Genomic DNA, 144,179 nt, shown 5'->3' with positions numbered 1-144,179 from the left:
CAAAAAGATCCCCCTGATATAGGCCTTGTGGGCCTCCCAAACTGTAGCTACTGATGTCTCCCCCAGTACGTTCGTTTTGAAGAAAAATTCCAGCTCCTCTTTGATGCATTTGTCTATTATTCTATCGTGGAGGATGTCCTCATCAAGTCTCCAACTTTTAACCCAGTTTTTGCGCTTGCCTGTTTTCAGCTGTAGACTTACAGGCGCGTGATCAGAGAAGGTCATCGTACCAATGTCCATGCCCTCGACCTCCTCCAGAAGACAATGGTCCATGAGGAAGAAGTCTAGTCTGGAGTACGTCGCGTGCACGGGGGAGTAGAAAGTGTAGTCTCTTAGATCGTAATGTTGCGTCCTCCAAACTTCTACCAGTTGACCTAGGCGCAGCTTCTTTTTTAATTTATTCAGCCACAACCCACCCGTCCCCCGTGCACGCAACGTACAATCTTGCCCCCTTTTGCCTGAATTCCTCAAACTTTGCAAGAATTCCCAGTAAGTATCTGCAAGAATTTTTATTTGGGCCGTATACATTCGCTAATGAGCAAGCTGACCCATTTAGTTTACCTCTTAAAAACAGAAATCGCCCCTCTGGGTCGACCAGTCTCTCCTCTAATTTAAACAATACATGCTTAGCGAATCCAATCGCCACTCCTTTTGCGCCCCTGATCGGGGAATCACCATAAAACCAGGTCGGGTATTCCCTGGAGTAAATGCTCTGATTCTTGCCCAGAAAGAGGTGCGTCTCTTTTAACAGAGCGACATCGGCTTTCAGGAGTTTTAATTAGCCCAGGATGTTCCCACGTTTAGTGGGGGAATTAAGACCCCTTACGTTATATGAGATAATGTTTAGACTAGTCGTCTTTTTTTTTATCTAAGACAAAAGGTGAAGAACCCTTCAAGGTTGACCCAAGGAGTGGTAGACAATGGAATGCAGACTTACCTCCCACCCCCTCCCCTCCCTCCCCCCTCAACCTCCCGCGCCCCCCCAACCCCCCTCCCTGACCGCCCACCCCCCCTTTGGTTGGGGGAAACGGGCCTCCCATAGACCCAGATAACCGTGGCCCCTCCGACTACTCCCGGCCTCCCGGTTGTCCCCCTAGAGGTTGAGCTCGAGGTGGGCATGATCGGAACCAATACTCCCCCCCGGGATTAGGAATTTTCATTGCCCATCCTTCCCCCCCACCCCCCCGCTACCACCCCCCCCCCCCCCGCCGCCCCCACCCCATCCCCCATCTATCTCATAAATGTAGATGTATCAGACCTAAGTCCCTATAAGTCTTATTTGGTTTCGGCATATTGGTTCATTTTGCTGTGAGGATAGGTTTCCAGACTGTTAATTCCTCTGTGGACTCTTGGTTTACTGTTTTTTCCCACCAACCCGGGATTTCCACTAATGGGACATCTAAGCGATGGCAGAATTTTTGCATTTCTTCTGGGAATCTCAATACTGCTGAGCGACCTTCTTTGTGTCCACTTAGGCAGGCTGGGAAGCCCCAAGAGTATTGTACCTCATGAGTTTTAAGTAAGGCCAGTAATGGTTTCAGAGTTCTTCTCCTAATTAGGGTCTCCGCAGCCAGATCTGGGAAAACCCTTTGATTTACCTCTCATTTTTCTCTCTCTCTCTTTTTCCCGCCCCCCCCTTCTTCCTTCCCTGCTTCTCTCTCCTTCCCCTTTTTTTATTTTTATTTTTTTTTTATCCCTTTTCCCCTTTCCTATCTAGTACGGGTAGGATGGGATCGGAGCTACGAGCTGAAACAAAACTGCTCTTGTGGCCGAAAGCCCTCTCCCGTGGTCTATTCAGCCAGTGAGCGATCCTTTGAAAGGTCCTGTGTGAGAAGACCACAAAAAAAAACCACAAAAAAACACAAAAAAAAAAGAAAAAGAGACAATTCTAATCACATTCCACCGGGAGGGGGCGAGTCTACTCCAGTGGAGATTTTGGCTGTGCGCTGGGCCCAGACAGCAAAGAGTCCACACTATTAATCACTATTAAACACTATTAATCACTTAGCACTATCCACCTCCAGCTCCCGTGTCCACTTATTCTTTTTTTTTTTTTTTACTTCCCCCTGTTTCAATCTGTGCACAACGTTTTCTGTAAGCTTATGTTTGCAATGGTTTTAGCGGATAATATATGGGTTTTTTTTTCTTCCTCCCGCTTCTTCCTTTCTTCTATATTGGGTTAGGAGGTAGGCTGGTATTTTGTTCCTGGCGGGAGTGGTGAATAGTGATGTGACGGATCCTATCCCACACTCCACTGAGTGCTTCCGTCAGTAACACCGCTTCCTCCAGTCTGACCATTAGAGAGATATATTATTATAGCTGCATTGAATACAAGTCTAGCCGAAAATAGCTTGTAGAATCTTGAATGCTTTATTGGACAGAATACAGCCTTTTTATACACATTTAACACAAGGGGTTAGATAACGAGGTAGGGCTGACTCATGGATACTCCCCCCTCCCCTCTAGCAAAAACTTAAAAGACAATAATATAATTAACATGTTAATTAACACAACACTTAAGGCAGACCTGGGGACCAGACAGTTCGTCTCCGCAGGTTAATGTGATCAGCTCTTTCAAGAATCATGTATTGTTCAGAATAAACAACCAAGAATAGTCTTTGGGCAAGTCCAAAAAAAATAACAAAAAAAAGATTAATATAGAAATACCAAATAACAGGGTGAATGTGGACAGAAAAAGGTCCTTGCAGCCAGTGTCCGCGACAGTGCCCCCCCTGTCCCATAGTCCGGCAGACCCAACTAGATCCACCACGGGTCAGCTTGGGGCTGTCCGGGAGATTTTTTTAGTTTAGTTTGCTGGGAAAGTCCATCAGCGTTCCCATTATGCTTTCCTGGCCGATACTGTATGGTAAAATTGTAAGGCTGCAGTGCCAAACTCCATCATAACAAACGTCCATTATCCCCAGAGACCCGATTAAGCCAGATTAATGGATTGTGGTCGGTGAGCACCGTAAAAGATCGTCCGTAGAGATAAGGTTGGAATTTCTTGAGAGCCCACACCAGCGCCAAACACTCCTTCTCCACACCTGCATAACCGACTTCCCTGGGTAGCAGCTTCCGACTGATGTCACTGGGTGCTCACCGCCATCAGGTCCTACTTGGCTCAGTACTGCCCCTAGCCCGAATGTAGAGGCATCTGTGTGGACACAAAAACGTTTGGTTGGGTCAGGGGCAGCTAGAACAGGAGCTGAAGTTAGTGCATTCTTTAATCGTTGGAAGGCAGCTTCACACTCGGGGGACCACAGTACTTGTTGGGGAAGGTGCTTCTTAGTCAGGTCTGTCAGGGGCTTAGCGATGGAACTGTATTGCGGGACAAATTTTGTATAGTACCCAGCTGTGCAGAGGAATGCCAGGACCTGGGTTTTAGTACGGAGGGTTGGCCACTTGGCAACTGCCTCAATCTTAGCAGGCTCAGGTCGTTGTTGTCCACTGCCTACTCGATGTCCAAGATACTGTACCTCGGACATCCCTATGCTGCATTTCTCTGGCTTCAGGGTTAGTCCTGCAGCCTTGATGCAGTCTAACACGACACCCAGGTGAACCAGATGGTCCTCCCAGGTATCACTGTAGATCGCAATGTCGTCCAGATATGCACAAGCATAGTCCTGGAGGCCATCAAGGAGTTGGTCTACCATCCTCTGGAAAGTCGCCGGTGCATTCTTCATCCCAAATGGCATTACTTTAGACTGGTATAAGCCAAATGGGGTAATGAACGCTGATTTCGGAATAGATTCCGCATCCAGAGGAATTTGCCAGTACCCTTTGCATAGGTCAAGGGTTGTCAGGAATTTTCCCCGAGCAATGCGATCTAACAGATCATCGACCCGGGGCATAGGGTAAGCATCAGTGGTGGTGCACTCATTTAATCTGCGGTAGTCTACACAGAAGCGAGTTGTACCATCCCGCTTCAGTAAAAGGACCACCGGGGAAGCCCAGGGGCTGCTGGATGGCTCAATGACTCCCAACTCAAGCATCTCCTTAATCTCATGACGCATCCCCTCTCTCACTGCGTCAGGTATCCGGTAAGCCGCCTGTCTTAGTGGCAGTTGTCCCGGGGTCTCCACACGGTGCACTGCCATAGTAGTGTACCCAGGGACTGTGGAGAATATTTCCCTTCTCTGACTAAGGACCTGTCTAGCTTGTTCTCTCTGCGTCGGCCCTAGCTGGTCCTCAAGCTTTATCGTCTCTATCCCTGCAGTAATTCTATTTAGCTCCGGGAGCACCAGCAGGGGAAGATTCTCAGAATCTTCCACAGCTAGAGCACATATAGCGGCTAACTCTCCTGATCTTTCCCAGTATGCTTTCAACATGTTCACATGAAAGGTCCGTCGGACTCAACCGAACATTTAGCCACTAGGTAGGTTGTGTCACAGAGCTTTGCCACAACCCGGTAAGGTCCCTGCCAAGTGGCCTGTAACTTGTCCTGCTTGGTTGGCCTGAGGGCAAGAACCTTCTGCCCAACCTCCAGAGTGCGGTTCCGAGCAGTACGATCGTACCATCATTTCTGCCGCCTTTGGGCAGCTCAAAGGTTCTCCTGGACAGTGTCCGTGAGCTCCTTCAGTCTGTCCCTAAACTCAAGAACGTATAATACGATAGAGGACCCTTGGGGATCAATTCCCCCTTCCCAGTGGGCTCTGACTAGATCTAGGGGCCCCCTTCACCCGCCTCCCATACAGTAACTCAAATGGGGAGAACCCGGTAGATTCCTGCGGCACCTCCTGATAAGCAAAGAGAAGATGTGGCAGATATCTCTCCCAATCCCTGTGAGAGGTTGCAAATGTCCTAAGCAGCTGTTTCAGTGTTCCATTGAACCTCTCACACAGTCCGTTGGTCTGGGGGTGATAGGGAGAGCTCTGTAGGGGCTTTATCCCACAGAGCCTCCATAACTGCTGAGTGAGCTCAGCAGTGAACTGGGTCCCCTGGTCAGAGATGATTTCCTGAGGGAAACCCACCCTGGAAAAGATCCGGAGCAAAGCATCAGCCACAGTTTCTGCATGGATATTTGCCAGGGGAATGGCCTCCGGATACCGGGTGGCATAATCCACCACAGTACGGGTATATCTCTTCCCAGAAGGACTAGGTCTGGGCAATGGTCCAACCAGGTCTACGGCAATGCGGCTAAAGGGTTCATCAATGATCGGTAAAGGGTGTAGGGGAGCTTTCAGTGGGCCCCCATGCTTACCCACCTGCTGGCATGTGTCACAGGTCCGGCAATACTGTCGGACATCCCCTGTAATCCCTGGCCAAAAAAACGACTGAGTCAGACGGTGGAGGGTCCGGGACATCCCCAGGTGTCCAGCTAAGGGTATGTCATGCCCAATGCGCAGCAGGTCATGCCGATATTTCTGCGGCACAACCAGCTGCCGCTTGGGTGGATGGGAAGCTGTCTTTCCCTCAATAACCCGATAGAGTAATCCCTGGACCCACTCTATTCGCTCCCCCTCCAACCCCCCAGGGTCCAATCCGGCTTTTTCCCTATAGCTAGCTAAGGAAGGGTCGCTAAGAGTTGCCTGAGCAAAGTCTTGGGGAGAAGCCCAAGTCGGGGTAGGGATAGTTGGGGTAGTACAGTCTAGGTCAGGGGTGACAGGTCTTACCTGGGTCCCGTCCTCGAGGGAGCGCACCTCCATCCGGGCTTGCTGGCGGGTGGTAACAGGATAAGCTTCCGGGGATACATCCAGGGAGAAGGCTGAATTTAAATGTCCCAAATCGTTGCCCAACAAAACCTCTGCAGGTAAGTTCTGCATTATTCCCACTTCCACTTTTTTGGCCCCCGAACCCCAATCAAGGTGAACCCTGGCAGTGGGGACCCGCATAACATTTCCCCCGGCCACCCGCATAGCCACAGACCGTCCCGTCTGCTCTGCCGGGTTTATCATTCGGGACTGTATCAGGGTAATAGTAGCTCCCGTGTCCCGCAGTCCCTGGGCAGCCCGACCATTACTCCACACAGCTTGTCGATGGTGCAAATGATTATCTGTAGTGGTAGCTTGCACAGGGTCTGCCTCATGTAGAATTCCAATATTCTCCTCGCTTGGGTAAGTCACATCATCTCTCTCCAGACAGTGTGCAGCAGCCCGGGCAGGTCCAAGGGGCCTGTTGTTCCGCGCGTCCTGGGAAACATTCTACGGACAATACCTCCTAACATGCCCTGCTTGGTTGCATCTGTAGCAGAGGTCCCCTTTTCCTCGTGAAGATGGTAGCTGAGTGGGGCCGGGGATCGACGGCTGGTGTGGAGGGGCAACGCTCCGTGGAATGTTGGGGACAGGCCGAGCTGGGGTCTTAGGCTCTGGTTGTACAGTCCGCCTTGAATCCACGTATTGGTCAGCTAGGGTGGCAGCTTCATCTACTGTGACTGGCCGCCGATCCTTTACCCAGTCTCTAACTTCATATGGGGTATGATTGTAGAATTGTTCCAGGAGGATTAGCTGGAGCGCATCTGCCATGGTAACAGCTTGGCACCCGGTCATCCAACTCTCCGCTGCTCGGGTCATTTGATGAGCCCATTCTGTCTAAGGCTCTCTCTCCTTTCGGCGGAGGTTGCAAAACCTCAAACGGTGTGCCTCTGGAGTAATGCCGAAGCGAGCCAATAGTCTTTCTTTTACCCGGTCATAGTCCTGGCTGATCTCATCAGGGACATTATTGTATGCCTCTGCAGCCCTTCCTGTGAGACGGCTGACCAGGAGCGTGACCCAATCTGCTTTATTGACACCTTGGAGACTGCATTGCCGCTCAAACATTTGCAGGTAAACATCCATCTCATCTTCGCCATCTTGAAACATGCGGAAGGCGGCATAGGGTAGCTTTTTGCGGGCCGCTGGAGCTTCCCGGTTCAACATAACTGACGCTCCTTGGTCCCGCTGGAGTTCAACCATTCGCAGCTGGGACACCTCTCGTAACACTTGACTGATAACCTCCTGCGGGGGGTGAGTACCATACAAGGCCAGTCGCCACTGGACATCACGCTGGAACTCTGTCGCCTCTGGGGTATCTGCTGGTGGGTTGCTGGCCTGGTCAATCTCCATTAGTTCGGTGATGAGAGTCGCTTTGGATTTGTTGCTGGAGACTTTTCCACGGGCTTCCAAAAGATCCTTCAAGGTGCTGCGCTTGAGTCTTTTGTAGTGATGTTCCATCTGCTGTTAGGAGCAGGGGGTCCCGGTGGTGATTTGGGTGTGCCTAGGCAAGAGGAAGCATCCCAGAGCTTGCCACCAATTGTGACGGATCCTATCCCACACTCCACTGAGTGCTTCCGTCAGTAACATCGCTTCCTCCAGTCTGACCATCAGAGAGATATATTATTATAGCTGCATTGAATACAAGTCTAGCCGAAATTAGCTTGTAAAATCTTGAATGCTTTATTGGACAGAATACAGCCTTTTTAATACACATTTAACACAAGGGGTTAGATAACAAGGTAGGGCTGACTCATGGATACCCCCCCTCCCCACTAGCAAAAACATAAAAGACAATAATATAATTAACATGTTAATTAACACAACACTTAAAGCGGAGTTCCACCCAAATTTTGAACAATATCTGTATGTATTCTCTTCCTTGCCTAGATGCTGACATGCCGCTTAAAAAAATTTAAATCGACGTAATTACCTTTTATTTTTCTATTCTTCTTTGCACTTCCTGGTTCTCCTCCCGTGGGAGTAGGCGTGTTTCTAGCCTCTCCCAGACTCCTGGGAGCTAGTCTCAGGCTTCCCAGGATGCCACTGAGCATGTGCGGGAACGAGCGGTGAATGCTGGGAGCACAGCATTCACCACATCCAGGAAATAAATGCTTGTGGGCTTCAAATGCCCACAATGAAGATGGAAACCGCCTGCAGTGAATAATATAAGTTATTCTTTCTGACGAAATCTGACACAGGCAGACATATTACACACAATATGTGAGTATGTAATGCTGAGAAGAAAAGTTTGTGAATGAACTAAAAAAAAAAACAAAACGATAGATAGGTGGACCCCCGCTTTAAGGCAGACCTGGTGACCAGACAGTTCGTCTCCGCAGGTTAATGTGATCAGCTCTTTCAAGAATCATGTATTGTTCAAAATAAACAACCAAGAATAGTCTTTGGGCAAGTCCAAAAAAAAGATTAATATAGAAATGCCAAATAACAGGGTGAATGTGGACAGAAAAAGGTCCTTGCAGCCAGTGTCCGCGACAAGTGAATCACTAGCTAACGCCACAGAGTCTATGGTGTTCCGGGCAAGTGAAATGTATGGTGAGTCACTGGCTGTAGCCTCGTAGTCTGCAGTTCCCTGGAGTCTACATGGTATCAAATAGAATACGGGATGCGTAAATCCCCGATCATTATGCGTAGTATATCCATTTCCCGCACCCTTAGGTAAAGAAACCACCAGAGACCAATAAAGTTGTTATGGACGGCTAGAGGTCTGATAGGATGTTACTAGTTACCACTCTTCCTTGATTAGTTGAACCGGGTAGATGTGACTGTATTATACAGTGTCTTGTAAGTCATGCAGATCTAAGAGAAAAACACACAATAAGTGTAGCGCTATAAAAATATATGAAAGCGTCCAATGTAGAAAACATTAAACCAGCAGTTCTGAATGTACTAGACAAAGAAGAGTCATCCTTTGAGTGAAATGAGGAGTCTTTAGGAACTGGACACTTCAAGCAGATATGTAAACCATCTGAAGTAGAGACATGCACAACACCACCAAAAATGAAGAGGCTTACCAGAATGGATGGACCCAACGGGGCGTACGCCGAGTAGGGTCGGATAGGCTTAGCTGGTGAGTGGCTGTGGGTGGCCCGGAGGGGCGATGTTAATGGAGTGGCCCACATGTTACTGTGTCCCTCAAAACGGTGCCAGAACCAAGAGGTATGAAACAAACGACACGTTACTGTATCCCTCTGGTTCCACTTTGATCACCTTAATTGCTGCTAGTTCTCCAGTGTTGACATTCCGAGCCTCTCTACCATGTTGCTCTGTTGTCTGCAGATCCCCTGGTATTCTGGGTTTAGTTGTGGCTTTGTATCATGTGACACTCTGTATATCCTGCTGATAGACTGTCTCTTCCACAGCCACTTACTGCAGCAGCTAGAGCACACCTGGTAGAGAGGCTCGGAATGTCAACACTGGAGAACTAGCAGCAATTAAGGTGATCAAACTGGAACCAGAGGGATACAGTAACGTGTCGTTTGTTTCATACCTCTTGGTTCTGGCACCATTTTGAGGGACACAGCAATGTGTGGGCCACTCCATTAACATCGCCCCTCCGGGCCACCCACAGCCACTCACCACCTAAGCCTATCCGACCCTACTCGGCGTACGCCCCGTTGGGTCCATCCATTCTAGTAAACCTCTTCATTTTTGGTGGTGTTGAGCAGGTCTCTACTTCAGATGGTTTACATATCTGCTTGAAGTGTCCAGTTCCTAAAGACTCCTCATTTCACTCAAAGGATGACTCTTCTTTGTCTAGTTCATTCAGAAATGCTGGTTTAATGTTTTCTACATTGGACGCTTTCATATATTTTTATAGCGCTACACTTAGAGCCCTTTCACACTGGGGCGGGGGGTGGCGTCGGCGGTAAAACGCCGCTATTATTAGCGGCGTTTTACCGTCGGTATGCGGCCGCTAGCGGGGCAGTTTTACCCCCCGCTAGCGGCCGAGAAAGGGTTAAATACCACCACAAAGCGCCTCTGCAGAGGCGCTTTGCCGGCGGTATAGCCGCGCCGTCCCATTGATTTCAATGGGCAGGAGCAGTAAAGGAGCGGTATACACACCGCTCCGAAGATGCTGCTGGCAGGACTTTTTTTACCGTCCTGCCAGCGCATCGCTCCAGTGTGAAAGCCCTCGGGGCATTTACACTGGATACACAGCAGCGGCACTTTTGGGTCGGTTTGCAGGCGCTATTATTAGCGCAATAGCACCTGCAAACCGCCCCAGTTTGAAAGGGCTCTTATTGTGTTTTTTTCTTTGTAACATCTTGTTGGTTGTGTTAGCTGCTTGTTTTTTCTTGGCAGCGCAGAATTATTTTATACATATATAAAGATCTAAGAGGTCTAAAAAAGTCACTTACCCCTCGGGTGGATTTAGGCAGATCAGTGTCTTACCAATCGTTCGTCCTCTGGAGCTTTTCCCTTCACCTTAGTGCCATCCTGCAGCTACCACGATACCAAGATTGGCACTGGACCCCGCAAGCATGAGGTTTCTTGAAGTTTCTTGTGGATGGCTTGAGGGACAGCCTCCCCAACACCGGACGCCGCAAGCTCCGTATTCTGTCCCTAGGCTCAGCAGGGTTACACCAACCTGCCAGCTCACACAGAGGAAAGTTCAGAGCACTCACTGCTGCGTCGATGATCCGCTCCACATTGCCGTTCAGAATACAGGTGGTCGAAGCACGCCGCTCTTGCCGCTCTTACCAGCCACGGCTCGCTCCTGGGACTGAGATCTCCGATGGGGGGGTGGCGAAGGCAGCGCGCTAAGGAATCAGCGGCGGGCTAGGGGATGGCTCGCATACAAACCGAAGCCTGCATCACGGGTGGGAAGACGCCGAGCATCCCAGGCTCAGCGACGGCACCAACGCCACGCCCACATCCGGTTCCCTTAACAGAATAATATTTGATCTCCTGTTGGACAGGTCCCAATCCCGTTAACGGGATACCGTAATGTCCGCACTGAGCCCAGGCAGTGACTCCAACTGTAGGCCTTCGACATCCAGGACACAGCATACAGAGCCTCTCTACTCCTTCAATCACTCCCAATGCCAGTCCTCCGGTTAGCTCCAACCGAACACCGGTGTCAACCAGAACCCGGTCCTGCAGATCAGATAGCCGCTGCATGGCAAGCGTGTTCCCATCACCTTCCACCATCTTCCTCCGCCTATCTTGCTCTGGCGCGTGGCACGCTGAACACTGAAAACTTTTCCTCTGGGGCATGGCTCCACCCCCCACTTGTTGGCTCAGCGTGCGAGGAACTGTAGCTGTACGTTCTCAAAGTCCTCCCCAGCAACCCCTGGTGGTAGGCACTATTGTAGTACAGGCTATCTTGGCAACAGTCAATGAAATGCAGGTTTTCGTTGCTATGGGAGATAGTGGCAAACGTGAAACAGATATCCCGGACGACGCCCCCACGTGTAGCGCTTACTCCCGGAGGAGCGGCTGAATATTTGTTATAACCGTAATTCACGTTTACCACTCAACCCTCACAGCCCATAGATTTAAAAGTCACAGTCCTTAATGCTTTTTCTTAAAGTGGTTGTATAGTCTTTTTTTACACTTTTACCTGCAGGTAAGCCTATAATAAGGCTTACCTGTAGGTAAAAAAAATATCTCCTAAACCTGTACGGTTTAGGAGATATTCCCCTTGCTATGAGCCGCTGACTGCAGCGGCGCATGCGCACAGGGGATTCTCGGCTGAAGGCCCGGCAACTGCCGGACCTTGCCGGGTAAGAAATCTCCCACGTGCATTCGCGGGAGTGACGACATCGAGGCTCCAGCCACTCACAGCGCTGGAACCGCGATACCCGGAAGACACGACGAGGCAACATGACAGCTCCCTCGGCATGGACCAGGTAAGATACCGACGCCTCGTTCTAAGGTAAGTATTTCATAATGAGCTAGTATGCGGTGCATACTAGCTCATTATGCCTTTTGCTTTACAGGGGTAAAAAAAAAAAATTTCAGCGGGTATACAACCGCTTTAATGCTTTATTAATCAACATAAACTGGGATGGGAGAAGGACTTCCTTTGAGATGCTCTTTGGTTGATTTCTAATCTTTTCCTTTGCTTCACTTGCAAAGACTCATAACATTGCGGGTGCCAGTGATTCAAAACTGGATGATTAGTTTATCAGGGAAGATGGAAGTAGATTTTTGATAGAGAATAAACAATAAAGAGTCACTCTGAATAACGTCTTTATCTGCAGAACTTCTAAGAACAGTCTGTAACTCTATATATGTGCTTGCAGCTTCACCGCTACCTTTTTACCACTACTTCCCATCTGGTACTTCCAAGTTGAGCTAAAGAAGAGTCACTCTGAATGACTTTTCCCGCTTGACTGATTGGAATCCCGGGGCAATGCTGAACCCAAAGTCACAGGCCACAACCACCTATCTTGCTGACTTGCGTACCAACATCCCTCAGCCTCTGGACAGTACCCCTCCCTGGGGCTTTTCACTCACTTGATCAATAGCCCTAAGCGATCGATCACCCAGTTTCCTTCCGCTTGTCTCTACTTCTCCCGCAATGATTCTTAGTTCCTCTTCTCCTTTGTGGCCCGCTCCCCTCCCCGCAGGGGCGGCCAATGACATCAGCGACTACATGCTGTAAGATGTCGTCTGTTCCTCCATGAGGACCGGTTCTTCACCCTTCTCGCAAAGGTGAAGTTCTGTTGGCTTCCCGGAGGGGAAAAACCTCCACCTTCCCCTCCGTGAACCAGGTTGGCTCTCTCGCTCCTCAGAGCAGGACTGGACTCAAACTCCTCCCGACACCATGTGACCCCGCTTTTATATGAGAATCTCAGGCATTACCAAGCAAATCAATGATTGGTCCAGACTATCACATAAACTACCTGCCACTCAAATGGAAACTGACAACAACAGGCCTGCTGTTGTTGCTGTACAAGCCTGTCTAAATTTACCTGACATAGAAAGCCAGCAAAAAGGGTCACCTACCTAAAAGTAGGTGCCCGCTACACATGGAAAATTTTTCACGTCTGGCAAGGGTTTGCTGCAATGTCAGCTGCTGAGTGCAAGAGCTAGTGACAGCTGTAAAATCGCCATGCTCAGTCTTGTGTTTCATTTTGAGGTGTTTTATGAGATTACTGGTATTATAAGAACTAATTTTTGAACCCCCTCTGGATATTTTGGCAGAACAGAGTTTGCAGTCTTCAATGAGTTTGTTGGTTTCCTCAATTTTAAAAAACTTCCAGACAGCTGACATTTTGCTGGCAGTTGCATCTGTTTGCATTGCACTTAAAGCCAGAAATAAGTAAGTCTCTCCACCTTAAGGGGGAAAAAATGAGAAAATGGGGAAAAAATGTTGAGCCCAAATGTTTTGTTTGTTTCTGATTTTTTTCACACATGATGACACCTACTATTTTTTAGAATAATGAAGCTGCTCTCACCGGTGCTTGTTGTTTGTTCCTGCTGCATCCAGCATCTTGGTATGGCCATGTTAGGCAAGAGAGAGAGAGACAATGTGGGATAAACTAACTTAAGTACAACACAGGCCGGCCGCCATGTTAGGCAAGAGCGAGAGAGACAATATGGGACAAACTAACTTAAGTATAACACAGGCCGTCTGCCATGTTAGGCAAGTGAGAGAGAGACAATGTGGGACACAAAACTAACTTAAGTACAACACAGGCCGGCCGCCATGTTAGGCAAGAGAGAGAGAGACAATGTGGGACAAAAACTAACTTAAGTACCCTCTCACATTGGTGTCTTCTATCCTCAAATTATCTTTACTCTACCCCTCCTCTCTTCCCTGCAGCATGCACATATCACCCTCACTCCTACCCTCTCCCTACTATGGCACCCATCATCTCCTGCAGTTGCTGCACCCACATGCTGACATAAACACCAGGGCCACTAGACACATGCGCTCATGCACATCCCACTCCCACCTTGCCTTCCTCACCCTCCTCCTTCTCCTAGTCTCAGGTGACATTTCTCCTAATCCTGGTCCGCCATTTTCCAAATGCAAGCCACATATCCAATACCCCTCCCCCTCTGGCAATCACCGCAATCCACTCAGTTTAATTTCTATCCCCCTGCTTCCTCAAAGCAGCCCACCAATCTCATGTGCCCTTTGGAACGCCCGCTCCATCTGTAACAAGCTAACATCTGTACATGACCTCTTCATCTCTCATGGCTTGAACATACTCGCCATAACAGAAACCTGGCTTCAAAATTTTGACTCAGCTTCTCCTGCTGCCCTCTCCCATGGTGGTCTCCATTGGACTCACTCCTCCAGACCCAACAGACAGAAAGGAGGTGGAGTTGGCTTCCTTCTGTCCCCACAAAGCACCTTCCAAGTCCTTCCTGTCCCTCCCTCTCTATCCCTCTCTTCTTTCGAGATGCACTGTATTCGTCTGTTTTCTCCCATTTCTCTGAGGATTGCAGCAATTTATAGGCCTCCAGGACCGGTATCGCGCTTTCTTGATGACTTTGCTGCCTGGCTACCCTACTTTCTCTGCTCTGAAATACCCACCATTATTCTTGGTGACTTTAACATTCCTGTCAATGTTAATACAGCCCAACTACAGCTAAACTTCTCGACTTAACCTCATCTTTTGACCTAACCCAATGGACACATACTTCCACTCACTCCAATGGTAATACCCTTGACCTTGTATTCTCCCATCTCTGCAACCCTGGCAACCTCACCAACACCCCCTTTCCTCTATCTGATCACAACCTCATTACTTTCACTGTATCCTTGCCTCCAACCGCCCATCCCTCCAAGCAACAAACAATTACTTGTAGAAACCTTCGGCACTTTTTTTAACAGTTACGTTTTTATTCATCTCCAAAGGAGAAAAGTTTCAATACAAAGATAAAAAAAGACAGACGTACATTCACAAATATATATAAATAGATGTACATATATCTATACATAGAGATATAAAAGGGCACAATAAGAGAGGGTTACATAAGAGAGGCAAAGACAAACCATTTCCAGAAGGAAGGTGACAATCTAGGTTAAATAATCTCAAGCATTATATCAAAAAGCAAGGCACATCAGTTCGGATCTTAGTAACCTTCGGCACTTTAACCCTTCTCTTCTCTATTCTGCTACTGACCACCTATATGACATAATCTCTCCCCTGTCCTGTCCTGACCTGGCCACCTCTGTCTACAACAGTTCACTCTCATCATCACTAGATGCACTTGCTCCTCTAACCACACGCAGAATCAGGCCCTGACCGTTACAACCCTGGCAAACTGACAACACTAGAAATCTCAAAAGACATTGCTGTGCTCTTGAACGACTGTGGCGTAAAACCAAATGCCTGCAAGACTTCACCCTATATAAATCTGCCCTTCTAAAATACAATTCATGCCTCCATGCTGCCAAACAAGCCTACTTTGTCTCTCTTATTAATTCCTTGTCATCCAGTCCCCGTCGGCTCTTCTCAACCTTTAACTCTCTGCTTCGTCCACCACCCCCTCTATCCACTAACTCACTCACTGCCCAAGAGATTGCCAATCACTTCAAAGACAAGATCGATGCAATTCGTGAGGACATCTCCACTGTGCATACGTCTTCCCCACCCAACATACCTTGCCTATCAGCACATTCAACACTCTCCTCTTTTGAATTGGCTACTACGGAAGAGGTTACAAAAATTTTCTCAGATGCCCACCTAACCAATTGTCCCTTGGATCCTGTTCCCTCACAACTACTACGGTCACCCTCTTCTTCTATCCTATGCTCCCTCACCCACATCTTCAATCTCTCCCTCTCTAGTGGCATTTTCCCCTCCCCTCTAAAACATGCGCAGATCACTCCCATTCTTAAAAAGCCCTCACTGGACCCTACCGACCTGAACAACTTAAGACCCATCTCATTGCTCCCATTCACCTCTAAACTTCTAGAAAGCTTAGTCTACAACCGTCTTAGCTCCTACCTCAATGAAAATAACCTTCTTGACCCCTTACAGTCTGGCTTTCGCTCGCAGCACTCCACGGAAACTGCCTTACTAAAACTTACTAACGATTTACTAACTGCTAAAACCAACAGCCAGTACTCCATACTCCTACTACTTGACCTCTCTGCGGCCTTTGATACTGTTGACCACCCGCTCCTTCTCAATAAACTACATTCCCTTGGCCTCCGAGATTCTGCTCTATCCTGGTTCTCTGACTATTTATCACAGCGCTCCTTCAGTGTCACCTACAACTCTGTCTCCTCCTCTCCATTGCCCCTTTCTGTGGGGGTCCCCCAAGGCTCGGTTCTTGGACCCCTTCTCTTCTCTATCTACACCTCCTCCCTTGGTCACTTAATAACTGCCCATGGCTTCCAATACCACTTATACGCTGATGACACTCAAATCTATCTGTCTACTCCTCACCTCACTCCTTCAGTCTCCTCTCGCATTACTAACTTACTAACTGACATATCAGCATGGATGTCGCACCACTTCCTTAAACTAAATCTCTCTAAAACAGAGCTATTAATATCCTCCCCCGCCCGTGCCCCCCTCCATGACTTTTCCATCAAAATCAACAATGCAACCATCAGTCCCGCCCCTCACGCCAGGGTACTAGGTGTAATCCTAGACTCTGACTTGTCATTTCAGCCTCAAATCCAATCGCTATCAAAAGTTTGTAGAATTCACCTCCGTAACATCTCTAAAATTTGCCCTTTTTTAACAAATGAAACCACCAAGCTCCTCATTCACTCCCTTGTTATCTCTCACCTTGACTATTGCAACTCCCTTCTCATTGGCTTACCTCTCCATAGGCTATCCCCTCTTCAGTCTATCATGAATGCTGCTGCCAGACTTATCCACCTTACCAACCGCTCAGTGTCTGCCAACCCTCTACTTCAATCCCTACACTGGCTCCCAATCACCCAGCGAATTAAATTCAAAATTCTAACCACAACATACAAAGCCATTCACAACTCTGCCCCAAGCTACATCACTAATCTTGTCTCCAAATATCACCCAAATCGACCTCTCCGCTCTTCTCAAGACCTCCTGCTTTCAAGCTCTCTCATCTCCTCCTCCCATGCTCGTCTCCAGGATTTCTCCAGAGCCTCTCCCATCCTCTGGAACTCGCTACCTCCATCTATCCGGCTATCCCCTACTCTTGCTACCTTCAGGCAATCCCTGAAAACTCATCTCTTCAGGTAAGCCTATCACGTCTCCAACTAATCTCCTACCACTTCCACCAGCTCATTCCCCACAGTTACAACCTTTTGTATCACCTGCCCCACCCTATTAGATTGTAAGCTCTTCTGAGCAGGGCCCTCTTAATCCTATTGTATTGTATTGTATTATAACTGTATTGTCTCCCTTTTATATTGTAAAGTGCTGCGTAAACTGTTGGCGCTATATCAATCCTGAATAATAATAATAATAAAGTATAACACAGGCCGTCCGCCATTTTAGGCAAATGATGATGTAAGCTAGTAGTACTGTACAGCAATCACCGGCCGTGGGACACATAAGAAGAGAGCAAGCAACAGTTAGAAATAGAGAAGAGCACTCACCGGCCGCCATGAGGGGACATGGTGTAAGGAGGACGCTCGCCATGTGGGGCAACCATGTAGCAGGCGCAGCAGCAAAACACATCTGTCATGAGGGAAACAGCACTCACCGCCCTGTGGAGAGGCCGCAACCTTATCCGGTTCCCGAGCTCCGCCCAAGCTGACGTCACTTCCGGTATCAGTTTCTGGTATCGGTGAATTTTCACGAGTACCGATACCCCCGAAAATGCCAAGTATCAGCACCGATACCGGTATCGGTATCGGTGCATCCCTAGTGATAGACACGATAAATTCCATATATGACATCTCACTTATTCCTGATCCTGTCCTAGGTCTCCTCTGGTATATACATTCTAACAATAATTTAGAATATGATGAGGCAGTGGCCATAATGAGAATGCTTTTCTTGGCACATAAACTAATAGCCTCTCGATGGATATCACCTAACCCTCCTACCCTTGGGGACTGGGTACAGGAAACAGATAAACATGTATTATTGAGAAATATACTTATCTTCAACGCAACCCATATTGGAAATTAAAAAAAATATGGAAAAAATGGATAGACGCCCCATGTTCTAATTATGGCTGAAAATGGAGAGTGGGGAATATCTGCTATGCATATCTGTTATCTGGTCTTTATGAGTGGCTGCATGCCCCTTTCCCAAATGCTTGACGTAGACAAGTGGTCAAACTAAATGCACTATTAAATACTCGAGTGTATCGCTTGCTCCGGGATATTATACTGTATTCCAAGACTTAATGTTGGATGATATGGGGGAGAGGAAGAGAGGAGAAGAAAATGATTCTCTTTTTTTCTTATTTCTTTTTTTTAGGTAGTCTCTTTCTCTTCCTTCTCTTGAATATATTTTGCGGGAGTAGATACTAAACGAACTAAAAAATATTGTTGTTGCTGCCCGATATATCTGCTTAATGGGAAGGAAGGGAAATACATTTATATATGTATATATGTACAGCATATCTGTAAAAAATATACTCACTTAGGAGAAGAAAGTATTAACAGCGCTTAGTGTGAATAAAATATTCACCAATATGATGCCTCATATAGTGCCAAGATCACCTATTTCAACTCAAACCATATTAAACCATTTAACACCTACTACAAAACTGTCCATCAATCCTTGAGTTCAATAGTGATGCTGATCAAACATGTAAGATCAAATGAGAAAATTATAAAATATTATGACCAACACTCCTTGAGAGTTCAATGATGATACTGATCAAAGAATATGAAAATAAAAAATGAAAATTAAAAATTAAAAAATTTAAATATATATATGGCATAACAAATGTAATATAGCAAGTCATTCTATTGCCAATTCCGTGCATGCAAATTACAGCGATTAAAGTGGGCTTCCAATCCAACCGGAGTGCAAAAACCATGGGCTGCTACACCTTCATCGAACCACCTCGTGATCACCCCTTTGTGCGTATGCTTACCAGAGGTAAGTGTTAGTAGAGCCTGTGAAATCCTTGCCAGCATTAATTTGCTCCTCAGCCGCTGTGAACCTCAGCTCTCCATAGCCAGAGGCTCATGAAGAGCTGGTTAATGATGTGGTTGTATCTTCTCGCTATGTCCAACGCGTTTCAGGAGCAAAAGTATATCCCTTCTTTAGGGGCATTTAAGAGAGAAGATCAAAGGTGGAGAACATTTTATGATAAAACAAGTCGTAAGCTAAAAACAAATAAACAGGTAAAGACTAAGAGAACACATATCATATGTCACACCGGCAGTAGACCATATGTACCAGCACCACGGCCCATATTAGACACATTATAGTTAAGGACAATCAAAATTTCATCTGCATCAGGTTTTGGGCAATTTTCTCAGGATGCATCCCCCAAGCATCGGGAGGCCCTGAGTGCCCTTTACAAGGCTCCAGAGACACAGCCAATCCAAGCCAACAGGCAAAAATTGTAGACAGGGAAAAAGGGAAAGGATCCCGGCTGGTGGGGAGTAGGGTAGTTAACATCACTGATGATGAATACCCGCACCTAAAATATAAATGAGCAGTCGTAGAGTAGGGGAAACGTAGTTATCAGTATATTCATGTAGCAGTCATAGTTAAATGGAACACATGTCACTCTGCATTATACAACTCATGTGTAAGAGTATGTAATCTGCCGATAATTGTTCAATGTGAGTTACATATGCATGGGGGGAATAATCACTGCAACACCTAAGGTTTACTCAAAAACTTCCACTCGGGGAACCATAGAGGACCAGTGTAACATTGCCCCCCACACAGAATACATTGGCCATCAGGTGTGTCCATAACAAAGATGAAAGCTGTACCACAAATCGAATCCCCCACTGTGTCATCCACCTAAGCAGCATCTGCATATGCCACCACGCCGCTTAAATGTCGTACATGCCATCCGCGCATGCAGCTGTGGGCGTAAGCACGCTTCGCCGCGTCATCACGTGTGTGATGATGCTGGGTCTGAGGCGTGCCCAGGATATGCAATTATTTGTACCAGGGCTCAGATGCTGTACAGGGATCCCTCGGATCGCGAGTGCACGGTGCCCCCCTCAGAGAGTGGGAGGGCGTCATGCATCCGTGGCCCACCGATGCACAAGGATAGGCGACGAGTGCACGGAAAGAGGGACACCCAAATGGCTGAACATGGGCATACCTCAGAGCGTGCACTGTGGACGGGAGGCCTTTGTGCGCCGGGTGGGGGCATAACAAGGTCCCGGGGGAGAGGAAGCACCCTTTTGATCTAATACAGCCATGAGTCTTTTGGGGAAAGATGCAACAAATTTTTCACACCTGGTTTTGGGGATCTTCTGCCATTCCTCCTTGCAGATCCTCTCCAGTTCTGTCAGGTTGAATAGTTAACGTTGGTGGACAGCCATTTTTAGGTCTCTCTAGAGATGCTCAATTGGGTTTAAGTCAGGGCTCTGGCTGGGCCATTCAAGAACAGTCACGGAGTTGTTGTGAATCCACTCCTTTGTTATTTTAGCTGTGAGCTTAGGGTCATTGTCTTGTTGGAAGGTAAACCTTCGACCCAGTCTGAGGTCCTGAACTGAAAAAGTTCTATCTTGGTCTCATCAGACCAGAGAATCTTATTTCTCACCATCTTGGAGTCCTTCAGGTGTTTTTTTTAGCAAACTCCATGCGGGCTTTCATGTGTCTTGCACTAAGGAGAGGCTTCCGTCGGGCCACTCTGCCATAAAGTCCTGACTGGTGGAGGGCTGCAGTGATAGTTGACTTTCTACAACTTTCTCCCATCTCCCGACTGCATCTCTGGAGCTCAGCCACAGTGATCTTTGGGTTCTTCTTTACCTCTCTCACCAAGGTGTTTTTCTGTCAATATGGGGCGCTGTGTGTACATTAATGAGGAAAAAAATGTACTTAAATGATTTTAGCAAATGGCTGCAATATAACAAAGAGTGAATAATTTAAGGGGGTCTGAATACTTTCCGTCCCCACTGTATACAGTATCTCACAAAAGTGAGTACACCCCTCACATTTTTGTAAATATTTTATTATAACTTTTAATGTGACAACACTGAAGAAATGACACTTTGCTACAATGTAAAATAGTGAGTGTATAGCCTGTATAACAGTGTAAATTTGCTGTCCTCTCAAAATAACTCAGCACACAGCCATTAATGTCTAAACCGCTGGCAACAAAAGTGAGTACACCTTTAAGTGAAAATGTCCAAATTGGGCCCAAAGTGTCAATATTTTGTGTGGCCACAATTATTTTTCAGCACTGCCTTAACCCTCTTGGGCATGGAGTTCACCAGAGCTTCACAGGTTGCCACTGGAGTCCTCTTCCACTCCTCCATGATGGCATCACAGAGCTGGTGGATGTTGTAGACCTTGCGCTCCTCCACCTTCCATTTGAGGATGCCCCACAGATGCTCATCAGGGTTTAGGTCTGGAGACATGCTTGGCCAGTCCATCACCTTTACCCTCAGCTTCTTTAGCAAGGCAGTGGTCATTTTAGAGGTGTGTTTGGGGTTGTTATCATGTTGGAATACTGCCCTGCGGCCCAGTCCCTGAGGGGAGGGGATCATGCTCTGCTTCAGTATGTCACAGCACATGTTGGCATTCATGGTTCTCTCAATGAACTGTAGCTCCCCAGTGCCCGCAGCACTCATGCAACCCCAATACATGACACTCCCACCACCATGCTTGACTGTAGGCAAGACACACTTATCTTTGTACCCCTCACCTGGTTGCTGCCACACACGCTTGACACCATCTGAACCAAATAAGTTTATCACGGTCTCATCAGACCACAGGACATGGTTCCAGTAATCTATGTCCTTGGTCTGCTTCTCTTTAGCAAACTGTTTGCGGGCTTCTTGTGCATTATCTTTAGAAGAGGCTTCCTTCTGGGACAACAGCCATGCAGACCAATTTGCTGCAGTGTGCTGGATATGGTCTGAGCACTGACAGGCTGACCCCCCACCCCTTCAACCTCTGCAGCAACGCTGGTAGCACTCATACATCTATTTCCCAAAGACAACCTCTGGATATAACGCTGAGCAGTTAACTTCGTTGGTCGACCATGGCGAGGCCTGTTCTGAGTGAAACCTGTCCTGTTAAACCGCTGTATGGTCTTGGCCACCATGCTGCAGCTCAGTTTCAGGGTCTTGGCAATCTTCTTATAGCCTAGGCCATCTTTATGAAGAGTAACAATTCTTTTTTTCAGATCCTCAGAGAGTTCTTTGCCATGAGGTGCCATGTTGAACTTCCAGTGACCAGTATGAGAAGAATGAGAGTGATAACACCAAATTTAACACACCTGCTCCCCATTCACACCTGAGACCTTGTAACACTAACAAGTCACATGACACCGGGGAGGAAAAATGGTTAATTGAGCCCAATTTTGACATTTTTACTTAGGGGTGTACTCACTTTAGTTGCCAGTGGTTTAGACATTATTGGCTGTGTGTTGGGTTATTTTGAGGGGACAGCAAATTTACACTGTTATACAAGCTGTACACTCACTACTTAACATTGTAGCAAAGTGTCATTTCTTCAGTGTTGTCACATGAAAAGATATAATAAAATATTTACAAAAAGGTGAGGGGTATACTCACGTATGTGAAATACTGTATATATATATATATATATATATATATATATATATATATATATATATATATATATATATAAAGAAAAAAGGAAGATTCCGTGCAATGGAATACGTGCTAAAGGTATTAGAAAATATTTGTTGGAACTGCTGCCGCTACCAATTACTTCCACTAGGTGGAGTGTAATAATGAGAAAAGAAAAAAGAAGTAGATATGGCGCCGTTCCAGGCCTGATGGATTCAGGTGTGTGCTGCTTCCTTATTGGGAGGAAGGTATTAGGTAGGGAAAAAAAGAGATGATGTAGGTAGTGCCTATTGAATAGGTGTCTTCAAGTCCTACACCAAATGCACAGTGCAACTGTGCATATTATTGTGAAGCTGTGTATAAACTCCTAAATGTGCATGAGTGTCAAGCTGTATACCTGACTCAATAAAGTGAAATGTGTAGGACACCAACTTATTTCATAAATAAATAAAATACCTTAAATTAAAGTGCAATATTCCTAATCATTATGTACATTAACCGTATAAACAATAACAAAGTAAAATCAATAGTGTAAATTAACCACTTGCCGTCCGCCCTATTACATAATGACGGCGGCAAAGTGGTTTGATAATCCTGATCGGACGTCATATGACGTGATCAGGATTATCCGCTATTGCGCGCCCCCGGGGGCGCACCACGGCGATCGGGGATGACACTTGTCCCTCGGTCACAGCGCATCCCCGATCAGGGTAAACAGCCAATGAAATTGGCTGTTTACCATGTGATCGGCTTTGTCCAATGACCGCCGATCACCTGTCACAACAAATCGGGCACGCGCGCAATGCGCACCGCCGGGGGCGCGCAGCGCGCTGATCTGAGAAGGCGAGTGTCCCTCGGACACAGCGCATCTCCGATCAGGGTAAACAGCCAATGAAATGGCTGTTTACCCATGTGATCGGCTGTGTCCAATCACAGCCGGTCACAAGTATAAACACTGTGGCGGTTTCCAGGGATCTCTCCTTCTCTCTCCTCACACACCGATCGCGTGAGGAGAGAGAAGGAGAGATCTGATCAGTGAGTAAAACATCTATTTTTACTGTCTACTGTCTGCACAACACGAACCCCCCCCTCATCAATAAAGAGAAGCTGTCACAGCCCATCAGGATCTGTCATAGCCCATCAGGATCTGTCATAGCCCATCAGGATCTGTCATAGCCCATCAGAACCTGTCACAGCCCATCAGAACCTGTCACAGCCCATCACTGGTACCGCCATCAGCACAGCCACCGCCATCAGCACCGTCACTGCTATCAGCACCGCCACCGCCATCAGCACCGCCACCAGCACCGCTACCGCCATCAGCACCGCCACCGCCATCAGCACTGCCATTGGTACCATCTGGATCTGACAGCCCATCTGTCACACAGGCCGCCATCAGTACCATTAACAGTACCGCTATTAGTACCGCCATCGGTAACATCTGAATCTGACAGCCCATCTGTCATAGCCCATCTGTCACACAGGCCCGGCATCACTACCGTCGCACAATCCCACCATAAGTACCGCCAAAAGTACCACCATCATGTCCCAAAGAGTGTATACACCTGAGGAGGCATATAACATCCTTACCATGTCGGATGATGAGAGCAGCGGGGAGCTCTCATTATCCAATTCTGGCTCGGAATACGAGCCAGTGGAGGGTAGCGGATCGGAGTCCGAGTCAGCGGAGGAAACCGCCCCTCCTAAAAGAGTAAGGAGATCAGGACCGAGATCAGAAAACCTGCCTACCACCAGCAGCGCCAGACCCCAGGAAGAGGAGCCCAGTACAAGTACTGGAATTGCACATCCAGCCCAAAGAATCCGGGCCCAGTCCTACCTTCCCGATGCCCTGGCAAACCCCTTATGGTTGCCTGCCAACTCAGGATCCGCTACAATCCCCCCTTTCACTGCACAGCCAGGTGTGCAGCCCAACACTTCGAATTTTTCATATTTGGACTATTTCCATTTGTTTTTCCCAGAAGATATGTTGCAGTACATGGTGGACCAAACAAATCTCTACGCCCGTATGTTCCATTGGCGACGTCTCACACTAGACGAATTCAAATTGTTCTTGGGCCTTACTTTTAATATGGGGCTTACAAAGAAAAACGAACTGCATGCCTACTGGTCCACCCACCCCATCCACCACATGCCCCTATATTCTTCTGTTATATCCAGGACACCGTACGATATGATAATGCATTTCCTACATTTTAATGACAATTCGCAGTGCCCTCCCCAAGATCATCCCAACCACGATAAATTATATAAGCTTCGCCCCCTAATAAATTCTTTTACCAAACGATTTTCTGAAGTCTTTATCCCTGACCAAAATATTTGTGTAGACGAATCCCTTATCCACTTTACTGGCCGGCTGAATATCAAGCAGTATATCCCAAGTAAGAGAGCCAGGTACGGAGTGAAATTGAACAAATTATGTGACCGAGCCACTGGTTACGTGTACTCATTTCGCATTTATGAGGGAAAAGACTCCCAGCTCCAGCCCTGTGAGTGCCCCACATACATAGGAACCAGTGGTAAAATTGTGTGGGACCTTGCATACCCCCTGTTCAAAAAAGGTTACCACGTATATGTAGATAATTACTACAGCAGCTTGCCCCTTTTCCGTCACCTGTATTGTGAAAAAACCCTGGCCTGTGGTACCTTCCGAAAAAATAGGAAGGGCTTCCCACAGAATTTAATAGCAAAACGGCTACAAAAGGGGGAAGCCGCATTCATGAGGAATGAGGAGGTGTTGGCCATGAAGTGGTGGGACAAGAAGGATGTTCACATGATGACTACCATTCACAATGACACCTTGGTGGAGGTTCAGAGAAGACGTGGCTCCGTAGTAAAGCCTGAATGTGTCCATGACTACAATCTGTATATGGGGGGGGGGGTGGATTTAAATGATCAGATGCTGCAACCATATTTGTCAACCCGCAAGTCCAAATATTGGTATAAAAAAGTTGCATTTCATCTGTTTCATATGGCCATGTTCAAATCATTTGTCTGCTATCAAAAATCACCCGAAAACCAACCCATCACCTACCTCAAATACTTTGAAAACATTGTCACTGCCCTTATTTACCAGCAAGGACCCGCCCCAGGAAGCATTCGCTCTGATAGTGTAAGTCGACTTCATGAGCAACATTTTCCCTATAACATTCCCCCCACAGAATCCAGAAGAAGACGCCAAAAGAGATGTTGTGTATGCTCAAGTGGAGGAGCTAGAAGAGATACAAGTTTTTATTGTCCCCAATGTCCCTCCCAACCTGGCCTGTGTATCGGTGATTGCTTCAAAAATTATCACACATCCATCAGATATTAGTTCCCCTTATTAGTAACAGACTGCCATTTCCCCATTTCAATTACCTGTGTGCTTCATTTGCCTGCCACCATGTTTCTACCTTCCATGTTAACTGACCCTGGCCTGTTTACCGACAATGTCTTTGCCTGCCGTTTTAACCACGTTTCTGACTTCCATGTGCACCGACCTCAGCCTGTTTACCGACGATACCTGTGCCTGCCGTTTTAACCACGTTTCTGACTTCCACGTGCACCGACCTCGGCCTGTTAAATCGACCATGTTTTTGCTTGCCACTTGGACTGATCTTTTGCCCTTCTACTTCAGTACACAGGGGTCTCACATATGTGAGGGGCTTCAGAGATTTTGGTTTTCTGTGTTTCCAGAACAGGGTCTGGTTGCCCGGAGGCTTCAAAGAGATTTGGGTGGGAGAAGCCTCTACCCCTGTCCCCCAGGGCCTTCAAAAGGGAGATAGGTCGTCATGAAATTATATGTGTAATTTATGCTCCTAGAACGACTGGAGGTGCTATTTGGATGTTGGGCCTCTGTATGTGGCCAGGCTGTGTAAAAAAGTGGTATCGTTAAAAAGTGGTATCGTTAAACTCAGGAGGAGTAGCAGAACGTATTTTGTGGTGTCATTTTTGCTATGTACATGCTATGTGTTAAAAATATCTTATAAATCGACAATTTTGTGTAAAAAAAATGCGTTTTCATTTTTTTCCCACGTTTTCTGAAAACTTCTGGAAAAAAATGAACCGTTCAAAAGACTCATTATGCCTCATAGATTATACGTTGGGGTGTTTGCTTTCCAAAATGGGGTCATTTTGTGGGCGTTTCCATTGGCCTGGTGCTCCAGGGCCTTCAAAAGGGAGATAAGTCGTCATGAAATTATATGTGTAATTTTGCTCCTAGAATGCCTAGAGGTGCTACTTGGATGTTAGGCCTCTGTATGTGGCCAGGCTGTGTAAAAGTCTCACACATGTGGTATTGCCATACTCAGGAGGAGTAGCAGAATGTATTTTGGGGTGTCATTTTTGCTATGTACATGCTATGTGTTGGAAATATCTTATAAATGCACAACTTTGTGTAAAAAAAATGCGTTTTCATTTTTTTCCCACGTTTTCCAAAAACTTCTGGAAAAAAATGACCTGTTCAAAAGACTCATTATGCCTCATAGATTATACGTTGGGGTGTTAGCTTTCCAAAATAGGGTCATTTTGTGGGCATTTCCATTGTCCTGGTGCTCCAGGGCCATCAAAAGGCAGATAGGTCGTCATGAAACTATATGTGTAATTTTGCTTCTAGAATTCCTGGAGGTGCTCCCTGCATATTGGGCCTCTGTATGTAGCCAGGCTGTGTAAAAGTCTCACACATGTGGTATCATTGCCATACTCAGGAGGAGTAGCAGAATGTATTTTTGGGTGTAGTTGCAAGTATATGCATGCTGTGTTCAAGAAATAACCTGTCAATACAATAAGTTTGTGTAAAAAAAAAAAAAAAAAAGGTCTTCATTTTCCCAAGAATTGTGGGAAAAAATTACAACTTCAAAAAACTCACCATGCCTCTTACTAAATACCTTGGAATGTCTACTTTCCAAAAAGGGGTCATTTGGGGGGTATTTGTAGTTTCCTTGATTGTTAGTGTCTCAAGAAATGAGATAGTCCTTTAGTACATCAGGTGTGATCAGATGTGATCTATTTTCAGTGATTTGCACCCTAACTTGTAGACTCTATAACTTTCACACAGACTAAATAATATCCACTAATTTGGGTTATTTTTACCAAAGATATGTAGCCGTATAAATTTTGGCCCAAATTTATGAATAAAAATGACTTATTTGCAAAATTTTACAATAGAAGCTAAAAAAAAGTGTTTTTTTTTTCAAAATTTTTGCTCTTTTTTCGCTTATATCGCAAAAAAGAAAAAACCCAGCGGTGATTAAATACCACCAAAAGAAAGCTCTAATTGTGAGAAAAAAATGATAAAAATTTTGTTTGGATACAATGTAGCATGACAGAGTAATTGTCATTCAAAGTGTGAGAGTACTGAAAGCTGAAAACTGGTCTGGGCGGGAAGGTGTTTACGTGCCCTGTATTGAAGTGGTTAAAGTGCTGGTGTGAGGAAAGGGGGTGGGGACTAGCGAGCGCCCCCCCTCCTGAACCGTACCAGGCCACATGCCCTCAACATGGGAGGTGGGTGCTTTTCTGAAGGGGGGCGCACTGCGCATCACTGGGTGATGTCACCTGTTGACCCCGCCCCGTGCCTATATAAGTCGTTGCGCACCGCTCACACAGCATTACAGTGGGAGAGAGCATTGTGTCAACATCAGAAGAAGAGAAGAGGGAACAAGATGATGGAGAAGACCGGGCCACCGCTAGCAAAAGAGCAGCAAAAGAGCAGAAGATAGCGGAGGAGCCCGACAGAGGAAACAGAGAGCGGGAGAAGAACCGGACACCGGGAAAAGAGGCTGGAGAGAGCGGAGAAGTCAGAAGAGACCACCCGAAGTCGGAAGAAGACCCCGAAGCTGTGTAATAAACTACTTTAAAAACCTGTGTAGTGTGTTTTTTATTGACACTTTTTTCCCCAGGTGAATGGGTAGGGGTAGGATGTACCCCATACTTATTCACATAGGGCGGGGGGGCCGGGATCTGGGGGCCCCCTTATTAAAAGGGGCTCCCGGACTCCGATAAGCCCCCCGCCCGCAGACCCCGACAACCAACGGCCAGGGTTGTCAGGAAGAGGCCCTTGTCCTCATCAACATGGGGACAAGGTGCTTTGGGGTGGGGGGGTCGCAGGGCGCCCCCCTCCCCCAAAGCACCCACCCCCCATGTTGAGGGCATGCGGCCTGGTACGGTTCAGGGGGGGTGCTTGCTAGTCCCCACCCCCTTTCCTGACCGGCCGGGCTGCGTGCTCGGATAAGGGTCTGGTATGGAATATGGGGGACCCCCACACCGTTTTTTTCGACATAGGGGGTTCCCCTTAAAATCCATACCAGATCTGAGGGCCTGGTATGCTCTACGTCGGGGCTCGCAAGGTGTCAATCTCGCTGATAAAAGCGGCAAGATTGACTTCCTTTTCTAGTCCCGTCGTACCTCATCACGTTCAAAATGAACGGACATTAGTCCGTGTGTGGGCAAGTCCGTTCATTCGGAAGTCCGCCGTAACTCCGTCGAAAGTCCGTCGGGAAGACCGGCGGACCTAGTCTGCCAGAAAGTCCGGTCGTGTGTAGGCAAGTCCGTTCGTTGGGAAAGTCCATCGTAAGTCCGCCGGAATTCCGTCGGGAAGACAGTCGGACCTAGTCTGCCTGAAAGTCTGGTCGTGTGTACACAGCATTAGTTTCCGTTTTAGGTTAGGAAAGATAGAGGTATGCAGAGGTAAATGGATTTTTTTTAAATAAGGGATAACTACTTCTGATTGATATATGCAGTTGAGTTATAAGTTTAAATTATAAATTGAGTTATAAGGTGCTATAGTGATCTCTTCACGGGCACTATAGCACCTTATAACTCAACTGCATGTATCAATCAGAAGTTCACCTGTTTATTCACACCAGCACTTTAATTTACACTATTGATTTGACTTTGTTATTGTTTATACGGTTAATGTACATAATGATTAGGAATATTGCACTTTAATTTAATTTAAGTTATTTTATTTATTTATGAAATAAGTTGGTGTCCTACACATTGCACTTTATTGAGTCAGGTATACAGCTTGACACTCATGCACATTTAAGAGTTTATACACAGCTTCACAATAATATGCAAAGTTGCACTGTGCATTTGGTGTAGGACTTGAAGACACCTATTCAATAGGCACTACCTACATCATTCTCTTTTTTTCCCCACCTAATACCTTCCTCCCATTAAGGGAGCAGCACACACCTGAATCCATCAGGCCTGGAATGGCGCCATATCTACTTCTTTTTTCTTTTCTCATATATATAAATATGACATGGGTCATATATGTGCATGGTTCAAAAGGGGAAGTCTAAGGGTCATGGAGTGGCATGCATACATACAAAACAGCCGGAGTGAAACAGAGCATGTGCATCTATGGCAGAAACAGGTGTTAGAGAAGATGGCATATTGCGAATAGTAACATATATATGATGTAAAAACAGTACCAAATTTAACACATTATTTACATTGCATCCAGATGATACATACAGCTTACAGTTATTTTGAATGATGCAAATGATGACACAGCATGATCATATGTTAAGCAAGGCTACTATGTCATTCTTTTTCACAGACACCTGAGACAAACCCTTCTAGAAAAGGAATGATAGCTAAATTGGGTATTGAGGCCCGGGGGCACAGTTGACTCCAGTTTCGCAATCCAACGTACCTCTTGTTGGAGTAGGAACCTTTAGGTCAGACCCATGCAAAAGTACATTAGTATGCTCTATCTGACAATTGTTGTCCAACTTTCGGCCAACAAATGTTGGATGGCAGGCAAGTAAATTTAGGGCGGACAGTGGTCTGTCATCTGATTTTCGTATCGTCAGTACACAAATCCGTCACACAAAAATTGAAAGTACAAACACGCATGCTCGGAATCAATGCTCACCAAACACGAAATTAGCAGAAGGGGCCCAAAGGGTGGTGCTCAAAAGCTGAAATTACTCATAGTACGTCACTACGTTCGTGTTTGTTGACCAACAATTGTGTGCTGTTAGTATGCAAGGCAAGATCCAGGCACAGGCCCCGAAGACAAAAATCAGAAGCTCGGTTGGCCAACAATCAGATCGTGTATACGAGGCTTTAGGCTTCCCCTTTTGAACCATGCACATATGACCCATGTCATATTTTTTTATATATATAGAGGTATTTGTACTCTTTTTTTCTGCATCATGGACAGGGCTCCCTCTCCCCTGGGACCTTGTTATGCCCCCACCCGGCGCACAAAGGCCTTCCGTCCACTTGCAGGAGGCCTGTTGATGTGGCGGTGTGCACTTTGAGGTATGCCCATGTCCAGCCATTTGGGTGTCCCTCTTTCCCTGCACTCGTCGCCTATCCTTGTGCGTTGGTGGCTGCGGATGCATGACGCCCTTCCACTCTCTGAGGGGGGCACCGTGCACTCGCGATCCGGGGGATCCCTGTGCGGCATCTGAGCCCTAGTACAAATAATTGTATATCCTGGGCACGCCTCAGACCCAGTGTCATCACACACGTGATGACGCGGCGAAGCGTGCTTACGCCCACAGCGGCCGCACCGTGCATGTGTGGGCGGCATGTACAACATTTAAGCGGCGTGTTGGCATATGCAGACGCTGCTGCTTAGGTAGACTCAATTCCGGGGATTTGATCTTCAGGAACCCTATAAGGTAGGTATTTGGCATTTCATCTTTGTTATGGACACACCTGACAGCCAATGTATTCTATGTGGGTGGCAATGCTACACTCTATGCTTCCCCGGGTGGAAGTTTTTGAGTAAACCTTAATGGGGCGTACACACGGTCGGACTTTTCAGCTACAAAAGTCCGACAGCCTGTCCGACAGACTTTCGACGGACTTTCGACGGACTTGCGGCGGACTTTCTAACGAACAGACTTGCCTACACACGATCACACAAAAGTCCGTCGAATTCTTACGTGATGACGTACACCGGACTAAAATAAGGAAGTTGATAGCCAGTAGCCAATAGCTGCCCTAGCGTGGGTTTTTGTCCGTCAGACTAGCATACAGACGAGCGGATTTTTCGACCGGACTCGAGTCCGTCGGAAAGATTTGAAGCATGTTTCAAATCTAAAGTCCGTCGGATTTGAGGCTGAAAAAGTCAGTTGAAAGTCCGGAGAAGCCCACACACGATCGGATTACCAGCCAGCTTTAGTCCGTCAGCGTCCGTTGGACTTTTGTAGACGAAAAGTCCGACCGTGTGTACGCGGCATAAGTGTTGCAGTGATTATTCCCCCCATGCATATGTAACTTACATTGAACAATTATCGGCAGATCACATACTCTTACACATGAGTTGTGTATAATGCAGAGTGACGTGTGCCATTCAACTACATGCTGCTACTCATGTAGCTGACTGCTACATGAATATAGGGATAACTGCAATGTTTCCCCTACTCTACCACTGCTCATTTATATTTTAGGTGCGTGCATACATCATCAGTGACGTTAACTACCTTACTCCCCTCCAGCAAGATCCTTCCCCCTTTTCCCTGTCTGCAATTTTCACCTGTTGGCTCAGATTGGCTGTGTCTCTGGATCCTTGTGAGGGGCAATCAGGGCTTGGGTGGCCTCCTGATACTTGGGAGATCCATCGTGAGGGAAGTGCCCAAAACGTGATGCAGATGAAATTTTGATTGTTCTTAACTATGATGTGTCTAATATGGGCCGTGGTGCTGGTATGTATGCTCTACTGTCGGTGTGACATATGACATGTGTTCTCTTTACCTGTTTATTTGTTTTCAACTTATACATAGTTACATAGTTACATAGTAGGTGAGGTTGAAAAAAGACACAAGTCCATCAAGTCCAACCTATGTGTGTGATTATGTGTCAGTATTGCATTGTATATCCCTGTATGTTGTGGTCATTCAGGTGCTTATCTAATAGTTTCTTGAAGCTATCAATGCTCCCCGCTGAGACCACCGCCTGTGGAAGGGAATTCCACATCCTTGCCGCTCTTACAGTAAAGAACCCTCTACGTAGTATAAGGTTAAACCTCTTTTCTTCTAATTTTAATGAGTGGCCAGTGGCAGTCTTGTTAAACTCTCTTCTGCGAAAAAGTTTTATCCCTATTGTGGGGTCACCAGTCCGGTATTTGTAAATTGAAATCATATCCCCTCTCAAGCGTCTCTTCTCCAGAGAGAATAAGTTCAGTGCTCGCAACCTTTCCTCATAACTAAGATCCTCCAGACCCTTTATTAGCTTTGTTACCCTTCTTTGTACTCGCTCCATTTCCAGTACATCCTTCCTGAGGACTGGTGCCCAGAACTGGACCGCATACTCTAGGTGCGGCCGGACCAGAGTCTTGTAGAGCGGGAGAATTATCGTTTTATCTCTGGAGTCGATCCCCCTTTTAATGCATGCCAATATTCTGTTTGCTTTGTTAGCAGCAGCTTGGCATTGCCTGCTATTGCTGAGCCTATCATCTACTAGGGTCCCCAGGTCCTTTTCCATCCTAGATTCCCCCAGAGGTTCTCCCCCCAGTGTATAGATTGCATTCATATTTTTGCCACCCAAAATGCATTATTTTACATTTTTCTACATTGAACCTCATTTGCCATGTAGTCGCCCACCCCATTAATTTGTTCAGGTCTTTTTGCAAGGTTTCCACGTCCTGCGGAGAAGTTATTGCCCTGCTTAGCTTAGTATCGTCTGCAAATACAGAGATTGAACTGTTTATCCCATCCTCCAGATCGTTTATGAACAAATTAAATAGGATTGGTCCCAGCACAGAACCCTGGGGAACCCCACTACCCACCCCTGACCATTCCGAGTACTCCCCATTTATCACCACCCTCTGAACTCGCCCTTGTAGCCAGTTTTCAATCCATGTACTCACCCTATGGTCCATGCCAACGGACCTTATCTTGTACAGTAAACGTTTGTGGGGAACTGTGTCAAATGCTTTTGCAAAATCCAAATACGCCACGTCTACGGGCCTTCCTTTATCTAGATGGCAACTCACCTCCTCGTAGAAGGTTAATAGATTGGTTTGGCAAGAACAATTCTTCATGAATCCATGCTGATTACTGCTAATGATACCGTTCGTATTACTAAAATCTTGTATATAGTCCCTTATCACCCCCTCCAAGAGTTTACATACTATTGATGTTAGGCTAACTGGTCTGTAATTCCCAGGGATGTATTTTGGGCCCTTTTTAAATATTGGTGCTACATTGGCTTTTCTCCAATCAGCTGGTACCATTCCAGTCAGTAGACTATCTGTAAAAATTAGGAACAACGGTCTGGCAATCACTTGACTGAGTTCCCTAAGTACCCTCGGATGCAAGCCATCTGGTCCCGGTGATTTATTAATGTTACGTTTCTCAAGTCTAATTTTAATTCCGTCCTCTGTTAACCATGGAGGTGCTTCCTGTGTTTTGTCATGAGGATAAACACTGCAGTTTTGGTTACTGAAGCCCCCCGATTCACACATGAAGACTGAGGAGAAGAATAAATTCAATACCTTCGCCATCTCCCCATCCTTTGTAACCAGATGTCCTTCCTCATTCTTTATGGGGCCAATAAGGTCTGTCCTCCCTTTTTTACTGTTTACATACTTAAAGAATTTCTTGGGATTTTTTTTGCTCTCCTCCGCTATGTGTCTTTCATGTTCTATCTTAGCTGTCCTAATTGCACCCTTACATTTCCTGTTGCATTCTTTATAAAGTCTGAATGCTGAGGATGATCCCTCAACCTTGTATTTTGTGAAGGCCTTCTTCTTTGCTTTTATATGCATTTTTACATTGGAGTTAAGCCATCCAGGACTTTTGTTCGCTCTTTTAAATTTATTACCCAATGGGATACATTGGCTAATGCCCTTATTTAATATGCTCTTAAAGCAAACCCATCTCTCCTCCGTATTCTTTGTTCCTAATATTTTATCCCAATGTATGCCTTTTAGCAAGGTTTGTAGTTTAGGGAACTTATGTCTTGTTTTATCATAGAATGTTCTCCACCTTTGATCTTTTAAATTTACCTGAAGAAGGGATATACTTTTGCTCCTGAAACGCGTCGGTCATAGCGAGACGATACAACCACATCATTAACCAGCTCTTCATGAGCCCATGCACAACTTGCTGTTTTATGTAAAGTGATGGTTATGTATGCACCAATGTTTTTATTCTGTAATAATAAACTTCATACTTTTTAAATATATCTACTTTACATTTGAGTCTGCCTTAAAAGTCCCACATTGCCGGGGTGTACATTCTTACTTTCTGTTCAAATTTAAGAGATGTTGGCAACATAATATGGGTTACTCCCATGCAGTGTTGCCAACTGCCCGTTAATTTACGGGCAGCCCGTAAATTTAAGGTCATTTTCTGGCTGCCCGTAAATGTCTGTTATGGGCACCGCTATCTGTAAAAAAGATGGCTGTGAGCCGACCATGCAACTGTGCATGTGCTGTTCCTGAAGCCGACCGGACTCTGTAAAGCTCGTACACGCTTGGCCGGGCGGCGCATGCGCAGTAACGTAATGGCGCCGGGCGGCGCAATTTTTGAAAAGAAGCCAGTCCACTCGTTATTGGAGGTGCCACGGCGGCGCCTCATGCACTCGCCACTCCACAGCAGAGGAGGAGCCGAGGAGGGGTGGGGAGAGTGACACTGTGTGTGGGGGGATAGCAAAAAGGGGGCAGAGGAGGATATTACTGGGGGTGTATAGTCATGCAGGGACAGAGAAGGACATTTATGTGCTGCCCTGTGAAGAGGTGAAAGGGGCACAGGAGGAGGACACACTGATGTGGAGAGGTAATATGAAGGTGGACAGAGGAATAAGCTACTGTGAGGGGGTGAGGACACTACCATGTTCGCAGCCTCTGTCCACCTCCTGTATCATGTCTGCAGCCTCTGTCCACCTCCTGTACCATGTCTGCAGCCTCTGTCCACCTCCTGTATCATGTCCGCAGCCTCTGTCAACCTCCTGTATTATGTCTGCAGCCTCTGTCCAGCTCCTGTATTATGTCCGCAGCCTCTGTCCACCTCCTGTATCATGTTCGCAGCCTCTGTCCACCTCCTGTATCATGTCCGCAGCCTCTGTCCACCTCCTGTATAATGTCTGCAGCCTCTGACCACCTCCTGTATCATGTCCACAGCCTCTGTCAACCTCCTGTATTATGTCTGCAGCCTCTGTCCACCTCCTGTATCATGTCCGCAGCCTCTGTCCACCTCCTGTATCATGTTCGCAGTCTCTGTCCACCTCCTGTATCATGTCCGCAGCCTCTATCCACCTCCTGTATCATGTCTGCAGCTTCTGTCCACCTCCTGTATCATGTCTGCAGCCTCTGTCCACCTCCTGTATCATGTCCGCAGCCTCTGTCCACCTCCTGTATCATGTCCGCAGCACTGTCCACCTCCTGTATCATGTCCGCAGCCTCTGTCCACCTCCTGTATCATGTCCACAGCCTCTGTCCACCTCCTGTATCATGTCCGCAGCTTCTGTACACCTCCTGTATCATGTCTGCAGCCTCTGTCCACCTCCTGTATCATGTCTGGAGCCTCTGTCCACCTCCTGTATTATGTTTGCAGCCTCTGTCCACCTCCTGTATCATGTCCGCAGCCTTTGTCCACCTCCTGTATCATGTCCGCAGCCTCTGTCCACCTCCTGTATCATGTCTGCAGCACTGTCCACCTTCTGTATCATGTCCGCAGCCTCTGTCCACCTCCTGTATCATGTCCGCAGCCTCTGTCCACCTCCTGTATCATGTCCGCAGTCTCTGACCATCTCTTGTCTTTTATCATGTCTGCAGTCTCTGAGGGGAAGTCTAGAGAGGAGTCAAGAATGGGAGCGCCACCGGGATGGGGGTCATAGGAGGAGTCATACGTGTGTGGACTGTGGAGAGGAGACTATAGAATAAGGCCGGCCGTTTATGTGCAGTGGCCGGGTGGGAGCTTCCACCTTCTGAGTGGACGTTCCCAAACGTCCTTCAGAAAGAGCGGGATTGCGCGTGTCTTCCGCACATGCCGCATCTCGGAACGGCAGGATGTGATTTGCCCTCCTGATCCGCACGATGGCTGTGTTTAATCACAGCCATCACAGCCATCATAATGTAAACATAGGGGAAGGGGTGACATCTGACAGGGAATCGCGCCACTGCAGAGAGTAGTACAAGACAGGAGGGCCATGTGATTGGCCCTCCTGACCACATGACGACTGTGTCCAATCACAGTCGTCATGTAATGTAAATAGAGAGCAGTTGTAACTGCTCTCATCTCTTCCTCTCCTCACACAGAGCCTGTCAGTGAGGAGAGGAAGAGAGATCTGTGCTGCAGCCGGGAGATTAGTGAGTTTTTAGCTGTTTGTCTGCTGTTTACCCACTGATCACCCAGCTAGTGTCCCCAAAACACAGTGTCCCCAAAACAGTGAAAACAGCTCTCATACAGTGAACATCTGCCCGTCAACAGCTGGCACATCACCCCGTCAACAGCTGGCACATCAGCCGCCCGCCATCATCAGGTACATCTGCCTGCCATCATCAGGCACATTTGCCCACCATCATCAGGCACATCTGCCCGCCAACCTCTGGCACATCTGCCCGCCATCTGGCACATCTGCTGCCAACATCAGGCACATCTGCCCGTCAACATCAGGCACAGCCGCCCGCCATCTGGCACATCTGCTGCCCGCCATCAGGCACATCTGCCCGCCAACATCAGGCACATCTGCCCGCCAACATCACGCACATCTAGCCGCCCACCATCTGGCACAGCCGCCCGCCATCTGGCATATCTGCCGCCCACCATCTGACACATCTGCCACTCACCATCTGGCACATCTGCCCGCCATATGGCACATCTGCCCACCAACATGACCAAAAGATTGTACAACGCCAAGGAGGCTCTCCAGATACTCCAGAGTATGTCGGACGAGAGTAGCGAGGAACTCTCTCCATCAGACTCGGATAGTGACTATGAGCCAGTGGAAAGCAGTGGCTCAGAGATGGAAACTGAGGAAGATAGAATCCTAACAAGGAGAATCGGGAGATATGAGCAGGCGCAGACATCCTCCAGCAGCGCAGCACTCCAGGGCATCCACCAGCAGGCATCCACCAGCAGCGCAGCACTCCAGGATGATATGCAGGCATCCATCAGCAGTGCAGCACTCCAGGGCATCCACCAGCAGCGCAGCACTCCGGGATAGGCAGGCATCCACCAGCAGTTCTGCAACCTTCCTAGAGGATAGGCCAGATGCAAGCAACGGAGCATCCCATCAACGAGGCAGGGCCCATACTAGCCTCCCAGATGTTCTACTGTATCCAACATGACTGCCCGATACGTCAGTAGAACCTTCAATTCCCCTTTTTACAGCCCAGCCAGGCCCTCAGATACAGTCAGAAAATGTAACCCCAATTTATTATTTTCACTTATTTTTTACCGATGATCTCCTAAATTACATTGTGGAGCAATGTAATCTATACGCCAGCCAACATATAGCCAACAATCCAAATTCTTCATATGCCCGTCCTTGTGTTTGGAAACCCCTCACCGTGGAAGAATTTAAAATTTTCCTTGGCCTAACCCTCAACATGGGGCTGACAAAAAAAAAATTAACTCCATGCCTACTGGTCTACCCAACCTATCCACCACATGCCGGTCTATTCGTCAATGATGCCCAGAACTCGTTAGATGATTATGAGATTTTTACATTTCAACAACAATGCCCAATGCCCCCCTCGAAATCATCCTAGTTATGATAAGTTATTCAAAATTCGGCCCCTAATCAATTTTTTTTTCACCAGCTTCAAGCAGATGTTTACCCCTGATATAAATATTTGTGTAGATTAATCCCTAGTACACTTCACTGGAAGACTTGGAATAAAGCAATACCTCCCAAGTAAAAGAGCCAGACGTGGGGTAAAATTTTATAAGGCATGTGACAGGGCCACGGGTTACACATATGACTTTATCATTTATGAGGGAAAAGACAGACAGCTAAACCCCCCTGGATGCCCTACCTACATGGGAACAAGTGGCAAAATTGTCTGGCAGCTGATCGAACCATTGCTTGGGAAAGGTTACCACCTATACGTAGACAATTTCTACCTGAACTGGCCATGCCTCTGCCTGCCACCCGAACTGCCTGCTAAACCTTGGAGTGTACTGAACCATGTTCATACTTTTCCATATCTGTTTGCTGCCTGGACAATTCCTGGACATTTCCTTTGGCTGTCTGGACAAATGCTTTGACTGCTCTGGAACAGTATTCCTGCCAGCTAAAACCACAGGTGAGCCTTTTTTTTACCCTTTGCTCAGCAGAATGTATTTTGGGGTGTAATTCTTGGTGTGTACGTGCTATGTGTTAGAAGCCTGAAGGTGCTATTTGTATGTTAGGCCTATGTATATGGCCAAGTAGTGGAAAAGTCTCACACATGGTGTATTGCCAAACTCAGGTCGAGTAGCAGAATGTATTTTGGGGTGTCATTTTGGCTATGTACATGCTATGTGTTACAAAGATCTTCTAAATTGACAACTTTGTGAGAAAAAAATAAGTTTTCATTTTCTTTCCACATTTTCCGAAAACTTTTGGAAAGAAATGACATGTTCAAAAGACTCATTATGCCTCATAGAATATACATTGGGGTGTTTTCTTTCCAAAATGGGGTCATTTTGTGGGTAATTCCATTGTCCTGGTGCTCCAGGGCCTTCAAAAATGTGATAGGTACTCAGGAAATGAAATGTGTAATTTATGCTTTTAGAACGCCTGATGGTGCTACATGGATGTTGGGCCTCTGTATGTGGCCAGGCCGTGGAAAAGTCTCACACATGGGGTATCGCCATACTCGGGACGAGTAGCAGAATGTATTTTGGGGTGTAATTGCAATTATGCCTACACCGTGTGTGAGAAATAACTTGTAAATATAACAATTTATTGAAGAAAAAAAAATATATATATATATTTCTTAATTTTCCAAAGCATTGTGGGGAAAAAATTGCACCTTCAAAAAATTCACTATGCCTCTTACTAAATACCTCAGCCTGTCTTCTTTCCAAAAAGGGTTCATTTGGGGGTTAGTGGTACTCTCCTGACATTTTAGGGCCTCAAGAAATGAGATAGGCCATCAGTGCATTAGGATTGATACATTTTTAATAATGCGTAGCTTAGTTTGTAGACTCTATAACTTTCACACAAACCAATGATCATACACTTATCAGGATTTTTTTTACCAAAGACATGTAGCAGAATACATTGTGGCCTAAATTTTCGACAAAACTTGATTTTTTTGTTTCTTTTAAAACAGAAACTAGAAAATTTTGTTTTTTTTTCAAAATATTCGCTCTTTTTTCACTTATATCACAAAAAATAAAAAATGAAGTGGTGAATAAATACCGCCAAAAGAAAGCTCTATTTGTGTGAACAAAATGATAAAAATTTAATTTGGGTGACTGAGTAATTTAGCATGACTGAGTAATTGTCATTTAAAGTGTGAGAGCACTGAAAGCTGAAAATTGGTCTGGGAAGGAAGGGGGTGTAAGTGCCCAGTATATATATAAAATGTCCTTTCTACACCTTACCACCTTGTTTAATTATTTTCTACCAGATTTTCCCATTCGCAGAGATATGCAATCTTTGTTTATCACCATGATCCGCAAGCTCGTTAAGGACCAAACCCTATGTTCAAACTATAGGCCGATTGCTTTGTTATACTTACATCTCAAACTGTTTACTAAAATTTTAGCAAACAGGTTGCACAAATTCCTCCTATCCATCATCCACAAAGACCAAGTGGGATTCATCCCATTCCGCCAGGTAGGGGGCAATACCAGGAAGGTCATTTATCTTATCAAGGTGGCCAGCAAAACTCAGACAGAGGCATTGCTCCTTAGCGTACATGCAGAGAAAGTATACAGAGATTTACCCAAGCTCTACCGCAAGATGAGATAGATACAGAGCTGAGTGTCGGTGCTCAGGCTGAAATGTCCAAAACACCTCCAAATGGCAAAAAACAGCTGGCACACGAATGCTTATTCTTGGTGCAGTTTATTCCAGCATATACAGTAGTTATAACATGACAAATGCTTGTACATGCAGAGAAAGCCTTTGATAGGCTTAGTTGACTCTTGCTATTTGCCACCTTATGCTATCGTTGGATTAAAGGCCCCTTTTTGAGAGCTATCACCCATTTTTACTCATCTCCAACAATGGTGGTTCAAATTCCATACTCTCCACTCCTCTTATCCCCTTATCTTCCCTCTGTATTGAACCTCTGGCGTAACCCAGGCAAACACGGCATCCGTACCAGGGGCTTTAAACAAGATGTGAAGAGACATATCCAGGTCATTACATCGACAATGTGTAACCAATAACACTTCTAATACATTTAAATGAAACTGCATAAATCAGAAGGTCAAATCAGAGTGCACGTAACAGGTTCAAGGTGCAAATGATGTGGAGCTATGTATTGTATCAGCCAAGGGACAAACCGCTTGCAGTAGGTCCTGGGATTGCCTCCATCATTTTCCATTTTCATAATATCAAGAGAGAGTAAAGAAGAAAAGTTAACCGAAAACAGAGAAAGAAGAGGGGAGGGGAGTAGGTCGTCATAACACCAAGGTGACTGATAGTACTTTAGAACGTCTGGGAGTGCAATTCCCGCTCAGTGTTTAGGTAGGGATAGTTGGAAGGGTGCGAGGACACTTGTGTGCCCATATAAATTTGATGAATAAGGAGTGAACCTGCTTAACCAGTTGCCAACCGCCTAACGCAGATATATGCCTGCACAATGGCACGGGCAGGCAAAATCACGTACCTGGTACGTGATTGTCTTTCCGCGGGCGGGGGGTCCAATCGGACCCCCCCTGGTGCCCGAGGCGGTCGGCTTTGGTCTGGCAGAGATGAGGGGGAGGCCATCCATTTGTGCCCCCCACTCGCGATCGCTCCCAGCCAATGGGAATCGTCCCCTGCCTCTGTGTAGTACACAGAGGCAGATGATGTGATGTCATCTCTCCTCGGCTCGGCAGTTTCCGTTCCGGCGCCGAGGAGAGAAGACATCTAAGTGAGTTGCAAAACACAACACACACAGTAGAACATGCCAGGCACACTTTACACTGCCGATCCCCCCCGATCCCCGCCCAATCACCCCTCCCCCCCTGTCACACTGACACCAAGCATTTTTTTTTTATTTTCTGATTACTGCATGGTGTCAGTTTGTGACAGTTAGTGTGTTAGGGCAGTTAGTGTTAGCCCCCTTTAGGTCTAGGGTACCCCCCTAACCCCCCCAATAAAGTTTTAACCCCTTGATCACCCCCCGTCGCCAGTGTCGCTAAGCAATCATTTTTCTGATCGCTGTATTAGTGTCGTTGGTGATGCTAGTTAGGGAGGTAAATATTTAGGTTCGCCGTCAGCGTTTTATAGCGACAGGGACCCCCATATACTACCTAATAAATGTTTTAACCCCTTGATTGCCCCCTAGTTAACCCTTTCACCACTGATCACTGTATAACCGCTACGGGTGACGCTGGTTAGTTCGTTTATTTTTTATAGTGTCAGGGCACCCGCCGTTTATTACCGAATAAAGGTTTAGCCCCCTGATCGCCCGGCGGTGGCGTCGCCCCAGGCAGCGTCAGATTAGCGCCAGTACCGCTAACACCCACGCACACAGCATACGCCTCCCTTAGTGGTATAGTATCTGAACGGATCAATATCTGATCCGATCAGATCTATACTAGCGTCCCCAGCAGTCAAACCAGCACTACAGTAACACTTGGTGACGTGGCGAGTCCCATAAGTGCAGTTCAAGCTGGTGAGGTGGCAAGCACAAGTAGTGTCCCGCTGCCACCAAAAAGACAAACACAGGCCCGTCATGCCCATAGTGTCCTTCCTGCTGCATTCACCAATCCTAATTGGGAACCCACCACTTCTGCAGCGCCCGTACTTCCTCCATTCACATCCCCAACCAAATGCAGTTGGCTGCATGAGAGGCATTTTCTTTATGTCTTCCCGAGTACCCCCACCCAACGAACCCCCCCAAAAAAGATGTCGTGTCTGCAGCAAGCGCGGATATAGGCGTGACACCCGCTATTATTGTCCCACCTGTCCTGACAATCCTGGTCTTTGCATTGGTGAATGTTTTGAACGCTACTATACACTAGTTGAGTATTAGCGTAGGGTACAGCATTGCACAGACTAGGACACACTTTCACAGGGTCTCCCAAGATGCCATCGCATTTTAAGAGACCCGAATCTGGAACCAGTTACAGTTATAAAAGTTACAGTTGTCGTTTTATTGTTCTCTCTCTCTCTCTCTATTCTCTCTCTATTGTTCTGCTCTTTTTTATTGTATTCTATTCTGCAATGTTTTATTGTTATTATGTTTTACCATGTTTGCTTTTCAGGTATGCAATTTTTTTATACTTTACCGTTTACTGTGCTTTATTGTTAATGATTTTTTTTTCTTCAGGCACGCCATTCACGACTTTGAGTGGTTATACCAGAATGATGCCTGCAGGCTTAGGTATCATCTTGGTATCATTCTTTTCAGCCAGCGGTTGGCTTTCATGTAAAAGCAATCCTAGCGACTAATTAGCCTCTAGACTGCTTTTACAAGCAGTGGGAGGGAATGCCCCCCCACCACCACCGTCTTCCGTGTTTTTCTCTGGCTCTCCTGTCTCAACAGGGAACCTGAGAATGCAGCCGGTGATTCAGCCAGCTGACCATACAGCTGATCAGAGACCAGAGTAGCTCCAAACATCTCTATGGCCTAAGAAACCGGAAGCTACGAGCATTTTATGACTTAGATTTCGCCGGATGTAAACAGCGCCATTGGGAAATTGGGGAAGCATTTTGTCACACCGATCTTGGTGTGGTTAGATGCTTTGAGGGCAGAGGAGAAATCTAGTACCTGTCACTACCTATTGCTATCATATGGGATATTTACATTCCCTGAGATAACAATAAAAATGATTAAAAAAAAAAAAAAATGAAAGGAACAGTTTAAAAATAAGATAAAAAAGTAAAAAAATAATAAAGAAAAAAAAAAAGCACCCCTGTCCCCCCTGCTCTCGCACTAAGGCGAACGCAAGCGTCGGTCTGACGTCAAATGTAAACAGCAATTGCACCATGCATGTGAGGTATCACCGCGAAGGTCAGATCAAGGGCAGTAATTTAAGCAGTAGACCTCCTCTGTAAATCTAAAGTGGTAACCTGTAAAGGCTTTTAAAGGCTTTTAAAAATGTATTAAATTTGTTGCCACTGCACGTTTGTGCGCAATTTTAAAGCATGTCATGTTTGGTATCCATGTACTCGGCCTAAGATCATCTTTTTTATTTCATCAAACATTTGGGCAATATAGTGTGTTTTAGTGCATTAAAATTTAAAAAAGTGTGTTTTTTCCCCCAAAAAAATGCGTTCGAAAAATCGCTGCGCAAATACTGTGTGAAAAAAAAAAATGAAACACCCACCATTTTAATCTGTAGGGCATTTGCTTTAAAAAAATATATAATGTTTGGGGGTTCAAAGTGATTTTCTTGCAAAAAAAAATAATTTTTTCATGTAATCAAAAAGTGTCAGAAAGGGCTTTGTCTTCAAGAGGTTAGAAGAGTGGGTGATGTGTGGCATAAGCTTCTAAATGTTGTGCATAAAATGCCAGGACAGTTCAAGACACCCCCAAATGACCCCATTTTGGAAAGTAGACACCCCAAGCTATTTGCTGAGAGGCATGTCGAGTCCATGGAATATTTTATATTGTGACACAAGTTGCGGGAAAGAGACAAATTTTTTTTTTTTTTTTTTTGCACAAAGTTGTCACTAAATGATATATTGCTTAAACATGCCATGGGAATATGTGAAATTACACCCCAAAATGCATTCTGTTGCTTCTCCTGAGTATGGGGATACCACATGTGTGGGACTTTTTGGGAGCCTAGCCGCGCACGGGACCCTGAAAACCAAGCACCGCCTTCAGGCTTTCTAAGGGCGTAAATTTTTGATTTCACTCTTCACTGCCTATCACAGTTTCGGAGGCCATGGAATACCCAGGTGGCAAACCCCCCCCAAATGACCCCATTTTGGAAAGTAGACACCCCAAGCTATGTGCTGAGAGGTATAGTGAGTATTTTGCAGACCTCACATTTTGTCACAAAGTTTTGAAAATTGAAAAAAGAAAAAAAAATTTTTTTTTCTTGTCTTTCTTCATTTTCAAAAACAAATGAGAGCTGCAAAATACTCACCATGCCTCTCAGCAAATAGCTGAGAGGCAAATCCTTCTTTTTATTCATGCCTGATATACTGAACAGATTAACCTCACAGATGTTACACTTTTGGAAGGTTAAGAACTTGTTCTATTTCGGTCAATTGATATATATGTTGGAACCAAAATTCTGCATTCTTTTCAGGACTTACAGGAAACTTATGACCTCTCTAGGATGTATTTTTTTAGTTACCTACAAATCTGCCATTATGCACAATCTCTCAGAAACTCATTGTAATTTTCCAAACTGATATTATTTGAAAGAACGTCCTCCAAAGGTCTAATTTCCCAGATCTATAAAATCCTTATCTCTGCCCTCATTGGCACTCGTATATGACAAAGTGGGAGCAGATTCTGGGGGAAAAAGTTACCCTTGGCGGTATGGCAAGGGATATGGTCACAGGCTTCTAAAAACTCAATTTACACATCATACAAGGAAAATCAGTACAAAATTCTCTTTTCTTGGTATAAAGTGGGGAAAATAATTATTTGATCCGCTGCAGATTTTGTAAGTTTGCCCACTTACTAAGAAACAAAGGGTCTATAATTGTTATCATAGGTGTATTTTAAATGATAGAGACAGAATATCAACTAAAAATCCAGAAAAAACATGCTACAATTGTTATACAATGAGTTGCAGTTCCGTGAGTAAAATAAGTATTTGATCCCCTTCCAATCAACAATAATTCTGGCTCCCATAGACTGGCTACAGTATGTGGTACACAGATTAGTCCTGTCAATTTAAGAAGGTGCTCCTAATGACAACTCATTTTGTTTATAAAAGACACCAGTCCACAGAATCTTTCTTCCATTCAAACCTCACCATCATGGGCAAGACCAAAGAGCAGCTAGCCAATTGGTTAATAACGGCCTACGTCCTCATGCATTATCTTTACCATCTCATGTACAGGACACCATCGATCTGTTGAAGACCATGGATGGTGTGTTTGTACCTACCAATTCCTGGCTGGTCGCTGTCGATGTGGAGGCCCTCTACAACTCCATTTCCCATGATCGGGGGGGTTGGGGTTGTGGAGGGCTTCATTTCCTAGAGGAACACATCGGCAGAGCCATACAATCAATTTGTGCTTGATCTGCTTGATTTTCTCCTGACTCATAATCTGTTTATGTTTTAAAGCTCCCACTACCACCGGGTGCAGGGGGTCGCTATGGGGACCAAATGTGCCCCCTCTTATGCGAACCTGTACCTTGGGGGGTGGGAGCAAAGCATCTTTTTTTGATTGAATCAATACATGATTATAATGACAAGATCTTAATATGGAAAATCTATATCGATGATTTCTTTATGGTGTATACTGGCACTAGGGAGGAGCTGGATATATTCCTGAGGCTTTTAGAACATAATGATTTCAACCTTAAATTTACTTTAAATTGCCATCAGCAGGTTATTGATTTTCTTGATGTAAGTATTTTCATCAACAAAGACCAAAGCTTGGGCTCTACACTTTTTAGAAAAAAATCACCCGGCAATACCCTTCTCCATGCTACCAGTTCACACTCCAGTCCTTTAGTACATAGCATTCCATACAGTCGGTATTTGCGGGTTAGGAGGAACTGTACCAGAAAAGAAGACTTCAAGAGGGAAGCTAGAGCCCTTCCATTACGCCTTTTTGACAGAGGCTACAGTAAGTCCTGTCTCAAGAAGGCGTATCATCGGGCCCAATCGCATGATAGAGACAAATTAATTAATGTTAAAAATAACAAATCTCAATCTACTACCACCACTAGTTTCTTTGCTAACTGTCAGACCATTGGCATTATTTACATCATGCAATGTGACTGTGGTACCTACTATGTAGGAAAGACAAAGACCTTTCTTTCACAGGGTCAGGGACCATGTGTTCTTGATCAGTAAAAAGAGAATGGAAACCCCTATTAGTAGACACAGTGGACTACACCATGGATTTGATTTGTCTAAGGTCCATTTCTTTGCCTTGGATCATATCCCTCCACACGAGAGAGGTGGAGACATAGATAAAAAATGATTACAATGTGAGGCTAGATGGACCTATCAGTTGTCAGCTACCAAATATCCAGGCCTAAATAAAGCTATGAGCTTCAAGCCTTTTTTTTATAAAATAGGCTATAAATATATATATTTTCTATAACTCTCCCCCCCTTAGATACATCTTCTTGCTTTCGTTATGCTGCTCTTCCTCTAATACCATTGCTAGTTATGATGATATGTTTAATTTGGGTGTTTTATATGAGTATGGCATGGATTCTCACCTTGGCTATTAATGTGGAGGTCATTATATTTGTGTCAGTATTGGTATGCTTTGTTGCCACCTAAATGTTGAGCAGCAATTATGGCAGCATCTTGTCCGCTGAACAGGGTGAACCCATCAGATGACTTCAGCTGGTGGAAATACCACTTCACCTGTTTGGAGTGGAGGAACACTATAGAGACACCCCTGCTGGAACTTTTGGTAAGTGATGTTGGAGACCCCCTATGCATGGAGTTTGTCCTCCGGTTTTTTAATTTCTGCAATGCACTCTTTGTTTGTTATTTCAATTAGACATCTTTTGCTTTTAGATGGGATTTAATTTCTTTGTCAGCCTGAATATACCTCTGGCTAGTCTGCTTGGAGCTATATGCCCTTTCGCTATTTGGAAACTCTGATGCTGTGAAAATAATCTTTTACATCATATATATCTGTAAGATGATGCTACAATCTCTTGGGCATTGTCCAGATATTGATTTAAGGTAACCAAGACCCAAGTTTTTTCTACCCATTCTTATTTTCTTCCCCTTTCCATGCATTCCTTTGCCTCTCCTTTTTCACCCCTCTCCCCCTTCCCTTTCTTTTCCCCCTCCCCCACCTTTTCTCTTTGCTTTCCAGTCTCTCTCTGCTCCATTTGTTTTTTCTTTTTTTTAGGTATTTCATCAAGTTTCCGGGAGGGATTGACCCTCATTGCTGCATTGTTATACCTAATTTAAGATTGATTTAGTCTTGTTTGGTGCCCACCCTGCAAACCCCATTGTTAGACTTGATGCTCCCCTTTTCTGAACAAACATGATTTTGATCAATTTGTTTATCATACATGATAGGTGAGTTTCATCATTACTGCATATCACTGTATTTGAGTTCCACTACCACCATAGATCATTAATTAGGATGTTGTATGCCCTATGTATTATGCATTGTGTAAGTGTCTAATTTCTCTTTTATTAAAATGTATCTGTATATTATAAATTGATTTTGTTTTATTATGTTGAGCCAACAGGCATTTATCTAGCTTTATCAGCTCTATGTGCACTACATTGTTATCATGCTGTGATAATTTTATATATATTTGTCTGTATATAAGAGTCATTTGTTTACTCCTTTTTATATTTTTCGATCAATAAAATGTTTCATATTTTTTATCAAACTGTTGTTATGTCTGTGGCACCATAAAAATCCCCCTTTTCCAGTTTTCTCTATACATTTCTAAATAGGGATAAGGGAGCTGTCAAACAACGTCAGGGACAATATTGTAGACCTGCACAAGGCTGGAATGTGCTAAAAGATCATCAGCAAGAAGCTTGGTGAAGAGACAACTGTTGGAGAGATTATTTGCAAATGGAAGAAATACAAAATTACCATCAATTCCCCTCGGTCTGGAGCTTCATGTAAGATTTTGCCTCATGGGGTAAGGATGATCAGAAAAGTGAGAGATCAGCCCAGAACTACATGGGAGGAGCTTGTGAAAGATCAAGGCAGATGGGACCACAGTCACGAAACAAACCATTGGTAACACAATATGCAGCTATGGATTGAAATCCTGCAGTGGCCGCAAGGTCCCCCTCCTCAAGAAGGCACATGTACAGGCCCTTCTGAAGTTTGCCAATGAACATCTAAATGATTCAGAGAAGGATTGTGAGAAAGTGCTGTGGTCAGATGAGACCAAAATTGAGCTCTTTGGCATTAACTTGACTCGCAGTGTTTGAAAGGAGAAAAATGCTAAGACCACCATCCCTACAGTCAAGCACGAAGGTGGAAATTAGAGGTGCACCGAATGGAGATTTTGGTGCTGAAACCAAAACTGCAGGATGCACTTGGCGAAAACTGAAAATGGCAGTTTTTTAAAAATATTTATATTTTTATATATAAAATTGGATTATATTTGACTTTTTAATTAATATCAATTTAAATATGAATTTATTGTTGGCCATTATTGACAACTTTAGTGCAGGAAAAGCTCAAGAAAAATGCAGTCTGGGACCAGTGCACATCAGATGCAGCCTACCAGTGCCCAGATCACACAGAGCAGCGATCTCCCGCTGTGTAACAGAGCTGGACTTGATTTGACTGGGCAAACGGCCGCAGCAACAAAGTCCCGCCTCCTATGACACACGTCACACATTCAATTTCCCAGCATTTGATCAGTGTGCCGTCTATCACATGAGGCGGGACTTTGTTACAATGGCTGCCGAACAATTCAGCTCCATGACACAGAGGGAGATCACCACTCTGCGTGACAAGGAGGGGAGGACTATGACTGGGGCGCGCCAGGATGACACCCACGCAATGTGCGGCACCCGGGGCAGACCTCCCCCTTTTTGGCTCCATATATCCTTCCACTGATGGACTGATGGCCATTGCTGGCACTGTAGAAAAGAGCTGGGAACATTACATCATGTATATTGGTCTTGCCCCATACTTATACCCTATTAGAGGAACACCCACACTCTCATCCATCCCCTTTTTGGTTCCTGGATCCCCTTTAATCGTAAAATCTTAGTTTTGGAACTCCAACCACTACTACCTCTCACTCACGTATGTTTAATCCTGCTATATTGAATGGCCCACTTTTAACTGTTTTTGCTGTCAGTTTTCAAAAAAATATATATCAAATTTCACCTTTCTTGTACAATTTAAACCAAACAGACTCGAATTTAAAAAATTATTGACCCTGTATGGATCATTTAAAAAAAATGGACATAGAACCATAAGGCATATGCAATAATTAATTAATTGTGTGCCGTTTAGGATTGACGCATTTCACGAATGGCCCACTTCCTCAGGATCCATACCTGTTACATATGCAGCAAGTGATCCGATCTAAAAATAGGTATAACATACAATAGAATGTGGGAGACATTGACGTGACTGGCCCATATAAGCCATGTGAGGGCAGCCCAGGGAGCCACATTAATTTGCCATGGATCGCTGCCAGTTGGCTGCAGATTAATGTCCGCGTCTCCAAATCCCCCCCGTAGTCCGAACCTCACTCTACATCTAAAGGGTAAACAATACTTTTTTTTTTTCTGTCATATGTCCAACATGACATGTATGTGCCATGTAATACGGTTGTGTAATTTGGTAATACATATGTTACATGCATGTACAGTGCATACAGAAAGTATTCACAGCACTTCACTTTTTCCATATTTTATGTTACAGCCTTATTCCAAAATTATAATTCATAATTTCCCCTCTCAAAATTCTACAAACAATACCCCATAATGACAATGTGAAAGAAGTTTGAAATCTTTGCAAAAATTGTACACAAGTATTCACAGCCTTTGCCATGACACTCAAAATTTATCTCAGGTTCATCCTGTTTCCACTGATCATCCTTCAGATGTTTCTACAACTTGATTGGAGTCCACCTGTGTTAAATTAAGTTGATTGGACACGATTTGAAAAGGCACATGCCTGTCTATATAAAAAAAAGGTCCCACAGTTAACAGTGCATATCAGAGCACAAACAAAGCCATGAAGTCCAAGGAATTGTCTGTAGACCTCCGAGACAGGATTGTATCGAGGCACAGATCTGGGTAAGGGTACAGTAAAATTTCTGTAGCATTGAAGGTTGTAATGAACACAGTGGCCTCCATCATCCATAAACGGAAGAAGTTTGGAATCACTAGGACTCTTCATAGGAGTAGGCCGCCCGGCCAAACTGAGTGATCGGGGGAGAAGGGCCTTAGTTAGGGAAAAGACCAAGAACCCGGTAGTCACTCTGACAGAGCGTTAGGTCTGGAAGAAAACAGGCACTGATTATCACCTGGCCAATACCATCCCTACAGTGAAGCATGGTGGTGGCAGCATCATGCTGTGGGAATGTTTTTCAGCAGCAGGAACTAGGAGACTAGTCAGGATCAAGGGGAAGATGAATGCAGCAATGTACAGAGACATCCTTGATGAAAACCTGCTCCAGAGCACTCTGGACCTCAGAATGGGGTGAAGGTTCATCATCTTCCAACAGGTCAACAACCCTAAACACACAGCCAGGATAACAAAAAGAGTGGCTAATGGACAACCCTGTGAAAGTCCTTGAGTGGCCCAGCCAGAGCTCAGACTTGAACCCAATTGAACATCTCTGGAGAGAGCTGAAAATGGCTGTGCACCGACACTCCCCACCCAACCTGATGGAGCATGAGAGGTCCTGCAAAGAAGAATGAGAGAAACTGCCAAAAAAAAAAAAAAAAAAAAAAAGTGTGCCAAACTTGTAGCATCATACTCAAAAAGACGTGAGGCTGTAATTGGTGCCCAAGATGCTTCAAAGTATTGAGCAAAGGCTGTGAATACTTATGTAGATGTTATTTTTTCTGTTTGTTTATTTGTAATAAACTTGCAAAGATTTCAAACAAACGTCTTTCACGTTGTCATTATGGGGTATTGTTTGTAGAGTTTTGAGGAAAATAATGAATTGAATCCTTTTTGGGAATAAGATTGTAACATAACTGAATACTTTTCGGATGCACAGTATTCTATTTTTGATTGGATTTTGTATTGTAGCTACTAGTGTATGGCTAGCTTTAGGCTTATTCTGCTGAGGAAGGGGAGTGCTCTTGCACTCATCATCCATAATGAATACATCCAGAGTTAAATCAAAAGGACGTTGTTCCTCAAAGAACATGTGGATCAGGCGCTTCTTTCAAGAAAGCTCCACAGTCTAACACAGGGGTCTTCAAACTGCGGCCCTCCAGGTGTTCAGGAACTACAATTCCCATCATGCCTAGTCATGTCTGTGAATGTCAGTTTTACAATGCCTCATGGGATGTGTAGTTCTACAACAGCTGGAGGGTCGTAGTTTGAGGATCCCTGGTCTAACACAACTCAGAGGGCTCCGATAAAGCAGAGTGTCACCAGCATAACTGAATATGTATCCACAGGATACCGACCATCTGTCAAACCTTGAGCATTATAATGGGACTCTTTACTACCCAAACTTTGTGGGTTGGTTCCAAGTGGACTGCCATTATTATAGGACAGTTTGGATACTGATGTGGAAAAATCTATGGTTTCCAAACAAGTACTACATGTGGATCAGCAATATTCCCCTTTAAGAACATATTTAGGCTCTCAATGGTCCCTGTTCGAGTTAATACAATTTACCTTGTATTTTGCACCTAGGTGTAGAGCGTGATAGTCCTCCCGTATATAGGTTGTCATGTATCTAATAGAAGGGCAGGGTATTGGGGAGAATCCACATTGAGAGCCATGTTTGTACACCTTACCAGGGAGAAAATATGTTTTTCCTATGAATGGATATACGACATTGGAGCCATGGACAATGATTGAAATGAATGGACCATTTAGAGAATATTCCAGTTTCTTGCATTTGGCCCGAAAACAATCCAATATGGAGGCACGTATGTTTGAGAGTATGGATTCCAGCCTTTTAAAGAGATAAAGAGCATGAGGCCTTAAATTCCTACACTCCCACTCTAATAAAGTTAGCCCACTATTTTGCCCAGCATAGCCAAAGTACAGGTTCACTTTGAAATCTCTTCCTATGTAAAAGGCACCACTGTGGCATGAGGAGCGTTGTATCTCCATATCCAACTCTAATGATGGAACTGGTAGGTACGTTATACAGAATTTGTGGAATCTACATATAAATAAGCAAAAAAGTCACACCAGTGGCAACCAGTTTAGCAATGACAAACAAATTCATTTCTTGTACATTAGGTTTATTACATCCACAGACAGCAGGAAGACATGTAATTTGTAAAAAACAAAAACAAACAAAAAAAAAAAAACAAAACAACCCCCCCCCCCCACACACCTAATAAAATATTATAAACAAGGATAAAATAAAGAATATTTACAAGATGAGGACAAGAAAACATTAAAAATAGAGGGACACAGGAATTTTGTCCACATGGACATGGACAAATTAGAATTACAGCAGTTTGTCAAACATGTCAAACACTCTAGAGATAAAGACTTTGTACACTAGAGAAACACAAGTTTCAGTGCAACAAGTTTAGAAAGATACAGCATTGGTAGTTATTGGGGAAGTGATCGGCAATGTTAAAAAGGTCAGGCATATACTTTAACCCCAAATACCAAATATAGAACAAAATAAAAAAAGCTCCCATGGAAGTTTCAGTGTGATAGTTGACTTGACCTTATTCCGTTTTTTTCTCTTTCTGTTTCAGAAGTTTGTTTATTTCCCGCTTTCCCATTCCTACAAACTTTGTAATAACTCCATGTTTGTTCAGACCAGGTAGCAAAAGTGCACAACTCACTGAAAAGAAGGCAGAATTTTTTTTATTAATATACTTCTCATTACAATAGCCACCATATCTTCTATATAAAAACATAAGCAATTTCTCATAAGCTACCAGCCCTCCAAACTGTGAAGAACCAAAATCATTAGTCACTGCAAGGTGTATGGTAAATCTAGGAATTTCATTTCTGGGGGCCAATTTACACTGCTGATACAGTACAATTGCTGGCTAGCCAGAGTGATTCAGCACTCCGGCTGTTTTGCGTTGCAGGCTGGCCAGGGGGCAGTGTGAGACACGATCCAGGGCACGACTCCTTTTGCTTTGTTTCAACTTTATTTGAAGGGTACAAAACGTACACTTCATTCACCGCAAAGTGAAACAGTACAAGTGCGATTTGGGCCGGTGCGCTGAAATGAAATTCAGCGCTAGGCTGTGTTGCAGTGTGAATGGGACACATAGGAAACAACTGTTTTCTGTGTGTCCCTGCAGTTACAGGTGGTTTACCATGCGATAAAACGTCTGTCACCACATATGTGAATTGGCCCTTACTTGCTAGAATAGCCTGAACCACTGAGGTGTACCCATCTGCCAGTCATTGCCAGCAAATGCATCCAATTCCCTACATAATTTAGGACCCATTCAGACTACGTACTGTGTTAACATACACCTACTTTGAAGAATGTTGCATTATAGCATCCCACTCATTAAAGTACACGTAAAAACAAAAACCTTTGTTAATGTATCATTACATTCAGTCTGTGCTTCCTTTGTGCCTTTCTGATGCTTTATGGTCACTGCAAGTCTATCAGGCAGGGTCTGTGAATAAAGTATAGTTGTTGGCAGCCATACATCATGCCTCTCGCACAGTCACCAACATCAGGCAGCCACAAACCATGTTTTGACTCAGAGTTGTAATGAATAGCAACCACTTCCAGAAAACTCATACATAAATTAGTTAGCTGCTCTAAGCCATGCTCACCTAATAAGTAACAAGCAGAGCTCTGACTTAGGAAAATGTGTAAAAGATATACCCAACATCACAATATATGTTAAAGTGGTTGTAAAAAGGTGAAGGTAAGGTTAAAAAAAAAAAAAAAAAAAAAAAAAAAAAAAAAAAAAACCCCTTCTGTTCACAGGATCACCTCCTTATGCTTACCTGGGCCAATTTTTAACTTGGCACTGTGTCAGAGAGCAGCGGCGTGCACCATCACACGACAGAAAGGCAACAGGGGGAATCATTGGCTCTTGATGCTGTCAATCAAATCCTGTGACGAGGGAGTGGGGCTGAGCCTCACTGTGTCTATGAACACAGACAACACATCTTAGGATTGAGCCCAGAGGTGTGCTAGGGTGGCACACCGAAAAAAAAAGGAGAAGCCAGGAGCGCCAGCAAGGGAACCTGAGAAGAGGAGGATTGGGGCTACTCTGTGCAAAACAATTGCACAGAGCAGGCAAGTATAGGTTTTTTTTTTTTTTTTTTTTTTTTTTTTAAAACAAACAAGGTTTACAATCACTTTAGGTAACAAAGTGAAACAGAACTCAAAAAGTAAAGATTTGCTGTTATAGGGAACATCTAGAAGGGTTAATTGTGCCCAAGCAGTACCTTGAAAAAGGACATGCTAGGCGTTTATTCTGATATGCATGAATTAAATCTACCCTATGCGAGTATGTTTGCTTACAATAAACCAGAGGTTTGAAATAGTGTTATGCTACACGCAGTGTGTTTTTTCCCCCATCTGATTTCATGGTCCTTATTTAATGATGTACGGAGACGGATATTGGCCAAATAGCTTTGATGCAAGTGTCCTAGGAGCTCTGAAGCAGGTACCCTGTGGTTCCCTCTATTTGTAAAGGGGTTAGACAACATGGTAAGGTGTTTAGCTCTCGGTGGTGGTGTAGGATTGTTCACTGTGTGCTGAAACTACTTTTAGTGCCGGTTCACACTACTGCGCTGTGAATTTGTTCCGTTTTTTTTGTCCTGTGTGAGGTGCGATTTTAACGCAAATTTCAGGAGTTGGTCATAGCTGCGATTGATGTTCTAGCCAATGGAAATCAGAATGGGAGGAAAAAAAAAAAAAAAAAGGGTGTTAACTTCCTGTGTATTTCCTGTTTTTTGTGGAGAGTAGTGTGGTGGAATTCGCACATATCTGAACCAACAATGCGATTCCAGAACGATTTACATTGATGTCTATGGAGGCTAAATTCGCAACGCAATGCTATAAACTCGCACAAGACCCTTTTTTTATAGCCTCGCATTCGTAGAGGAATCGCAACGCATGTATGTGAATGACAGTCATTGAAAACAATGACTTTATGGATGACATGCGAATTTAGAATGTTTTTGACGCATCACATTCGTTATGAACTTGCATCAGTGTGAACCGGCACTTAAGATAATATATCATTTCTTTTTGAAGTGTGATGCATAATGCATAGAATGTGATTATTTTTTTAAATAAATTTGTAATGGATTATAATCACAGTAGAGCTGCACAATTAATCGTTAAAAAAATCGTGATTCAACCCCCCTGGCGATCTCTACTGCAGAGTTTGCAGATTCTTCCATATAACAAGTGGAGAGACTTATCTGCTCACTCAGCTGTCAAAAGAAAACATCCTGGCAGTCTGCCAAGTTTTTAACATAAAACATTGTAGTTTTGACAGCGGACCTGAACGGGCGCTCCATGTTAGCCTATGGAGCGAAGGATGTCAGCGGAGACATGTCTGCTGACATCGGACCACGTCCGATCCGCTAAAAGCAGACGGATGGCCCTACGTCCAGAGCAGTCGCTGGCGGATCGGGTGAGAGCTGACGAAAAGAGACATGCTGTCCGTTTTCATCCGATCCCTCCATAGGCAGCAGCGGCGCCTGACAAGCCCCTCCCCGCTCAGTAAGCGGAGAGGGACCTGTCATCCGCCGGCTCAGCGGAGATCAACGGACTGATCTCCCGCTGAGCCGCCGTGTGAGAATGAGGCCTTACATAACATTAAGGCCCCTTTCACACGATCGGACCATTCAGGTCCGCCTGTCAGTTTTGAAGGCGGACCTGAACGGGCGCTCCATGTTAGCCTATGGAGCGACGGATGTCAGCGGAGACATGTCCGCTGACATCCCACCCCGTCCGATCCGCTAAAAGCAGATAGATGGCCCTACGTCCAGATCCGTCGCTGGCGGATCAGATCAGGTGAGATCTGATGAAAACGGACATGCTGTCCGTTTTCATCCGATCCCTCCATAGGCAGCAGCGGCGCCTGATAAGCCCCTCCCCGCTCAGTGAGCAGAGAGGGACCTGTCATCTGCCGGCTCAGCGGAGATCAACGGACTGACGGGGGGGGGGGGGGAATCAGCTGCAAAAAAAAAAGACAACAGGCAATACTAGTGACTAATACTTTGCTCTTGTCTGCCTTTTTTGGGCACAGATTCCAGAGTTCAGTTCCTCCTCAACAATCAATGTCCACGAATCATAGTGGACACTGGCATATAATATAGCACCACTAGTAATCTACAGATATGTAGAAAATGTTCTACATATACAACTATGCAATTCATGTGTCTAAAGAGTTCCAATCCAAGTAAAAATGAGTGCAGCCCTTAAATAAAAGGGCAAACATGCAAATAGTCTCCACGGTTTAGGAACCACAGTAACCCCTCATCGACCGTAGTGGACTCTAAACATTCAGAGTCACTATGCACTTGTATGGGAATATTCTGGTCTCAGGTTCTGCATTCCTCAATTCTGCTTCACACCTTGTGTTCCTACACTGTGGAGACCATTTGCACTTTGAGCCCACGTTCACACTAGCGTGATCTCAGAGATCGCATGTGATTCGCACCCGCACTGCAGGTGCCAATCACATGCGATCTCTGAGCAATGCAAGTTCAGCCACACAGTTGTATGGCTGAACTCGCATTGGATTCGCACAGAAAATAGGGCAGGGACTTGTTTTTCCCCACATTAGAATTGCATCGCATGGGTGTTCTCACATATGCGATCCAATTCCTGTGCGAGTTCACAGATTGCACTGGGAACTAAACTGGGGGTGTCCTTAACTTTGTTAAAGACACCCCAGCGGTTCGCACAAGGCAGTGTGAACTGCCTGCGGGATAGGAGTGATGCAGGAAACCGCCTCTAATCGCGCTGGCTCCCATATCGCATCAGAGTGAACCTACTGTAAAGGACTGCATTAATTTTCACTTGGATTGGACTTTGAACTGAATAGTTGTATATGGAGAATATATTTAAGGAAGGACAGTGCTATGTATCTGTATATTACTATTTATGAAGGGATTTGTTATTATTGTTATTTAAAAACCCATTTATGGTATTCACTAGAGTGGCCGCATAGTGGGTATATAAAAATAATTAAATATAGCACTACTGTTGACCAGAAAAAAAGGACAAATTGACTGGGTAAAGGCTACTTTCAGAGGTGGGGCACTAATTGCTACAATGTGCTGTCTGTGCTGGGGAAACGTACGCTATATCTATAAGCAAAGCAAGAGATTTGAATACTTGTATTTCAGAGGCCTCAAAGATTTAATAAACTGTTTGCTGTTGTGCTTTGAACTGAATATCTAAACCCAAATACAGGAAAATACTTACCTATAAGATAGGTGAGGAAGAGGTTATGAACTTGCTGGCCAATCCAAGCTACAACAGCAAGAGCTGTGATCATAGACATAAAATACTAAAAAAAAACAAAAAAAAACAAACAATCAAAAAAAATTACTGGGGTCATATGGCCAACATACCTTTAAAATCATACTGATTTACATAGATGAACTGCACAAGTTTAAAATTAAACTTCAGGCAGATCTATAAAAGACAAGTTAACCCCACCACTAACTTTAAATATGTAATATATTAAAATATTCACTAGAGATAAAAAAAAAAAAAAAAAAGGAACTTTTTTTTCTAGTGGATATAAAAAGTATTTACAGACAGAAATAGCACAAGGGAGAGAGTCATTCTTGACATTGGCCTTCTGTAGTCAGCCAGACAGCAGCATGCTAGCTGGAAGTGGGAGGGGCAGCACTGTAAGCCAATCAGAGCTCTATTGCTTCGCACAGTGACCTCACCGAACCTCCCCACTATCCAAAACATCAAGAAAAAATAAAATATATGTTTTGCCTAGAGATAAACTTTAAAGCTGAACTCTATGCATGGTCTTTATTGCAAACTTACCTCAGCCCAGCTTGGCATACAAGTATGCATCTTTTATACCTGAAGGGCCACTGGAGAAGCCGATATATCCCTGTAGTAACTAGACATTACCCCTGAGGCAGCCACAATCTTCTGGGTCCTGTGTCAAGTGGCTTCTCGTGACATCACCACCCCATCCAATCAGAGAATGGCCTGTATACATTCCTGAGCCAGTGACCCCCCTGAGGTCAGTGTGCAAAGGGTAAATCACAGGACCTGGAAAATTCTTGCCATCACTGTAGTATTTTGGCAGCTAGTACAAGGATTGTTAGCTTCCTCAGGAATAAGATAAGCATACTTACATTGATTCAAGCTGAACCAATGTAAGTATGCAATAAAGATCATACATGGGATTTCAGCATTAAGGAATAATGCCAATAAGCATTTTGGAACTCTTTGATGGTGCAAAAACTCTACAATAAGTTATCTGAATTTTGTTCTGAGTTTTACAAAAATCCTATGACTTACATTAGAGTAAACTATATCCTTACCATCTTGGGCTTTTCTTCCTTCAAGACAAAGAGACGGCTCCACCAGCCAATAATCCTGCGTCGGGTTTTCACAAGGTTGCTGCAGATCTCATGCAGCCTCTGCTGCTGCTCAGTGGTCCTACAAAATGCAACAATCAAGAAATTGTCAGAATTCCTGAACCTGTAAACAATTTAAAAAGAACTACATCCTACAGCAAACTAATAAAACCTAGAAAATGTACGCTTTCCCAGTGGAATGTAGACAAAGACTGATCATGCTCTTGGTCTTTTTTTCTGTCTGGGATTTCAGTGGTAAGAACTCCCTAATTCCTGGAATGACTTAAAGGGGTTGTAAAGATGTTTTTTTTTTTTTTTTAAAATAACAAACATGTCATACTTACCTTCACTGTGCAGCTCGTTCTGCACAGAGTGGCCCCGAACCTGGTCTTCTGGGGTCCCTCGGCGGCTGTTTCAGCTCCTCCCCGCAAGCATTTACCACCTTCATGCGAGCTCCCTCGCACGGTGGTGAGTGCTTGCGGGCGCGCTCCCGTGATACAGCCGGCGGCTATAGCCGCTCGCTGTATCACTCGGCCCCGCCCCCCGGCGCGCCGCGTCATCGGATGTGATTGACAGCAGCGCGAGCCAATGGCTGCGCTGCTTTCAATCCATCCACTGCAGCCAATCAGCGACCAGGCTGAGCTGCAATGAAGCTGACGAGGACGAGGAGCGAAGATTCGAGGCGTCAGGTAAGTAAAACGGGGGGGGCTGGGGCGGCGGTACTGTCAAAAGTTTTTTCACCTTAATGCATAGAATGCATTAAGGTGAAAAAATTTTTACCTTTACAACCCCTTTAAAAGCCAAGCTTGTTTTTGGGGGGGGTGGGTTCCTTTTATCAATAGCCTATGTAGCTTCTACAGAAATATCAAGACTCCACTAGAACAAGATGCTCTAACTTAAAAAGCCTAAGGGCTATTTGTGCATACAAGTCAAATGGAGGACCGCATGTAACCACCTCTACGGTACCCTATCCAGATAGTACAAAGTACCCAAGGCTCAGGTATGGCCGAGAAAAGCCCATGGCATGCCATTGTGCTCGGCTATCCTGTTTTCCCTGCACTCCCTTCTGTATAGCCCAACATAGAGCCCTCCCTGGTTGTCCTGCCTTCATCGGTTCTCCCTTCTATATACATTGTAGTCCACCACAGAGCCTTCAATGGTGCTTGGCCGTTCTGTGTTCACCTGCTCACCCTCCTGTACAGCCCAGCACCCACCCTTGTGTTTGGCTATCCTGTCTTCACCTGGTTTCCCTGCAAGCACACTGGAGCAGATAAACACTGCCTAGGACAGATGTCATCCAGCCACTCACACACCTATCTGTCACCACTGTGTGACTATTAACCTGGTTCCAGTTATCCTGCTCCCTCTCTGCCACCAAGCCACTTCTGCAGCACCAGCTCAGAATCTGACAGAACACTTTTAATACTGTGTGGATGATTTACTAAAACTGAAGAGTGCAAAATCTGGTCCAGCTCTGCATAGAAACCAATCAGCTTCCAGCTAATTAAACAAGCTGAAGTTAGAAGCTGCTTGGTCACTATGCACAGCTGCACCAGATGTCGCACTTTTCAGTTTTAGTAAATCAACCCCTGTTTTTGCTGGAGTTACAACAGACTCAGACCTCAGTGGCCACTCACTGGTAGCTTAAAGATCACTATAGGTTTCTAACTCTACAGTGCGATGGATCTGGCAGCCAGCCATTTCAATGGGCAATGTCTTACAAAGATCTAATATATTCTCTAAAATGTTTGCATGTCCATAGGCTGGTGACAACAGCAGTAATGATTAATCACTGGTTGGCCTACTACAGCTGTGCTGGTGGGTTTGTGGGAGTCTCAGCAGCAAATACCAGGCAAGTAATGAAACATGCGCAACCCACCCAAAGAAATTCAGAGTTCCATGTTAGAGAAGGTCTTTAACAAAAGTTAGACAATGCTTTTAAACATGAAAATTCATGTGCTCTTAACCTTTAACAACTGCACTGAGCTAAAGATTGCATGTAGTTATATTACTTTTATCAAAGCATATTACGATGGCAGAAGAAATACAAACCATGTGTTGGAGCCAAAAATTCTGGGAGCCAATGTGGGGACAAGATAGTCAGCCAGACATAGGCACATAACGAAACACGATACACCAGAAAGAACGGAAGGATCCAGATAATAGATCAGCCTATAAAAAGGATACAATGTACAGTAAAAAAAAAAAAAAAAAATATTTGTTCAGAAATGTATTGCCGAGAACATTCATTGAATGGATTAAGGATTTTTTGAACCAAGGCATTTTAATTTGATTAAAAACAGCCAAGGCAAGGCTTGCAAACTACATATTCTGTGCTCCAAAGACCAATCGTTTAAATCAGGGTTCCATGGAACACCAGGGTTCCTCCTGAGGTTGCTAGGAGCAAAGAGCAATTTCTAACTCTCAGATAAGTTCCCACTGACACCATTGATTTTTTTTTTTTAGCCATCTGTAAGGGGGTAATTATTCCCAATGACTACAAGTGTAAGGAGCATTCTTCCCACTGACCATCACACTAATGTATCAAGAGTTGTAGATATAGTAACTTTTAGCAGGGGTTCCCTGAGACCAGAAAGCTATTTTGAGGGTTCCTCCATGTAGAAAAGGTTGAGAAAGGCTGATCTAGATGTTGAAAATGGGTCACACCAAGCAGACACATCTAAAGTGCCTACTCCCTCAAAAGGTTGTAATTATGAAATTTAGGCCACTTTCACACTGAGGCGCTTTACAGGCACAATAGCGCTAAAAATAGCATCTGTAAAGCACCTCTTCTTACACTTCAATGCGAAAGCCCGAGGGCTTTCACACTGGAGCGGTGCGCTGGCAGGACGCTTAAAGTCCTGCAAGCAGCTTCGAGGCGCAATAGGAGCAGTGTACACACCGCTCCTAAAGCGCCCCTGCCCATTAAAATCAATGGGCAGCGCCGCATTGGCGCCTTTTACCCTTTTTCGGCCGCTAGCGGGGGTTAAAAGTGCCCTGCTAGGGGCTAAAAAGTGCAGCTAAAATGACAGTAAATCGCCGCTAAAAATAGCAGTGCTTTACCGCCAGCACGGCTCAGTGTGAAAGTGCCCTTAAGCATTTGCAAATTATAACATATAAAATATTATGTGTATGGAGTAGACTTCCATCTTCTGTTTCAGAACAGTAAAGGCACCTGCTGAGAAGACAGGATATGACCTAACCATATGGCGGATCCCGGTGCTGAAATCACAGGGGTCATACTTCAGTTGGCTCTCTAGAGCAGGGGAAGGCAACCTTGGCCCTCCAGCTGTTTTGAAACTACAAGTCCCATGAGACATTGCAAGACCCTGATAAATCACAGGCATGACTCCTAGAGGCAGAGGCATGATGAGATGATTAGTTTCACCACAGCTGGAGTGCTGAGGTTGCCTACCCCTGCCCTAGAGGAAACCTGTGTTGACAGAATATATAGGCTGCCACAGCTAACCTCTCCTGCTATAAATGCTAGTGGTTTCAGTCACATTGATTCAATGACTTTTAGATTATTGTTTGTATCTGTTGAGTAATAAAAAGGTGACTACAGAGTTAAAAAGGTATACTTTTTTTTTTGTAAAGTGGGAGAACTTTGTTGGCTTATTTTTTAGGTCTTGTTTCCATTTTGCAGATTTTCCCTTACTTTCCCATCTGGTAAAACATCATCCCCAGAAAAGAAAGTGACAATAAATCACTAACAGAGCCTCAGACAGCAGTATAAACTGGCAGGGATATAAAAAAAAAAAAAAAAAACACCAAACACACTTCCCTGTTTTACCCAGAACCAGAAAATAGGGCATAAATTACAGTATGCTTAAATTTCACTCTGAAATTCTTTACTGCAAGCTGTGAGAAACCCAGGTAACAAGAATACCCACTTTCCCAGCTCCCCTGGCAACCTTAAAATGGTCAATTATGCCCTTTTAATTCAATTATCATCCAAATTAAGGCTCTAAAGCATCTTTTACATGGGCGGCAGACTCTACTGCTGTCTGAAAAGCGATCTGCAGTGGATCATTTTTCAAACCACAGTTGACAGCTGGTTCACAGGCATTTAGGAAGCGATACTGCTGCCTTCTGAATGCCCATTCTCTTATATTGCACTACCATAACTGCATTTGGAATGCGGTTTTAGCACAGCTCCACCTAGTTTAACAAGTGGTACTGCCTGTCAAACTTAACAAGCAAAGTTAAATTTGCAGTACCAGCAATATTAAATCACCCTTCCGGCTACCACGTAAATTTAGAGGTAGCGGGTGCTAAAAATTGCAGATCACCTGTTTTTACTGCTCCTCTGCCTCTAGTGTGAATGAAGCCTACCTTTCAATTTGCAATACTTTTGTCTATATAAATATTTCACATTGATTGCATAAGCAGATTCTTTATGTATACACTTACAGGAAGATAAAAGATACTGTTCCCATTATAGCAGCTGGAAACCATGGCTTCTCCCAGCGAAGGACACGATCTGAAAGCAGGACCACTTCACCCCATCCATGAAAATGCTCCTCCAGGCTAGCAGTCTCTGCAGCCTGCAATAGATAGTTTGTAGTTATCCCAGTGGACCTTCAAGAATATTGTAATAAAAGCTGCTCGGAAAATCTTTACCAGCCAATTAGTGCTACCCAAATATGCATGGCTCCGATTCACGTCAACAAACTGTCAGCTAAAGACTTTCCACTGCTGATTGCACAGTGATCTAAGCATGTGGTAAAGTAATGCTGGTCTGGTAAGGTTACCGAAGAGCGTCTCTGTGGTGCCAGATAGCTGCACAGGCAAGTATAACCTGGCACAGTACAGGGAGCAGTGAATACAACAGGTTTTCCTGCGGACACCCATTAAAAGGCAAACAGTTCACTTTGAATGTATAATTGATGGCAATGCACCACAATGGACATAGCATTAACATCTTGTGTTGTTGCATGCTACAGGCAGGTGATTCCTTTACTGTGCAGTTAGATTAAAAGGTATAATATATCAAAAAATGTAGATTAAAAAAGGTATGGCAATGCACATATACTATTTGTTAGTGTTCGGTTTTAAAAACACAATCAAACATTGCCACACAAAGGAGGTGTAAATGGGCTCCCAATGCTGCAGCTGAACAACTGCAGAAAGAAGGCTGCAAGCAATGTTGCTTTAATTTATTAGAAAAAAAAAATAGTTTTAGGGATAGAGTGTACAGTAATGTGCAAAAAACTGTAATCTGACAGCATCCTATATATCAGGGATATGCTATTAGGGGACCTCCAGCTGTTGCAGAACTACAAGTCCCATGAGGCATAGCAAGACTCTGACATCCACAAGCATGACACCCAGAGGCAGAGCATGATGGGACTTGTAGTTTTGCAACAGCTGGAGGTCCGCTAATTGCTTACCCCTGCTATATATCAATAGAGAAAAAGATATGTGCACATGGTGCACCAAAAACCCTTTGTGGACTATGGAGGCAGAAACACATGAAACTAGGTCATTACAAAGAGTTGATTTTTATTGAAGGAACATCTGCTATCTAAAAAAAAAAAAAAAAAAAAAAAGAAACCCAGTCCTAATAAAATGACATTACGTCAAAACATGATACATGTGTTGACATCATGGTTGAATAGTGCTCAAAATACCATAAGCATCTAAAAGGCTGCCGATACTGGAGACCAGATTCAGCCCGTATGAATTAATTTGATGAGACCCAACATGTTTTGGACTTGTAGTGGGTAGAGAGACAGACATTTCCCCCCCCCCCCCCCCCGCCCCCCTCTCTCTCTATCAATCAAGTTACATATAAAGAAAAAACATTTAACAAAATGTAAAGTCACAACTTCAGTACACAATGGTAAAGTCTACTGCTAATGCTTACAATGATCAACTAAAAAGGGGCACAAAGGAAATACATAAAACCAGGCTGCATCCTGCTAGGGGAAATGGCTTTGAGGTACCATCAAGAAGGGCGTAGGGTGGCGTGCAGTAGGTGGCAAAGCATGCGTTCACAAGGACCCTAGTGGGGCATATACACCCCTGTAACACCGGCCTAGAGTAATATCTGTAATCAAATAATATAACGGTGGAAGGAAGTATACTGATCCCATTTAACCCAGAGGCAATGGTGGAGCTCTGGGTCGGTGTCACAGGGACATATGCCCCACTAGGGTCCTTGTGAATGCACGCTTTGCCAACTACTCCATGCCACCCTACACCCTTCTTGATGGTACCGCACAGCCATTTCACTTAGCAGCATACGAGCCCATATGAAATAGGCTCAGGTACGTATTAGGGGGGTTGCTGCACAATTAATCGTTAAAAAAAAAAAAAAAAAAATTGTGAGCGGGGGCGTGGCTACGCGAGGCATGCAGTAGGACATGTTTGAGTGAGCTCCGCCGTGTATCCTGCCTAATCCTGTCTCAAGCACCGCCATCCTTCACTGCACCATCCCGGGACTGCCTGCACTAGCTACCGCAGCTACTTTACAATACCCGGCTGGGTATATTTTGGAGCGGCCATGTCCAGGAGAGGAATGGGAGCCAAATCCCTGACAGACACTCCCGGCCATGATGGCGGCCTCCCGCCTCGTTCGGCGAAAGAGGCCGCGCAACAGCTGTTCAGCAAGAGCCTTGCCTCAAAAGACCTGGCACCCTCTCAGCAGCTGGACTCGGGGGGGATGAGCATAGCGATCCAGAGATGGGATCTATGGATGGCATCCCCAGGCTCCTGGATGAAAACCGGGCCTCGCTACAAGTAAGTGCTAGGCCGCAGGCCTCCATTATGGCAGCAACACCACCTCAGTGCGCAGCTGACCCAGAGCCCACATTACAGGACATTTTTACTACTGTGACTACTTTTACTTCCTCTATTGCTGATCTGACAGGGGAGGTAAAGGGCATGAAGGTGGAGATATCCCTGGTCAGGCACTATATGCAGAAGCTGCGGGAGCGCACATCTGCCCTGGAAGGTCGCCTTGGCACATTGGAGGATGAATGGCAGCCACTGCAAAGAGATGTTAGTCACATACAATCCGTGGCTACCGCTAAGACATGGAGAACCGTTTACGTAGAAAATATATTCGCGCGGTGGGTATCCCAGAGCGGGTGGAGGGTAAGAACACAGCAGCTTTTATTGAAGCATGGCTTACAGACACCTTCGGCCGAGATGCTTTTTCACCTAGGTTTGCTGTAGAGAGGGCGCACAGGGTCCCTGCAAGACCCCCACCACAGGGTGCTCCACCAAGGCCCTTCTTGTTCTGCCTCCTGAACTACAAAGACAGGGATGCCATCCTGAATAAGGCCAGGGCTGCTGACACACTTAAAATTGATAAAGCAAAAGTCTCCCTGTTTCCTGACTTTTCTGCAGAGGCAACGATCCAAGTTCATAGACATTAAAACGGAGGCTACGTGATCTAAGTGTTCAGTATTTCATGCTCTATCCTGCAAAATTGAAGGTCATCGCCAACAGCAACTCACATTTCTTTGATAATCCTAAGGCTGCAATGCACTGGCTCGACGGAGAGGCAGCTTGCACAGCAACCGCCTTAGCAGTACTGGGACATTTACAGATGTTTACAACCCTTTTCAAAAGGTGCTTTTGATGATCCTTAGACAATCAGTGGGGACGGCTCATGCAGTCTGACACCATTATGCCACACAGAGCCTTGTTTAGTTATTTTCTCTGTGCTCTGAGTTAGCTGACATGAGCAGACTATTGACCTCACAGCTGCTATTGAGCCCCCACACGATGGTCCTGCGAGGACTGGCCCCGCTATCTGTCTGGGGATGTTTTTTTTGTTTTATTCTGGGCCCTGTTGGCCACAGAATGTGTTGACTTATTCCTTACCAATGTGCTCCTCTCTCCCCTTGTCACTTATTTTTCTGCAGGAAATACATTTGAAGTTTTAAATGCTGCTGTCCATACTTCACACGTTCACTGGGTGGTGCAAGAACACTGTCCTTAACTGCTTGGTAACGTGGTTAAACTCAGGCTCATCTTACATGCATACTTATTTCAGGTTTGCACTGTTAGCTACGGTGTGTATGTTATTTGGATTGGGTAAGGCTCTCTGGTTATCTATCTCTATCTATATCTATCTCAGTTTTTTTTTTCCTCCCCAATGGCTGATGTAACCAATACGGGTATGTTATTCATGTCATGGAATGTCAGGGGTCTACGGGATGAGGTCAAAAGAAATGCAATGTTTAAATATTTTGATAGACTGCAGCCCCAGATAATATGTCTCTAGGAAACGCACATGCAGCCTGATTCGGTCCACCTGATGCACTCTCGCAAATATCCAACACAATTTCACTCCACGCATTCCTATTATTCTAGGGGAGTTAGTGTGTTGATCTCTGCTACTATTTCCTTTGAGTGCATTCAGCAGAGGGTGGACAGAGAGGGCAAATATGTTTTCTTGCAATGCAAGCTCAATGGGCTAATGTGTATTATTGCTGCAATATATATTCCCCTGCCATTTTCGGTGGCTCATCTTAGAAGTCTGGCACAATTTATAGCTCTGTTCCCGGTAATAGCCCTGGGTGACTTTAATAATACTCTGGGCTTGCGCCTGGACAGAATGCCTTTGGCAACCAGAACGGTGAGACTGACAGCGGGAAAGACGGCTTTTGCCCTCTCTGCTCTCTAAAATGGGGCTCCATGATGTGTGGCAGAGAGGCATGCTGATGACAGATGTTACTCATGTCATTCTGTCACGTATGATGGACTTTCTCGTATTGACTTGGGGCTGGGGAACGAAGCGCTAATGCAGCATGTGAGGGACTCAGCATATGAGCCGCATCTCTTATCTGATCACTCTCCATTCTGGGTATGGTTGGATGTTACGGTTGTGTCGGGCAACCCGTTGTGGAAAGTGAATCCCTTTTGGCTGACCTTGTTCCAGTCTCCCGATGGGGTCACGGGTGCTCTGCGGGAGTTCCTGCAATTTAATGGGGGATCTGCTAGTGCAGCTGTGATATGGGATTAGTTCGCTCAAGGCATTTTTGAGGGGATGCCTTGTCAGAGAAATCACTGGCATCAAAAACCCTTCCAGGGAATTGGAAGATAGAGTGCGGGATGAAATGAGAGCTAGAGAACAGGCATTGGTTGCCGACCCTTCCCAATCTAACCATGACTCTTGGACTGAGGGGCAATCTCTGTACAACTGTTCTGCTGTTCACAGAGGAGAAGAGACGATGCTTTCCCCAGCAGAGCTACTTTGAGGAAGGGGAAAACACCGGCCATTTTCTGGCTCTTGTAGTCAGGGAGCAGCGGGATTCCTCTAACATTTTAGCTATACGGGCGGAAACTGGGGAGACACACACTCTCAATTCTGATATTTTAAATGATTTTCATCGGTTCTAACACGATTTATATATTTCCCAAAACTTGTTATGCTCCATCGGACCTGGCTAAGTTCCTACAATCTTGCCCCTTTCCCCAGCTTTCTGAGGCTGATAGGGATCTGCTAAAGTCTCCAATCACTCTGACAGAACTGGCGGATGCCTTGGACAAGGCTCCGCATCACAAATCCCCTGGCTCGGACGGCTTGCTGGCGGAGGTGTGCTCCATTATGGTGAAGTCCTACCGCCTCTTTTGCGGGCCTTGTCTGAAGCAGCCGAGACAGGCTGCCTACCTGATAGTATGCAGGAGGCTATAATTATAGTACTTCCAAAGCCGGGAAAGGATACGCTTCTGCCAGATTCTTATCGCCAGATCTCTTTATTGAATGCTGACATCAAGCTTTTGGCCCAAGTCTTGGCTTCAAGACTCCCTCAGATGATTGGCAAGCTAGTTCATCATGACCAGTCTGGCTTCATTCCTTCTCGCTCTACAGCTGATAATATTCGGCAGCTGTACATGGATTTACAGGTGCCAGTGGATAATCCTCGGGGGGGGGGGGGGGGGCACCATTCTGTCACTGGATGCCACAAAGGCTTTTGACAGTGTGGAGTGGCCCTACCTCCTGGAAATCCTAGCAAGGTTCAGACTGGAGAGATATTTTATCGCATGGGTGAAGGTACTGTATTCTAGACCCAGAGCTAGACTTCGTATTAACAATAATCTCTCCTCCCTATTCGAGTTGCACAGAGGCACTCGGCAGGGGTGCCCGCTATCCCCATTGCTGTTCGCTCTGGCAGTAGAGCCTCTGGCCATCTTGATCCGCATCGCCTCAGAGGTGGTTGGGTTTCGCAGGGGTCAGCTGGAAGAAAAAAAAAAAAAAATTTCCTTATATGCGGATGACACGCTCATTTATCTAGGTGACTCCGCTGCCTCTCTGCGAGCAGGGATTACAATGGATTTTGGGGGTTTCTCTGGCTTCACCATAAAATTGGTCCAAATCAATTTTAATGCCCATTGACCCGCCAGTAGCTTCAGATACTTAGAAGTGGTGGTATCCCCAGATCCGGCTGAGTATCTTCGGCTGAATCTGGGCCCACTGCTGGATAGGCAAAAAGTAAAATGTAATAGTTAGTGTAAGCTTCTCCTGTCAGTGGTGGGACGGGTGAATTTAATAAAAATGGTATGGGCTCTGCAGCTTTTATACATTTTTCACAATTCACCTATGTGGATTTCGAACAAATGGTTTAAACGAGTTGACTCATTGATGCGAGAGCTGATATGGGAAAAAAAAAAAAAAAACAAAAAAAAACAGAGGATTAGCTTAACTAATTTACAGTATGGGAAGAATGGGGGGGAGTGATTGGCAGTACCCCATCCCAAAATGTATCTTTTGGCCTCGCAACTTCAGCAGCTGGTGGGGTGGGGACAGGAAGTGGGTGAGGACCCTGTAATCAACCTGGTGACCATGTCTGACCCTTTACTGAAGGCGTCCTCCCATATGGAGATGGACTTACCAAGCATACCACATTTAGCCCCTGTGTCCTCCTTAAAAAGGTGTGGGAGGAGTTCTGGAAGGCCCTGAAGATAAGGGGCCCATTGCCCTTTACCCCTGTGTGGCATAACCCTAGATAGGCAGAGTTATACGATTTACAGGGGTTTACCCCCTGGAAAGAGGGGGATCAGGTTCTTCCCGCAGCTATATGTGGGGGAGGTGCTAAAAACATATGAAAAACTATGTCAGGGATACCAGTTAGTCCCTAGGGGCTTTTATCAATACCTCCAGCTTCGGCATGCCCTGCAGGCACAGCAACTGACCCATTCTCTGGCAGTATCATCATCGTCTCTGCCAATGAAAGGCCTCTGGACGGACGCCCGGAAAGGACTAATATCTAAGATCTATGCGGAATTGTTGTCCTCGGTCCAAGACCATGCCTCCCTTAGATGTTGTAGTAAATGGGTGGAGGATATTGGGGATCTAGATGGGGACCAGTGGGACATGGCGCTAGAATCCATTCCTGCAGCATCTGTCTCAGCATCTCACAAATTGTCACAACTATTTATTTTGCATAGAACACCAGTGCAACTTCATAGGTGGGGAGGAAGGGACTCTCCCTTATGCCCAAAGTACAAAGTACATCAGGGGGACTTTATACATTTACTCTGGAGATGTCCAAAGCTCCATCGCTATTGGGAGGAAGTATCCCAATGTATCACCAGATTAGCTCAGGTACCTGTTCCCTTGGACCCCCTGGTGTAATTGCTCGTGGCCAATGATGTTGAAATGTATCCGAAAAGCTGAGTTAGACTTACCGGTAACTCCTTTTCTGAGAGTCTTCCAGGACAGCCCATGAGACCTTGGGCTCCTCCTACCAGGACAGGAAACACGTCACCCCCACCAGATAAAAGGGCGGTCCTCCAGGCCCATGTCAGTATTCTCAAGAACCGTAGGACCCTGCAAAACATATGCATAATACACATAACTTCAGACAATACCGGGTGGGAATCCGGCTGTCCTGGAAGACTCTCAGAAAAGGAGTTACCGGTAAGTCTAACTCAGCTTTTCTCCAAGCGTCTTCCAGGACAGCCCATGAGACGATGAGCCAGAACTTACCAGTCTAGGGAGGGACAACTGCCTGAAGGACCTTACGACCAAACGCCTGCTCCTGAGCTGATAGGAGATCCAGGCGATAATGTTTAATGAAGGTCGAGTAACTGGACCAAGTGGCAGCCCTGCAAATTTGTTCCGGTGAGGCACCAGCCCTCTCAGCCCAAGACGTAGACAAGGCTCTAGTTGAGTGCGCAGTAATAAAAGGTGTAGGGACCTCCCTAATTTTGTAAGCTTCCAAGATGGCTTGCTTTATCCATCTAGCCAATGTGGCTTTAGATGCACTATTCCCCTTGTGAACTCCAGAAAAGAGGACAAACAAGGCATCAGTTTTCCTAAAGGTCTTCGTGACCTCAAGATAGACCAAGAGGATCCTTCTTACATCTAGAAAACTAAATTTTCTTTCTAAGTCGCCCTGTGGCGAACTACAAAAGGTTGGCAATACAATGTTTTGAGATCGGTGGAATGTACTTGCCACCTTGGGCAAAAAACCTGGATCGGTTCGTAACACAACTCGATCCTCAAAAATCGTGAGGAAGGGCTCCCTAACTGATAGGGCCTGCAACTCACTTACCCTACGAGCTGAGGTAACAGCTATAAGGAACACAGTTTTTAATGTAAGTAATTTAACTGACATACTTTCCAGAGGTTCAAACGGAAATTCTACCAGAGTTTGAAGTACTAGGGACAGATCCCACGTTGGACAACTTCTCACTACTACTGGTCTGGCCCTAGAGATAGATTTGAAAAATCTGGCTATAGTGGGATTTTCCAGGAGAGAAAACTGGAGGAACACACTAATAGCTGCCGCCTGTACCTTTAGGGTACTAACAGAAAGACCTTTGTCGACACCCTCTTGGAAAAATTCCAAAATAGACGGAATATCATGAGTTAATCTATCGTTTTCAGATAACCATGAGTTAAACCTTTTCCAAACTTTGGAATATATGGCTCTAGTAACTGGCTTCCTGCAATTAACGAGAGTCCTGACTACTTTGTCAGAGAACCCTTGGGCGCTCAGTATCTTTTCTTCAGATACCAGTTTAAGGAAACCACCTGAGGGTGTGATACTGGACCCTGCAATAATAGGTCTTCCCTTTTCGGAAGACTCCACGGAGGCTCTGAAACCAGAGACTGTAGCAGGGAAAACCATGGCCTCTTGGGCCAAAACGGGGCAATTAGAATCAGATCTGTCTCTTCCAGCCGAAACTTCCGGAGGACTTCTGGAATCAGCCTGATTGGCGGAAAGGCATAACATAGGCCTGGAGGCCACAGGTTCGCTAGAGCATCGATCCCCAAGGCTTGGTCTGCCGGGTTCATGGAAAAGAATATCTCCGTCTTGCGGTTGTTTCGGTTTGCGAACAAATCCGCTACCGGATAACCCCATCTCTTGGTGAGGTCTGCAAAGACTTCGGGATGAAGGGACCAGTTGTCTCGGTCTATCCTGTGACGGCTGAGATAATCTGCCAGGCAATTGTTTTTCCCCTTCAGGTGTACAGCAGAAATGGAGGCTAGATTCCCCTCTGCCCATGAAAGGATCTCCTGGGCAATGGACTGAAGCCTGCGGCTTCTCGTGCCTCCCTGCTTGTTGATATACGCGACTGTCGCTATATTGTCTGACAGGATTTGGAGGTTGTGACCCCTGATCTCCATCTGAAAAGACTGGAGGGCTCTCTGGACTGCAAGCAGCTCTCTTTGATTGGATGAGGCCCTTGCCTCCTCTGGGGACCACTCTCCTTGTGCTACTGCATTGCTGAGGTGGGCCCCCCCATCCCCAGGAACTCGCATCCGTGGTAATCCTTCGGGAAATGGGAAAGGACCATGGGAGACCTCCTGCTAGGTGCTGACCAGCTCTCCACCACCACAGGCTTCTTTTTATCCTGTCGGGAAGCCAGATCCTTGACTCCAGGGACCTTACGTCCCCGTCCCAGTTTCTTAAAAGAAACCTTTGTAACGGACGCTGACGGAGTCTCGCCCATGGTACTGCGGGAAAACATGAAGTCATAAGACCCACTGCCCTCGACACCTGTCTCAGAGAGACCGACTGGTTGGTCTGCAATGTAGACATAGTCTGGAACACTTTGGTAATCTTCTCCTGAGGAAGAAAAACTTTTTGGTTCACGGAGCAAAAATCGTAACCCAGATAAGTTACTTTCTGGGCCGGAATCAAGGACGATTTTTCTTTGTTTATTAGCCAGCCTAGGGACTGTAAGAAGTCCTGTACAGCCTGGAGATCTTCCAACAGTCTTTGGTATGATTTTGCCACTATCAGGAGGTCGTCTAAGTAAGGGATAACCGTTATTGCCTTTAATCTTAGAGGAGCCAGCACTTCCCCCAACACCTTCGTAAAGATGCGTGGGGCTGAGGAAAGACCGAAGGGGAGGGCCTGAAATTGAAAATGTCGGGTCCCCATACCCGTCTTCACTGCCAATCTCAAAAACTTTTGGAAGGCTGGATGGATAGGGATGTGAAGATAAGCATCCCTTAAGTCCAACGTGGCCATAAAGCAGTTTGGGTATAGTAGGTTTTTGATTGTAAAAACCGTCTCCATACGGAAATGCTTGTACCTGATGGACTTGTTTAAGGTCCGGAGATTCAGGATAAGTCGAAACTTTCCTGCTGGCTTTCTGACCACAAATACATGGGAATAGAATCCCTTGCCCCGCTCCGATCGAGGAACAGGAATCAGGACTTTTTGATCTAATAAGTCTCCGATCTGGAGACCCAGAGCCCTTGCTTTCTCCCGATCTTGTGGAGGAAATGTGACCAACAAACGTTTTGGTGGTTGGTGAACAAACTCCAGCCTGTACCCGTTGGTCACTAGGTCCAGGACGAAGGGGCTCAGAGTGACTGCTGCCCACTGTGGGATGAAGGCCCTCAATCTCCCTCCCACCGGGGAACACAAGTCACTGCGGCTTGGCGGGCTGTTGAGGAGGGTTAAATAGCACTCCCCCTTTGCCTCTGCCTTTGTGCCCAGTCCAATGCTTTTTCGGCCTGCTGTCCTTTTCTCTAGGACTCTGTTGCCTGTTTTGGCCACGAAAAAAATTTCTGGCTGTCTGAACTCTCTTTTTCTCTGGAAACGCCTTTTTCTTATCAGCCGTGCGTTCCAGTGCCTCCTGTAGACCTGGGGCAAATAAATGATCGCCAGTTAAAGGAAGGCCACAAAGGCGCAACTTGGAGGCCAAGTCCCCTGACCAGGTCTTAAGCCAAAGGCTTCTCCTGGCCGAGTTCACTAGAGCCGAAGTCCTGGCTGACATTCTTACCGACTCAGCGGAAGAATCTGCCAAAAAACCCACTGCCTGAAATAGGAGAGGAAAAGACTTTAAAATTTGCTCTCTGGAGGTACCTGCTGACAGATGTGACTGAATCTGGGTCAACCAAACCTCCAGATTTCTGGCCACACAAGTGGAAGCCAAAGCTGGTTTCAGGTTTCCAACTGCTGAGTCCCAGGCTCTGTGGAGAAGGATATCCCCCCTCTTGTCCATCGGATCCTTAAGCGTACCCATATCATCAAACGCCAGGTCCGAGTTTTTTGAAACTTTTGAAAGATGCGTCTAACTTGGGATTCTTATTCCATGGCTGCGCAGTGTCCTCATCAAAAGGAAACCTCCTTTTTAGGTTACTAGAGAAGAATGGTTTTCTCTCAGGATTATCCCATTCCAGTTTAATAGTATCAACCAAAGAACTATGAACTGGAAACACTCTTGATTTTCTCTTATGTAATCCTTTATACATAAGATCATGTTTGGATAACTGAACCTCTTCCTCTTTTAATTCAAGGGTAGTATAGATAGCCTTTAATAAGTCATCTACATCCTCAACAGATAACTTAAATCTTGAGCCTCGAGTAGATTCTCTATCTCTGGGCTCTGTATCTGACCCTGATTCTTCCAGAGAAGAACGGGTAGATCTGACCTCAGCCTCAGAGACTTCACTCTCTGCCTGCTGCGGAGTGCTTACTGACGCCTTCAGTGAAGACGGACTCTCTGCTGGAGTCTGGAGCTTGTCAATAAGCGTTCTAAAGGAACTGAAGGTGGACGCAAGCTCATCCCTAACAGAAGTAAGCATCTTCTGGCAAGAGGCAACCGGGTCATCCTTTACTAGGCCTTCTATACAGGTGTGACAAACTGCTTTGCTCCATGAGGAGCTCAATTTGTTTGCGCAAACCGCACATTTCCTTTTAAGTGGCTGCGCTTGGGCCTTGTCCTGAGTCTTGGTCTGCAAGACAAAATAAATGACCCACAATGTAATTAAAGCCACACAATCACTCCGTAACACCACGTGCAGGAGGGAGGAAATGTGTCCCCTTACACCCACTACTACAGAGGGGGGAGGGGGAGGGAACACTCACAGGGATAGTAAGGTGGTGACAGAACACCCCAGGCTTACCTGTGAGGTGCTGGTGTTGGGAACTGCATCCGCTGCCTGTGCAGGTACTGCAGGAGGATCCATTCTGCCCCTCTTGGTCATCCACAGCCTGGCTGCTTAACACCAAGAAACACCAGCAGCCAGCGTTCTCTGTTCGCGCCGTTTATGAAGACTGGAACCTCGTCTCCGGCGCCCGATGATGATGTCATATGCCCCGGAAGTAACTCTCTCCAGGCACTTCCTGTGGGCCAGCTTGGAGCGCAATAGCTCCGCCCCCTCGAACGCTGCGGCTTCCTCCATTCCTTGCTCAGATCAGCCAGGCTGTCGGCAGGGAAGGACAACCGAAGCTCAGCTGAGCTAGAGTGCAATGCACTGCACTAGGGGCACGACCTCACACCGGTCCTGGCCCTCTCCAGGCACTGAGGACAGAGAACAGCAACACAGCCAACCTCCCCAGCGGTGTGCTGCTTCTGGCAGAGAAAGAGGTAAGTGATATGCCCCAGAAAAAGGCCATACAAAGCCCCTGCTTATAAGGCCTATGGGAGCAGGTTCCATGAACATGTTACCCCCCGTCCGTAGGAAACACAAATAACTGACATGGGCCTGGAGGACCGCCCTTTTACCTGGTGGGGGTAACGTGTTTCCTGTCCTGGTAGGAGGAGCCCAAGGTCTCATGGGCTGTCCTGGAAGACGCTTGGAGAAAAGAATGTATTATATGATAACTAGATTGAAGTATTTAGCTAGAAAAAAAAAAAAAAAAAACTTATTGCACAGTACTGGATGGCATCTGCGGTCCCCACAGGGAAACAATGGATCAGCTATGTTAACTCCCTACTTCTTAAAGAACGTTTGGCCTATAGCCGCAAGAAGGCGGTAGGTAAATTTGATCTCATTTGGCAACCATGGTTGGAGGACCCTAGCCTTGCACCACCACAATTGGTAATGGACAGACTTCTTATGTAGAGATCTCCTGTTATTGGGGGGGGGGGGGGGGGGGGGCAGAGGAGCGGGAAGCAAACGTTCAGTCATGTTACTGGTTATGCACCAGGCCTGGGAGAATCCGTTGGTAGAAGAAGTGACTAATGCTGCTCTGTTATATTGGGTCATAAGGAAAAACTATTTTTATATGCACTGTATAACTGCTATTGTTCATATAATATGGACCCCTGTTATAATATAGTCTATACTTGTACTGTTCTGTGTGGTTCACAGCAATGACTGTATGTACCATGTGGGCAATTAATAAAAAAAAAAAAAAAAATTGTGATCTCGATTCAACCCCCCTGAAGATCTCTATTGCTCTGCAGATTCTTCCATATAACAAGTGGAGAGACTTATCTGCTCACTCAGCTGTCAAAAGAAAACATCCTGGCAGTCTGCCAAGTTTTTTAACATGAAACATGTAAATCTTCCTTCTTAGATCAAAGGGATAAACTTGTGTGAAAGAAAAAATCTGGGCAGTCTGCCAAGTTTTTTACAACCTGTAAATGCAGGAAGTTTAACCACTTAACCACTTGACGACCGCCTCACGCCGATGTACGTCGGCAAAGTGGCACGGACAGGCAAAATCACGTACAGGGTACGTGATTTGCCTTCCGCGGGTGGGGGGTCCGATCGGACCCCCCCCCGGTGCCCGAGGCGGTCGTCTTTTGTCCAGCGGCGATCAGTGATGAGGGGGAGACCATCCGTTCGTGGCCCCCCCCCTCGCGATCGCCGCCGGCCAATGAGAATCTTCCTTTGCTGCTGTATGCTAAACAGCAGCAAAGGAAATGATGTCATCTCTCCTCGGCTCGGTAATTTCCGTTCCGGCCCGAGGAGAGAAGACATCAATGTGAGTGCACAACACTACACACACAGTAGAACATGCCAGGCACACAAAACACCCCGATCGCCCCCCGATCACCCCCCCCCCCCCCGTCACAAACTGACACCAGCAGTTTTTTTTTTTTTTTTTCTGATTACTGCATAGTGTCAGTTTGTGACAGTTACAGTGTTGGGACAGTTACTGTTACCCCCCTTTAGGTCTAGGATACCCCCCTAACCCCCCCTAATAAAGTTTTAACCCCTTGATCACCCCCTGTCACCAGTGTCACTAAGCGATCATTTTTCTGATCGCTGTATTAGTGTCGCTGGTGACGCTAGTTAGTGAGGTAAATATTTAGGTTCGCCGTCAGCGTTTTATAGCGTCAGGGACCCCCCTATACTATCTGATAAATGTTTTAACCCCTTGATTGCCCCCTAGTTAACCCTTTCACCACTGATCACCGTATAACCGTTACGGTTGACGCTGGTTAGTTTGTTTATTTTTTATAGTGTCAGGGCACCCGCCGTTTATTACCGAATAAAGGTTTAGCCCCCCGATCGCCCGGCGGTGATATGCGTCGCCCCAGGCAGCGTCAGATTAGCGCCAGTACCGCTAACACCCACGCACGCACCGTACACCTCCCTTAGTGGTATAGTATCTGAACGCATCAATATCTGATCCGATCAGATCTATACTAGCGTCCCCAGCAGTTTAGGGTTCCCAAAAACGCAGTGTTAGCGGGATCAGCCCAGATACCTGCTAGCACCTGCATTTTGTGCCTCCGCCCAGCCCACCCAAGTGCAGTATCGATCGATCACTGTCACTTACAAAACACTAAACGCATAACTGCAGCGTTCGCAGAGTCAGGCCTGATCCCTGCGATCGCTAACAGTTTTTTTGGTAGCATTTTGGTGAACTGGCAAGCACCAGCCCCAGGCGTCAGGTTAGCGCCAGTACCGCTAACACCCACGCACGCAGCATACGCCTCCCTTAGTGGTATAGTATCTGAACGGATCAATATCTGATCCGATCAGATCTATACTAGCGTCCCCAGCAGTTTAGGGTTCCCAAAAACGCAGTGTTAGCGGAATCAGCCCAGATACCTGCTAGCACCTGCGTTTTGCGCCTCCGCCCGGCCCAGCCCACCCAAGTGCAGTATCGATCGATCACTGACAAAACACTAAACGCATAACTGCAGCGTTCGCAGAGTCAGGCCTGATCCCTGCGATCGCTAACAGTTTTTTTGGTAGTATTTTGGTGAACTGGCAAGCACCAGCCCCAGGCAGCGTCAGATTAGCGCCAGTACCGCTAACACCCACGCACGCACCGTACACCTCCCTTAGTGGTATAGTATCTGATCGCATCAATATCTGATCCGATCAGATCTATACTAGCGTCACCAGCAGTTTAGGGTTCCCAAAAACGCAGTGTTAGCGGGATCAGCCCAGATACCTGCTAGCACCTGCGTTTTGCCCCTCCGCCCGGCCCGGCCCAGCCCACCCAAGTGCAGTATCGATCGATCACTGTCACTTACAAAACACTAAACACATAACTGCAGCGTTCGCAGAGTCAGGCCTGATCCCTGCGATCGCTAACAGTTTTTTGGTAGCGTTTTGGTGAACTGGCAAGCGCCAGCGGCCTAGTACACCCCGGTCGTAGTCAAACCAGCACTGCAGTAACACGTGGTGACGTGGCGAGTCCCATAAGTGCAGTTGAAGCTGGTGAGGTGGCAAGCACAAGTAGTGTCGCGCTGCCACCAAAAAGACAAACACAGGCCCGTCGTGCCCATAGTGCCCTTCCTGCTGCATTCGCCAATCCTAATTGGGAACCCACCGCTTCTGCAGCGCCCGTACTTCCCCCATTCACATCCCCAACCAAATGCAGTCGGCTGCATGAGAGGCATTTTTATGTCCTCCCGAGTACCCCTACCCAACGAACCCCCCAAAAAAGATGTCGTGTCTGCAGCAAGCGCGGATATAGGCGTGACGCCCACTATTATTGTCCCTCCTGTCCTGACAATCCTGGTCTTTGCATTGGTGAATGTTTTGAACGCTACCATTCACTAGTTGAGTATTAGCGTAGGGTACAGCATTGCACAGACTAGGACACACTTTCACAGGGTCTCCCAAGATGCCATCGCATTTTGAGAGACCCGAACCTGGAACCGGTTACCGTTATAAAAAAGTTAGTTACAAAAAAAGTGTAAAAAAAAAAAAAAAAAAAAATAATATGAAATAAAAAAAAATAGTTGTTGTTTTATTGTTCTCTCTCTCTATTCTCTCTCTATTGTTCTGCTCTTTTTTACTGTATTCTATTCTGCAATGTTTTATTGTTATTATGTTTTATCATGTTTGTTTTTCAGGTATGTAATTATTTATACTTTACTGTTTACTGTGCTTTATTGTTAACCATTTTTTTGTCTTCAGGTACGCCATTCACGACTTTGAGTGGTTATACCAGAATGATGCCTGCAGGTTTAGGTATCATCTTGGTATCATTCTTTTCAGCCAGCGGTCGGCTTTCATGTAAAAGCAATCCTAGCGGCTAATTAGCCTCTAGACTGCTTTTACAAGCCGTGGGAGGGAATGCCCCCCCCCCCCCCCCCACCGTCTTCCGTGTTTTTCTCTGGCTCTCCTGTCTCAACAGGGAACCTGAGAATGCAGCTGGTGATTCAGCCAGCTGACCATAGAGCTGATCAGAGACCAGAGTGGCTCCAAACATCTCTATGGCCTAAGAAACCGGAAGCTACAAGTATTTCATGACTTAGATTTCGCCGGATGTAAATAGCGCCATTGGGAAATTGGGGAAGCATTTTATAACACCGATCTTGGTGTGGTCAGATGCTTTGAGGGCAGAGGAGAGATCTAGGGTCTAATAGACCACAATTTTTTCAAAAAAGAGTACCTGTCACTACCTATTGCTATCATAGGGGATATTTACATTCCCCGAGATAACAATAAAAATGATTAAAAAAAAAAAATATGAAAGGAACAGTTTAAAAGTAAGATTAAAAAAGCAAAAAAATAAAGAAAAAAAAAAAAAAAAAAAAAAAAAACACCCCTGTCGCCCCCTGCTCTCGCGCTAAGGCGAACGCAAGCGGCGGTCTGTCGTCAAACGTAAACAGCAATTGCACCATGCATGTGAGGTATCACCGCGAAGGCCAGATCGAGTGCAGTAATTTTTCCAGTAGACCTCCTCTGTAAATCTAAAGTGGTAACCTGTAAAGGCTTTTGAAGGCTTTTAAACATGTATTTATTTTGTTGCCACTGCACGTTTGTGCGCAATTTTAAAGCATGTCATGTTTGGTATCCATGTACTCGGCCTAAGATCATCTTTTTTATTTCATCAAACATTTGGGCAATATAGCGTGTTTTAGTGCATTAAAATTAAAAAAAGTGTGTTTTTTCCCCAAAAAATGCGTTTGAAAAATCGCTGCGCAATTACTGTGTGAAAAAAAAAAATGAAACACCCACCATTTTAATCTGTAGGGCATTTGCTTTAAAAAAATATATAATGTTTGGGGGTTCAAAGTAATTTTTTTGCAAAAAAAAAAAACTTTTTCATGTAAACAATAAGTGTCAGAAAGGGCTTTGTCTTCAAGTGGTTAGAAGAGTGGGTGATGTGTGACATAAGCTTCTAAATGTTGTGCATAAAATGCCAGGACAGTTCAAAACCCCCCCAAATGACCCCATTTTGGAAAGTAGACACCCCAAGCTATTTGCTGAGAGGCATGTCGAGTCCATGGAATATTTTATATTGCGACACAAGTTGCGGGAAAGAGACAAATTTTTTTTTTTTTTTTTTTTTGCACAAAGTTGTCACTAAATGATATATTGCTCAAACATGCCATGGAAATATGTGAAATTACACCCCAAAATACATTCTGCTGCTTCTCCTGAGTACGGGGATACCACATGCGTGAGACTTTTTGGGAGCCTAGCCGCGTACGGGACCCCGAAAACCAAGCACCGCCTTCAGGCTTTCTAAGGGCGTGAATTTTTGATTTCACTCTTCACTGCCTATCACAGTTTCGGAGGCCATGGAATGCCCAGGTGGCACAAAACCCCCCAAATGACCCCATTTTGGAAAGTAGACACCCCAAGCTATTTGCTGAGAGGTATAGTGAGTATTTTGCAGACCTCACTTTTTGTCACAAAGTTTTGAAAATTGAAAAAAGAAAAAAAAAAAGTTTTTTCTTGTCTTTCTTCATTTTCAAAAACAAATGAGAGCTGCAAAATACTCACCATGCCTTTCAGCAAATAGCTTGGGGTGTCTACTTTCCAAAATGGGGTCATTTGGGGGGTTTTATGCCATCTTGGCATTCCATGGCCTCCGAAACTGTGATAGGCAGTAAAGAGTGAAATCAAAAATTTTCACCCTTAGAAATCCTGAAGGCAGTGATTGGTTTTCGGGGTCCAGTACGCGGCTAGGCTCCCAAAAAGTCCCACACATGTGGTATCCCCATACTCAGGAGAAGCAGCTAAATGTATTTTGGGGTGCAATTCCACATATGCCCATGGCCTGTGTGAGCAATATATCATTTAGTGACAACTTTTTTTTTTTTTTTTTTTTTTTCATAAAAAGTGTCACTTTCCCGCAACTTGTGTCAAAATATAAAATATTCCATGGACTCAATATGCCTCTCAGCAAATAGCTTGGGGTGTCTACTTTCCAAAATGGGGTCATTTTGGGGGGTTTTGTGCCATCTTGGCATTCCATGGCCTCCGAAACTGTGATAGGCAGTGAAGAGTGAAAGCAAAAATTTACACCCTTAGAAATCCTGAAGGCGGTGATTGGTTTTCGGGGCCCCGTACGTGGCTAGGCTCCCAAAAAGTCCCACACATGTGGTATCCCCGTACTCAGGAGAAGCAGCTAAATGTATTTTGGGGTGCAATTCCACATAGGCCCATGGCCTGTGTGAGCAATATATCATTTAGTGACCACTTTTTGTAAATATTTTTTTTTTTTTTTTTTTTTTTTTTTTTGTCATTTTTCAATCACTTGGGACAAAAAAAATAAATATTCAATGGGTTCAACATGCCTCTCAGCAATTTCCTTGGGGTGTCTACTTTCCAAAATGGGGTCATTTGGGGGGGTTTTGTACTGCCCTGCCATTTTAGCACCTCAAGAAATGACATAGGCAGTCATAAACTAAAAGCTGTGTAAATTCCAGAAAATGTACCCTAGTTTGTAGACGCTATAACTTTTGCGCAAACCAATAAATATACGCTTATTGACATTTTTTTTACCAAAGACATGTGGCCGAATACATTTTGGCCTAAATGTATGACTAAAATTTAGTTTATTGGATTTTTTTTTATAACAAAAAGTAGAAAATATCATTTTTTTTCAAAATTTTCGGTCTTTTTCCGTTTATAGCGCAAAAAATAAAAACCGCAGAGGTGATCAAATACCATCAAAAGAAAGCTCTATTTGTGGGAAGAAAAGGACGCAAATTTCGTTTGGGTACAGCATTGCATGACCGCGCAATTAGCAGTTAAAGCGACGCAGTGCCAAATTGGAAAAAGACCTCTGGTCCTTAGGCAGCATAATGGTCCGGGGCTCAAGTGGTTAAAGTCTAAATCTTTTTCTGACACTTCTTTCCCAAGTTAAAATCAATATTTTTTGCTAGAAAATTACTTGGAACCCCCAAAGGATATATATATATATATATATATATATATATATATATATATATATATATATATATATATATATATGCAGAGACCCTAGGGAATAAAATGGCAATTGCTGCAATATTTTATGTCACACTGTATTTGCCCAGCGGTCTTTCAAAGGCAATTTTTTGGGAAAAAATACACTTCAATGAATAATAATAAATAAATAAATAAAAAAAAAAAAAAAAAAAAAAAAAAAAAAAAGGAAAATAGTGATTCTCATTTTAGCCAGAATCGTGCAGCTCTACTGCACACGGAAGGTTTTTTCCTCTTCATGCATAGAATGCATGAAGAGAAAAACCTTCTGCCTTTGGATTGGATTTAAACATCCAATAACATTCACAGATAGCCAGTCAGCCTAATCTAATAGCAAATAGGTGGTTTGGAAGCATGACTGCCCCTAATCTTTACTACAAAACAGAATGGACATGGCTTTACTTTCTAAAGGCAACAGACAAAGGAAAGTGCTCTGCTTTGCTATTGGAGGGCTTGTTACAAATGGTGGGAAGGAGAATGACTGGGGTCCTGTGAAAACTTTGGAAAGGAACCCTGGATCAGTTTCTAGGATGACGTGGTCATCAGAAAAATGGAAAGAAAGGGCTCATTGAGAGAAAGTGCCTGCCGTTCAAACACTGCACGCCAAAGTAATTGCAATCAAAAAGGCGGTTTTAAATGTAAGCATCTTTACAGAAGGCCCCTGATGATGTCATTTCTGACGAAACGGCCGTAGGGTAGACACGCACGCATGTACTGCGCATGCGCGAACTTTCGTTTTCCACCGGAGCTGTTTTTAAACTTTTCCTTGCAAGGATTTTTGTATATTGAATGGCTATATGGCGGTTTTAATAAAGGAACCATAAGCTTAATTACACTATCGGAGCATCTCTTTCTTTTCTCCTGGACACCCATTACTGTTGGGAATGGCTTTCCTCCATGGCTGACGATCTGAGAATATCCACCTAGCACTCCATAGCGGAACCCATCCATAGAAGGTACAGCATCCTAAGAGGAGATCAGTTCATACCTTTTTCTATAGGCTATTCGGTAAGCCTTTAATCTCTCTGAGGTGACGGGATTCACAGTGGTGGAAGTCGGTTATCCAACAGCGATAATTTCACAATTTATGGACTTTATATAAATGGATTAGCAATTTTTATTTACACTTAATATTCACGGATAATATTTTGGTGGAATAATGTGCACATCTCTCTATTCATAAGTGTTTGCACATAGCACAAAATATTTTCACTATTTGTTTATGCATTTACATTTTTTTGTGAACTATTGTGCACATTTCTTTGCTCATAATTTTAAAAGTATTTGCACATAGCATGATATTTTGTTTATATCCAGCGCTGCGCTCTTTTGTTTATATAATTATTTGTTTATATCTTTACAGAAGAAACTTCCAGAAGCTCAAAAGGAGGCTTGATGATCCCACATAGAACCAAAGATAAGACCCATTTAGGACAAGTGTAATTATTGGTCTTTTTTTGGCCAGGGGTTGAAGAAAAATATCCTTCCACAAGTGGGTTAAAAGGTGATCTTTGAAGAAAAAACCCCAAAGCCCAATACCTTCAGGGTGACAACTGCTAAGCCCTTACCTGCAAAAACTCCAAAATAGATGGAATATCAGGGTTGGATTTATTGTAGGCATCCATAAAAGGAAATAAAAATTCAGTCTAACCGCCCCCATCAACTGCTCTTGTAACCAGATTGCGCCTGCTGAGTGGGGTACTTATAACTATCTGACAGACCTATGGATTTCAGATTTGGTCTTCAGAAACCACAAAGCCAGATTTAAAGAGGTAGTAAGCCGCAGTGAATGGAAAAAAAAAAAAAAAAAAAATCCCCTTGCGTATCATGAAATCAGTGGACTCCTGTGCAAGATCAAAAGTGGGCCCTATTGTTGTAGAGGGAAAAAAAAAAAAAAAAAAAGGCAAAAAGTGCGCATGGTTTAAATTGTGCTTAAGTCGGGGGTGCGTCTTGAAAGAGGTGTGGTTGGAGTCTGAGATTAACATTACTTACATAATGCAGAATGTGGTAAATGGCAAATGTACAGTGCAGAGTATACGGTAGTGGGTAGTATGCGCAGGAGAGGAGTGTGGAGTGTATGGAAGTGGGTATTATGTGCAGAAGAGGCGTATGGCGGTGGGTATTGTATTTAGAAGAGGAGTAGGGAGTGCATATATTACTGATATCTATACACTGAGTGCTATTCCCTATATTTAAAGTGATTGTACACCCTGTACAACCACTTTTACCTACAGGTAAGCCTATATTAAGGCTTACCTGTAGGTGCTGGAAATGTCTCCTAAACATCCACGGTTTAGGAGATATTTACAATAAAGCCATGCGCCGACATCTACGGCGCATGCTCACTTGAGAAATGGCAGATCGTGCCGTCTCTAAAGGGGTCATGCCATGACTGGCGGCTCCCACGCGCATGCGCTGGAGTGACGTCATGCGACTCCGGCCAGTCACACTGTGGCCCGGAAGGAAGAGGGCTGAAGATGAACGCTCGCTGCTAGGGGGGACAGCTGTGACATTGCTGGCTTCGGTTTCAGGTAAATGACACATAATAGGCTACTATGCGATGCATAGTAGCCCATTATACTTTACCTTTGCAGGGAAATAAAGAGGAAGTAAAACCCATCAGGGTTTACGTGCTCTTTAACACTGGTATCTGTACACCGAGTGGAACTGATATCAGTGTTAAATATAGGGAATAGCACTCAGAGTATAGAGATCAGTGTTATGTATAGGTTATAACACTTAGTGCATGAGCAGTCACTGTCACACTGAGCCCATTATAGAATAATGCACACTCTAAGCTACTGGCGATCACTGACCTGCACACAAGGCAGACTGCTGCTCTGTACACTCTGCCACCTCCACTGAACACAGAGGTGAACAGTAGGCGGTGTGTGTCCCTATGTAGAACCCCTCAGGAGAAGTAACAGGAACGGCTGCCCTCAGTTGCATGGCTTCACCATCCCTCTCATCCCAGCCAGCACAAGTCCTTCCTCCTCTCCCAGGGCCACTGCATCAACCGCGGACAGGAACCTCTCATGGGGTCTCTCACTGACCACTGAATGCTCAGTCCGCCCCTGGGTGCTGTATGCACTTAGTGACAGGCGCAGCCAGGGACATCTTTAATACTGATTGGTCCCTGGACCAACAACATTTTATTGGGTCCCCATGCAATTTCGCCCCCCCGATCATTACACCGGACCCCCTCCACCATACTGCCCTCATTATTAAACAGCCCCCCTCATTACACAGGAGAACCCTCCATACTACACCCCTTACACAGGACCCCTCCTCCATACGAACCCCATCATTAAACACAGGGGTTATTGTTTAGGGTGGAGAGGTGGGTTATTTGTTTAGGGCGGAGAGGCAGGGAGGGTGTTATTTAGGGTGGAGAGGGGGGTTATGGTTGAGGGTGGAGGGGAGGGGAGGTAGGGAAGGGCTTGTTTATTGGAGAAGTGGGGAGGGGGGTTTGTTTGGGGTGGAAAGGTGGAGAAGGGGCTATTGTTTAGGGTACCTGTAGGTACAAGTGGTAGAACAGAGTTTACTACCACTTTAAGGTCCACACCTGAGGATGTAGATCTCAACCCTGGGAATTTAGATTTGGTCTGTCCAGGACAAATCAAAGAGGGGCAATGACCAAAGAGAGGAGGCTTGAGAATCATGGCCTCTTTGGCCAAAATAAAGCGATCAGGATCAGATTTGTGTGCTTCTGCTTGAACTTCCAAACAACTACAAGAATAGGGGAAAAAAAGCATAGCAGAAACTGAACTGCAAAAGGAATTAAGTGTGTCCATGATAATAGCATTGATCTTTTGCATGAGAAAACAACAACTTTGTCTTTACATTTAGCAAAGAGGCAAAAAGAACCACCTCTGGGGGGTCTGACAGGGTGGCAAACACTTCTGGATTCTGGGACCAGTCTCCCTTCTTATCCAGGTGGCAACCAATAAAACACAATTAGTTCTGGGTCCCCTTGAAATATACCGCCCAAAAGAAGTCAGTTTCGTCTATGCATAGTTCAGAATAACCTTGGCCACGGACAGTAGGAAAGAACTCTTGAGTGCCCTTCTGCTTGTTGATATATTCCACTGTAGTAGCATTGTCTAAGAAGGATCTGCAGGTGATGACCCTAACTTTATTCTGAAACATGGACAGGGCTCTCACTACAGCACCTAATTGTCTCCAATTTGAAGAAGCATTGCATTCCCTCCATGTCCAATGCCCTTCCTCCACCCCAGGCTTCATATGGGCACCCCGTGCACTCCCGTCTATGGTCCACTGAAGGCCTTCTACAATACCAACCTCTGGTTGGTAGATACATTAGTGTTTACAGCATCTATGGAGACAGATTTCATACTTTTAGGAGGAATGACGGAAAGTTTCTCTAATATAAGCGAGTCCACTGGACTGCAGGAATACAGGTTTGGCCTGTATTTGATCAATGAATATTGATCTTGTGAACCTTACCCAATGTAAGATAAATCTTTGATCTCAGGAATCCAGATTATATCCCAGTATTCTGTTTATGAAAGAATCAGGTTCTGTTTCTCTTGATCAGCCACTCTAGGGCTATCAGCTACTACTGGGTGAACTGTATGTCCAGCTGTAGCTGATGATGTAAAGAGGCAATCACAAATAAATTGTCTAAGTAAGGGACAATAGTGATGAAATGAACAAAAGGCTGCTAGAGACTGTCCTACTACTTTGGACCGTGCCCTGTATTAAATTAGAACTATAGGCATTTCCCTCCGCCCCCCCATTTTGGATAGAGTAAGGGAGGGTTATAACCCCTACAAAAAGGCTTATTTTTGCCCCATTGGAACATTTCCCTTCTATTAATTTTCTGGGGAAAACCCAAAATTCTGTATTTCTTTTCGCTTTCACGGACAATGGTAAACAGGACAGATAGGGAGGATGAATCTCCCTAACGGTGACACACACATTAGAAACTGACAGTTCTAATCCCTCTCCCATCTATCCCAAACTAAAAGTTCGGCCTTTAAACTGTTAGGGCCAGTTCACTCCATTGAAAGTCAAGATGTGTTCCGGATGCATTTCTGCATGCGTGTTTGAGGCTTTCTAGTGCTTTATTCCTTCAATGAGAAAAGGGGACATGTGCATCTCGGTGTGGATTTGATGCATTTTACTGCAGTCCAGTGCAGGAAAACTGCAGCATGTTCTACTTTTTTTCTGGAACGCACGGAAACTGATCACACTGGTATGAACTATGCCTTTGGAAACCATGCAACCTACTATCCATGCGTTTCTGATGCAGAAGAGGAAAAAAAAAAAAAAAAAAAAAAAAAAAAAAAAACGCACTTGACTGCATGCGATGTGAACTGGCCCCAAGCTCAATAAATTAGGAATAACGGTGGAGGGATTTGAATTCCATCCTCTGTCTAATCTATCAGCCCCAGAATAAAAGCGGTGGAGGTTGTCTGCTTCAACTGCAGCAGAACCCAGTAAGGTGCAATCAAGAGGATACCTCTTGCCCTTATGGTCTGTCCAGAGCTTTTTAAAAACTTGACTTTCTTATTAAGCAGAGTCTAGGTTCCTGAGCCACAAAAAAAAAAAAAAAAAAAAAAAACCTAACAGGGTTTTCTTTTCCCCTCTTGACAGGAATTTTTTGTTCCTATTGCATTCAAGAGTAGCCAGCTTTGGGAAAAAAAAAAAAAAAAAAAAAAATTTTAAAGAATAAAGTAGACCTCCTGTAAAAGGACATTTTGGCATTCAAGAAGAATCACCATATGTGCATGCGTGGCTAAATACCGATGCAGAAACCACTGGCGTTAACCCGAGCACAGTCGCATATGGCCAGTCAGCATTTCAATAGTTAGTGTCAGTGACCCAAAACAACTATAGAGCCACGGACTTCTGACTTTTCATAGAAGGGAGGAGCTGATAGTCACGTCCAGCCAGGCACTGTGTATGTGGACACGGTGGTGCTACTCTGGAGGTTTTATGGGATTTTAAAAGTTTTTATCTTGTAAGTGCAACTTGTCTATTTGGGAGCTTTGAATAAATTTGTATACGGAGAACACTATGGTCTCTATAGTTATTATTTACACGTCCTGAACTCATGGAATTTTGAGCCAAGCTGAGAGATGATCCGCTTCTTTGGATATTAATGAGCCGAGTTACCAGTAAGAAAAGAGCCATCTGGATTACCCACTATTGATTGGGAAGAGGAAGTGAGAGCAAAGAGCTCGTGGGGAGATCCGCATATGAGTTTTGACTCATCTGGGAGGTGAGCGCGCAATTTTACTGGTGGTGGTGTGCACTCCTTTTGAGGACGAACAATCACTGTGGGGGAATTGTGTGGATACACTGATCACAAGAAGAGTTTTTCATGTTTTATTTCTTCATTTTTTCAATTTATGGACTATTCATTTATATGTAGGATTTATTTATTTTAGAGATTTGCACTTTATAATTTTACACATAGCACTACATTTATTATTTACTATCCATTTTGAAATTAGTGTGGTGTACCACTTGGAATGTTTAGCAGCTGTGCACGTTTATTATTAGGTTATCTTATTTAAATATCACAATATTTTTTACTTGTGGCACTGATTGTTTCATCTTATAATGTATGCTGATTTATTCTTTACAGGGCTAGATAGAATAGTGTTAGATCGCGGATGTCTGTAGATGTGGCGATTTAATTGTTAGGCTGGACTTGTACTTTAATCACATGTGGTATTTAAAAAAAAAAAAAAATGATACTTATCTTTCTATTAGTTGTCTTAAATCTTTTATCTCTTAGGAATTATTTACACCTGTGGTTGGGGCAATAAATACCACGCAGTTAAACTGCATTTTTACTGCTCCCTAGTGGTTCCCGCTTAAACTGCAGAATTAGGGGTGTACATATGCCACGGCAAAAATGATTCCCCACGTACTAATCAACTAATGTGGCCAATTTAAAGTGATACTAAAGACTTGTTTTTTTCTTTTAAAAATAACAAACATGTTATACTTACCTCCTCTGTGCAGTGGTTTTGCACAGAGCAGCCCGGATCCTCCTCTTCTCAGGTCCCCTGCCAGCGCTCCAGACCCCTCCTCCCTGCCGAGTGCCCCCACAGCAAGCAGCTTCCTTTGGGGGCACCCGAGCCACAGCTCTGTGTGTCCATTCAGACATGGAGCCATGGTTTGGCCCCGCCCCTCCTCATTGGCTGACTTTGATTGTCAGCAGCAGGAGTCAATGGCGCATTAAAGGTAAAAAGCCTTCTGGATGCAGTTCCCTCCCCATACTTACCAGAGCCCGATCTCCATCCAGCAATGTGCATGAGAGTGGCAGTCCTCCCAGGTCTCCCTCTCTCCTCATGGGCTCACACAGCAGTAGGAGCCATCAGCTCCTGCTGCTGTAAATCATAGCCAGTGAGCTATAACAAGAGGCTTGCTATTGGGTGCACTCAGCAAGGGGGGGGGGGTTGCTGTGCAATGGTTGCTCTGTGCAACCATTGCACAGAGCAGGTAAGCATAACAGGTTTTTTTTTCCGTTTTTGTAGAAACCCTTTAATTGCTCTGGGTGTTGCTGCTTTGACAATTCCACTTGTGTCAGATCACGTGTCCCCTGCCAGCTGTTATAGTTTCACAGCTATGTCAGAATCTCCTGTAGTGATGTAGGAGAAGCCACAGCGCCTGACAGGGAACATGCTATCCAACATACCCAGAAGCGTCAGATGGCAGCAGCACCTGCAGCTCTTCAGGAGAAGGCAGATATTTAAAGTGATTGTAAACCTTTTTTTTTTTTTTTTAAATGTCAAACATTTTACACTTACCTGCTCTGTGCAATGGTGTTGCACAGAGCATCCCCGACCTAGCAGTGTATGCTGTCAGAATACAGTGTCCTGGGGGGGGGGGGGGGGGGGGGATTTCTCCATCACCCTTGTTTTGTGGATGGAGGTATCAGTCTTTTTTTCCCCCCATTCAGCGAGTGTTAGGCTGGCTACACTAAATCTCTGGAGGAGCAATGTAGCCACTCTTGGACAGCAGTAATGTCAGCTGGTGGAAAGGACTGTTTTAGATGGACTTTACATCAGTGACTTGAATTAAAGCTGAACTCCAGCTGACACCATTTAATAAGTTTCTTTTTTAGTGAGCAGCAGTGAGAGGGGATTGCAATGAATGTTCCAGCGCATGATGTGATGTGATTTTTCTTTGTAAAGTGATACTAAAAAAAAAAAAAAAAAAACACACACACTGTTTAATTTCCATTGTCCCTTCTATTCCTGGATGATGGTACTGTAATACTTTTAATTAGGGAAACATAAGCAGCCTCTGCTCCTGCTTTAACCACTTCAGCTCCGGAAGATTTACCCCCCTTCATGACCAGGCTATTTTTTGCAATACGGCTCTGCGTTACCACAAATAGAGCTTTTTGGTGGTATTTGATCACCTCTGCTGATTACATTTTTTGCGTTATAAACATATGCTTTCGGCTATAAAACATACTGAAAAAAAAAAAAAAAGTAGTAACAAAAAATATCTAAATTTCTTCATCAGATTTAGGCCAATATGTATTCTGCTACATATTTTTACTAGCAATGGTGGTGATCAGCAACTTATAGTGGGACTGCGATATGGTGGCGGACAAATCGAACACCTGATACTTTTGTTGGGACCAGTGGACACGAATACAGTGATCGAAAAATAATGCACTGTCACTGTATTGACCCTGGCTGAAAAAGCTAACATGGGCGATCAAAGGGTTAAGTGTTTCTAGGGACTGTTTGCCAACTGTGTGGTGGGTGCTAGTACTGTGGGAAGGCAGAGATCCGTGTTCCTGCCTAGCAGAAACACAAGATCACAGCCTTCCCTTGTCACAGAACAGCTATCTGTCTTGTTTGCATAGGCAGATTGCCGTTCCTCCTGTGTGCCGAACGATTGTCGGTTCCCGACGGACATCGCATCCGCCGGACCCACTAATTGGCTCCCGCTGTGTCCGATCATATTGCGGAGCTGGTGGCATGCCACAGATCCGCTAGATATGCGATTCTGCCTAGAGCGGCTGCCCTTTCGCAGTAAATGTACATGGGGCAGTCGGCATCTGGTTAAATTGTCATACAAATATATATTTAAAATTAAATCTTTAATTTTTTGTGTGGGCGGATTTCTGCCAAACAAAAGCTGCGTCACGCCCCTTCAACCTGTGTCTTAGAACAAGGAGAGAAAGCCTCCATCAATCATGATGTAATATCCCACCCCCATTGTGTTTAGCTGATTGGTAGGCATGGAGGAGGGGGAATGGGCTGTCATTTAGCACTATGCATACGCCCACACTCTATAGCCATATGAGCTGCTCAGATGTGATAGGGAGGAAATGCTCAGGGTAGAAAATACACTGAAAACAGAGCATGTGCACTAGCTGCCAACACCTATATTACCTTTATTTAGGTAATATACGGAGGGTGCCCTGACACTATAAAAAATAACTAGCTAACCAGTGTCACCCGTGACACTAATACGGTGATCACGGGGTTAAACCTTTATTAGGGGGTCCCTAGACCTATCTGGGCCTACCCCCAAGTACCCCAACACTAATTATTGTCAAAATGACACCAGTACAGTGATAAAAAAAACAAACAAAAAAACCTATAAACACTGCACTGGGTGACACAGTGACAGGGAGTGAAGGGGTTAACTGACTGGGGGGGGGGGTGAAATGTGTGCGTGTAGTGTTGGTGCAACTTACTCTGAGATGTCTTCTGCTCTCTCTGGAACGGAAAAGAGTTCCACGAGGGGAGGCGACATCACTTCCCCTGCCTGTGTTTACACTTACACAGGCATGGGAGGATTTCATTCGCCAGAAATTATTGGCCTGGGCCTGGAGACTGATCGGTTCTGAAGTGAATCCGAGCGTCGGGCTCGCGCCCGACGTACAGCTACGCTTCGCCCAGCCGAGCCAACCTGCCGCAGTATAACTGTGGCGGCTGGTCCGGAACTGGTTAAAGTAGAAGTACATAACCCCACCCCCCCCCCCCCCCCCAAATTTGGATAAAGCAAGGGTGGGTGATAACCCCTGTCAGATTTGTTTTCGCCATCGGTGTCCCTTTGAGAAAAATTTCCATTCACTTCCTGTCTCATATCCAAACAGGAAGTGAGAAGAAATCCCTGCAAATTAAGAGATTTTCTTGGGGACCCCCAGGTCAACAGAAGTAGAATTCCCATTGGAGATTTTCCCTCTATTACTCTTCTGGTGACACCCAAATTCTGGGTTCTTTTACTTTCAATGATAATGGTAAACGGGACAAATAGAGAGGGTAAAGCTCCAGAATGGGGGCACAGACAGCAAAAAAAAAAAAAAAAAACTGACAGGTAATCTAAACCCTCTCCACTGTATCCAAAACTAAGAGTTTTGCCTTCAGGTATACCTTAACAACTTCAGCCCTGGAAGATTTTACCCCCTTAATGACTAAAGCATTTTTTGCGATTCGGCACTGCGTCGCTTTAACTGACATTTGTGCGGTCGTGTGATGCTGTACCCAAACAAAATTGATGTCCTTTTTTTCCCCCACAAATAGAGCTTTCTTTTGGTGGCATTTGATCACCTCTGTGGTTATTTTTTGCGTTATAAACAAAAAAAGCAATATTTTTTACTTTTGCTATAATAAATATCTTCCAAAAAAAAAAAAAAAAACCCCCACACACACACACACAATAAGTGAATACTGATTGGTTTTGCGCAAAAGTTAGAGCGTCTACAAAATAGGGGATAGATCTATGGCATTTTTATTAGCAATGGCAAATTTTTTTTATCGGGACTGCGACATTGTGGCGGACAGATCGGACACTATTTTGGGACCATTGACATTTATACTGCGATCAGAGATAAAAATAGTAACTGGCAGGGAGGGGGTTAAACACTAGGGGGCGATCAAGGGGTTAAATGTGTTCCCTCAGTGTGTTCTGTGGTGTGTGTGTGTGTGTGTTGGGGGGATACCTAGGACATGACAGGGAGCAGTAATTCCTCACCATGTCACTAGGCAGAACAGGGAAAGGTTCTGCCTCTCGTCTGGATCATGGGCCACCGACGGACATCAAGTCCGTGGGCACGCTCCTGCGGCATGTGCTCGCCCGCTAGCCCGGGATTATAAAGAAACGTACGGGTACACCCTTTTGCGCACCCGTGCAATTCTGCCGACCTACATCGGCGTGCGGAGGTCGGTAAGCGGTTAAAGGCGGAACTACACTCTCCCATCTTTTTTTAGCCAAGGCAGCCTTCATCTTAGCCTCCGTTTGATCTGAAGTTGCCATGTAGTTAGTTTATGACACCAGCCATTGATGGTTTGGTCGAGAGCACAAGCAACTGTGACAGTTGCATTCCCGGCATGCCAAGAGTGCAACTTTTTGCAGCTGTTAAATTGAGGAGTTTAGTTGCACTTTATAGTGGAACTTTAGTCAGAAAACAAAGTCCTGCTAGATCACTTCAGGCTGGCGCATTTTGCAGGTATAGCTGTGTAAAACATTAAAAATAAGTGCCTATGCTGTTTAAAATCCAGTAATACACGGTCTCACCCTGCGGGGAGATGCTGCTGATCGGTTGTCCTCAGCAAACACACACAGTCAGTGTGAGGCGATGAGAGACGATTACAGGCATTTCCGTGTTTACATGTGACCGATTGGACACAATCACGTGGTTAAAGAGACGTGGCTCTTTACAGAGATTGGGGGTCGCACCGTGTCCTAGCAACAGGGCGCAGCCGCTGCTCTGCGGTTGTTTGGGTGCGCAGTCAAATGACGTCCACCCAGAACGAGAGCCGCACCATCCCTCTGTCGTTTGATGGTGGGCAGGCAGCAAGCAGTTAAACTGCCATGGTGCTGCACATTTGATCAGTTATAGTACCAGCCATTTGATGGTTTGATAGTTTGGTTGAGGGCAAAAGCAAATGTGACAGTTAGTAATCCTGGCATTCCAGGAATGTAAAATTTGTTTGAAACTATTCAAATCGATGGGTTTAGTGCCATTTTCTGATTTACTGCTGTTTGGGGGCTCTGGGTTTCAGCAAAATGGCAGCCCCCAGCAAGAAGCAAGTTGTTATGGGTAAAGTTCCACTTTAATAACAGAACGGATGTGAACAGACAGCATCCATTTAAATCAGAACAGAACAGGATCCAGCCTTGTTCCACTGAAGAAAAAACAGACAGATGTAAATGACTGTTCATCGGTTTACATCTTCCATATGTATGGTTCAGTCAGGAGCTGTCTGAAAGACTGGCAGATGGATCCACGCCCATGTGAAAGGGCCCTTACCTGTCCTAAGGTCTGTGCCACCTTCAAGAGCAGAACCTGATGGAAGAATCGTTTCTATCTGACACTTCTGGGTCCCACTTTGGTTTCATTCTCTGGCCCATGATCATCACTGAGGACAGGGCAGAAGGAACCAGAATGGACATACGACACACCCAAAGTGAGCTTACCTCTTCATCAGATGACTGACACAGCAGCAGGATGGGGGACGTAATCATGCTTTTCTTTGCAGTCAGGCCTCTATTTCTGTCAGTTTAAAACCGTGACGGGGCTGCTTTAAATTATATAATGTGTGTATGCCTGGAATCCTCCGATTAGTCACAGACCAATTGATCTAGGAGCTGGTGGCACGAGGTACACAGCCCTGTATTACACTGCTATAGAGAATATATTATTATACAGGATTTATATAGCGCCAACAGTTTACGCAGCGCTTTACAACATTAGGGAGGACAGTACAAGTACAATACAGGAGGAATCAGAGGGCCCTGCTCGTTAGAGCTTACAAAATATATATATATTTTTTTTTTTTTTAATTTCACATACACAATGTACACAGCCCTGGGTGTGTGTGTGTGTGTGTGTGTGTGTGTGTGTGTGTGTGTGTGTGTGTGTGTGTGTGTATATATATATATATATATATATATATATATATATATATATATATAAAAAAAAAAATGCACAGACCGTTATGATGACTTCCCTGTTTAGCTGTACAGCGTACTGTAACATCTCTTCCTGAGGCCTGTTCTGCTGTTACAAAGCGAGCAAGTCATTCCAGTCACAGCTCTGTAGAACTGCACCACCTCACTACACAGCTATTGAGATGGAAGCCTACAGTACTCTTATATAACCGCAACCCAAATACAAGACAGGCCGTGTGACCATGTCTCCTCTCCCCGCATATTTCCACAAGCAGCGCCCTAACAGCCGTCACACAGCACCCTCTCTTACCAGCTGGTTGGTGCTCCTGTTGTCCCCTTCCGCCATTATTGTGTATCAGCTCGCTCTCACACAGCTCTACCCGGACCTCTCAGCTGAGTTCCAGCTATAAAAGAACTCCCGGCATCCTTCGCGATACATGGGCCGCCTAGGGAGCAGAGCGCACGCGCGTGTCATTGGTCCAATCAAGCCTAAACGTCGCCATGACAGCCAATGGCCGCTCTCTGCCTGATAACATGACGGTTCAGATTTGAATTGCATAAGAAAGCTCCAGGAGAGTATGTGAGGCGCTGGGACAGGCGGAGCCTTCATATAAAGAGAAGAGGGGGTTTGTAGAGAACAATATTCTACAAAGAGACAGACGTTCTATTGTACTCCTCCTAGGGATTATGTCACATAAACTTTGTGATGATCTCTTACTGGAGAGAGTGCAAATCAGACTCAAAATACAAAATCAGCCTACAGTGACCAGACATCCCCGGAATGAGGACACTGTCCCCGGATTTGTCTCTCCATTGCCGGACAGGTGGCACACACTGGGGGGGTCAGGCCAGCGTTGCCCGCTGTGTCAGCTTTATCGCCGGGTGCCCACCATCACATAAAGTCCCACCTCCTGGTATGGCTTCTTTGACAGACAATGCCGGGACATATGCTGCCTATCATAGGTGGGAGCCGATTAAGGAAGCAGGACTTATGTGACGGCGGGCATCCGGTGATTCAAATTAAAGCTTACACAGCGGACGACACTGTGTGATGATTCGGCCAGCTCTCCTCTCTGATCCCCGGCACTGGTGAGGCTGAGATGTGGACACTGGTGAGGCTGAGATGTGGGCACTGGTGAGGCTGAGATGTGGGCACTGGTGAGGCTGAGATGTGGGCACTGGTGAGGCTGAGATGTGGGCACTGGTGAGGCTGAGATGTGGGCACTGGTGAGGCTGCATTCCTGGGCACTGGTGAGGCTGAGATGTGGGCACTGGTGAGGCTGAGATGTGGGCACTGGTGAGGCTGCATTCCTGGGCACTGGTGAGGCTGAGATGTGGGCACTGGTGAGGCTGCATTCCTGGGCACTGGTGAGGCTGAGATGTGGGCACTGGTGAGGCTGCATTCCTGGGCACTGGTGAGGCTGCATTTCTGGACATAGCGTTCTCCATCTTATCTTCATAACATTTGGTAGTCATATCTCAAAAAAATCTAAGAAGTATCCTTTTTTTTAACTTTATGGATGAAATGTGAGAAATAGCATATATATCATACAATCATTCCATAAACACATACTGCATAGAGGAAAATATACTTTTTTTAAAATAGTTTACCATTTGCCAATAAAAAAAAAAAAAATATATATATGTCACCGGATTTCATTTTTAAAAATCTGGTCCCCTTACTATAGAAGCTCACACCAAATATATCAGAGGATCTGCCTTATGTTTTCTCACATTGCCTTATTTTCATTTCACATTACATGGTACAGTTCATATAATGAATATGGATCAAACTAAAGCGGTATTACACCCAATTCCACAATTGTAATATATTGCAGTCAAATCCTAACTATATGTAAGTTCCCTTCCACACAGGGCAGGATCTGTTGGAATCCACCTGCTCAGGGGGATCTGTTCGCTGATCTGCTTAGGCAGAGCGCACACAGGCACAACCCGCTCTCCTCTATGGGCGGTGGAATGTAAACATCCGACTGCCATCTGATAAATTGAGGAAAAGATATACCTGTGCTCAAATCCCAATAGCTTGTACATGTATTTAAACTATCAGGTGCTAAAGGGGTGTGACCACATATTAACACTCAGCACATTGCTACACCCTTTCCAGCAAACTATGCAATGAAAAACAGGGATATTTAGTTCACATATATTGCAATACATGTTTAAAGCGGAGTTCCACCCAAAAATGGAACTTCTGCTTTAAGTGTTGGTGACCCCCTGACATGCCACATTTGGTATGTCATTTTTTTTGGGGGGGTACCCTGTTTTTACAGCCACTCAGCTCCCACTTCCTCCCTTGCGCTGCGGCGCCAGAAGGAAGATCACCTCTCCCCCCTCTCTGCAATCCGCAGTGCGCATCCAGCTGTGAAGCCACAGCGGGGCACCCACAGTTAGAATGACGGCGCCGCGGAGAGGAGCGAGGCTTCATGCACCCGCATCGCTGGACCTTGGGACAGGTAAGTGGCTGATTATTAAAAGTCAGCAGCTACACTTTTGTAGCTGCTGACTTTTAAATGGGTGGAACGCCTCTTTAAGGACTCATAACCCCCTGACATGCCACATTTGGCAAGTCATTTTTTTTGGGGGGGTGGGGGGAGCGAGTACCTATTTTTGACAGGTACCTGCTCCCACTTCCGCTCGGCCCGCCTAGGCGACTGGAGCAAAAGTTTTCCTTTCCCCCTCCCCTCCCTGCAGACTTCTGGGACACATCACAAGTCCCAGAAGATTGCCCAGCCATTGAGAAGTCACAGCCCAACTTGCACATGTGAAGCCAGGTGCCCACACTTGTGATGCTGGAGCTGAAGAGAGAGAACTGTGTTCAGGCAGCCGTATCTCTGGACCGTGGGACAGGTGAGTGTGTGTTTATAAAAAGTCAGCAGCTACACTTTTTGTAGCTGCTGACTTTTAATAAACACAAAATCAAGTGGAACTCCGCTTTAAGCTGACCTACTGAATCAAAGTAGTCCCTCTTCTGGCCAGTCCTACACTGCCTTGCCACTGCAAATGCCAAGGTGGACACCGTGCCAACATGGGGCATAAAGACCCAAGGTGGGGGGAGAGCAACTAGGTTCAGATACATGTACAAGCTATTGGGATTTGAGCACAGGCATATCTTTTCTCTGCTGTAACGCAGGTCAGTGACCAGATCTGAACCTAATCACTCTCCCCCACCTTGGGTCTTTAAGCCCCATGTTGGCATTGTGTCCATAGTGGCAAGGCAGTGTAGGACTGGCCAGAAGAGGGACTACTTTGATGCAGTTGGTCAGCTTAAACACGTATTGCAATATATGTGAACTAAAAATCCCTGTTTTACATTGCATAGTTTGCTGGGAAGGGTGTAGCATTGTGCAGAGGGTCCATTCAGAATTTGTAGTGCCATCTGATATGATCCGCCAGATGGATGGGGAACGGATTCCCATCTGTCTGTTTTTATCGGATCAGATATCAGAGACTGGATGGTCCAATTGGGTCCACCTGAAAAACTGACAGGTGGACCTGATTGGTCCGTTAGTGTGAAAAGGGCCTAAACCTGCTCCCATCCCCATTCTAAGCCTATTCTAACTACCCTGTAAAGGAAAGATGTGTATACTTACTTATTCTGAGGGTGTGCAGTCCAGTCACATGATCAGGCCTCAGCAGTGAAACAAATATATATTACAGCACTCGCAATAATAAACAATGACTTAAATAATCATATAATCCAATTCATTAGTGAGTGAATGTCCATATAAAAGTAAACAATGTGCTGCAGTAAGAGATATGAAGAGAGAAGATCTTTTTAAAAAGAAAAAAGTCAATTCTCTAATGGGAATTAGCCATGTGGTAGAGGAGACTTGTTTTGTCCCACCGACAAAATGTCTGCCATATTCAATCTGATTGGTTGAGCAAAAGGGAGGTGGTCTCATCTCTGTATTTATTGACGGCTTTCAAACAGAAATGAGGTCCTTGATGACGCCCTGTGGGAGGGCGAAACACGTTGACGTAATTTCTGGTCCTGAGTCCAACAGACGTCACTTCCGGTTATCGGTGGAACGCAGGCTAATAGCGGCGTTTCCTACTTCCAATCTGCTGACACTTTATGCCTGTTTTTACTCTGCATTTTGTAAGTATCCATTCCACTTGCGCAATTAAAATATTGCCAAATGGTACTTCACTATAGCTCCCTCCTTTTATTTCATTTTGGGTACTAATTTCTATGGATGATTATCATGAGCATGTGAGAGCTGCCTGGTGAATTGATGTTAAGCTGCCATCCCTGGCCAACAATATAAGCCTGAAACGACCCCTAGACTGAAAAACTAAGGGTCCATTCCATCCGGTGAGTGGGGACACAGGAGGGGGTGGTGTGCACCTCGAATTTTTGGAGCACTTTGCACTTTATGGATTGGAGCACATCGTTCACTTTTATATGGACAGTCACTAACTAATGAATTTGATTAAATGGTTCTTTAAGTCATTGTTTATTATTGCGAGTGCTGCAATATATATTTGTTTCTGTTTTTCAAGTGAATAGCACTTTGTGTACAGCAGCTGCAAGATATATATATTTTTGTTAAAATCTTTTTCACAGTTGTTTCACTTTCAGCGCGAGTATGTATATTTAGAATATATTTTGTTCACAGGTCCCAGCACTGGCTTCAGTATAGACAAATATATTGTTTTATAGAAAAAGAAAAATGGTAAAAGAAGCATTTAGAGAAAGGTTATTACAAAACAAACATAACAACAAACTAAAGGGTATAAAAGTGAAAAGATACTTAAAGTGGAGTTCCGCCTGTTTCCTACTGCGCATGCGCGAGTCGCGCTGTGCTTTCTGAATGGTCCCTGCTGTCTTCTGGGACCTGTGTGTCTCCTAGAAGGCAGCGTGGGGAAGGAGGAGGGGGGGAGGAATCCGATCTGCGGAAGTTCCATTTCTGGGTGGAACTCCGCTTTAAAGCGTTACTAAACCCAGGACCCTGTATTCACTATATCTGGTCTCCTCACAGTACACAGAACGTGGAAATGCAATTATTTTAGTAAATATAAACCTCCGTTTCTCATCAGTAGTATATAACAATCTTGTGACTTCTATTAGTTCCTGGTTAAAGATTGTAGGAGGAGGCGTTTTCATACTGCAGTGGCTGTCCTATCAGTATGCAGGACCCCTGACCCTCTGTCTGGACAGTGCCGATTGGCCCTGTGCTGATCACACGCCCTCTCCCAAGAACAAAAAAAAAGCAATACACACCAAACTGAGTATGAGCAGCCTGACTCCACTAATTGTCTTATCCGGACATGTTTTGGAGACAATGCAAGAAGGGGAGGACCTGTGCATACAGGATCAAACAGCCTTTTTTACACAATACAGAGGATTAACTCCTTAGGTTCCACAGTGAGTATAACAAGCATGCTTTACTGCATATACAGACTAATTTTACTGTTATTATTATACAGGATTTATATAGCGCCAACAGTTTGCACAGAGCTTTACACTGTAGGGAGACACAACACCAACAGTACAATTCAAAACAGGAGGGTTAGAGGAGCCCTGCTCCTGCAAGCTTACAAATCTAAGAGGGAGGGGCTGTGAGGGATGAACTGATGAGGGGAGTAGAAGATTCGATTGTTAGCTGGACGCAGGATGGGCCTCCCGGAAGAGATGAGTTTTCAGGAATCGCCTAAAGTGTACAGAGTAGGAGATGACCAAACAGATTGGAAGTGAGTTCCAGAGGATGGGAGAGGCTCAGGAGAAGTCCTGGAGACGAGCATGAGAGGAGGAGACAAGGGAGCTAGAGAACAGAAGGTCTTGGGAGGAGTGGAGAGGACAGTTTTGCTGATATTTGGAGAGAAGATTGGTGATGTAGCTTGGGGCAGAATTCTGAATGGCTTTGTATGTTATTTTAGGTGTTTTGAATTTTATTTGTTGGGCAATGGAAAGCCAGTGGAGGGATTGGCAGAGAGGATTTGCGGACACCAAACGGTTGGGAAGGTGGATGAGTCTGGCAGCGCCATTCATGATAGACTGAAGAGGGGTTGTGTGAGTTTGACTCACTTGCAGAGTGAGACTGATGTTTGCAAGAGTCACTTGCCCTCTGTTGCTGGATGCAGTGTTACTGCTGCCCTTGCGAATGTAGCCTTGATGATCTACAGGTTTTAGTGAAGTTTATATAGTTCATTTGCACCAAGGTGGTTCAAATAAACTATTATCATCACTTCTCCGCCTTTTGGCTAAGATCAGATATAGTATATGTTCATATAAGTGTCCAGTAGGGGTGCTCTGCTGTCATTCTGGCCCAGATAGCTAGCTGTATAGTATCCCTGCTGGTATGATGGAGGTCCTGAGGGATCTTTCTCATGGGAAAGTAAGTGAATTGAACATGCATCGTATAAGGTGGGGATCGGGAGTATTTCCCTGTTGAGAGTTCTGAGGGGCCCAGTACCTCCTGATTTGAGTAGTGCTGCCTTGTCTGACTTGGGGTTGGGAAGGCAAAGGGTCTGCAAGTGTCCCCTGAGAACAGTGACTCAGGGGTGATATTAATCTTTGTATCACTAATGGTTTGGGACTTCACTGTTGTAAAAACGTTTTTCTTTCTTTTTTCTTTTTTTCTTCACATTGCCTCATGGGCTAGGCCAGGCATGTCCAAAGTGCGGCCCGCGGTCCGGTTTCGGGTGGCCCGCCTAGTAATTTTGACATATATATCTTTTGTGGCCCCAACGAATCCCCGAGCGCAGGGGGCCACAAAAGATAGATATGCTGGCTGCCTTGGAGGGGGTGGGATGAGCGCCGTACAGGATACAGGAGAATTTCCTGTTTACACGGCGTCCTGTGTAAAAGGAAGTCCCGTTTCCTGCGCTGCCATTGGACAATTGTTTTGTCCATCATAGGAGGCGGGACTTTCAATTAAAGAGGCTGCCGATAAAAACAGGAGTTTCTCCTGTATATCTGTTGGCGCTCATCCCGCCGCCTCCCTGTCTCCTCCAAGGCTGCAGATGAACATGAATGAAGGCTGCACTGACGGCAATTGTGAGTCTGCATTCATGTCAATGTGGGGGCTGCATTCATGTCAATGTGGTGGGGGCTGCATTCAGGTCAATGTGGTGGGGGCTGCATTCATGTCAATGTGGTGGGGGCTGCATTCATGTCAATACGGTGGGGGCTGCATTCATGTCAATACGGTGGGGGCTGCATTCATGTCAATACGGTGGGGGCTGCATTCATGTCAATACGGTGGGGGCTGCATTCATGTCAATACGGTGGGGGCTGCATTCATGGCAATACGGTGGGGGCTGCATTCATGGCAATACGGTGGGGGCTGCAGATAGGCACTGATTAGGCTGCATTGATGGGCACTGACCCTTATTTTGCTTCACAGTTCTTTATTTAAATATAAATTTAAGTTTTTTTTTCTGAAACTTCCTTTTTAAAGTGAAGGTGCGTGTTATAAGCCGATTAAATACGGTATATCCAAATAACACGCCCAAGCTCATCTATTCACCACACACAGCACAAAGGCAAGAGAATTCTTGTTGGGCCGTGTATTAGCGCTCGGACGGACACACTTAGACCAAATTTTAATGGTTTAAGAATGTCAGGCAAAATGGTCGGCCCTCAAGCATGTTCTATTCATCAAATCTTCATCAAATCATGCCCCAGTTGAAGGCTTTGTAGTCGAAACGCGTAGGGCGTTTTAGCTTCCCACATTGCCATTGTCTTTTATCCAGTGATCACTTTATAATTTTTAATTTGTAAGGTTTTTATTCAATAAATCCCTTTGAAATTTTTTTGACCTACGCCATGTGGAGCCCCTTTCTTTCTTTTTCCTCCATGAATATATCCATGATGGGTTGTTTTTGACCCCTTGAACCTGCCTGGAATCGGAGAGTGTGTGAGCGAGCCGACAACCCCCACCGGCGATTGTCCTGGCTATCGGTGACCGCGACCCAAGGTTAACTTCAACCATTGGAGATCGTGACCGTAGGGAGAACCTCTGGGGAGAGTACATGGGAGGCCATCTCCACAAGCTCTGATAGACGTACTGCCGTATGGCAGATATGTCCCACAGGATCAGGTAAGAGTATTTAACTCTAGAAGTTTATGATGTTTTGCCTCTGATTGCTGTGTAATCCAGTCTTCAGTCAACATCTTGTGTCCAAGCACCTCCCCTGTCCGAGAAGACTCCTTCCATGCACACTTATTAACTGTGGTCTTTTGGCTCTAGTGTGTTGAGCTCAAATATTGCCTCTGGACATTCCTACACTTAGTGTATTCCCTTTGGACACTTTTTTACACTTCACAGGCGTGTATTGTGTTAAGTAACATTATTTATAGTTGCTTTCAAATCACTGATTTATTTTTTATATCTTCATTTTTTTCCTTTTTTTGGTTAGCGCTGCACGTTTATTTCTATGTATTTAATGTAACTTGGTTTGTTTGTGTGCTAGCTGCTATACATAACATTGTTCACATATTTTTATTTTGGTCAGCGCAGCTTCTCATTTATATCACATATTCGTCAAATCTGGCTCTCTTTGAAAAAATTTTGGACACCCCTGGGCTAGGCCTTTCAGTCAAGACAATTTTTATTAGGCAGCAAGGCCTAATCTCTGTACTTGAACAGATACCTTTTTTATTTTTGCTCTCCACATGTGTATCACCTTACACCTATGTACAGTATCTCACAAATAAGAGTACACCCCTCACATTTTTGTAAATATTTTTATTATATCTTTTCATGTGACAACACTGAAGAAATGACACTTTGCTACAATGTAAAATAGTGAGTGTACAGCTTGTATAACAGTGTAAATATACTGTCCCCTCAAAATAACTCAACACACAGTCATTAATGTCTAAACTGCTGGCAACAAAAGTTAGTTCACCTCTAAGTGAAAATTGGGCCCAATTAGCAATTTTACCTCCCCGGTGTCATGTGACTCGTTAGTGTTACAAGGTCTCAGGTGTGAATGGGGAGCAAGTGTGTTAAATTTGGTGTTATCGCTCTCACTCTCTCATACTGGTCACTGGAAGTTCAACAAGGCACCTCATGGCAAAGAACTCTGAGGATCTAAAAAAAAAAAAAAGAATTGTTGCTCTACATAAAGATGGCCTAGGCTATAAGAAGATTGCCAAGACCCTGAAACTGAGCTGCAGCACAGTGGCCAAGACCATACAGTGCTTTAACAAGACAGGTTCCACTCAGAACAGGCCTCACCATGGTCGACCACGATTGAGTGCACATGCTCAGCGTCATATCCAGAGGTTGTCTTTGGGGAATAGACATATGAGTGCTGCCAGCATTGCTGCAGAGATTGAAGGGGTGGGGGGTCATACTGTCAGTGCTCAGACAATACGCCGCACACTGCATCAAATTGATCTGCATGGCTGTCATCCCAGAAGGAAGCCTCTTCTAAGATAATGCGCAAGAAAGCCCACAAGCAGTTTGCTGAAGACAAGCAGATTAAGAACATGGATTACTGGAACCATGTCCTGTGGTCTGATAAGACCAAGTTAAACTTATTTAGTTCAGATGGTGTCAAGCGTGTGTCAGCAACCAGGTGAGGAGTACAAAGACGAGTGTGTCTTGCCTACAGTCAAGCATGGTGGTGGGATTGTCATGGTCTGGGGCTGCATGAGTGCTGCTGGCACTGGGGAGCTACAGTTTATTGAGGGAACCCATGAATGCCAACATGTACTGTGACATACTAAAGCAGAGCATGATCCTCTCCCTGGGCCGCAGGGCAGTATTCCAACATGATAACATCCCCAAACACACCTCCAAGACGACCACTGCCTTGCTAAAGAAGCTGAGGGTAAAGGTGATGGACTGGCCAAGCATGTCTCCAGACCTAAACCCTATTGAGCATCTGTGGGGCATCCTCAAACAGCAGGTGGAGTTTTGTGATGTCATCATGAAGGAGTGGAAGACGATTCCAGTGGCAACCTGTGAGGCTCTGGTGAACTCCATGTTCAAGTGGGTTAAGGCAGTGCTGGAAAATAATGGTGGCCACACAAAATATTGACACTTTGGGCCCAATTTGGACATTTTCACTTAGGGGTGTACCCACTTTTGTTGCCAGCAGTTTAGACATTAAAGGCTGTGTGTTGAGTTATTTTGAGGGAACAGCAAATTTACACTGTTATACAAGCTGTACACTCACTACTTTACATTGCAGCACTTTTGTGAGATACTGTAAGTGCCTAAAAAAACAAACAACAAAACATCCATGTACGTATAGTAAACAAATTTATCACAATAATAAATGATCAAAAAACTGTTCACATTCATGAAGTCCGTGCTATCATGCAAAAAGTGATATGCAAAATCCTTAAAAGTTGTATATATGACAAAAGTCTGAAATGAAATGATATTAAAAATGGTGCTCCACATGTGCACTTCCTATTTTGCTAGTGCTCCAGGTGATCACCCATTGTGCTATACTCATAGGTGTAAAGATTTGCCTCTTATCAGATATTAAGACATTATTACAGGGTCTAGCCTTGCTTTAGTGAGAACACGCCTCACTTTGGGTATGGAACATGGCTCCCATCAGAGAGGCTCATGTGGCAATTGAATGAACCTACCAAAGTCCAATATTCACTGATGCGAAAAATGTGAAAGTTCATATAAACATATGAGAGACTGCTGGAAAAGACGCATCCATCTGATAATGGCTTGTGACTCCTCAATGAAATTAGTGGCAGTACAAACAATATGTGACTAGCTGTGAAGCTGTGGAAACAAGGAAATCCTCTATCAAAAGAGTGTAAATGGGTACTCTTACCAGATACGGTGGACCCACTTACCAGCGGTAGTGGGTCAATCAGGCCCAATGTAGGCCAAATTGCCTCAGGGTTAAGAATTAATTTGTTTATTTGAACGTTCACATTTTTCATATCAGTGAATATTGGAGTTTTGTATGGTCACTTATATTTGCTTATATGTTCACATACCTTTATTATTTCAGTTCATTGCCGTTATATTATCACACTGAGCGCTACACTTGTTTTTCACATTCTGTTGTGGTCTTTGTTTCAGGGTTAGCAGCTTGTTTGTTACATTTTGGTTTAGCGTAGTAATTTCCCCAATTTTTTCATGTGGCAATTGGCCCCTTAGTAAGGATCTCCGGCTGTCTCTGCAAATTATTAATCCCATATATTCATATGGAGCAGGGTACGTGTAAAAAAGAGGAAGAGGAGTACTCATTGCGTAACATTCAGAAATGATACTCTTTAATTTAAAAAAAGGCATATACTCACAAGTACAGTAAAAAAAACAGGCATTTAGTAAATGAAACCATCCAACGCCGCAGCGGGCATGCAGACGTCACTGCTATGACCTCCGCCCTACGTTCATTTCTTCGTATGAGACATTGTCACTGGGGCAATAAAGTGACATCACCTCATATGACAAAACGTACGTTGGGCGGAGATCTTAGCCGTTACGTCAGCACGCCCGCTGGGGTGGTGAACGGTTTCATTTACACTAAACTGATGACCTATAGGGGAATTTTAAAGTGTCGCCTATGGAAAAAAAAAAAAGGGTACCAACACTTGTTGTCATTTCCTGGGCGCACACAAATTTAAGGTTTGACATGTTGGGTATCCATTTACTCAATGCAACTTCCGCTTTTATATTTTAAAAACAAATTGGGTAATATATTGCATTGCATTGAGTTGAGGTAAAATTGTGTGACATAAAAATATATTGCGGGTTTATGTAATCTTCAGGCCTAAAATTATTTTTTAAGCATTTATGCAAAAAATAGGATTTTTATAACAGCTTACCTGTAAAATCTTTTTTTTGGAGTACATCATGGGACACAGAGCCATAGTTATTAACTTAATGGGTATATATGCACCTTCAGGTGATGGACACTGGTATACCCAATACAGGAAGTTCACTTCCCTATATAACCCCTCCTCCTTCCAGGAATACCTCAGTTTTTGTAGCAAAGCAATATATCTAAACCCCAAAAGAGGGGAGGGACCTCTGTGTCCCATGATGTACTTCAAGAAAAGCATTTTACAGGTAAGCTGTTATAAAAATCCAATTTTCTTTATCGTACATCATGGGACACAGAGCCATAGTTATTAACTTAATGGGATGTCCCATAGCAATGCTATTTGAGGGGAGGGAGAGACAACCCGCAGAAGGCGATATCCTCATGCCTCCTTACGTCCACCTGTTAACATTTGGTGAATGTATGTACTGAAGACCAAGTTGCGGCCTTACAGATCTGAGCCATGGAGGCCTGGTGACGCACTGCCCAAGAAGCACTAACCGACCTGGTAGAGTGCGCCTTGACTTGAAAAGGGGGAATCTTATCCCTTAAATCATAAGTCTGAATTATAACTTGCTGAATCCACTTAGCGACAGTGGATTTCGACGCTGCCTGTCCTTTCTTGGGACCCTCTGGCAGAATAAATAAGACAAATCTGAGCAGTCGTCTTTAACCACTTCCCGCCCGCCCTATAGCGGATTGACGTCCGGGAAGTGGTTCTGTTATCCTGACTGGACGTCATATGATGTCCAGCAGGATAACATGCCGCAGCGCGCCCCCGGGGGCGCGCATCGCGGCGATCGGTGGAGCGGTGTGTCAGTCTGACACACTGCTACACTGATCTTGGTAAAAAGCCTCCAGGGGAGGCTCTTTACCACGTGATCAGCCGTGTCCAATCATGGCTGATCACGCTGTCAATAGGAAGAGCCGTTGATCGGCTCTTCCTCACTCGCGTCTGACAGACGCGATTAGAGGAGAGCCGATCGGCGGCTCTCCTGGCAGGGGGGGTCTGCGCTGATTGTTTATCAGCGCAGCCCCCCCTCAGATCACCACACTGGACCACCAGGGATCGCCACTAGGACCACCAGGGAAGGGGCAACATGTGGATGGCCAGGTATGTACCCCATGGCCATCCACATGTGCCCAGTGTGCCAAATCTGTGCCAATCAGTGCCCACAAATGGGCACTGATTGGCACCATTATGTTGCAGTGATGCCCAGCAATGCCACCCTTAGGGGCATCACTGCAAACAAGCAGTGCCATCAGTGCCACCCATCAGTGTCCATTCATGCCACCTGTCAGTGCCCATCCGTGCCCATCAGTGCCCATCTATCAGTGCCCATCCATGCCCATCTGTGCCAACTATCAGTGCCACCTATGAGTGCCCATCAATGCCACCTATGAGTGCCCATTAATGCTACCTATGAGTGCCCATCAGTGCCACCTATAAGTGCCCATCTGTGCCACCTATGAGTGCCCATCAGTGCCGCATACCAGTGCCACCTATCAGTGCCCATCAGTGCCGCCTATCAGTGCCCATCATCAGTGCCCATCAGTGCCACCTCATTGGTGCCCATCAGTGCCGCCGTATCAGTGCCCGTCAGTGCAGCCATATCAGTGCCCGTCATTGAACAAGAAAACGTACTTATTTACAAAAAAGTTTTAACAGAAACAAAGAAAAACTTGTTTTTTTTCAAAATTTTCTGTCTTTTTTTATTTGTTGCGCAAAAAATAAAAACCGCAGAGGTGATCAAATACCACCAAAAGAAAGCTCTATTTGTGGGAACAAAATGATAAAAAATTTGTTTGGGTACAGTGTAGCATGACCGCGCAATTGTCATTCAAATTGCAACAGCGCTGAAAGCTGAAAATTGGGCTGGGCGGGAAGGTGTCTAAGTGCCTGGTATTGAAGTGGTTAAATAGATTTTGACCGCTCTCACCACATCAAGACAATGTAGTGACTTTTCTTCCCTGGAACATGGTTTTGGAAAAAACGATGGCAGGATAATATCTCGGTTCAGGTGAAAACCTGAGACCACTTTTGGCAAAAATTCTGGATGAGGGCGTAACACCACATTGTCCTCATGAATAATCAAGTATGGCTCTTTAGAAGAAAGAGCAGCCAGTTCCGAAACCCTCCTTGATGAGGATTTAGCAACCAAGAACACTAGCTTCCTTGTCTGAACTACTAAGGGAATATGCTGTACCAGTTCAAATGGCTGTTTTTGTAACACTGACAAAACTAAGTTCAAGTCCCAATGGTTCAAAGGTGATCTAACTGGCAGATTAATCCGCATCAACCCATGCATAAAACCCTGGACTAAAGAATGTGTATCAAGCGGTCTTTGAAATAAGACCGATAAAGCTGAGACTTGGCCTTTAATAGTACTCAAGGCCAACTTCATCTCTACCCCTAATTGTAGAAAGGCAAGAATTCTGCCTATGATATACCTCCGAGGGTGCCAACCCTTGGATTCACGCCAGGAAACATAAGCCCTCCAGACTCTATAATATATAGTTCTGGAAGCTGGCTTCCTTGCATTAATTAAAGTAGAGATAACTGACCCGGAAAGTCCACATTTCTTCAGAATGTGGGTTTCAATAGCCAAGCCATTAAATTTAGCGTTCGTAAGGTAGCATGGAATATTGGCCCCTGTGAGAGTAGGTCTGGCCATAGTGGAAGGGACCATGGATCCTCCACTGCCATCTTTACGATTTCTGCATACCATGACCTTCTGGGCCATGCTGGTGCTACCAGAATTACGGGCTTTCTTTCCAGCTTGATCTTGCAAAGAAGTGGCAGCAACTGAATAGGGGGAAATGCATAGATCAGTGAGAACTGATCCCACGGGGTCACCAATGCATCTGTTCTGCATGCGAATGGATCCCTTGTCCTGGACACAAAGTTGACTAACTTAATGTTGAATCTTGATCCTAGAAGATCTATGTCTGGAGTCCCCCATCTTTGACAAACAGCCGTAAAATGTCGGGGTGAAGAGACCATTCCCCTGGGAATAACTGCTGGTTACTCAAGTAGTCCGCCTGCCAATTCTCTATTCCCGGAATGAAGACTGCCAATAGGCATGGAATATTCCTTTCTGCCCAAGTTAGAATATGGTTCACCTCTGTCTGCGCTGCAAGACTCTTGGTGCCCTCTTGGTGATTGATATAGGCCACCGCTGTGGTGTTGTCGGATTGAATCTTGACAGGACAATCCCGTAACCTGGAAGTCCAGGCCTTCAGAGCCAGACGCACTGCCAGAATCTCTAGGATATTGATGGGCAAGGCTCTTTCGATTCTTGACCACTGTCCCTGGACGGTTGTCTTCTATAGTACTGCTCCCCAGCCTGAAAGGCTGGTGTCTGTTGTTACCACTTTCCAGATAACTGGTCTGAAGGATTTCCCTTTCAGCAGATTCTGGATTAGTAACCACCAATTGAGGCTTTGGGACATCCTTGGGGACAGCCGCATTGGCAAGTCTAAATCTTGGATCGTTTTGTTCAAAGCAGATAGAATACTGTTTTTCAACAGTCTCGAATGGAACTTGGCATATGGAACTGCTTCAACTGAAGCCACCATCTTTCCTAACAACCTCATGCAAAGGCGAATGGAGGGATCTCCTTTCAACCTGACCATACGCACCAACTCTCTTATGGAGTTGATTTTTGCCTGAGGCAAGAACACCTTTTTCTGGGCTGTATCTATGATCAGAACCAAATACTTTTAAGGAAGACTTCTCTAGGTTGAGAATCCAACTCAGATTTTTCAGGTAATTGGTTTTAATGCGTACACTTTGTTTCAAATGAGCCACCGATTGGTCTATTAGCAATAGATTGTCTAGGTACGCCAAAACTGTTATGCCCTGTGCCCTTAATCTGGCTAGAGGCCAGTACTTTTGTGAACACCCGGGGCGCTATGGCTAGCCCGAAGGGCAAGGCTACAAACTGAAAGTGCTGCTGTTCTACTTCGAACTGCAGAAACCTTTGGTGAGCGGGAAATATAGGGACATGCAGATATGCATCCCTGATGTCGATAGATGCCAGAAGTTCTCCTCCTTGTAGGATAGAAACTACTGACCTGATTGACTCCATGCAAAAGGAGCGTATCTTCAGGAACCAATTTAGATTTTTTAGATCTAGAATGGGTCTGACATCTCCATTCGGTTTTGGTACCGTAAAGAGGTTTGAATAAAACCCCAAACCTTGCTTTTCTGTGGGGATCTGTATGATCACCCCTGAGCTAGTAATCGGTCTAATGCTTGTAACATTGATTATCTTTTCCCTGGATCTTTGGGAACGTTTGATCTCAGAAAACGAGACAGTGGAAACTCCTGAAATTCTAGTTTGTATCCTAGAGACACCATGGAGATGACCCATCTGTCCTGAATTTCCTCTTGCCAGACTTCTGAGTATTGCAGAAGTCTTCCCCCTACTCTGGCAAGGAGGGGGGCGCCTCTTCATAATGAGGCTTTAGTATTCTGCTTTGCAGATTTCCGGCCCTAGGTCTTTCTGTGCCTCGGCCTGACCCTGAGGCTTTCCTCTAGAGTCTGACGGTGAAGGCCATCGCCACTGCCTAGAGGCGAATGCCCCTGGCACAGGGGAAAGAGTCAGTTTAAATAAAGGACGTTTATACTTTCTTTTGACTGGCAAAAGAGTACTCTTCCCACTAGAAATAGTTTGAATGTATTTGGCCAAATCCTCCCCAAATAGTCGATCCCCATGAAAAGGGAAACTAGTCAGAAGCCTTTTGCAAGGTGCTTCGGCTGACCAATTTTTTAACCACATGGTCCTACGCATGTGTATTAGCACAAACGCAAGGCGGGACGCCGGTTGAATAGAATTTTTCATGGCGTCTATGGCAAAACATAGCGCCTTTGGTAGTTTGGCCAAATCGCGGGCCTGTTGTGCAGGGACCTCTTTAAGGGCCTGTCTAAACTGGTCCCTTAGGGACTGACATATGCCTACTGCCGCAACTGTAGGCTGGGTAACTGCACCTGCCAAAGAAAAAGAGGATTTTAACAGAAATTCCAATCTTTTATCAGTTGGATCTTTAAGCATTTGTGCATTGTCTACTGGACAAGTTAGACTATTATTCACACTGGAAATCGCAGCGTCAACTGCTGATACCTTCCATCTTTTGGTGAATTTCTCCACCATGGGATAGAGTGCTGTGAATCTCTTTGGAGGGAGAAAATGCTTATCTGGGTGATCCCATTCAGTATAAATAAGCTTTTCTAATAATACATGTGCAGGAAATGCATGAAAAGGCTGTGAAGGTTTTAAGGAACCTAAAGAAAAAACAGAATTATCAGCTGACTCTGCTAGAGGTAGCTTGAAAGAGGCACGAACCATCTCTGTAAGAGATTGTATCAGCAATTCTCAGATAGCGAGGCTGAAAAAGCTTAATCTACCGTTGTTTCCTCCGCAGAGGAGTAATCTGTTTGCCATTCTTCCTGATCCCCTGATCATCCTTTAACCACTGTTCCCTTGGTAAGGGGTCTGAGGTGGGGGAGGGGAATCTAACATGCTTCCTATCCTTTTGGATAGTGGATGTGATTAAAGTCGCTAATCTTCCTTCTAAGCCCTGCAGGGCGGAGGAAAATGCATTTTCAGTCACGTATACAGGGGCTGAAATGTGAGAAGCAGTTGCACCACCAATTGGTCCCAATTACTCACCCTGGCTTGCCATATCTGGTATCTCAGGCGAGGATGACAGTGTGGAAACACAACTGGAGTTCCCAGCGCCTGGGGGTGGAATTTTTTGTACCTTTGGGGTGTCTTTTTTGGGAGCCATAGTGCTGAGCACAAAAAACAGAGGCACTAAGTAAATGCACAACTCGCTGAGCAAAATAGTTTAGCCAAAGACAATGCTAATAAAGTTCAGCTTTAGTTGTTATGATATTTCCTGTACTAGAAATGCCTGCATCCCTTACGTGCCCCCAGCGCTCTTGTGTCCTGTGTGTCTGCTACAGCTGTGAGCATCCGTCTCTGTCCCCAGCGCCTGCGCCGTGTGCTCCTCGTGTACTTACATCCTGCACAGGGTGCCGTGCCTTAGCCACGCCCCCTTCATTAATCAACTCCCCCCTCTGTTTTTTAATTAGCCTAGTCCGCACAAGCGCAGACGGCTGATACGTTCCTTGAGCGAGAGGGGAGGCGAGGGGAGGCAAGGGAGGGCTGGGCGGCGGGAAGTTTTAAAAAACATTCTGTGGAGAATAGAAATAAATTCTAAATGAAAAAAGCTGCTGCCACCGCCGGACCCCCCGAGGGGGGGGAGAAGAGGGGGGAATACAAGCTTCAGTTGTACCTCCCTCCCCTAGGGGAGAAATGTTTAGGATGAGGCTCCCCCCTGGCTTTTGAGACCGACTGAGAAGCAACGTACTAAGGCATGCATTTACTCCCTCTAGTGGAGACTTTAGGCATGACAACATTTTACTTATGTAAGAAAAAAGCATAGGTGGACTTTTTACAGTTCCTAGGCTTCTCCCCTTACCTTTTCCTCGCTGCAGGATACTGCTGTAACAGACAGATCCAAACTTCACCCATCACGGCGGGCTGTGTTAGTAAACCTTCAAGGACCGGGTCCCTATTATAGGGGGTCCACTGCCTTGGACCTGTATAGCACCCCTCAGGAAAACTTTAGGTAATGTAGCATGACCAAAAAAGTCCTGGGTCCCGGGGTCCAGCCCTTGAAAGAGTCATTACAGGCAAAACCTTGTTCTTCATGTGAGACCCAGGTACCATCCATCTTGGCCTTAGTGGCACTTTGGATGGATCCGGTCTATGGAGGCTGTTTAAATCTAGCATGGGATACCTCCAGCTTGGAGCTCTTCAGAGCACATCTTCACTCATGACCAACACCTTAGACACTGGTGAAAAAACTGAGGTATTCCTGGAAGGAGGAGGGGTTACATAGGGGAGTGAACTTCCTGTACTGGGTATACCAGTGTCCATCACCTGAAGGTGCCTATATACCCATTAAGTTAATAACTATGGCTCTGTGTCCCATGATGTACAATAAAGAAAAAATTACTCTGGCAGCGAAAGGATTAATAGGAAAGCAGAGGGACTCTGTCAGTAACACCAGGGATTTCACACAAAGAAAGTATTACAAAGAGAACAGAATACTTTTTCATACAAGTACATGGTACAGCAGGCACGTATCAAGAATATGAAATGTTGGGTTTACCTTTGGAAACATGTTACATGTTCCACACTTTTTAGGGTGGAACATGTAACATGTTCCCACTGCTGCAGTCGCTCCCCACAGCCTTCTATACCTGTGACAGCAGCACGGGGGGAGAAGTTTCCCCATACAAGATGTCACTTTTTGAAAACAGTGTGGAAGTGCAGGGCTCTGCCCACATGGTCACGTCATTCATACACAGAGTTCTGTGTATGAATGAACTACAAGTCCCGACATCCTTTGTGAATGTCGGCTTGTAGTTTTCAATAAACTACCATGGCACTGTTGAGCGCTGTGGTAGTTCATTGAGTCTTCCTGTCATATGTGAAACTGCTTGGCTGTACGATGTACGACCAGATATTTCACACTGACAGTCTGCAGGAGACCTGCATGGCATCAGCGATCTGCTGATCACTGGTGCAATGCTTTTCAGACTCCAAAAAAAAAAAACGTGCATTTATTTTTTTTTTTTCAAAAGATGAACTCATTCTTTAATGCTTGACTGTTCAAATATGTCGAAATGGGGTGCACTTATATTTTCACCCAAAAAAACACAAAAGTACATCTTATGCCCCATACACATGGTCGGATTTTCCAATGGGAGATTGTTGTCGGAAATTCCGACCGTGTGTAGGCTCCATCGGACATTTTCCATCTGAATTTCCGTCACACAAAATTTGAGATCTGGATCTCAAATTTTCCAACAACAAAATGCGTTGTCGTAAATTCTGATCGTGTGTACACAATTCCGATGCACAAAGTTCCATGCATGCTTGGATTCAAGCAGAAGAGCTGCACTGGTTATTAAACTTCATTTTTCTCGGCTCGTCGTACGTCACCGCGTTCTTGACGTTCAGAATTTCCAACAAGATTTGTGTGACTGTGTGTATGCAAGACAAGTTTGAGCCAACATCCGTCGGAAAAAAATCCAGTCATAATAAATAGAGTATGTGTGAATGACCTTGATCAATTGATTTGATATGATTCTTCATCTAAAGCTGAGTATTGCTAGAAGTATCTGGTGTATGTAGTTAGTTTGAGAATGACATATAAGGTATCTGGTATAGAATGTCAAGGGAGATCCAGAATAGACCAGTATGTATGTAGTCAGAGGAATAATACATATTTGTTTATATCCTGTTAAGTTAGTTTAATGTAGTCTCAGTCATATTAATAAGTATTAGTATATAGTTACTTAATGTAGTTAAAGTTGGTAATATGTGTTCATATTAGTAGATGTTTGGTTATATGACATTACCTGATCAGCACATTACTACAAGTATAAAGTGTTACATGTGGGATTGTCAAACCATATATGACTCTGAGTTAGTATCTCCTTTTGTATAGCATATTGCTGAAGTTAGCAGAAATGAATGTGTGCCATACAAGGTTCTAAGTTTTTGTGAGGTTATGACGTTCACATGTAACATATAAAGCCAACGCTTTGATATTGACGGTCAGACACACACACACACACACACACACACACGCCCACTTTGAGAGATGACACAGACATATTCACACGAAGACACTTTGACAAGTTGGAACAGCTGAATTCTCCCAGAAGTCTAAGAACGTAATTTCCTGCTTCTTTTTGGTTACACAAGACAGCATGGAGACAGAAGGCAGCAGCCACGAAGCACACATTCTTTTATAAGCTTATTACAGCTTTATAACAATTTATTCTGTTTCGTATATTTTTACCTACACAAAACTGAACTATTATACTTTTTACATTGTATTTATGATGCCAACTGTGTGACAATAAACTCACACTTTGTTTTAAGTCAGTCTATCAATGCTATTCATCCAGAAACGCCCTTGTGATACAAGAATATTATATATTATTTTTATTCTTCATTTGGCGAGTCAGACACTGCCATCATTTCTCCATTTTTACGGAAATCTCGATCCTTGCTGAGGGGGCAGAGATTAGCGCAGTTTTGCGAATATTCAAGTCTCGAGAAAGAAGACAGTTCAGAACCTATCAACCAAGAGGCATTTGTGTTGCGTCAGATGTGGACAACCGTCCAGTAACAGATGGTTGAAGATGAGAAATTCTTCTAAAGACGGTGAGTAAAAGTTATGGAATTTATTGATGAAATAGCTAGAGAAAGCAAGCTATAGTTTAAAGATGTGTCTTTTTATTCAAATGACAGTAACCTATGGATATATATATGTACAATGAATGTTTACAGGCTAATACACAGATTGACAAAGCCAGATTTACTATGCACAAATTACGGAAAAAGATAAATAATGTGTTAAAACTAGTAAGAATATTCAATAAGATGATTATTAATATTTTACCATTTAATATGTTATATAAAAGAACAGTCAAATGGCTACTCACAAGACAGTGGGATAAAAAGGCATGTAGGTATAGTATGGTACAGAGTCACTGGAGGGTCCATAGGAGATGAGCTGTGTCCCGATGACAATGGGGAGCCTCTGGCTGGCCGCTGGAAGAGCGGGCAAAGATGTGGTATCTATGAGCGATCATCAGGCTGGTACCCCTAGGAATGGTGTGGAATCAGCAGCGTACAGTATCAGCAGAGTCCGGAGAGCCGAGGGCCGGAACCGGAAGTGCACCTCAGCATGGAACGCAAGCTCCGGGGACCGGAAGTGACGTGACTGCCGGCCCCGGAGCTTGCGTTCCACACTGAGGTGCACTTCCTGTTCTGGCCCTCGGCTCTCCGGACGCTGCTGATACTGTACGCTGCTGATACTGTACGCTGCTGATTCCACACCATTCGTAGGGGTACCCAGCCTGATGATCGCTCATAGATACCACACCTTTGCCGCCTCTTCCAGCGGCCAGCCAGCGGCTCCCCATTGTCATTGGGACACAGCTCATCTCCTACAGACCCTCCAGTGACTCTGGACCACACTATACCTACATGCCTTTTTATCCCACTGTCTTGTGAGTAGACATTTGGCTGTTCTTTTATATAACATATTAAATGGTATTTTAATATTACACTTAGTCTGGCGCACCTTGCTTTTCCCTTTTATGTTTTTCCAGAGTTTTGCTTCTCCTCTCAGGGTTGCTGCCGATGGTGTATATTCACATTGACTATTTACTTACTTTTGTACATCATATTGGACTTATTTATACAAGAGACTCTGTCGTGTTGGTTCTTGCGCCATCTTATTCTTTTTCTCTTATTATTAATATTTTACCTGCCAAAAATATGTGTACACTAAATCAGAAACTAACAATGTAAAGAACACAGGAATACATGAAAATGTGTCCCAAGATTCTCTTAGTTGTCCAAACTGAGATTTTTTTGTAATTACATAGAGAATCTTGAAGTACAATTAGAAGCTAAAAAAAAATATTTTTCCAGAGTTACAAAATGACAGATTGCTGTAATTTCAACAGATGACAAAAAGACTGAATCCAAATTTAAGCCACAACCTTCTTATATCCTGGAGAGTTCGGAAACGGAGAACGTTGATGCTACCGATGAAATAGAAATGAAACATAAAAAATTATTATGTAGAACTGCAAAACTAAAGTTGCAAATACATGACCAACTTATGACTTTGAGGCAACTGTATTTTCTAATTGGGATTTATTTTAAATGTTTGCGGATCGTTTTAATCTGTCAGATGATCACAGCAATTACATATTTCAGTTGTGGGTGCCTGTTAATTTTGCTAAACGAATTCATTCACCTGTTATTGATGACGATGGTCAGGAAAAACAAAATGACATGACAGACTGCGTCAATTATTGCTATGTATGACCGGTGAGCAAATACTGACCATAGAAATGTTAGATCTATCACAGAATACTGCAGAAGAAAATCCATTTGAGTTTAAAATAAAATTTTGCAAGGTTTATGAAATGATATTTGGAGTAGATAATGCCTATGATCCAGGTTTGAAAATGGCTTTCATAAAAAAATGTAAACACCTTGACCCAACTTCAGTAGCCATAGCACAGGAACGTCAAAATGTAAATGATATAGTAAGCTTCATTGATAAAATTAGGAGACAATTGAATCAAAGCAATCTCACACACGAGGTAGCTATAATTCAATGTGACAAAAATAGGCTACAGACATGTCATTAACTACAGTTCTTAGCAAGAATGACGATGACAGGTGCAGACAAGTGAGGCAAGGAGAGCCTATCACGTGTCTTTACCGTCATAGATCTGGCCATATGAGAAAACATTGCTGTAAATTTAAGAGAGACTCACAAATAAAAACTAAAGATATGGAGAATGAAAAATCAGTTTTTGTACAATCTGTTTTTTTTATGTCAAGATAAAATTTTGACTGAATTGCCTTATGCCTCTGAAGTCAAAAAGATCAGTAATTTGACTGTTAACAGCAGATCAGACAACATGGCAAAAGGAGCTGTCACTGAAAGTGAGGGTTTATTGCCATTTCCAAAAATAGAATCACATCGAGATTCAATTTCTCTGCCATTACAATATGTAGCACCAATTATATTGGACGAGAATGGTAGACCATATATACAAGGTTTGCTGAATGGTAAAAATATTAATTATCTAATTGACAGTGGATCTGAGATTAGTCTTACCAGAGAAAACATTCCTGTGAAACCTAATTCTCCTATGTGTAATATAGTGGGTTTTAATGATACGGGTAATTCCACTGCTAGACAGGTATCTAATGTAACATTTGAAGTACCTGGATTAGTGAAAACTAATATTAACATTTGGGTCTGTCATGATGCAGAGAATATACTTGACGTTGATGTAATCAATAAACAAAATTGGGTGATTGATTTGGCTAATAAAAGATCCATCTATGCCCAAATCAGTGCTTATTGATCCCTCTGTATACAGTAATGTTGGCTCCATTAACCAATATGTCTACAAAACAAAAGTGGCCTGATATTGATGGTAATTGTGCTTTAAAGGAAGTGGTACAACGTTTTCGAAGTTTGTGGTCAAAGTTCAAAAATGACAATGGAACTTTGAAAAATACCGAATGGAATATTGAGGGAAAAGATCCAGAACCCCTTAATCAGTATGAGTTACCACTAGAATCAATTGGTTCACTTTCTGCCATTATTGAAATACCTTCACATGCAAATTAGAAAAGGAAAGACACAATTGTTGCAAGAAACGGAGATATCACTGCAATCCCAACCCCAACAACTCATAAGGCATTGCATCAATTTTTGCATAAAATAAATCATTGCAAAGAATTTGTACACTGTTTCACAGAAAAAGTTAATCCACTATATAATCTTTTGAGGAATAAAGGTAATATAGTTGACCAATAGGGTCCAAATGAGAAAAATACCTTTGAAGTGTTCAAAAAAGATTTGCAGAATGCTCCAGCACGTACAATAGAGGTTTGTTCTGAAGCATCTTTTGTTTTGAAAACTCATGTATCTGAGAATGACATCTCAGTAAGTTGTCTCAATTACAAGAAGGTAAGGAGAAAATAATTGCCTATTTCTCCAGAGTTTTATCATTTTTGGAAAAAACTTTTGAGTCGGTGTAAAGCAACTGCTAAGTGTTTACTATGCAATTAAAGCTACAGAGAGCATAGTGAAATTAAACAAAATCATTGTACAAACACCTGACTGCTCACTAAAAGGTATTTTTGAGAAAGATAGTTTTAGAGAATGTCGGAAAACATATCCTCTATGGTTCAGAGCATTATCATCCAAACACATTCAGATAGATGTAAAAGGAAGACATCTTCAGAAAAGTACACCAGCACATGTTTATACAGCTGTATCTGAGAAGTGTTTACCTCAGGTTTCCAGCATAAGAACTAAGAAAGACATTGAACCAGTACTTGTTACTGCAGAACAGTAGAATAAAAGCTTCAAAACAGCATACAGTTACGCATATTTCTAATCTTTCAGAGATGAGAACAAAGGTATAGTCCATTGTCATCTCTGGGGTGATAAAAAAAAAACCTTTGTTTGTGAAAACAAGGATCTGTATCATGACCAAAAGCAGGTGTTGCGTCCTGTCATACCTAAACTTCACAGTACATAGGTCATATAGTTTAGGCCATCTTAGACAGGATAAGGACAGTACATTGTCGTACAGAAGTTCTCTTTGAAGGAAAATATAAGATAGTATTATTTCACATATAGTTTAACAAATTCACAATGCTATTGTTGAAAAGAAAAAAAAAAAGGTACAGGAATTAATTTAAATATTTTATGCCTAACTAATGCTACTGTCTCTTTTACAGAAATAGCATCTAAAATCATATAAATATGGAGGATAACAAGCTCATATGAAGAGCCAAGAGAATATCAGGAAATTCAAAGTTAAAGAAGGAATCCTCTCGGGAAGAATATTGGACAAAAGATTTATACTTCATACTTATGACAGTTTTATCTTATTCAACAAGGTTTTGCTAACCTAACAGAGCTTGAAGAAGAAAGTTTACAAGACATATCATGAAGAAAAAATTAATCAGAAGATCTATCTACTATAGATTAATCATTTAGGACTGAAACATTTGTCCACATATACATTTTTTGATTATCCAATTATTCTGATATTAATGTTCATATTAAGTTAGGATTATCATTATTTTTATTTATTTTTCCTTATTCATATATAGGATATTTTTAGTTTACAACTGCACAATTATTCTAGTTAATAGAACATCTTTTGTTAATAATTTAAGAAACATATCACTCTTAAAAAGAACAATGGAACATTATGACAAGTTTTAGAGTGTAAAGTATATTTCCAAAGAGCTAAAATATTATTTGAACACAAATATGGAAATATATTTTTACATCCTTTACTTATTTTAATTATTATTAATTATTGATATTAGTCATTATAATTTTTTAAATCTATACCATTATTTTAAGATTTTGAATAGCTAGATCTAAGAGGAGTTAAAGTAAAGAGAAAAGCGATTAGAAGGAGAGTTATTTCTAGCTGCTTCAGTTCTAAGGAATATTGTGTCCGATCATTTGATACAGGATGTGTATATGTGACATGAATGATATTTGAATGTATTAATAATAATTTAATATGATTAATCATAATTCACCGGGATTTGTTAGAATATTATTCCAAATTCATAATTCGGCACTTATAGGTGTTATATTTATGGCAAGCTTGCAAAACATATTTGGTTTTATGATTAGTCATAATAAATATAGTATGTGTGAATGACCTTGATCAATTGATTTGATATGATTCTTCATCTAAAGCTGAGTATTGCTAGAAGTATCTGGTGTATGTAGTTAGTGGAATAATACATATTTGTTTATATCCTGTTAAGTTAGTTTAACGTAGTCTCAGTCATATTAATAAGTATTAGTTTATAGTTACTTAATGTAGTTAAAGTTGCTAATATCTGTTCATATTAGTAGATGTTTGGTTATATGACATTACATGATCAGCAGTGCTACATGTGGGATTGTCAATCAAACACTATATATCAGTGGTCATCAACCCTGTCCTCAGGGCCCACTAACAGGCCAGGTTTGCAAGATAACTGAAATACATCACAGGTGATATGATTTGCTGCTCAGTGATTGCAGTATTCTAGTCTGCATCTCCCCAAGGTAATAAAACCTGGCCTGTTAGTGGGCCCTGAGGACAGGGTTGATGACCACTGCTATATATGACTCTCTGAGCTAGTATCTCCTTTTGTATAGCATATTGCTGAAGTTAGCAGAAATGAATGTGTGCCATACAAGGTTCTAAGTTTTTGTGAGGTTATGACGTTCACATGTAACATATAAAGCCAACGCTTTGATATTGAAGGTCAGACAGACAGACACACACACACACCCACTAGGGGAGATGACACAGACATATTCACACAAAGACACTTTGACAAGTTGGAACAGCTGAATTCTCCCAGAAGTCTAAGAACATAATTTCCTGCTTATTTTTGGTTACACGAGACAGCATGGAGACAGAAGGCAGCAGCCATGAAGCACACATGCTTTTATAAACTTATTACAGCTTTAAAACAATTTATTCTATTTTATATATTTTTACCTACACTGAACTGAACTATTATACTTTTTACATTATATTTATGATGCCAACTGTGTGACAATAAACTCACAATTTTTAAGAATGGGGGGGGGACTAGTGCATGTTTTGGAGAGTTGGGGAAGATGCCAGAAAAGAGGGAGCGATTGAAGATATGAGTTAAAGAGTGTAATATAGAACCAGAGGGAAACCATAGTATTTGTGAGGGAACAGGGTCCAGGGGGCAGGTGGTTAGGTGGGTGTTAGAAAAAAAGTTTAGCAACCTTGTCTATAGTGGCGGGGTAGAATGATGAAATTTGTGATTGTACCTGTGGACATGGAGTGTTAATTGGGGGAGGTATCTGTGCAGTAGAGATATCTTCATGAATTGTATCAGTCTTATTTTTAAAGTGACTGGCAATCTGCTGGTCAGTGAGTTTGCGGGTGGAGGCAGTGAAGGACAAAGTGGAGAGTTGAAGGTAGAGAAGAGTTCACAGGGCCTTGATGGTAAGGTGTTAATAAGAGTGATAAAATATGTCTGCTTGGCAGTGTGGAGGTAGGAATTGTATTTTTGGAGGTCAAATTTATTTTGGGTGAAATCTGAGACTTATGCTGCGCACACACGAGCAGAATTTCCGACAGAGAGTCCGATGGGAGCTTCTCATCGTATATTCAGACCGTGTGTATGCCCCATTGGACTTTTTCTGTCGAAAATTGAGACGGACTTTGATAGAGAACATGTTCTATATTTTTCCAACGGAACAAATTACTATTGGAAAAAACACTCGTCTGTATGCTGTTCCGACGCACCAAAAACTACGCATACTCTGAAGCAAGTACGAGAAGAAAGCTATTGGCTACTGGCTATAGAACTTCTGTTTTCTAGTGCCATCGTACGTGTTGTACGTCACCGCATTCTGGACGGTTGGAATTTGGTGTGACCGTGTGTATGCAAAACAGCTTGAGTGGAATTCCATCGGAACTCTGTTGGAAAAAACCTTCAGAGTTTATTCCGACGGCAAAACCGGTCGTGTGTACAGGGCATTAGTCTTACCCAACGGACGCTTAAGAGCGTGGCTAAATTTTTTTAGACTTCTGGTGTCCTGTTTGCCAAAGTTGTAGGGGTCGGGCCTTAATCTGTGTGTAGTGAGGCGGGTAAGCATGTCCAGGGAGGGTGACAGTGAACTGTTGTAGACAAAAGTGGCAAGATTGGGGCAAGACAGGGGTGAGGGTGGGACAGTGGGTGAGTTGGCCACAGTTAAAATGATGGAAGACCAGGGTTTGGGGATTTATCTCCAGAAGTTAAAGTGGTTGTAAAGCCTAAACATTTTTTACCTTAATGCATTCCTTGCATTAAGGTAAAAAATGTTTAGATCTCAGCATCCCTCCTCCTTCCACTTACCTGAGCCTGTATTCGAGCCACTTATTCGATCTAGCGCTGTGCACGTCTGCAGCTCTTCACTCCCCTTATTTCTGGGTCTCGCTGGCTTTGCTGGGGCAAGGAGAGACATTGGCTCCCAGTGCTGTCAATCAAAGCCATTGACACACAAACAGAGGGGCTTGGGGTGGGCATGCATGAATGCCCTCATAGGAAGTGGCTTCCCATGGGGCACTGGACAGAAAGGAGGGACCAGCAGTGCTAGCAGGGGACCCGAAAAGAGGTTTGCAGCCGCTCTGTGCAATTTTATTGCACAGAGCAGGTAAGTATAGACTTGTTTGTCATTTAAAAAAAAATACCTTTACAATCACCTTAGTAGAAGCAGATGGGTGAAGGAAGTAATATGCGATTTAAATGAGGGAACATGCCCCAGCGTCCTGGAGGTTTTATTAGCATGTGGGTTTAGAATTAGCAGGAGTTGGTGAGTGCAGTAATGAGAGATCAGAAGTGAGGGTGATAAATATAAGCTGAAGGGTGGAGAAGGAGTGAAGTAAAGAGAGTTTTACCACTTCAATACAGGGCACTTTCACCCCCTTCCCGCCCAGGGCAATTTTCAGCTTTCAGTGCTGTCACACTTTGAATAACAATTGTGTGGTCATGCAGCACTGTACCCAAATACATTTTTCTTATCGTACATCATGGAACACAGAGCCATAGTAGTTACTATGCGGGTTATAGGCCACCTTCAGGTGATAGACACTGGCACGCCCTAAGACATTCAAAGTGTCTTTTAGGCTGAATTAAATGGTACCCGGGCCTCGTATCTGAAGAAACGAGGTCTTGCCTGTAACGCTTCTCTTTTTAGGGAGCTGGACCCCGGGATCCAGTACTTTTTGGTAGTAAGGCCATAAAGTTTTACTGGCGGGATGCTATTACAGGTCTAGGATTGTGGGTTTCCTCAAGGATCCCCAGGTCCTGAAGGTTTAACGGAACCCACCATGAAGGGTGAAGATTGGGTCTGTTGCTTTACCACAGAAAACCCTGCGGCGAGAAAGGTAAGTGGAGTTTTCTAAGAAATTTAAAAAATGTTCTTATGAATGTCTCCTTTAAATTTGTAAATGTTGTCATGCCTATGTGATCACCACTGGGGGCTGTATTGAGCACTTACGTCTCATGCTTCTCGGTTGTAGTAATATGACTGAACAGAAGTGACTCCAACTTTATATAAGTTCATATAAGATTAACTTGGGTTAATCTGCTAGTTAGTTTAAATTCTATATTCTCAGACTGTGACAGACTAATGCCCCGTACACACGGTCGGTCGGATTTTCCGATGGAAAATGTCTGTTCGGAGCGTGTTGTCGGAAATTCCGACCGTGTGTGGGCTCCATCGGACATTTTCCATCGGATTTTCCGACACACAAAGTTTGAGAGCAGGCTATAAAATTTTCCGACAACAAAATCCGTTGTCGGAAATTCCGATCGTGTGTACACAAATCCGACGGACAAAGTGCCACGCATGCTCAGAATAAATAAAGAGATGAAAGCTATTGGCCACTGCCCCGTTTATAGTCCCGACGTACGTGTTTTACGTCACCGCGTTTAGAATGATCGGATTTTCCGACAACTTTGTGTGACCGTGTGTATGCAAGACAAGATTGAGCCAACATCCGTCGGAAAAAATCCTAGGATTTTGTTGTCGGAATGTCTGAACAAAGTCCAACCGTGTGTACGGGGCATAACAGTTTTTGCAAGGTACACATATAAGAAAATATAGCTTACAGCAGCATCTTTGCTCTGTACCTTTCTATATAAAGCTTCTGTGGTGTAGAGCTGTCTGGGACATTTTCCTGTGTAAAGGGGAACACCAAAGGCATGACTATGAGTCATGGAAGCAGATGGCATAGTTACAATAATTGCTATGTCAGCCATGTTTAAGGAGTTGGGTATTGAAGTATTAATGATATGTAACGATATGAAATGTACACCCCTGTATTAAATCACTCCCATGTTCCATGCAATGATTGGTTAATGATAACGTATATAAATTGTATACCCGCCCAGAATTAAATCAGATAGCTTTGAACATGTAGACTCGGCATCATCTCTTTTTGTGTTCACCAAGAAGCTATCGCCTCAGTACTGAGAGGGTTTTGTAAATGTGGTAATTGCTGTGATTATACTTAGCTGGTCTTGTCAGGTATACGGAAATACCGTTCGATTCTCTTCAACGGTGTGTCCAGGAAGCAGAAGTTCTTCCTCCTCCGGCCAGCAGCAAGACCTCCGGTAAGCCTGGGGGGGGGGTTCCCTCTTCCCACCAGACGCTCCATGTGCAGTTTTTTTCTCCCCTTCATCCTCGGGGAAAAGAGTGCCAAATTTAAAAAATATATATATATACCGGCACGAACGGATGCCGCTCGGTGGCTCCAGCTCCCCCTTCGCCATTCCTCCCTCCATCCTGGGATCCCATAGGATCAGGAGCATGGGAAAAAGTGTGTTTTAAAGATAGAGGGAAAGGGCCGTAGGGGACGGGGCTTAGCGCTGTGTTGGCATCCTCCAATGTTCAGCACGGGAAGGGAGGTTTTAAAAGGCACCATTTGTGCTGTTTCATGGTGCTGGAGGTACACAAGAGCAAAGGTGGTATTAAAAGGTTTGGTGACACAGGCATTCCTTTTTGACACATTTACTGCATCAGGCTGAGCATTAATAGCAGCGACAGAGCTGAACTATTGCTCAAGCAGTGGATGCATTCCTTCTGGTAGTACCTCTGCTTTGTGCATCGGCTATGAGTGGAAGGGGGGTGAAAAACACCTCAAAAAAGGGCTCTAGTAAGACTACTACAGTCACACGGCAGCCTAGAACCATCTCAAAAAAGATGGCATCCTCCCCTGAAAGTAATATGGCTGGTCAGAGTGAGCCATCAAGAGGGGCAGCTGCTCTTGTCACTGCAGCTCCTATGTAGGAGTTTTTTTTTTCAACCACTTTAAGCTTGGAGCAAAAAATTGATGCTTTATTTGCATTCCAGAGTGGGGCTAAGCATAGCAGGTCCCCGTCCATTGCTCAGGACCCTCATACTGAGGAACAAGGAGCAAGAGATGACGTTTTTCTTTCAAAGGACCAGGAAGAGGCTGATGTCTCCTCTTCCGAAGAACCTGATACGGAGATATCAGGTTCGCAGGAAAGGTTGTTGATACAGTCTCTCACTGAGTTGGTCTGCTCCACATTTTTACTGCCAGCAGCGCAGTCAGTCGATGAGCCCACTTCTGGTTTGGGTTCACTAAAGCCTCCCCAATCTGATCATTCTTTTCCTATCCATTCATGGCTAAGGAAGCTTATGTATTCTGAATGGGAGCACCCAGATAAAAAAATTTTCCGTCCAAAAAAGTTTTCAATACTTTATCCTATGGAGGAAGACTTTTATAAGAAATGGGGAATTCCAGCAATTGACGCTGCTATATCCTCTGTAAATAAAAACCTGACTTGTCCAGTTGACAATGCTCATATGCTAAAGGATCCAACGGATAAGAAGTTGGAGTTCCTTTTTAAAAACTATATTTCGCTCGCAGATTCAGTCTTTCAACCTGCACTGGCAGCAATCAGAGTTTCTCAGTCCTTAAAGGACCAGTTTATAGAAGTACTCAAAGTTATGCCTGATCAGCAGGCCCAGAATTTGGCCGGAATATCAGAAGCGTTGTGTTTTACAATAGATGCTATGAAATATTCTATTCTCCAGGCCTCACAGCTCATGTTAGGGCTGGTACATGTGCGTAGAATCCTATGGTTGAAAAATTGGTTAGCCGGGGGGGCAGGAGGCGGAGCCTAGCGGAGCAGACATGCATTGTTAGAGCTCCACACCGCTGAGGAGAGAAGAGAAGGACAAAGCGGAGCCTGCAGGCTCAAAAGGTATCCATTTGAACCTTTTTGCCCCAGGGAACAAACTGTGAAAGTTTGGGCAGGAAATATGGTACTGGGAGGAAACCGTGGCAGAAATAAAAATCACCTCACAAAGAGCTCACAGGCACTCACTGCAGCTGAAGCAGCTCCAGTCACCTCACAAGATACAGCATCAGGGCGCTCTCACAGACAGAAAATGTCACAGCAAGACTCTCCATTTGAGTCAGATACAGAACAAATCCTCTCACAAACTTCTCCACAAGCCTCCTCAGTATCCCCAGTAATATTATTACAATTTGAAAAGATGCTTCATAAGGCTTTAAAACAAACCTCAGACCAAATAACAAACAGCCTAACCAAAGAAATAAGAGAGCTGGGAAACCGCACCGCAGCCTTAGAAATAAAAATGGATGAAATTGAAATTACAACCCAAGAAAATATAACAGAATTGGAACAATTAAAAAAAGAGAATTTAATACTTCAAACTAAGCTTGAAGATTACGAAAATAGAGCCAGACGTTCAAACTTGCGCATAAGGGGAATACCTGAAACTGTGACAGACCTGCAATCTACTATTACTGCTCTATTACAAGAACTAAAGCCAGATATCCCTATTGAACGTTTAGAACTGGACAGAGTACACAGAGCCCTCACAGCCAAAAAGAAAGATGGACCCCCACGTGATATAATCACAAAATTTCATTATTACAGAACGAATGAACAAATACTAATTGCTGCAAGAGAAAAAAAGGAACTTAATTTTCAAGGACACAATTATCAAATTTTTGCTGACCTATCCCAACTTACTATTACTAAAAGACGATCCATGAAACCCCAACTAATGGAACTGCAACGCCACAACATTATGTATCAATGGGGCTTCCCCTTTTCAGTCAGATTTAACTACCAAGGTACAATTTACAGAAGCAGATCAGCAGATGAACTACAACAAACCCTTTTAAAATTAAATCTGACAGAATCCACAAGCAGCAACACTCCCACACGCAGAAGAATGGCATCATCTTCACCTTCAGGCAACACCCAGAAAATTCCAGAACAAAATGGGAATCATCATTCTCACAAAAGTGGCCGTTATGCCACATCATCCATGGACCAAGAAGATTCAATGGACTGACATCCTAATTCCTGATATCTCTTCATTTATTATACTAAGAGATGGTTCTCTATAAAAAACCTATATTTATAACTGAATGTAACTGCATTCTGATAGTCACACACTGTGTGGGATCATGTTACATTCCAGTTATATTTCTTATTACTTCTGATTCATATAGCCTTAGAATATATAAGTGAAATAAGGAAATTCTTGTTCAGTTATATATTATCAGGTAATAACAATAGATTTATTACTTTTTAGGACAAATATGTTCAATAATCCAGAAGTAATGGAAGCTTTTTTTTTTTTTTTTTTTTTCTTTCTTTTCTTAAAACAAATATATTATTACCTAACTAGTTCCTAGAATTATGTTTTTGTTTATTCTAATCTGAAGCAATACAACCTCAATTTTATGAGTTAACATATCTAAACAGTTACATATGAATAAAATATGTAATTGTTTACTCTAAAAGGGTTAAAATCCCAAAATAATTCAAACTATCTTCATCAATACCAAAGTTATTAACAGTACCTTTCTAACTGAATTATTTAGCCTAGGGCAAGACTAACCATATACAACCACCCTGGAATAAATAATTTCAACAAAAACTATATTCTGCACCACTCCAACTAATGAAACATCATTTTGATGTCTTTTGACATAGCACTTCTCTCCTGTAAGCGGAAGATCCGTGTACCCCCCTTAGCCCTCCTCATTCTCCCAACCATATTATGTGGGAGTGTGACGAAGGCACTTATTCCCCTGAGAGAGATATTTATTCTCTTTCACGGGTAAATTGTGATTACTTGCAAAAAATAATTTATACAATGTATCATCTAATCTCATATGTTTTTTGTTTACTCTTTACTCCAGAATTCACTGGTTTCTTTTCTATCTATTCATCTCTTCAGTCCACACAGGTTGATCTGCGCAGTCAGCTCTGCATAACAAAAAGTAAGTCAAAACTATTTGATCTATTGCCATGGCACCACTGAATATACTTTCCCTGAATGTTCAGGGAATAAATGTCCCTCAAAAAAGGACCAAAGCCTTCCGTACTTTCCATAACAAGAAGGCTCACATAGTATGCCTCCAAGAAACACACTTCACCAAAGATTCTACTCCAAAATATATTTCTCCTTTTTATCAACAAATTTACACGGCTTCTGCCTGTACCAAGCAAAGGGGAACTCTAATTGCACTTCACCGATCCACACCATTCACCTTATCATCAGAAATTAAAGACCCAGAAGGTAGATACCTGATACTCATGGGTTATATAATGGATACAGCAATCACGGTGATTTCCTACTACGCTCCTAACAAACAACCTACACCATTCCTCTCACATATATTACAAGTGATTAATACACACAAAATAGGAACAGTGATAATGTGTGGGGATTCGAACCAGGTCCTCCTCCCATTTCTAGATAAATCACCTTTTACACCATCCAAAATAACCTCTAGATTACCTTTTTCTCAACTTCTTTCCAAATACAATCTGGTAGATTCATGGAGAGAAAGTAACCCAATGAAAAAGAAATTCACTTATTTCTCGCACCCTCATCAAACCTTCACCAGAATAGATCATATTTTTCTAACAATAGGAATGATACCAGAAATTATTGCATCAGATATAATTCCGATTCCGTGGTCTGACCATAATGCAGTATACACTACTATAGCCTCAGCCATACCAAAAGCGCATGACCCAACGTGGTACTTACCGGACATAATGCTCAAACACCCACTACATCAGATGGCCATTGAACAAGCTTTAAAGGAATACATATCAATTAATAATACAACAGACATCTCCCCAATAACACTGTGGGAATCTCATAAGCCTGTCTTGCGTGGTACAATACAAAGACAAATGGCACTATTTAAACGGGAACGCAAAAATCTAGCAAAAAAACTAGAACTCAATTTTAATGCAGCCTACATATCATTTTAAGATAATCCATCTCAGAGTACAAAATCTCATCTGGAAAAATCTAGATTGGAATACGATCTATTTCTCACTGAGTCAGTTGATAAATCCCTCAAACGCTCCAAACACAATTTCTACATGAATACAAACAAACCAGGTACATATTTGGCTCGGGCATTAAATTCAACTAACAAATCTTTCAAACCAATACGTTTGAAATTATCAAAAAATGTTTACACTTGTAATCCAGTTAAAATAGTCCATAAATTTCACTCACATCTCGCAACTTTATACAAGACAAACAATGAATTTAATCCTACAGAGGCTGAATCCTTCTTCTCAAAAATAACCTTACCTGAGTTATCTCAGAATCAAAAAAGCAGTTTGGATGAGCCTATAACTATAGATGAAGTTGCTAACGCCATAAAAGACCTAAAACTTAACAAAAGACCAGGCCCAGACGGCTACTCGGCTTTATACTATAAAACATTCTCAGAAATACTCTCTCCCATTCTCACTGAAACTTTTAACAAACTTCTAGATGGACATTCTTTTCGGCAAGAAACACTAATGGCAATTGTTTGTATGATCCCAAAACCCCTTTCTGATAATACTTCCTGTGTGAATTATCGGCCTATCTCTCTGTTAAACCTCAATATTAAATTATTAGCAAAAATGATAGCAAAACGCCTCAATAGCATTATAGGAAAATTAATACATAGAGATCAAGTAGGCTTCATGCCAAATAGACAGGCAGGCGATAATATACACAGGGCAGTGTTATTGGCACATATTGCTAAAAAACGGAAAATCCCTTTATGTTTTCTATCTCTCGATATTAAGAGGGCATTTGACACAGTATCCTGGCAATATATGCAATATTCATTACAAAAATGGGGTTTTGGACCCCACTTTTTAACATGGATCAAAGCATTATATAATAAACCCAAAGCCTATATAAAATTTGCTGGATACAAATCTGAAGCCTTTAATATCGAAAGAGGTACCCGACAGGGTTGCCCATTATCTCCCTTATTATTTGCCCTTATACTCGAACCCATGGCCCAATATATCAGAACAAACCAAACTATAACTGGCATTGACGTAGGAGGTATTACACACAAATTATGTATATTTGCAGACGATATATTACTTTTGCTATCATCACCACAGGTCTCTGGTCCTAACTTAATACCAGCTCTTGATGGATTTGCAGCCCTATCCGGCCTTATGATTAATCCTAAGAAATGCCTAGTGCTTAATATTTCACTCACAAACATGGAATTGATCCCGGCTAGGGCTGCACTCCCATTCACATGGGCAGAAAAATCAATCCCATATCTTGGAATTCATTTAACAGCCTCTCATTCTGACTTATTCTCAACCAATTATCCTGTATTAAGACAGATCACAAATCTAATAAAACAATGGTCGCAACTTCCTTTATCCTGGATGGGGAAGATTAATGCAATCAAAATGACTATTCTACCCAAATTGCTTGATCTATTCAGAGTCCTCCCTATTCCAATTCCTTCCTATTTTTTGAGAATAGTACAAAAAAGAGCAACTTCGTTTATATGGGGCTCTTCTAAACCACGTATACCTATACACACACTACATCTTCCCAAAAATAAAGGAGGCCTGGGATACCCTAATTTTACTAACTACTACAGAGCGGCACATTTGGCCAGTCTGTCCAAATACCATGCAAAACAGGAAATCCCATTATGGGTATTTATAGAGGCTTCAGAAAATGACCCTCTATTAATATCAAATTTATTATGGCTTGATCCTAAAGACCGCTTTAAAATTCATAATCCCATAACTAAACACTTCTTATCTCTCTGGGATAAACTAAAAACCAAATATCAGTTACAATCTCCACACAATCCTCTCCTTTCTTTTATCAGAAATCCGGCCTTTTATCCGGCATGGATCTACCCAAATTCTTTTAAAGCTTGGACAACATCAGGCATTCAGACACTAAATGACTTCATAGCATCTAAATCATTCCTTTCATTCCCATCGCTTAGAGAAAAATATGATCTACCAAACTCTGAGATATTTAGATATCTCCAAATCAAAAATTTCTATACACCATTCCTAAAGGGGGATACACCATTATCCCAATTATCCATTTTTGAATCAATCTGTACAAAAGATCCATTTGCTAAAGGTACAATTTCATCACTTTATAATCAATTATATGGAGTAGCAAATCTTAATAGACCCTCTTACGTTCAGAGGTGGGAGGAGGACCTGGGACGAACTTTAGAAGACACGGACTGGTCTAACATATGGCTCACATCTAAGTCATCTTCACCCAACATCTTAGCACTGGAGACAAATTATAAAGTCCTAACTCGCTGGTACCTTGTACCCGCTAGAGTGGCAAAATATTCACCTAATACCTCAGCTCTTTGTTTTCGAGGATGCCCAGAAATAGGCACATATTTACACATATGGTGGACGTGCCCAGTAATCCAAACCTTCTGGAAGGAAGTCTTCGTGATTGCATCTAAAATATTTAAAAAAATAATACAACCAGATCCATATTTAACTTTACTTAATCTAAAACCGGAATGGTTAACACTCTCTCAATTCAAACTTATGATCCAACTAATAACGGCTGCAAAACAAACAGTGGCCAAGGCATGGAAATCTCCTACATTGGTACTAGCAGAAACAATTCACAGAATGAATAATACAATGTCCCATGCTAAGATGGTAGCCATCGATCAAAATCAAATTCCAAAATTTGAAAAACTTTGGCATCCTTGGATAAAACAACAGTTCCTGTCAAACTTCAATGACTCTGTCCTGTTGCCATGGTAACAGATTAAATGACTTACAGAGACACCCATTCTAAGGCTTCAAAGAGAACTAAAAAGAATAATAAACTGACGAGCGGGACAACCTTGTGGACCATACCTCTACCTTTCAACCCTTTTTCTTCTTTCTCTTTCCTTTTCTCCACCTTACGATTAAAGCTCATTATCAGAATTTATTTGACCTATATACACTCTACTTGTAAACAATATGTATAGTAGGTATAAATCATTTAAATACCTACAAAAGTAACTAAGAAAATGATATATATCTTTAATTTAGGTTTACGTGAACCCAATGTTTAATATTTGAAATTTCATGATATTTACCTATATAAACCCTACTGTAAAACAATGAGCTTATGTTATAGATCCTTGTAAACTTACTTTATGTATCTTTATAACATTGTATACTCAATAAACTTCTTTTGACAAGGAAAAATTGGTTAGCCGAAGCGCCATGCAAAAAGCTCTTGGCCAGTTTCCATTTTCATGGTGAACGGTTGTTCGGAGACGATCTGGATAAGTATATCCAAAGAATTTCTAATGGGAAAAGTTAAGAAGAAATTTAAGCATTTTTCTTTAAAACGTACTTCTTCTCCAGGGCCAAAGGCAGCAGCCTCCAGGCAGCCACGATGGCCTCCACCGTCAGATTCAAGAGGTAAACCTCAGGGTCAGTCCCAGGGTCAAAAGAGGACCTGGGAGAAGAAACCCACAAAACAGAATTCTAAAGCCTCCTTATGAAGGGATGCCCCCGCTCGCTCGAGTGGGGGGAAGACTTCTACAGTTTTCAAGGGTCTGGCAGGAACAACATCAAGACAGATGGGTGGCCTCCTCAATTTCTCTAGGTTACAAATTAGAATTTCGAGAGCTCCTGTCTCCTTGTTTTCTCAGATCAAACGTTCCCAGAGATCCAGTGAAAAAGAAGTCTCTCTTTATAGCTCTGGATCATCTCTTGTCTCAAAGAGTGATATCGGAGGTCCCCTTGGAAGAGCGAGGTTTGGGGTTTTATTCAAACCTGTTCAAGGTTCAAAAACGGGGATGTCAGACCCATTTTAGATCTCAAAGATCTAAACCGGTTTTTGAATATCTGCTCTTTTCGCATGGCGTCAATCCGATCAGTAGTCTCCATCCTACAAGGGGGAGAAGTTCAGGCATCAATCGACATCATGGATGCTTATCTCCATGTGCTGATTTTCCCCGCTCACCAGAAATTTCTACACTTCGAGATAGAAAATTTTCATTTTCAGTTTGTAGCTCTACCTTTCGGTCTGGCTACTGCACCTTGAGTATTCACAAAGGTCCTGGCTCCTCCTTTAGCCAGGTTAAGGGCCCAGGGTATAACAATATTAGCCTACTTAGACAATCTACTCTTGATAGATCAATCGGTAGCCCGTTTAAACCAAACATTGGTCACCACAATCAGCTACCTGGAAGACCTAGGTTGGATTCTCAACCTAGAGATATCCTCCTTAAAACCATCAAGGAAATTGCAGTACTTGGGGCTGATCATAGATACAGCTCAGAAGAGAGTGTTTCTGCCCCAGGAAAGGATCAGTTCCATAAAGGAACTGATTCAGTTGGTCAAAACAAAGAAAAATCCTTCTATTCAACTTTGCATAAAATTGTTGGAAAAGATGGTGGCTTCTTTCTAGGCCATTCCTTATGCGCAGTTTCATTCAAGACTGCTACAAAACAGTATCCTGTCAACTTGGAACAAGAAGGTCCAAGCTCTGGACTTCCCACTGCATTTATCCCCCAATGTACATCAGAGCCTCAAATGGTGGTTGATATTCAAGAATCTTCAAAAAGGGAAATCCTTTCTACCAGTTACCTGGAAGGTGGTAACAACAGATTCCAGCCTTCTGGGCTGAGGAGCAGTCCTGGAAGAAGCGTCTGCCAAGGGAAATGGTCCGAATCAGAGAGGACCTTGCCCATCAATATTCTAGAGATTCGGGCAGTACGCCTGGCCCTGGAGGCCTGGACGCTCAGACTACGGAATTGTCCTGTCAGAATTCAATCCGACAATGCCACAGCAGTGGCCTATATTAATCACCAAAGGGGCACGAGAAGTTGTGCGGCCCAGAGAGAGGTGAATCATATTCTTTCTTGGGCAGAAAGCAACTTTCTTTGCCTATCAGCAATTTTCATTCCAGGTATAGAGAATTGGCAGGCAGACTATTTGAGTCGCCAACAATTGTTCCCGGGAGAATGGTCCCTTCACCCCGACATTTTTCTGTCAATATGTCAGAAATGGGGAATTCCTGACATAGATCTGTTTGCGTCCCAGTTCAACAAAAAAATGGACAACTTTGTGTCAAGGACAAAGGATCCGGTAGCATGCGGAACAGATGCCTTGGTCTTTCCATGGGATCAGTTTTCACTGATCTATGTGTTCCCTCCTGTTCTGCTGCTTCCGCGTCTTCTTCGCAGGATCAAGCAAGAAGCGAAGGAGGTGATTCTTGTGGCCCCAGCGTGGCCCAGGAGATCTTGGTTTGCCAAGATCATAAAAATGGCGGTAGGGGACCCTTGGACCCTACTACTGTGGCCAGACCTTCTCTCACAAGGTCCGGTATTACATCCTACCTTACAAACGCTAAATTTAACGGTTTGGCTATTGAGACTCACATTCTAAAGGACCATGGGCTATCAACTTCAGTAGTTTCTACTTTGGTTAATGCTAGGAAGCCGGCCTCCAGAATCATATGCTATAGAGTCTGGAAGGCATATGTCTCCTGGTGTGAATCCAGGGGTTGGCACCCCAGAAAATATGTCATAGGTAGTGAAGTAGAATAGTAAAGTATCGAACCAGGCAGAACTTAAACAATGCAGGTTTATTAACAGCTGATAACATACAGGTTTATGTTCAAAATATTACAATATACAGGTCTAATTTATACAGTTTCTTACAATGCAAGCATATTAGATATAAATATTCTTATCCTCTAACCAAATTGAAACAATTGTGAAGTGTTCTCACCTTGAACCAGAATGGGCCTTTACTGCCAATTCTTGGGAACCTGTCACCTGATAGGGACCAGCCGGTCGACCAGTGGTCTGGTCCCCTCACAGAGTTCTGGGTTCCAGCTCGACCAAGTCTTTGAGGGAAATTCACCTGAGACCACATTCTGGAACAAGTCAAGAAGTCCTCTCTGACTCGTACGAGGAGACAAGTTAGGACAGATACTTGCCCATTGGTTCTGACCTCTATGACCCGTGCAATAGGGCAGCATACACAGAGTTCAGCCTTATGAGCTCCTATCTGACTTTTCCGAGGGGACAAGTTAGGACAGATACTTGCCCATTGGTTCTGACCTCTATGACCCGTGCAATAGGGCAGCATACATAGAGTTCAGCCTTATGAGCTCCTATCTGACTTGTCCGTCTAACAATTGCAGAGCTTGCATTTATATACTCTTTTACAAGTCTTATCTTAACATATCTCTTACATATGATTGGTCGCTAAGATCTACATCAAAGTAACCAACCATAAATCTGACACCTGTTCTACAACCAGATAAACTTAATTATTCCCAAAAATTCCTATATGTTCATTAAAGTGATTTATAACTGTTTTTGTCCAATTAAAAACACCTGTATAGAGACAGTCTGGCACCCAGCTGTGTTATCAGACTCTCCTTATCTTGATACTAGCTTCAAGGATTTGCAGATTTACAACTTTGAGACAATTAACTTTCAATAACCCCACCAGATGTTTTATATGTTTCACTATATGCATGTATTTTAACAGTTTTAATGAGGGCACAAGCAGACCTTTGTTTGACCCTGTCAAACTTAATTAATGTTCTGTACATAACTTTCCTGTATTCCACCTAATTATTTTAACCACCTGTTTTGTTATCTGTTTGAGACCATTCTACATAACTTGAATCTATTCTAATGAACTTTCATCCAGTAGACTATCTTAATACATTTTCGAGAACACCTGTTTACAAGTACTTGTCATAAAGCAGAGGTCATTTAAAGTTCAACACTTATAAATGAAGACTTTCTAAATCTATGGAAAACACAGTATACATTATTAAAGATTAATAATTGTTGCTTTACTTATTGAATAATAATATTGATAAAACCACTACTATATAATAATAATAATAATAATAATCAATAAAATATATGCAAATCAATATGACTAATATGAAATACATTGGCTAATATGAGATTCTACAACATTTCCCCCCTGTTGAGGCTTCACACAAGCCTCACAGCAATTACAATACAGATCACCCACCATGCCCTTCAGAGACCCCATACACCCGACACTTATCACAAATTGTCCAAAAAAATAAAAACAAATCAGTCCAAAAAATAAAAATAAATAAATAAATCAGTCCAAAAAATAAAAATAAATAAATAAATCAGTCCAATCAAAAACACTGCATCTTCTTCTGTAGCTGCAAAGTCCTTCTCCATATGTGGCACGGAAAACATAGTTGTCAGTCTCAGTGGCATTGTGATCATTCTTGCCACAAACTTCTTGCAACAGGCAACAGTTACTCAGCAACATCACATCAAGGATAACAGGGAAGAGGAACAATCCGTTTAGCTAGTGAATGAAAGCCAAGTATGTGGTCCCAAGGAGCATTCAGCAGACTCAGTCCCATAAGGCTCTGCCTTTTCCTGCATAGGTCTTTTCAGCTTAGCCAAGTGCTTGATGTGTCTGGAGAGATCTCCTTCATCATCATTTGCTGGTCCAGTATCATAGCACAAGCTGCTTTGGATGCTGTAAGACACAAGTTCAGAGCATACCTGTTCTGCAAAGATACAAGTCTCAGATTTTCCAGTTCCTCCTTTTATGCATGAAATCCTTCCTTTGTAGCAATGAACATTTGTAACAAGTTACATCATGTCTTCTGCGATCACCCGATATTTGTCTGAATATAAAATACACTTCAAAAATATAGTTATAAAAAATAAAAATAAAAATAAAGTCAGTGTCAGGATACAATAGGTCTCTAGCAAGCACTTCAGGGCAACCTACAAAGCAATGGCTCCTACACTCTTATTTTATTTTATAACTTAATTTAGTGGCTTCCTTTTACTTCTACAACATCCGCTAAAATAATATAAATATATCTATATAGTTTTATCATAATACAATACTCTTACAATATTAATAATATTTATTATTATAAATCCCTTGAAGCGAAGATGTTTTCACTACAAAGTATTTTATATAGACTATTCTTTTACATTTCCCAACCTATACTATTTCCCATACAATAATTGTAAAATTCTTATAATTTCTTAATCTTGACTCCACCTATCAGTCACTATTACCCTGGTCATGTCATACTGTCAATATAGTCAGTCCAGATATTTCATTAGTTTTAATTTTGTAGTCTTCCCACAAAGTTTGCTAAACCCAAAACCATTTCACTTTTTGTCAATTTTTGCACATACTATACTGCAGAATATTTTACAATAACAGTCAGCATGGGTCTCTTCTTTCAGTCACTGCTATACTGTCTAAGTCAGTAGCCTACCTCTCCTAGGTCTTAAAACATAAATTGTAAAACAAAATCAAGACAAATATCATAACATATCCTATAAAGCATCAATAGCATACAGTCTAGCGATAATGTCATACCCATTACATTAAACCTCCCCACTTTTTTTTTTTTTTTTTCCAAAAAATGATAAAACTATTTGTTTATAATGATTGAACATTTACTCAAAGTGGAACTCTACTCACAAAAATGTGACAAAATAAGGTTCATTAGCAAGAAAAATACATTCCACATTAATTATTATGCTACCATTTTACTGAAGCCCAGAACCTTTGAGCAGCAGTAGAATTTCAGGCTGTCAGCAGACTGTCCTCTAGATTTTAAGCAGTGCAAAAAAAATAGAGCACAACTGAGCCTGTGTAGAGCAGGGTGGAACAGTGGATTTTAAACAGTATAGGCACTTATTTTTACTGTGCTTCATAGCTACACCTGCAAAAAGGGTTAGCCTCAAGTGATCCAGCAGGAATCAATTTTCTGACCAAAGTTCCACTTTAACCACTTCAGCCCCGGAAGGTTTTACCCCCTTCCTGACCAGAGCACTTTTTACAATTTGGCACTGCGTCGCTTTAACTGCTAATTGCGCGGTCATGCAATGCTGTACCCAAACGAAATTTGCGTCCTTTTCTTCCCACAAATAGAGCTTTCTTTTGATAGTATTTGATCACCTCTGCCGTTTTTATTTTTTGCGCTATACACGGAAAAAGACCGAAAATTTTGAAAAAAAATGATATTTTCTACTTTTTGTTCTAAAAAAAATCCAATAAACTCAATTTTAGTCATACATTTAGGCCAAAATGTATTCGGCCACATGTCTTTGGTAAAAAAAATGTCAATAAGTGTATATTTATTGGTTTGCGCAAAAGTTATAGCGTCTACAAACTAGGGTACATTTTCTGGAATTTACACAGCCTTTAATTTATGACTGCCTATGTCGTTTCTTGAGGTGCTAAAATGGCAGGGCAGTACAAAACCCCCCAAATGACCCCATTTTGGAAAGTAGACACCCCAAGGAATTTGCTGAGAGGCATGTTGAGCCCATTGAATATTCATTTTTTTTGTCCCAAGTGATTGAACAATGACAAAAAAAAAAAAAAATTACAAAAAGTTGTCACTAAATGATATATTGCTCACACAGGCCATGGGCATATGTGGAATTGCACCCCAAAATACATTTAGCTGCTTCTCCTGAGTATAGGGATACCACATGTGTGAGACTTTTTGGGAGCCTAGCCGCGTACGGGGCCCCGAAAACCAATCACTGCCTTCAGGATTTCTAAGGGCGTACATTTTTGATTTTACTCCTCACTACCTATCACAGTTTTGAAGGCCATAAAATGCCCAGATGACATAAAACCCCCCCAAATGACCCCATTTTGGAAAGTAGACACCCCAAGCTATTTGCTTTGAGGCATGTTGAGTCCATGGAATGTTTTATATTTTGACACAAGTTGCGGGAAAGTGACAAATTTTTTTTTTTTTGCACAAAGTTGTCACTAAATGATATATTGCTCACACAGGCCATGGACATATGTGGAATTGCACCCCAAAATACATTTAGCTGCTTCTCCTGAGTATGGGGATACCACATGTGTGGGACTTTTTGGGAGCCTAGCCGCGTACGGGACCCCGAAAACCAATCACTGCCTTCAGGATTTCTAAGGGCGTACATTTTTGATTTTACTCCTCACTGCCTATCACAGTTTCGGAGGCCATGGAATGCCCAGGTGGCACAAACCCCCCCCCAAATGACCCCATTTTGGAAAGTAGACACCCCAAGCTATTTGCTGAGAGGCATGGTGAGTATTTTGCAGCTCTCATTTGTTTTTGAAAATAAAGAAAGACGAGAAAAAAAATTTTTTTTTTTCTTTTTTCAATTTTCAAAACTTTGTGACAAAAAGTGAGGTCTGCAAAATACTCACTATACCTCTCAGCAAATAGCTTTGGGTGTCTACTTTCCAAAATGGGGTCATTTGGGGGGTTTTTTTGCCACCTGGGCATTCCATGGCCTCCGAAACTGTGATAGGCAGTGAAGAGTGAAATCAAAAATTTACGGCCTTAGAAAGCCTGAAGGCGGTGCTTGGTTTTCGGGGTCCCGTACGCGGCTAGGCTCCCAAAAAGTCCCACACATGTGGTATCCCCGTACTCAGGAGAAGCAACAGAATGTATTTTGGGGTGTAATTTCACATATTCCCATGGCATGTTTGAGCAATATATCATTTAGTGACAACTTTGTGCAAAAAAAAATAAAAAAAATAAAAAATTGTCTCTTTCCCGCAACTTGTGTCACAATATAAATTATTCCATGGACTCAACATGACTCTCAGCAAATAGCTTGGGGTGTCTACTTTCCAAAATGGGGTCATTTGGGGGGGTTTTGAACTGTCCTGGCATTTTATGCACAACATCTAGAAGCTTATGTCACACATCACCCACACTTCTAACCACTTGAAGACAAAGCCCTTTCTGACACTTATTGTTTACATAAAAAAATAATTTTTTTTGCAAGAAAATTACTTTGAACCCCCAAACATTATATATTTTTTTTAAAGCAAATGCCCTACAGATTAAAATGGTGGGTGTTTCATTTTTTTTTTTCACACAGTATTTGCGCAGCGATTTTTCAAACGCATTTTTTGGGGAAAAAACACACTTTTTTACATTTTAATGCACTAAAACACACTATATTGCCCAAATGTTTGATGAAATAAAAAAGATGATCTTAGGCCGAGTACATGGATACCAAACATGACATGCTTTAAAATTGCGCACAAACGTGCAGTGGCGACAAACTAAATACATTTTTAAAAGCCTTTAAAAGCCTTTACAGGTTACCACTTTAGATTTACAGAGGAGGTCTACTGCTAAACTTACTGCCCTCGATCTGACCTTCGCGGCGATACCTCACATGCATGGTGCAATTGCTGTTTACATTTGACGCCAGACCGATGCTTGCGTTCGCCTTAGCGCGAGAGCAGGGGGGACAGGGGTGCTTTTTTTTTTTTTTTTTTTTTTTCTTTATTATTATTATTTTTTTATCTTATTTTTAAACTGTTCCTTTCATTTTTTTTTTTTTTTTAATCATTTTTATTGTTATCTCAGGGAATGTAAATATCCCCTATCATAGCAATAGGTAGTGACAGGTACTCTTTTTTGCAAAAATTGGGGTCTATTAGACCCTAGATTTCTCCTCTGCCCTCAAAGCATCTGACCACACCAAGATCGGTGTGATAAAATGCTTTCCCAATTTCCCAATGGCGCTGTTTACATCCGGCGAAATCTAAGTCATAAAATGCTCGTAGCTTCCGGTTTCTTAGGCCATAGAGATGTTTGGAGCCACTCTGGTCTCTGATCAGCTCTATGGTCAGCTGGCTGAATCACCGGCTGCATTTTCAGGTTCCCTGTTGAGACAGGAGAGCCAGAGAAAAACACGGAAGACGTTGGGGGGGAGGGGCATTCCCTCCCACTGCTTGTAAAAGCAGTCTAGAGGCTAATTAGCCGCTAGGATTGCTTTTACATGAAAGCCGACCGCTGGCTGAAAAGAATGATACCAAGATGATACCTAAACCTGCAGGCATCATTCTGGTATAACCACTCAAAGTCGTGAATGGCGTACCTGAAGACAAAAAAATGGTTAACAATAAAGCACAGTAAACGGTAAGGTATAAAAAATTGCATACCTGAAAAGCAAACATGATAAAACATAATAACAATAAAACATTGCAGAATAGAATACAGTAAAAAAGAACAGAACAATAGAGAGAGAATAGAGAGAGAAAGAACAATAAAACGACAACTATTTTTTTTTTATTTTATATTTTTGTATGTGTTTTTTTTTTTTTTTTTTTTTACACTTTTTTTTGTAACTAACTTTTATAACTGTAACCGGTTCCAGGTTCGGGTCTCTCAAAATGCGATGGCATCTTGGGAGACCCTGTGAAAGTGTGTCCTAGTCTGTGCAATGCTGTACCCTACGCTAATACTCAACTAGTGCATGGTAGCGTTCAAAATATTCACCAATGCAAAGACCAGGATTGTCAGGACAGGAGGGACAATAATAGCGGGTGTCACGCCTATATCCGCGCTTGCTGCAGACACAACATCTTTTTTGGGGGGGTTCGTTGGGTAGGGGTACTCGGGAGGACATAAAGAAAATGCCTCTCATGCAGCCGACTGCATTTGGTTGGGGATGTGAATGGGGGAAGTACGGGCGCTGCAGAAGCGGTGGGTTCCCAATTAGGATTGGCGAATGCAGAAGGAAGGGCACTATGGGCACGACGGGCCTGTGTTTGTCTTCTTGGTGGCAGCGGGACACTACTTGTGCTTGCCACCTCACCAGCTTGAACTGCACTTATGGGACTCGCCACGTCACCAAGTGTTACTGCAGTGCTGGTTTGACTACGACCGGGGTGTACTAGGCCGCTGGTGCTTGCCAGTTCACCAAAACGCTACCAAAAAAACTGTTAGCGATCGCAAGGATCAGGCCTGACTCTGCGAACGCTGCAGTTATGCGTTTAGTGTTTTGTAAGTGTCAGTGATCGATCGATACTGCACTTGGGTGGGCTGGGCTGGGCCGGGCGGAGGGGCAAAACGCAGGTGCTAGCAGGAATCTGGGCTGATCCTGCTAACACTGCGTTTGTGGGAACCCTAAACTGCTGGGGACGCTAGTATAGATCTGATCAGATCAGATATTGATCCGATCAGATACTATACCACTAAGGGAGGCGTATGCTGCGTGCGTGGGTGTTAGCGGTACTGCCGCTAACCTGACGCTGCCTGGGGCTGGTGCTTGCCAGTTCACCAAAACGCTACCAGAAAAACTGTTAGCGATCGCAGGAATCAGGCCTGACTCTGCGAACGCTGCAGTTATGCGTTTAGTGTTTTGTAAGTGTCAGTGATCGATCGATACTGCACTTGGGTGGGCTGGGCTGGGCCGGGCGGAGGGGCAAAACGCAGGTGCTAGCAGGTATCTGGGCTGATCCCGCTAACACTGCGTTTGTGGGAACCCTAAACTGCTGGGGACGCTAGTATAGATCTGATCGGATCAGATATTGATCCGATCAGATACTATACCACTAAGGGAGGTGTACGGTGCGTGCGTGGGTGTTAGCGGTACTGGCGCTAATCTGACGCTGCCTGGGGCTGGTGCTTGCCAGTTCAC

The 144,179-nt window shown here is 43.9% G+C and overlaps 1 protein-coding gene across 1 annotated transcript; it reads right to left on the bottom strand.

Moving 5' to 3' along the window:
* Positions 1–52,580: 52,580 nt before the first annotated feature.
* ARL6IP1 (ARL6 interacting reticulophagy regulator 1) lies at positions 52,581–95,883 on the bottom strand. Its single transcript, XM_073591122.1, has 6 exons — positions 95,727–95,883; positions 63,103–63,236; positions 60,742–60,861; positions 58,654–58,771; positions 57,563–57,647; positions 52,581–52,975 (listed from the first exon to the last, which is right to left on the bottom strand). Exons 1-6 carry the CDS (start codon positions 95,760–95,762, stop codon positions 52,857–52,859), a joined length of 612 nt encoding a protein of 203 aa, XP_073447223.1. The 5' UTR covers positions 95,763–95,883; the 3' UTR covers positions 52,581–52,856.
* Between the last annotated feature and the right edge of the window lie 48,296 nt (positions 95,884–144,179).

This window comes from Aquarana catesbeiana, linkage group LG06, assembly GCF_042186555.1.
Source record: "Aquarana catesbeiana isolate 2022-GZ linkage group LG06, ASM4218655v1, whole genome shotgun sequence".
NCBI lineage: Eukaryota > Metazoa > Chordata > Amphibia > Anura > Ranidae > Aquarana > Aquarana catesbeiana.
This window is presented reverse-complemented; position numbering and strand designations above follow the sequence as displayed.

Excerpts from the sequence above, each read along its gene's own strand:
- ARL6IP1 (XM_073591122.1), bottom strand. The coding sequence starts at position 95,762 with ATGGCGGAAGGGGACAACAGGAGCACCAACCAGCTG. Across the intron at positions 63,237-95,726 it reads ACAGGAGCACCAACCAGCTG|GCTGCAGAGACTGCTAGCCT; the intron begins GTAAGAGAGGGT and ends TATCTATTGCAG. Across the intron at positions 60,862-63,102 it reads ACAGTATCTTTTATCTTCCT|GCTGATCTATTATCTGGATC; the intron begins GTAAGTGTATAC and ends TCCTTTTTATAG.